Source organism: Thalia democratica, chromosome 7, assembly GCF_965202585.1.
Source record: "Thalia democratica chromosome 7, ktThaDemo2.hap1.1, whole genome shotgun sequence".
In the NCBI taxonomy this organism is placed as follows: Eukaryota; Metazoa; Chordata; class Thaliacea; order Salpida; family Salpidae; genus Thalia; species Thalia democratica.
The window spans coordinates 49631941-49776119 of NC_139171.1; the positions used below are offsets into that span (position 1 = coordinate 49631941).

Here is a 144179-nt window from a genome sequence, read left to right on the forward strand (position 1 = left end):
TGGAAAATTTTTTACATGTATCAATTATCACAAAAACACATTCTAAAATTTAAAGAAAATTTCATGGAGACACTTCTTGATATTATCAAACTGTCTTAAAATGCGTAGAATGTGTTTTTGTGATAATTGCTACATGATCAAATTTTCCAATTAAAAACTTGAAGGTCGAACATTAAGGTCCCATACAATTTACATAAAAGTTGTTTTTAGAAAATTGTAAAGTGTGCGACTGTGGTTAAAGCTAGGAAGCTAATATTTTTATGTTGTTTATTTATGTGAATTCCTACTCTGAAATAAATTTCATCCAGAAACTAAGGGTTGGACAACATATGCACCCTATTGCCCAATGACTAAAGTTGTTTTCCACTTCGTGACAAATGAATCAAAAACATAGTTCGAAAGTGTAGTTTAATTCATCAAAAGTTTTGAAAATTTTAGATTAATTTTATCCACAACCAGCTAGATCTCAACTTGAAAAAAAAATTAGGATCCAAGTTTTAAGAATAGATTCAGATTAAGTAGATCACTACTTTTAGTTGTTTTTTCTAGCTCTGGTTAAATATAAAAGGTGTTTTTCATAACTTTTTTTAAACATAAAGTTTAAAAGCATGTGTTTAACATTCTGTTCATAGTGGTTTTTAACAGTAGTATGATTTTGAAAGCAATTATTCTCAACATCTTGAAAGTTTTGTGGATAGTAATTCACTGGTAAAATTTTGTGAGCAGTAGATATTTAATTTAGACTTTTTTATATAAGATAGTTTATAATGAATAGATGTCTTAATAAGTGCATGTCATATGAAAAATTTATAATTAATATTTAAAAAAAAGTACAAGACTGAGTTTTCATACATTTAAAAATATTTTTACTTCAAATTTCTTTTTGTACACATTAGAAAATATTTAGCTCTCAGTACACTAGTTTAAAGAGAAATGCACATGAAATTGAGATTATATTATAAACTTTGTTGTTTTTCCTTTAGTTGTAAAAACCAGTACTAAATAAATAACTATAAATAAAAATTTAATTTCTTAAAATTTTTTGATTTGAATTTAGTTAATAAGTAAGTTATATGTAATAACTTTTTTAGATGTAAAACAGCTATTACAAATAAAAAAATGGGAAACTGTTTATCTACTAACAAAAAGTCTAAAAGGTTTGAAATGAAGTTTTATGACACAAATATTTTTGAGTATAGTTGGTTTAATCAAGAATCTAGGTAAATATATTAAATATACATTAAATGTTCAAAATCTTCATTTTATTTTGTATATATATATATATATATATATATATATACATATCTAAGTGATATAATCATTATAAATAAAGCTTTTAAAAAGATTTTATGTTAGAATATGAAAAGATAATTTTTGAATTGCAGTTTCGTACACAACTTACTATTTTAACAATTTACAAACTATTTCTTGTGAATTTTGGTTAGGTTATTAATTTTTTGTTACTTCTTGTTTAGAACTTAAAAAATAAAGACTAAAAAAGTAATATTTTTAACATTAATATTACTTTTCAATAAATATCAGTATCATAGTAATCATAGTAGTATGGTTTTGATATTACTTACAAATCAAAACACTTAAAAATGACACGAAATAAGTATATTTATAAATTTTTAATACTTTCCAGTTTAAAATTGTTGACTTAATTTTAACAAAAAATGAAAATCAGTGTTTTAATAGATTCAGTTTTTATAAATATATTTAAGATATTTGTTTTATATATCCAATCCTAATCCGTTGTATGAAAAAAAAAGCTTTATAAAAAACTTTAAAACTTTCTTTTTGTATTTCAAAAGTGTATAAAACCTAAACTCTTAAATGATGCTTAAAGATATTTGTTAAACACAGAAAATGTTTTTATAGCCAACTTATCATTGTAACCATGTTTTTTAGTAATAATTAAAAGAATGACTAGTTAATTCAGTTAGTATTTTAAGTATTAAATATTATTTACATCTTTAGTAAAAAAAGTATTAAAATATTCTTTAATAAGATATTAAAAAGTGGTGTTGATTAAAGTTGATTTTTCTATCTTTATGTATAGCCATACTTTTAAGTAGAAAAAAGTATTGCTTAAACATTATCAATATTATACTAAATGATTATTATAGGAACAGCTGTACAGTAACTCCAATGTTTCAAGATTCAGATATAAGTACATTAGCCAAAGTTCCGGAAAATTATACTGTGGCAAACTGTTCAATGAATAATACAAACTACAATCAAGGTTTTAATTAAAACCAAATGTCTACAACTTTTAGAACAGTTTAAACACTTTATAACAGTTTTTTCAAGTTATTAAAAGTCTAGTTGTTAAAAGCTAACAATTTGTTTTAATATACTAATGTAAAGGAGTGTTGTGATGTTAGGTAAGGTCTTTTGAAACTTTTATACAAAAAAAAAAAGAAAAAAATCATAAAGTGTGTATACATAACTTTTATACTTATAGTATAGTTTAAAAATTTTGGTCAATAGTGCTCAACATAAAATTTGAAATAAATATTAATTTAAATAACAAAACACAGTTTATCACATATGCTCTTGCATATTATCCTAAGAAAAACGTTTGTTTATTACAAGTTTTAGAACTAAACAAATTTTTAAAATATTATGATGCAGTAATAGTTTTAGTGTTAAAAATTTTAATACAGTTATCTGAGATTGAATACATGCTGTACATCTTAATATGTAATTAATTCAAGAATTTCTTCACTTTAAAAAAATTTGTTTTAGTAATTAGTTATGAAACATTTAGTAAAATACTGAAGGAAAAAGTAAATAACAGTATCAAAAAGTGTTTTAAACTGTTTCTGTGCGTGGTTTAAATTTGCTAAAGGTTTTTCATAAGGTTTATACATGTTGACTTAGTTTATTCATTAGAGTAGGAGTTGCTTGCTGATACTACTGGTGGTAGGTTTTTTTAAACTTTTACAGCAATTTTTTGAAAGAAGTTAAAAACTTTAACTAAATATATCTGCAAAAATTTAATGTAGCTATTAATTTTAAAATAAACTGTCAAAAAACATCGAAGTTTTTCCTGTTACCACTAAAATTTAAAAAAAATTGTTCCAATTTTTTTTTTGATGAGTGTTTTTATTTATAATAAGTTAAATATATAAAAAATTCAGTAAAATAAATTAGTGTTGTATCATTGTTGAAGTTTTGTCATAGAGTTAAGAAATATGTACAGCAAGTTGTTATTTGTATCAGAAACTATAGTATAATTTGTTATATTTCAAATATTTAGTTCGGTCAAAAAACTTAATGTTTAAAATAAAAGTAATAAATACAAATGTTTTTTTTTAAATAATCAGATTTTAGGAAACTAATTATAAATAAAACAAAAATAATAGAAACAGCATTGAATACTCTTTTCATAATATTATATTTTGTTTTTTCTGAAACCAGAATTCCGTTACTGTTTTAGAATATTTTAGTTCAAGCTTTTTGAATAAAAATTTAACACAATACTAGTATTTTATATACATGTTTATTCACTGTTACTTTTATACTTTGTCAGTACCAAGTTTAATATTTTTTACCTTTTAAGATCACAAAACTAAGTTAAGTATCTTAATTGGTCCTGAATAACAAACTATAGATAAAAGAAAATATCAAACACTATAATACTACACCTTAGTTGTTTTTGTTATTTGATTACATCTTAATTATTTCTATGTTTAACTAATTTGCTTCATTTATTACTTTTTTGTTTATAGTTTTTTTTTTCTTATTTGTTAGGATTTTATGTTTTGAAATAGTGTTAAAAATCAACTCATTCTAAAGTCTTTCTAGGGAAACTGTAATTTTAATGTGTTTTACCTGAAACTCTTAAATATTAGTATAGAGCTAGATTTTTTTTATTTTAAACATATTTTCATAAAGTTTTTTTTTGACTAATCAAAAAGCAAATGCATTTTTTTATAACAAAAATGTAAACACTTGTTAAGTTTTTGATTATAACATTCTTTTATTTTCATAGACAAATACAATACTGTTGCTTACTACATTGATGAAAATAGTAGAGTGAATCATGTTTGGAATCAATGCTACCCGAATTGTAAAGGTCTTGTTGTATCTGTAGACCTCAGCCACCCAAAAAGCATAAATTGTCTTGGAAGGTTTTTAAAAGATCGTAGATTACATCAAAAACCAATTTTAGTGTAAGTTAATTTTTTTAAATGTTTTAGGTCATTTAAAACTTTTTTGATTTATTTAAAAAACAGTTACTTATTTAAATATAATCTCAAATAGCAAGTTACTTCAATTTTTTTTATTATAGTGTTTACAGCAGGGTTTCCCAAACTTTTTTTTCATAAAGCTCCTTTTAAAGAAATTGTAAAAAGATTTGACCCTCTCAAATAAGAATTCTCAAAAATTAATCTTAAATACGCACAACACTTTTTTTGCTCTTAACCATCAACTCCACAATATCAAGGATAAGTTTTAAATTATCGCCCTTTTAATAGTCAACCCTCCCCTCCCCCCTTGTAGCTTACGGCATAATTTGGGAAACCCTGGTTTACAGTATGTTTTTTTTTTCTTCTACTAAACTAATTAAAAGTAAACCAGAAAAATTTAACTAATGGCATATACTAACTTAAAAAACTAAGGTGCTAAATAATTAAATGTAATTTTTGCATAATATAAACAATTTAATATACAACATTTAGCAATTGAACTATATTTGAATTGTAACTATATAATTTTGATTAAGTGAACTTTTAACGTTTTATAACAATAACATAGAGTTTATGAATAATGAGTTGGTAAAAAAATCTTTTTTCTAGATTTTACAAATACTCATATATACATAGCTCATTGTACGGCGTTCTTTACACTATGGTTTTTAGATTTAAAGCAACGTATTTTTTAGCTTTAAAAAAACTTGTAGGAACCAAAAATGTTTGAGCTTTTTATATCAAAATTTTTAAATGTGATAGAATTTTGTATTTTGTTACGCAGTGAGGCTTATTATTTGGTGATTTTGTTAAATTTTTTCTTCTAAAGAATTTTATTTTATTTTTGTACACAGTTTTTTTTTTCTGAAATACAACGTCTGCTAATTATTTTTTACCAAGCTTGACCCGAGAAAGATTTTTTTTGATAACTTTGACCCGACGACCAAAAAGTTATCCACACCTAGTTTTGATGCAACTATTTTTTGAGTGTAATTTTTAAGTTAGCCTTACAAAAAAATTAAACTATTTTTGAAAATAAAAATGTTGCTAGACATTTTATTTTTGAAAAGTTTGTAGCAAGCAAAACTATAGTTGTTTTATTGCAGAGTAGACAAGGAAAAATTACTCCCACCTCAAAGTAGAAACCAGCATATAATTGACTCGGACTCTGTGATCGAAAAAGTCAATTTCATGTACAAATTTGTTAGTTTTATATGACATGACTAGATTAATTATGATGCGAGTCGTTATGTGTTGTTTTAGCTTGAATAAACTATAAATTTTTCGTTTTTATCAGATCGTAGACAATCAAATAGAACAGTCGAAGTCAAACAACTCCTGTTCAAAAAAGATGCTTGACAAAAAGTGTTTACATGAAAACGAGCATAAAATAAGGTTTTCAGATTTTTATTTACAGTATTTATGTGTTAAAGAAAAAAAAAGTTATAGTAATATAAAAAATCACAATCAAAAACGATTTGTGTTGAAATTTATTAATTTTGTTAAGAAAAGCTAGTTTGAATTATATATTTTTATAAAAAAATATTGCGAGTTTTGTTTGAACTTAAAAAACTTCTACTGTTAATGATCTGATTTTATCTTACTTTACGTTTTTTCTACCTTGAATTAAAGCTGAAAAATGTTTAACCAAGCAAATGGCAGTTATTAAAAGCTTTATACTACGCTATTTTATTATCACTGAAACTTGTAAAATTTTAAATGTTTTTAAAGTTCAAGCTTAATAAAAAAAGTAGAAAGATTTTTTTAATTAATTTTAGAATTTTAGGTTTTATTATTATCGAGTGAAGTTTTAATTTTTTTATAGTCTAGTAGCGTTCTTTTTGACAGAACTAAAATTCAAACGTTCAGAGATGACACATTATCAAAAGATATAACCGATTTAGATGAAATAATTGAGTTGCAAAATAAAAATACTCTACCAAATGAAAGTTTTGCCTCCAATAATAACCCAATACAAAATGTCAATACTCCAAAAAACAATGTTTCATCTAAAAATATTTCAACTTCTCCAATTGCAAAGTTAGATAAAAGCACTAGTATTGAAGAACGTACAAATCAACAAGAATGCATAAACAGAACAAGCTGTTTAACTTGTATAAATAATTCTGCTGCAAGTATTAAACATAATAAAAATAAGATGTTTTCTAAGTCATTAGACAAGTACAGCTTTAGAAGGTCTTTAACATTTGATGAGTTTTTAGGCAGTGAACCAAATTTGAAAACCAGTAAAACTATAAGCAAAGTTCCCAGGGGTACAAACGAATACCTTCAGAAAGTCGCTAAATCACATTACGGTTTGAAAGTTTCTTCTTTTCATATACTACAATCTACATGCAAAAAGAATGATCTTGACAATAAATCTTTACCGTTACTAAAACAAAAAGAACCTTCGTTTTTCCCGTCTTCGTCTACTAAAAAGGTTATCAGCGAAACTTTCACCCATTGTACATCACTTTCAAAAAATAAAAGCCAAAACCGAAGCGATGCTTGTAAACCAAGTGATCATGAAATTTCTCAATGCCAACCACCGCACATATCTAGTATTTTAAACAATAATAGTTTACGTGAGTGCATTTCGTCTTCCACCAAAGATAAATGCTCCTTTGATAAACATGACTCGTTCCTACCCAACAGTTCGTTAGGTGATAAAATATTTACCGCTTCCAGTCAGAGTTCTATCAAAAAAGAGATTGTAAACGATGACAGTAAAAGTGATAGATCAAATTCTATAATAAAGTTAGACGGTCAACAAAATTTAAATGACCTTTCTAAAAGCTCAGTTAAAATAAATGATAAAAAAATATTTACAACTTTCTCTCAAAACTCTGTTAATGGAGATGACACAAAGCGAGAAAATAATGCTTGTAGTTCAAACTTATCTGAAAATATATTAGGCCAGCAAGACTTAAATAATCTGTCTACAAGTTTATTAGGTAAATTACATTGTCAAAAAGTGTCTAGCACCACTTGTGAAATCTCTACTAAAAATGAAGTTTTAGATAAAGAAAGAAAAGTCTGTATTTCAAACTCTTTTCAAAAGAAAGGAGATCAAATAGATCTTAAAAGTCAGTCTAAAACATCATCAAGAAAAATTAATTATAAGAATGTAGTTAAAAGTTCTTTGAATGTGAAAAATAAAAGTAGAAGCAGTAGTATTTGTAATTTAGACTATTCTGAGAGGTTAAAAGATCAACAAAAACTAAACGATCCATCTAAATGCTCATTGGGAGCAGTTGATTGTAAGAAAGTTCTTACAAACTCTTCTTGTAGTTTTATAAAAGAAAGTAGTGAAAATAAATGTGATAACAATTGCAATTTAAATTTGTTGGGTAGATTTTTAGGCCAACAAGACTTTAAAAGTTCATTAGGTAAAACAAATTTAAACAAAATACTAAAAAGCTGTTCTAAAAGTTCTTTCGAACGAGATATTGTAAATAAAAACAGTAGTTCTTGTAGTATAAATTCGTCTCGTTGGTTAACAAGTCAACAAAACCTAAATATTCTATCAAAAGAATCTCTAAATACAACAAATTGTAAAAGTATATTTCCCAGTTCTTCTCAAAACTCAATTAAAGTAGACAATATAAAAGCAGTCGTCAATGATTGCGATTCAAATCCATCTAAAAATTCAACAAGTCGACAATGTTTGAGTAATCTAACTAACAATTCACTCGGTAATTTAAACTGTAAAAAAGTATTTAGCAGCTCTTCTCGAAGTTCTGTTGAAGAAAAAGCTATAAAAAAAGACAGAAAAATACTTAGTTTAAATTCTTTTGATGTTCACAAAAACCTAAACAACAAGTCTAAAAGTTCATTGGGCACAATAAGTTGTAAGAAAATACTTTCCAGCTCTCATACTTTTATGAACGAAAACAACGAAAATAAAACTGGTAGAAAATGTAATTTAGTTTTGTCTGAGAGGTTGGTAGGCCAAAAAGAACTAAACCATCTATCTACAAGCTCTTTAGCTACCACTAGTTGTAAAAATATACTTCCAAACTCTTCCTCTCATAGCTTTATAAAAGAAACTATTGGAAATAAAAGTGATACTAATTGTACCTTAAATTTTTCTGAGAGCTTAGTAGGCAAAAAAGAATTTAACAATCAGTCTAAAACTTCACTTGGTACAATCAATCGTATGAACGTTGTCGCAAACTCTTCTCGTAGCAAAATAAAAGAAAGTATTGGAAATAGAAGCGGTAATAATCTCAGTTTCAATTGGTCTGAAAGTTTGTTAGGTCAACAAGACCTAAACAACAATTCTAAAATTTCGTTAGATACAATAAGTAGTAAGAAAGTACTTCCAAGCTCTAACGGTTTTATTAAAGAAGATAGTGAAAACAAAAATGGTATTAATTGTAATTCAGCGTCTGGGAGGTTGAAAGGCCAAAAACATCAAAAAAACTTATCTAAAAGCTCATTAGGCACCATTAATTGTAAGAAAGTACTTGCAAGCTTATCCCAAAGTTCTTTTAAGGGAGAACTTATGTATAAAGACGGAAATATTTGTGGTGTAAGTTCGTCTCAGAGGTTTACATGTCAACAAGGTATAAAAGATTTATCAAAAAAATCACTAAATGCAATTAATTGTATGAACACATGTCCTAGTTCTTCTCAAAGCTCCATAAGAGAAGAAATTGTAACCAATGATAGTAAAAGTTGCAGTTTAAATTTGTCAAATGTTTTAACGGGCAAGCAAGATGTAAAAAATATTTTAAACAACAACAGTTCTTGCGTCCTGTTTGATTTAAACAACATAAAACCTCGTTCTAAACTTAATTCTGAATGTTGTTTCCCACCAAAAGAATGCACTAAAAACTCTGATGTTTCGGTTCAAAAGTACCGTTCTGAAGAATCGGTTTGCAGTAGAAAGCAAAGTTTCAGTATCTTAAACGAACAAAAATGTTGCACTATTCCGTGCTCGAACATCTGTCAAATATCTGTTATAAACCGCAGTAGTAAGTCCAACAGCGTTTTAGTAAATAATGAAACAGAAGCTAAACCAAACTCAATGCAAAATAATATTTCAAAAAGTATGTTTGACAAGCCTGAAGACTCCTTGCGAGGCCGTATAGATTTTTTAAAAGCATCAGAGGCTGGCAAAGTCAATAAAGCGTTAGGTGACAATCGCCTCAGCGAACTTGAAGTCACTAAAGGTCATTGCAAAAACAATGAAGTTTTAAGCTCAGGTACGGACTGTAGAGTTGAAAGAATTAGAAGCTCAGTTGTCAGCGGGCTTGGAGATGAAACTGTCGATGAGAAATCCGTCGTTGCTGATTCATTTAAAAAGTTAGTACGAATTTTTATCATTTATTTTATATGAAGAGTTAGCATATTTTTATGTAACTGTTTATGTTATTCGAACAGTGGAAGAATAGATTCAATTTGCTCCTTGAAATCAAATGACTCAAAATGTAGACTGCAGAGAACCGAAAAACTGCACAAAAACAGTATGCTTTAAATTTCATGTTTTATTATAAATTAAAAAAAATTTTTTTTTTTTGTTTTGCAGTTGGCGAAGAAAAATCTACACTACAAAACATTAATGAATTCATTTCGTCCAGTAGTTTAGAAAAAAACAAAATGAGCCATCTAGAAGCAAAAAATGTATATTGTGAATCAAAAAAGAACTTCAAAATTGATTATTCATTAGTTTCAGATGAATCAGAAAGTAAGAATTTTCGTTAATTTTTCAAAAATTGTTTGATTTTAATTTTGAAATATGTTTAAAGTATTATTGATTGTGGTATTATTTTTATTATTATTAGAAATAGATAAGTATTCATTTTTATCTAATTAGTTGAAAAAGCTGTTTTACTAAACTCAACTTACTTGATGTACAATTATTTTATAATTAATTCTAAAAATTTAGGATAATAGTTTTCTTTTTTTTGTTTGTATTTTTTCAGGCTCAAAAATAGATATATCTAAACAATAAAATCAAAAGTGATTATTTTGACATTGCGTAACTATAAGTTTATATTGTTATGATATAAGTATAGCTTTTAACAATAGATAAAATTTAGGTGATGTAGAAACAAGTTCAATTGATTCAGACGACGTTTGTTTTTAATAAATTATACAAAAATAAACATTGCAGTATTTTGTACTATTAAGTATTGATAAGTTTAGGGTAAAAGTTCGATACAAGTAAATAATTATTGGTTTTATGTTTCACAATATATAATATCATGATTTTTAATTAAATTTTTTTTTTAGTTTAACAGCAAATAAACCCTATGATTGAAAATAAATATGATGAATCTTTGAAAAAAAATAAAAGGGTGGCCACTAAACCTGGAATTTGACAATTTAGAAAAAATATCTGAAATTAAAAAAAAAATCCTCTTAAGTATTAAAATTTAGATTTGACACAAAAATCTATCATATACATAAAAATTTTTGTCATCATCAAACATTTTTATACTAAAGACTCATTTAAAGTAGTTTTAAGTATGTTTTCAATATTGTTATACTTATTAACACTGTTTTTAAAGTTAAACTTAATTTTAACTAAAAATATACCCAAAAACTTGTACTTTCAAAAACCTGGAAATATTTATCAAAAACTAGTGGCCATTCCGAAAATAAGCACCTTAGTTTATAAAGTTTTATAATAAAATAATGGAAAACAAAAAGAGTTAGAACTTAGTTTCGTGCCAAAAACTAAATATAAATTAAGATTTTTGTAATTAGATTTATAAAAAAAAGAGTACTGTATGATATTGAAACACTGTTTCTGAAAAAACAAACTGTTTTTTAAATATAAACTAGTATAATACCATGTTAATACCCCTATCTACCTCAGGCTTTTTAATAAAAATTATGTACAAAACATAAGTTAGTAAAACATTAGCTTTATTTACTATAAAAATGTATATTCAGATCATAAAAATTAATTTTACACATAAAAATTTACTAGGTTAGTTTTTCATTTCTTTAGTTCGTTATCTAAAGATATATAAGTACTAATACTTTTTATTCATACATTATGCAAAAAGAAAACCTTTTTATTTATGGCTGCCTATATCTTTTTTCTAATGATTTTTCGTTTATTAAAAAGTTATTTCAACAAAATGAATAAAATTACTTAGAAAGAACAAGTACTAGAAAATAACAACTACAAACATGAAAGAAATGGAATTACAAATTTAAATTTCTATACCAAAAAATAAATTGACATTAAAATAAGAAAAATTATATATTGGGATATAAAATAATGTTATATAATTCTAGTTTCTTTTGCCCACATATCGGGATCTTCACCAAAAATTTCCTTCAATTTTTCGGTTGCAGCCCCCAAGGCTTGAAGTTTTTCCTGAAATTTCTTTCATTAGTAAAGTAACTTATAATATTGTATTATCTGTTTAAATAGACTGTTGTTAGTGACAATTTAATTATTTATTAAATTTTTAACTATCAAAAAGTTTAACATAAGAGTAAGTTTTTTGACTATTTTTGAATTATTTTAAATGATCAAAAACTTAAACTTATTTGGTAATTTCAACATAATCTTAAAATTTTAACATAAGGCAAAAAAAAAACATTACACAGTTTTTATTTCGAGAAAGTTTTTTATAAAGTATAAACATTTATAGTAAAGTATATTACACTAAGTTTGTACTTTATCTTATTGCATACAATGTGATAATATTTATTTAATAAAAATACAATTATTTTTAAAATTAATTACTTCTATTTCAACGCTTAAAGCGTCCCTTACGAGTAAAAATATTTTTATTTACATATACAAAAATACATATTGTGACGTATTGAATAAATAAACAAAGATAGATTAGCATATTTAAAACACTCTTATTATACCTAGTAAATGTATGTTTTGTGTTTTTTTTTTCTTGTTTTTAAAAATTTTCACTTCTAGTTCATTTTAAATGATATATATTTTCTCTAAGTTAAGATATAGAAAATAAAAAATAGTTATTAAAACACTAAAGGAATTTTTAGACATATACTTTACATAACATATGCTAGCTAATATAAAGTTTTTATAGTCTTTGAACAAGAAAATAAGAAAACCAACCATTTAATTTAAAAAGTCCTGTAATTAAAACTGATTCAACAAAATTCATAGTATATTTTCAAACATTAAAAAAAATGGTTTGTTTAAAAAACTTTTTAACAATTTATTACTAAATTTACACATGTGTTTAAATTAGAGTTAATATATCAACAAATTGAATATTTTTAAAATGTTTCAGGTATATTAAAAAAATTGTAAATTTTTACGTTGTAAGTTTAAATGTAGTTTTTTTATGCATACTAAAACAAACAAAAACTAATATTTTTGTATTTCAATTGCAGCTTAAGCTAATCTTAGTGTTTTTAATATATAAACCTTCAATCATAAATAACCTAACAAGAAGCTTTAGCACTTCAAAAAACTTAATTAGCTCCTACTTTATTTGTTTGTGTATTTTTTTTACAAAACAACCTCAGAAAGCTGGTACAGTTTGCAGTTTTCCTCCATCTGCTGCGGAGTTCTCGCGCCGACCACCACCGAAGCCACTCTCTTCTGACTAACTAACCACGAGAGGGCGGTAGACGCCATCGTGTGTTCGTTACCGCAAATTTTTCTGATGGCTTCGATTGTTTGAAACGTTTCCTGCTCGGCACCCGCCTGCCCGTGCCTCGACATAACTGTGCTGCGTGTAGGTGGAAATTTTATTAGATTTTTTTTGTAATGTTTCGTTTTTAAGTTATGTTTAGTTTGTTTGATTAAAATTTTTATGCATTTCAATCTGAAAAGTTTTAGTTTTTCTGAACTAAAACAAGAAGCAAACCATATTGAAAATAATTTATAGATTTAATATTATAAGTAAACCAGAGTACTTTACAAAATTCGATAATTATTTCTTTGAAAAAAAATATTGCTATACAAAGAACATCTAAACTAATAAGATTTGAGCTGCCCAAAGGTTTACAAAAAATTGCTTTGTTAGAACTTCTAAAAAACATTTCGTTTCGAGAGTTTTGATGGTATGTAAAATTTATCTTAATGTAACTATATAAATAATTTACAATAAAACTAACAGCAATCACTTTATACAATCATAGATGATAGTTTAAATGCGAGCAAGCTAAATACAGCGTATGTATTTATCAAAGTAAAACTAGTTTAAATAATAGTTTTCATTAAAGAAAACAGTTGTTAACTTTCAATAAAAAACAGCAAAGTCACTAATGTATAAAAGCCTTTAAAAGCCTATATTAGCAGCTTTAAAATTTTATACTCTCAGCAAAAATAAAAATTATTGACTTATAGAAAAATGATTCCAAAAAATTAAAGTTGTTTCCTTAAAAGTTAATGAGTGTAATCAAAAAGTTGCAAAAATAACTTAGGGTAAAACTATTTTTCATTTGTTTTAAACTATACATTAGCTCTGATTCTATTATAATAAAACAAATAAAATTAAGAACAGTTTTATCTAATTTCTTTTTATATAACACATGTACAACCTTGTGCTGCTGAAATGTTTTGTTCTTCTTCTTCCTTCAGGGACTTCAGTCGGCGATGAAAACTTTCCAGTGAGGAGTCCTTGTTGCAGAGGGGAGTACGCGAGAATATCGATATTGTATTTGTCACAATCATTAACTATGTTGTACTCAATTGCTCGCCACAGTAAGTTGTAAGGTAACTGCAATAGTTGTAAAGTGGTTGTTTGACTTTTAGGTATGTTTAAATTTTGCTAAGCTAGCAGCGGTAATGATACCAATACAAATGTTTAGCACAAAAGTTAATTTATTGCTTTAATCTTTTTATATGCTTTAATTTTTTAATATTTTATATTAGAATGTCGCAAAAACCATATGCACAAGGTATGTAAATGAGTTTACCTTAAACAGCCAAAGTTAAACAATGTTTTGTTAGAGCTATTGCTGCTGTAACTAACTTGATGAAGTTAGATACTGCTAAAGCTTAGTTAGATTTTACGTAAATAAAATAGTTTACTGTAGTTATTTAAAAAACTATATTTTCTCGAGATATTGCTACCAAAACCAAATACAATGATTCTATCAAAATTGTAAACACAATAATTTATTTGTAAATCTACTTTAAAGAATATATAGTAGTTCTTTAGTGCGTATCTCATACTCTCTATTTTTCTTCAATAAATTTTTGCGGTACAATGAAAACACGTAGTTTTCTACTTTAACAACTTGGTATAGCATTTTTATTTTGTTTGATTACTGTGAGTTTAATTAAAGAAATTCCTTAAGGAAAAAAAGACAAAATTATAAACAATAAACAAACTATTTCTAACTGTGAATTCACTACCTTATTAAGCACAACAGATAGGTTAACTAATGCAAAGTTAAAATAGTTTTTTAAAAAACGTCTTTAAACAACAAATAACAAATTTAAATACGTACTTTTAGAGTTTTTTGTATAGCCAAGTACTTTACTATAGTCTAATGCAGTGGTCGGCACGCTGATCTTGCAAGTACTAGAATTTTCCAAATTTAATTTGTCATTCACTCAAAATTCTTGAGGTTTTATGTAATGAGATTTATTTTCATAGAACCCAATAAGTTTTAACTCCTATTTAAAACAGTCATTACTCAGTTTATTGGGTTCTATGAATATATATCTCATTGTATAAAACCTCAAGAGTTTTGAGTGAATGACAAATTAAATTTGGAAAATTCTAGTACTTGCAAGATATTCAAAGGACCTTAACTTCAAAAGTAGTGTATATTTTGAACAAAAAAAAAGTATATACGTATGTAGGTCTTTTAAATGTCGACACGTTTTTTTTTTACTTCTGCAGAACTTTAAATGTTTTTGAGATATGGATGAAAAAGCTTACAAATAAAGCTATTTTTAGTAGTTTTTGAATATTTGTAATTTATGAAAACTTCGAAAAAAAAATGGCCAGTAGATATTAATAAGACCAACAAACATTTTTTTTTCGAAAGTCGAAATATTTTTAAGATATAGTCTCTTAATTATTTTAAAAAGAATTTTGAATTTTCATGTAACCAGAATTTCGCTTTAAGAGAAGCTTTAGTGAAGTAAAAGTTGACGTAGTCCCATCACTAGAGGCGCTTATCAAAATAAAATCTTGGGGTGTGTAATGATATTAACATCTCATTTTCGTATTTAAAAAGCGAATGTTGTGGAGTGTTTTGCGCAGATATTTGTGACGTGCTTCTAGTATTAAAAAAACAAACATATTTTTATAAAAAAACAAACATTTTTATTATTTCAAGGAGTTAATTTCATTCCGACGCGTATATATCGGAGTTTGTCTTTCAAATACGCGTTAAAGAGTTGCAAAGTTATTCCGCGGTATGATCTAGTTACGATTGAGTTAAACGTTTTACTTCAATTATCGAGAATCAAGAAAACGTCTACATCGCGGAGTTGATGTTAGTATTTATGTAACTTTACGATTGTTGATACTTTTTATAGATTTTATTTGTGTCGTGATTTAATAGTTTCTTTCTTCAGAACTAAGAATTATTATTGAAAATAAAATTAATTGCATTTATTCAAAGTGTGTTTTATTCATAACTTAGGAAATAGTTTTGTAACTTATACTGTTTGTATATTATTTACTTCTCGTAAGTATAGCAGTCAGTAAGTTACTGGAGACCACGTAGTTAAGACATAAAACATAAAAACATCAATAAAATAACCTAATTGGTTAAAGTGGAAACCACGCAGTGTCTTTTAAGAACCTTGTTTCTTCTGGTAGGAATCTTTAAGCAGTCAACAGAATAAATGCACACAAACAACAATGACGATATCAATCTTAATAATTCTCATCAAGCAGAGATGATGAAAGATAATGCTGAATTTTATCCGTCAAACAGCATTCAACAAAAATTTAGAAAATTAAGCGAAGTTAAGCAGCTAACAAATGAAGAAGAGTTAAGAGTTTTGCAAATGCAAATAAAAAAGCTAAATAATAGATTAAAGCAGTCTAGATCACCACATTACGAACGTGCGATGCTAGAAAAACGCGAACCTTTTTACAATGATTACAAAAATAGTAATCGAAATAATTTTAATAACTTTAGCGACAAATTTAAGGCGCAAAGACTGAGTAAAAAGTTTAAAAGGTTAGACTTTGTAAGAAACCCTCGTGATATTATTAGTTTTTTCGAAGAGGAAATGTTTAATGAAAATATTTAGTAATACAGAAAAGTATAAATTTTTAACTGGGTTTTGGCCGAGAGAAGAGTTGTCAGACTATTATAAAACGACAGAAAGAGGTGAAAGAAATTACAGTTCTTTAAGAAACTTTTTTATTAATAGGGACAATCAGTTAGCTGAAATTTTAGATAAAATTCCAATTTGGGATGATTGTACAAACTTTAATAAAATATTTGCTACAGCCGTGAGTTGGGCCAAATGTCCAGAGCAGGACAGAATTAAGTTTTTTCTTGCATACTTAATGCACTTTTCGATTAAAGATAAGATTAGGGATTATTTTGATGAAAGCTTAGAACTTTTTAAAAGAAAAGGACAAGCCATATGGAATGCTTATAAAGAAAACGCATTAATACCTAAGCAAGTTAATTACAATAGACTACAGCAGTATGAGCAAAGTCAGCATAGGGCTAAAATAAATTACCATAAGCAAGTTCGACCTAATCATCAACAAAATTTTCATTTAAGAGATAATGGTATTAATCATATTTACAATTATCGTCAACATAACCAAGATAGAGATAGTTTTAAACTAAGAAAATCATACAATGGGAATAGTAGTAATAATGTTAACATAGCACAGTGTTTGTCATGTCATCAATACTTACCTACAAAAACATTTAAAATAACTAAGGCGTCACAAACAGCCGAAGAAAAAGCTCAAGTAACCAAAAACACTATAGCAGTTGGAGTAACTGGTCAAGTAGTATGGTTTAATGTTCGCAAAGGTTACGGTTTTATTCATCGTGATGATCAGAACAGCGATGTTTTTGTTCATTATACAGCTATCGCCAAAAACAACCCTAACAAATTCTTAAGGTCTCTTGCACAAGGAGAAAAAGTCCAGTTTGATATTGTTGTAGGTAAAAATAACATGTCAGAAGCCGCAAACGTGACAGGTCCTAATGGTAAAACAGTTCAAGGGTCTAAATATGCTGTAGATAAGAATTCAAACTACAACCAAAAGTTTCAACAAAAAAGATTAAGCGGAAACTGTTATTCAAGTAACCCTCAACAGCGGAAAAGAAAAGCTAGTAGAAGTTATAAGCAAGCTTTTGCTTTTACAGCAAAACAAGGTCAAATTAGCAAAGAAAAACATCAGAAACAACAGCAGAAAAATATCAGTTACAATAAAAAGTATGATAGCAAGCCAAAATATCAAGTGCCAACAGTGCAGCTTAAAAGTTATAAACAAGACTCAGGCTATTACAATTCTTCAAAAACAAAATCACAAACTAGCGTATCAAGCAACATATTAGCTAAAGAGAAAAACAATTTGGCAGTACTTAATTCCTTTGACAAAAAAGAAATTATAACACAGAATAAAAAAGAGTCAGAATTACTAATAGCAGGTCTAAAACTTTTAACATTTATCATAAAGCCTTTTGAAGATAAAATATAAGTATTATCACAAAACTAACGAAACGGATTTTAATAAAGGTAAAAAATTGTAATTTTTTATTAACATGAACATCTATTTTAATATTTTTTAAACTCAGGTAATTTTTTTAAGAAGTTAAAATGAAAGAAACTATTAAGTGTATTTATTTTGTATTCTTTTCTGATACAATTTCTGAATTGTAAAGTTTATTGCTTTTTTACTTTTAATGATGTGTTATGAAGTTTTTTATATTATAAATTACAGTTTAGCAATTGAACTATTAATTAAAAGCTATCAAATAGCAATTATAAAATAGAAAAGTTTCATATGCCTATTTTCTGCATTAAAATTTTAGTAACTACTTTTTTTCTCTAACTTTAAAACAAAATTAAATTACCAGACTTTTTGCTCGTAAAATAATGAAGTTCAAGTTTAAAGCTTTAAAATTCAACTCGTGATAAACTTTTCCTATAAATTTTGAATTTAAAAGTACTTTCAACTCCCATTTAGTTTTGACTGTTAACGATCGAAAAAAAGCACTCGCTAAATTTTACTCTTTATAAACTTCTACAATGCATAAGTTTTGTGTCACTTTATAAAGAAATACTTTATACTTGAATCCTATAAAAGTTTGTGCATGAAAATAGTACTTATTGTTTTGTAAAATACTTTAAAGAAAATGTTTTCTGTTTTGTTTATTAAAGTTTGCGAGTTAAATATTAAGAACATATGTTTTTCTAAGTTAAAAACAAAATTAAAATGTTTCATGTGTTTTAAAATATTAATTTTCTTTTAATGCATCTTTAAATGCTTAATTTTTGTTTTGTATAAAAAATGGGTTTGAAAGTAAATACCGACAGTTTCGTTATTGTCGTTTGGCATAATAACATAGTAGTTTTTACTAAACTTTCTTGAAAGAATATCTCAACTTTTTTTTTTTTGAGCCGCGTATTTTTTAAATGAATACTACAATGATGGCCAATGAAAAGATGAATTTTTTCTATGTCAAAAAGTGATTTCGATGAATTTTTGAATTTGAAGTTTAGAGAAAAACAAGCGAGTTAAAACAATTCGTTCCTGCTAAATAAACCACCGTAGAAGAAAACGGAAGAGAAATGCCGGAACACAACAAGACCGAGGACAACAAGCCCAAGGCCAAGAACCCCGAAGAAAAGAAGCCCGAGGACAACAAGCCAGAAGCCAACTAAATGACTATCATTTAACTTTGTCTTCATGTTGTGTTTTACCTTAGTTTTTGTAAATTATGTAATTTTTAAGATAATTAGTTATACAGTTTCTTTTTCTTACTTTTTTTTTGACCCCCCCCCCCCCTTTTATACTTATAAAAAAGTTTAAAGTTAAGTAGGATTTTAAGGATTTTAATTATTTAAAACCAGGCTTTAAACGTTAAAATTGAAAATTTAAAAAGAAACAATGTAATGATATTAACATCTCATTTTCGTATTTAAAAAGCGAATGTTGTGGAGTGTTTTGCGCAGATATTTGTGACGTGCTTCTAGTATTAAAAAAACAAACATATTTTTATAAAAAAACAAACATTTTTATTATTTCAAGGAGTTAATTTCATTCCGACGCGTATATATCGGCGTTTGTCTTTCAAATACGCGTTAAAGAGTTGCAAAGTTATTCCGCGGTATGATCTAGTTACGATTGAGTTAAACGTTTTACTTCAATTATCGAGAATCAAGAAAACGTCTACATCGCGGAGTTGATGTTAGTATTTATGTAACTTTACGATTGTTGATACTTTTTATAGATTTTATTTGTGTCGTGATTTAATAGTTTCTTTCTTCAGAACTAAGAATTATTATTGAAAATAAAATTAATTGCATTTATTCAAAGTGTGTTTTATTCATAACTTAGGAAATAGTTTTGTAACTTATACTGTTTGTATATTATTTACTTCTCGTAAGTATAGCAGTCAGTAAGTTACTGGAGACCACGTAGTTAAGACATAAAACATAAAAACATCAATAAAATAACCTAATTGGTTAAAGGTGCACATATTAAGTTTTTTGCATTTTAGTGTACAAAGATTTTGATCAGCGTGCCGACCACTGATCTAAACAACATATAAAACTTAGTTAAAACTGTTTCTTAAATTGTAGTTTAATTTGTGTAGCGAAACAAGTATAACAAGAAAAAAACAGTAAATAAAAGTTTATTTTAAGCATAAAAAGTTGTACACAAACTACTTAAACAAATATTAATATTTTGAAATAAAAATTTAACTTTTTTTATTAAACACTTTAACAAAAAAACAAATTTATTTCTCATTTACTGATTCTACTGAATTTTTCGTGTTTTGTTTAATTTATTTCTTAACTTGAATTTTAAAAGTTGGAGACTTTTTGTTAGACATATATGTTTAAAGCTTCTTACTTGGTTTGTTGTCGCCACCCCTCCATTTTCATGAAACTGCTTCATAGTTTCCAGACCAAAGTTCGACACTGCATAATATTTTATCTTCCCCAATGCTTGCTGCCTCTTCAGTTCAGTGACTGTTTCTTTCACATCTTTCATATACGTGGTTTGATGGACCTTTTCATAATTAGAACAAGAATCATTACATAAATTACCAGGTTTTTTATATACTTACGACAGTTTTTTAAGGGTTTCTAAAATTCAATGAGTAACCAAAATATTTTAAAGTTTAAATTCTTTTTTTTTTTTTGCAACTATATAATTTTTTTTATGTTTGAACAATTAATTTACATTTCATACTTGAAACAATAAAAAAACACATTAAGATTTACTTAACTAATAAAATAATTTAAATATTTACTTAATAATTAAGCCTTCATAGAGAATTTCTTGACGTATTAATTGTATAACCAATTGTAAAAATAAAATATTATAATTTTCTATACGCTTTCAAGTTTAACAAGTTATTCAAACAATTTTAGTAGTACTCGACGATTAAGAGTTGTTCTATCATACTTTACTAACTGTTACAAGCTGAATTTATAAACTGAATTGCATTTTACTTGAGTTTTCTTCACATTAAACTCGTTCTTTAGTCTAAATTATCTTATTGATTTGTAAACAAGTTTAATTGAGCTATTATTTTAAGTCAAAAAATCTAGTTACCACTTATTTCTCATTTTTTTAGAAATTTAGTTGTATAAACAAAGTTAAGGTCTAAAACTTTTCTATGTACAAATAAAGTTACCTTTTTATAATTTTAAGTTGATTAGATTTGGTGTAATAAACTTACAAAACACCTAATAATCATGTATTTAAAAATAAAACTTGAATACTAAAAATATAAATCTTATTTAATCAAAAATACTCTTAAACTGTGTTTTAAGACTTACTACATTATAATATTAAGCTAAACAAGAAATAATCTTACCTTAATTTAAATATACTACAAAATAGAGATACCTGGTAAAGATCTATGTAGTCAGTTTGAAGGGATCTCAAGCTTTCAGTTAAAGATTTTTCTATGTCAACTGCATCATATGCTGCATTGTTTTCCTAATACAAAACAAAAAAATATTCAAACATTTCGACACTTCGAAAGTAAAACACTATTTTGATTAGATTTTTACAGTTTATTTGTTTTATAAACAGGATACTACAGAAATTAAAAGTTAATTGTTGTTTAATTAGAATAATAAGTTCATACTTTAAAAAGTATTTTATAATAAAATTTAGCTACTAATTATTTAACTTTAAGTTATTTTTTGTATACATTTTGTCTAAGTTATAAATATTGTTTTGTGATTTATTATGTACTTTTAGCTACTAAGTAGCTAACTTTGTGCTAGCTACAAAAGAACACGATTAAACGCTATTTATTTTTAATAAATGTATCAAAAAACGGAAAACAATTCTTTTGAAAATAATAAGTATAAAATACTTGCTTGTAAATTAGTTTTAAAACTGAGTAATAAAAAATTAGCAAAAGTTTTTAAAAAATTAAAAAGAATGAAGATGTTTTTTTTTTACTTAAGACTAGCTATGCCATACATTTAAAAAGTTTAAATAAAAAAACTATTTTCTGTTTAATAAAGTTTAATTTGTATTTAATATTTACAAAAGAGTTTATTTAATGCTTTTTAGATTTACAGTCAAAGTTAATATTTAGAATTAGAGAGTTTGAAAATTGCTTTAAACAATTTTCAAATAAAATAAATGAATATTTATTTGTTAAAAATTTTTCACAATATTATATTATAGTTTAAATTAAATATAGCTAAAAAAACAAAACAATATAATGCGTTGTTATTCAGTCCTAATTGTAGAACTAGAATCTTTATTTTTTATTAACTGTTGATGCTTAAAACTAAAAGAATAAAATTTTTGGTTATCAATTTGAACCTTCATAGAATGAATCTTATTTAAACGATAAAAAATTCGATCAAGATAATTGGTTTAGGACCTGGTGTACAGAAAAACCTTTTGATTAACAAGTCGTACACCACTTGGATATAGTCTAACGTCTTGTCTAGGACAGAACTATCCTTATTTAAATATCTTAAAAAGTTTTGTCTTTATTTGCTGTAATTAAAAAGCTTTTTTTTTAATTTAAATTACAAGTTTGTTGTAATAAGAATACTTTCTCTTATTTTCTTTTTCTTATTGTAAGTATTCAGAACACTACTACTTAAAAACATTTTTTGATAGAATTAAGCTTGTTTTTAAATACTTTTTTAAGTAAAAAATATAACGGTGAAGATTAACAAAACGATGTTGAAAATAAAAATCTAAATATTTTATTTACAACAAACTTAACACTTTCATAATTTTGCAGTATGTACTTTATAAGAAATTATCTATAAACAAAACCCATACTTAAAATAGGGTTAATAATAAAATTGTATTGATTTTATTTAATCAATTTTATGTTGTTAAATTAATGCCATTTTAGATGATGATTTTATTTTAATCTTTAGTATTATACTAAATTACATTTTTCTTTATATTAACACAAACTGTACAGTACAGTTAATTAGATCAAAATATATTATTTTCCTTACTTTTGAAATAGATCAAGGGTCGGCTAACTGCGGGCAAGATGCGGCCCACGAAGGATAGAACTATTTCACTAAATATTCTGAGGTTACAAAATATTAGGTTACAAAGTGTTTGCTTGTTAAATAGCAAAATAATATTTAAGTAACTGCAAGATCTTACCTTCAACGCTCCAAATTTAGATGCAATCACCACGTCTCTTCTTCTACCGAGGAGAGCTTTTCCCAACACTTGCTCCGACTTGTGGCTGCTGTATGCCTCCGCAGTGTCGAAGAAGTTGACTCCCAGCTCCAAACACTTGTTGACGATTTCGATTGAAACCTGCACAGAGATGTCTTACTTTTAGTATGTTTGTTATCAAAAAAAATACTTAAAGTTTATTATTCATACAATGACTGTTCAAATTGAACAATATATGTTGTGCAAAATTAACGTAAGTTTAAAAATTTATTTGTTTTCTCGTAAAGATACAATTCAAATAGTCAATTTTTAAGTATTCATCAAAAACATAAAAGTTTGCACTTTTTGATTTTGTGTTCCTAATTAAAAGTTTAATATTTTTCATTTCATTATCTATCTGTTTTTATTTAGTATAATTTTCTAAAAATAGAAAATTATCAAAGCAATAATAAAGTAATACATCGAATATTTTTGATCACAATTTATATAAGCATTTGAAACAAATTTATGGTAATATATATTAAACTACATAATATTTCCTATAACACCACATTTGTTTACTAAGCAGTTTGTTTTTAACTCAAAGTTTTTATGTTGCCACTAACCGTTTGTTCTTAATATTATGTTTGCGATTCGAAATTAGTTTTAAAATATTTTTTTATTGATTTTTCTTTCATACAGTTAACACTTTCTCCTGTTTATGTCTTTTGCTAACTTGTCTTAATTTCTACTGTAGTACTATTTAAAGTATACCAGTGGGATAGAAACCACATTTAGCTACAAAACTTTATAAAGTTTTTTATGCTTTTTAACTTTGATAACACTTACCAGAAACTTTAATTTATACTTTATCATTAGATTTTTACGACAGTCACTAATACTTAAAGTTTGCTTGTTTAAAAACAAAACACAGTTAAGATATTTACAAACAAGCAACGTACTTTTTCGTCTTGCCCAGGCCAGGTGTTGCATTTCGCGCCCCCATTGAACTGCCAACAACCCAAACAAACATTTGAAACTGACAGTTCGCTCGATCCAAGTTTATTTCTTTGCATTGTTTAAATTCTTATTTGCATTAGCTGTAGATAAGGACATCAAAGTAAAAACACATATTTCTATTGTTGTCTAAATAAAATTTAGCTACTTAAATTGAAAACAATTACTTCCGATTTTTTGTAAAAAAATAATGTGTTCAAGTAAGAGCTTTGTTATAGCTTTTTTACTTTAATATATTAAAACATAGTTGTATAACACAATTCTTTGAAACATTTAAAAAATTAAATTATAAAATGTTTTATTTATTTAAATAAACACACATTCAACTTAGTGATGATGAAAATAAAGCAAGTATGTTGCAGCTTGAACATTTTGAAGTCTGCAAGCAAGTTCTTTGCTTAATGACGCGTGAATTTTATATTCGAAACTTTTTCTAGTCTCTCACACAGTATCTCTCAAATATTTAACAAGCAAAAGTAATCAAAAATGGGAGTTAAATTTTGCTGTTGGATATTTATTTTAAGTTGTTTGTTTGACCGAGGTGTCAATTGAACTAACAACATAGTTTGTGAAACATTAGGCTAAACAATACTTTTAGTATTTTATAAACCTGGGTCTGAAAATCTCACCAACATAAATTTAGTTAAAACCAACTAACATTTTTATTAAAATTCATATAGTTTTAATGATATTTTATGATAAAAAACTCCCCTGGTATGAGAAAATAACGTCTTTTAGCTTTTTATCTTTGGCTTATCTTATAATAATCTAATATGTCGTTGAACCAAATTGAACATAAAAGCTAAATCTAAGTTCTGTACAGTTTAGTTTAGGAGGAATAGACGAAGATAAACTCTTCAAAATTAATACCGTGTTGAATGTAGAATAAAAAGATGTTCTTAAGAAGAAAATCTGCAAATATCATACTGTTTGTATATTGAATTTTATAAACGAAGTTTTCATATTTTATTTGTGTATTTACTTATCTACCTTAATTTAATTTTTATATAACTAGTTTCGGCATAAAGTTTACGTAATTTTATTTATAAGCATAAAAGTCGAATCTTATCAAAACTTCTGTCATCTATTTACTGCGATCGAATTTTTTCGACTCATAGTATAATATAATAAATTTTATAAAGATTCTTATTTTTCCAGTTTATAGACAACAATTATAACGTCATAAAATATGATAAAACTTGAAAAAATGCAAAGCGCAGTAAATAGATGATAGCAGAGTCTAAGATGAACAATAAAAGTTATCTACTCAAATAATAATATCGACAAATTATCGTAATTTTATTAAAACAGATTCTAAGTACAAAACAAGATTTGCCCTATCGAGCTTCTCAGTTGTAGTTTAAATCTTAATCAAATAGAATTCTTAAACATAACTTTGTTTTACTTTTTTCTAGTCGTTTCTTAACTAATAATTTTGCAACTAACGTATGAATAACGTATATTTAATTGTAAGACTTGATGTTTATCATGAACAAAAGCGTCATGTATCAATAATTTGATGTTTCACTTGTACTCTTTTTCAAAATAAAAAATAGTTTGGACTATTGTGTAATAGAGAATTGGTCATTCTTATCATTACTTTTTAAGTTAAGCTCTAAGTTTATAAGGGTACAAAATAAAGTGATTTAAGGTTAATGTTATATTTAGCATTTAAGAAAATATTTTAAAACATTAAACACAATTTTCTAATCAAGTTTAACAGCATGATAGAATAATAAGAAGTATGGTACTTTAATTGGAGTTTTACCTTAAAAACCATGAATCTCCTTTATAAAAGTTTTAACTTTTTTAGGAGCAACTTTGATGAAAGAATTTTGTATGAAACTAAAAATATGCTGTAAAAGTTTAATTATTTTACGAGTAAAATGATTAATAATGCCAATTTAAATAATAATTAATAACGCCAATTTTCTTCTAAGACTATATAATTGTTAACTTATAACATAATAAAGATGTCTTTATTATATATATACAACAACACCGTATAAATAATAAATTGAATATCTATTGAAAAAAATTAAAGATACTGACTGTTCTCAAGCCTAAACAAAAGACAACAGATAAGCTTACAATAATAAGCAACGGCTTACGTACAGAACCTTAAAAAATAAAACAGTTGCTAGTAATTTAAGTTTTCTAGTTTTTAATAAAACTAGTAACACCGCTAAGAAGTTTTGGAAAAAATACTTGCAGTCTTTTTTTTTTAAAAGCAATAAGACATACTTTTACAAAAAATAAAGCAACTGATCATAATTGTGTGTGTGTCTGTTAAAAAATTATAATCAGACTCTTCAATGAATAAACATTTCCTTTCTTTTAAATAAAGTAAGGTTGCCTGCTTTGCTTAGAGCTACCGAAATAAGAAAAGTGTTTTGTTTTTATACGCATGTGTTAAAAAAAACTAGTTTATAAACATAGTTGTGTCTGTGACAGAAATAAAAAACAAGCACTCCAAAAAAACATAAGGCTATTAAAAAAAAGTGGACCGTTTGCTTTCACTAAATAAGTTTTGATTATACTCATCTTATAAACTCTCAGTTCATTTAGTTCGAAAAAAAAAACCATACTTTCCATTAGTTTAAAAATAATTTATTTACTATGTAAGTAGTATTTCCAAACACCTGTGTAAAGGGAGTTTTCATGAACAGTGAAAATATTTTTAAAACGTGTTTATGATACACCAATATTTGTTTTGAAAGCTGATTTCAGATCGTTCTTGAAAAGTTTTAATGTATTATTTAAGAAAACAATTTCAAAAAGATTGAAGTGAAAAAAAAATATTTAAGTTACAAATTTTTCTAAAATTTTATGATTTTTGCTGTGAAAATTACGAAGTTTTTAGTAAAAGCTTTAGAAATGTTTTCTAAAAAACTTTTCCATGGGTATATTTGGTAAGTTATATTAAAAAAAAAATTAATAATTCTAAAAGATAAACAGGTTTTTATTTGAACACAGACTTACATGTTTCCTTTATTTTTCCAATAAAAATTATCAAATAGAATTTCTATAGTGTTTAAATGTCTTTAACAGTTTTGAGACAATAAATTGTTTTTCAATTTACTTACACTATGGAAAAGCTAGAAGAAATATTTATGAAACCAATATATAACTTTTTTTCATAAAAACATATTATTAGAAAAAAAGCATCCACCAGGTATCGCACTGTAAGCAGTAACGTAGTGTCTTTATTTAGGGTCGGTTGCCTCTGACACACGCGGTTTGTTAGAAAAAAAATCAGTTTCTAGTCTTACCAAGTCCTTATACCAGTTTATTTCAAGCTCTGTATCAAAGCAGTCACTTTTCTTTTAGTTACTTAAAAATGAATAGTTGTTAGCTTAAACAAAACGAGTTGACTACAGTCTGTAACGTCTTGCAAAATTAATTACTATCTATGTGAAACATACTACTTTTACCTTAATTTCAACGTAAAACTAAGTTGATACTTTACTATCGAACGCTTTCATAGACTTCTGCAATTTATAAAGTCTCGTATCCAACAGAGTGTTAAGAGCTAGAACTGTTTAGGCTTTTAAATATTTTTTTTGTTTTGATGATTTTTTGATTACGTTTTTTTTTTTAATTTGACAACAGTTTAATGTTTCCTTTTGTTTAATTATACTTAAAAATAAATTGTTTGAACGGTAAAAAATATTGTTGAGATAAAATATAACCACATTGTTCGAAGAAGAAACGAACTGAAAACATTTATTACATTGTTTTTAACTGCTCTAAATTTTAGAAAAAATGCTTATTAACATCAAAAAAATATTTTTAACTCGATATCAGCCTGCATTTTAGCAGTATAAACATTTTGGCTGGCTAATCTTTAAATAGTTTAATAACTTACCGATTCATTTAAATAGTATTTATTACGGCCATTTACAACAAAGTTTAGATGTTTTGCACCATCAATAATAAATAATGAACTATACCACACGACCATCAACAATAGTGTCCGAGACAACCTACGACCAGTTTCGTCCTTATTAGGACTTGTCAGGCAAGCATGATAAGTTGTTGATGATAGTGTGGTATATTTCATTATTATGATTCAATTAAGAAATATATTGACTTTTTTATCTATTTGAATATTTTTGTTTGAATAAAAATTATATTTTGTTGTACTTTTCTTTTCAACAAATTAAGATATAAATCTATCAGAAAGTTAAAACTCAAAATTTTTAGGGACGTTTTTTATATTACCTTATAAATTGTATTTCTTAGTTTTGCGTAAGTGATAATAAAGTTATTTTTTTATTCTGTTAATTTGTAAGTCTTATCCTAAAAATAATTAAAACATTTCAAATTTAAAACTTATTTGGCTATTAAATATTAACTAATCATAATAAGTTTTTTATTAAACTTTACTTTTTTTTAGTTTTATTGAGTAGCCTTAAGTTTAATGCTTTTGTTTTTTAACCACCAAAAAACAATTTTTTTACAAAACAACATTGCTTTCAAAAAATCACTTTTAAATAACTAATAAGCTGATAAGTATTTTTTCCACACCGACTTTTAAAAGAATTATAATTGTTTTAAACCTAAAGTAAAGTTTATTTTTTTATTTACTTTTTGTTTAAAATCTAGTTTTAGTATGGTAGTTAAATATTCGTAGTTCTTGTATACACAATTTAGTTTTACTAATCTTATTTCTTAATAGATAAATTTAAAGTAAAAAAAAATAAAATAAAAACATTTCTTAATCGAAATTTAGTATAGTTTGAAGTAGCTTTACTAAAGTCGTATCATATAGTTTAAGTTAAATGACAGTTTTACTCGTGTAAAAAAGTTATACGCTAAAAATGAAAGTATTATTTTATCAAATATTGTATTTATGTAGCTAACTTTTAGAATTTGCTGACTTTCAAGTTATCTTTTTAGTATTTTAAGAACAAAAAGTGCCAAAAGAAAGGCAAAAATACTTTTATTGGAACACTGAAAAACTGTTTATCAATATCTAAAAAACTCTGCCCAGTAAGTTACTTTTTTTTTCACACTAGTCTATGAAAAGTATAGTTTGTTATGAAAAAACTCTTTTAATTTTATTTTTGAGTGTCTTACTATATAAATAACAAGTTACCAACTTTTAGTCTATGTTAAAACTAGTTTTTTTAAATAAAAAGAAAAAATAACGTCATTTAAAAAAAGTATGTTTACTTTAATAAAATTTTTGTGCGCCATAAAATAATTTCTATGCACTGAATTAGAAAAATACTATTAATGAATTATGTTAAATATTTTTACCAAATACTTTATTAACATGTATGTAGTCATGAAAAACTTAATTACATTTATTTTTTTCTTCTACGTTTTACAACGTAACGTTTCCTGTCTGCAAATTCAAAGTCACGCTTACCATTTGTTGCAGTTTTCAGAATTAAAACTTAAATATTAAAATAATGTTAAGTTTAAATCGTTAAAAAATAAATATGAAGAACTTTATTGTAAGCTACAGTAGTTTTGAATACTTTGGTTTATAGAATGTCTTCATTAAAGGTTAGTTATTAAATGTTATTTCAATGTATTTCTTTATTTTTTACATCTTTTAAGTGTCATGAAATTATTACTAAAAAAACTCAAGCTTAACAGCAAACTTAAATGTACTTATGTTATGTAAAATACATTTAAATAAAATTAGCTTATACTTAAATACTTTGTTATTTAAATAAAAACTGATTTAAATTAACCTCTTTTACATAATATAATTACATTTCAGTTTAGAGTTAAGCTTTAATTAGTTGTGGTTTAGATTAATAAATAAAAAATCTACATATGTGGCCAAAATAAATTGTGGATAAAGACTAAATATAGTTTTTTTTAAATGTTTGGAAACTAAAACCTTTCGTTTATTTTTATTCCATTGAACTAGAAAATTTTTAGGTTAGACATGTTTAATAAAAAAAAAGTAAAATTTTTATTAAATATAACTATACATATATGCAACCCTTTTTTTACTTTTGTTTAGCTGAGAGTCTACACGGAAACAAGTATTATTAACTAAAAAAATTACTTTGTTTAAGTTACTTACATAAAAGTAGTTTTTTAATTTTTTATCTAATAATGTTATTAGCACTATAATCTTTCCATTCATTTAGCTGCATTATATTTTAGATTAAAAAATTTAAAACAGTTTGTATATAACAACTTTTTCTCTTTTTTTCTCTTTATTCATTATGTATGAGCGCGCTCACTTTTCATTTTTGGTGTAACACTTTGTATTAACTATTGATCAGATGGTAGTTTGTGCTAATAGTTAAAAAAACCGTTGTTTGAGTCATGCATATGACTGTTTTGATTATTAGTTTTAGTACTTGAATTAAGTTTTGTTTTAAAAGTCTTGTTTTTTTCAGCACATTATTATTTATGAAATGCAAAAAAAAAATTGTATAAACATAAAAATTTAAAAATAACTTAAATATGGGATCATTTGTTAAACTTTTAGCTGCTTATTAACAAACCAAACGATTCTATTGTGTTTTTTAAAGCTTTTACTTAGAAAATAAAGTAAAAAATAGCTTAGAATTGATAATTATTTTAATTATGTTTTTAAGCTAGAATTTTATTGGTTATGCTTATAATTTTAAATACAGTTTTTCAAACTGTTAATATTCAAATATTAGAAAATTAATCAAACTATATTTAAGATTTTGCCTCTAGTTATTTGTACTGTATTCATTAAAATTTTGTATTGAGATAACAAGTTTTATTTTTGATAATAAATCATTACAGCACAACTGATTAATTATTCAAAATTTAAGCCTTAGCTAAAACGAGTATCTTCATTTCAACTACGTAATTTGCTACAAGCAAACATGTATCATGTACATTATCTATTAATTTTTCATTACAATTTATTATAATTTTTATGTATACTTTTTTATGTACATATTTGATATCTTAAAAAGAGTTTTGACTATCATAATAAATATTGGTATTTTTTTCACAATAGGAATGAAGAAACCTTTATGCATATTTTTTTAAGATAAATGTTGCATTTATTTTATAAATGTGTTAAATATTTTATTCTGGTGTTTTTCAGGAAATATACAGTTGGATTGTGTCTAATTTAAAAGAAGTAAAACTAACTAGAAACTGGAAAACGCTAAAAAGACAAAATCAAACGAAAACAAGGTCTTTGACGTTCGAACAAGTAACTAAAAGAAACTCACCAGTTGTGTTGCTTCGAAGAACTTCGATTCGCAAGCGCTTGCTTTCATTCAAAAGACCGAGGTCTGATTCGTATGATATATTGGCGCCTTCCATAGGCAATAATCGAAGATATACGCAGTGTCAAATAGGTGATATAATAACTAGCCCGATTTATAAGCGGAGAAGCACTTTGTTGAGTTTTAATAGGATAAAGCCTCACCAAGCCAGTTGCATGGAAAAAATCAAAGTTAACGATGAAAAGTCTATTAAGTTGTAAGTTTTTTATTATTATTCAACTGATATTATGTAACTTTAGCCTACTAGCTATTTATATAAAATCTGTTATTTACTGTTGAAGATAAAAGTAATTACGTAGTTAATTTATAATTTTATATGTTTTAAAAAATACTAAAATAAAGATTGTTGTAGTTAACTTTTATGAAAATATATAAAAGTAAAAGAGATGTTTAGATTAAACAAGGGATTAATAATTCAAACTGTTATTTTACATAAGTATTTTTTCACTATTTTTCATACATAATAGAAAACCAAAAATTATTTAGTAATGGAATTTGATTAAACAATAACACTCAAAATACAGGGAAGACTTTCGAACGAGACTCAAAGAGTACAACAACTATTTTGAAAAAAAACCAGAGGCATTGAGGGAAAGACAAAATAAAAATGGAGAGCTTGTCGTTGACGGTCTCCTGAATATATACTGGGGTATACAATCTACCTTAAGATTACAGGTAAGAAACTTAACCATAATATAATGCCGAAAATGAGTACTAAAAAGCGGTGAAAAAACACTTTTTTAAAACTTTTACTACCTTATAACATAATAAAGGTAACAACTCAAAATTTAATTTAATTAAATTGTCATAACTAAAACAATACTAATGATATTTATACAATTTATTTATCGAGAGCTAAAATATAACTAAACTTAGGCTATTATAAATTTTCTTAATGAAGTTCAGTTTAGTTAGTAATCATCTAAACGTAAAAAAACTATATGCTAACTTTTTTGTACTCTTAGTTATTTATTTAAATATTCTGAACCAAAATCTAAATTCATTTTATGAACTCTTTAAATGAGGTAAAAAAATATGCATTATCATAATTTGTAAAAGTTGAAACTGGATCAAAATTTGATCAAAACAAAAGAACTTTATATTAAGCTTAGCTTTAGTTTCGCTCGTATAATTAACACACTTTACCAAGTAAAAACACGAAATTATTAAACAAGACAACCTATTGTGTTGACAAATAAGTCACAACTTTAAAACTTGTGGCTAGAGATTTGTACTTTATAAAACAGTACAATTTCATAACAAAAAACTTAGTTTTTTTCAGCTAATAATACAAAGCTTATATATGTAAACAAACGTTTAGAACAAGTTCAATTTTTTTGGAAAAAAAAAGTAAAATGTTGTTTAACTATTTGTAGTTTTAAACTTTCAGTTTCTATCAAAAATTTTTATACTAAAAACAAAACCTTGTTGTATACATTATGAAACTATAAGGGAAACGATGTAAAATTAGAAACTAAATCTTTGATCTACTCTATCTTTGTGGCTTTAACTTTTCTTGAAATTTTTAGGAATTAAAAATAAAATTTAAAAATTTAAAAGCATCTTTGAGCGATTGTCAGTTAGTAAAAATTGCAACTAAGTTAAACTGTCTTATTAAAAATGTCTATTTAAGTCCAAATACAGTTTTTTAACATACAAGCTTAGAACTAAAATTAGACAATTAATTAATGAAGTTTGTTTAATTTAAAATATAAAAAATAAGTCGTGAACAAATAAAATCTTTAAGTTTTTGATTTAATTGTAAAACAAACGTTGTTAACGGTTGATTAGCTCTTATGAAGTTTAATAAATCTTCTAAAAAAATTCTAAAAAGTATCTAATTTTCAATTTTTAACAAACCATAAACATATAAATACAGTCTACTTCTTATCGAAATGTTAACTTTAATTTTTCACAGTTGAACACTTTTAAGTTTATAACAATAAATATGTTGTATACACAACTATTATATAGTTAGATTTAAAAGAAAATACTAACAAAAAAGTTTTACTTTTAGATAATTTAAAAAAAAAATATCGATTGTGACTTAAAAATCTAACATAAACTATTTTAATTAAAAAATGCTATTAAAAAAAAAGCATTTGACAGACTTAATCTTTTATATTTTTTGTTAGTGCTTTAAATCAATTACCTTTAAAGGCAAACGTTATATTTAGAATAATTTTAAACTGAAAAACAAGAACTATTTATAAACCATTTAAACTATAAATCTACATTGTATACTTTAAACAACTAAAATTTGTGTTTTATAAGATCTAGAGTTATTATTTTTAACTCTATGCAAGCTGCTTAAAAAAAAAAGACTTTCGATATACTAGTACTGATATTGTTTTTCAGAAAAATTAAATAAAGTTATAAATTATGTCTAACTGCAAAATCCGTTTTTTAATCATCTGTGAAGTATCTTATTATGTTATAAAGTGTGTCTGAATAAAAATAAACAAAATACAACCAAAACTAATAAAATTTAGGTCTCAGATAAGAAAAAGCTAACCTCACGTCTGAACAGAGGAAAAAAAGAAACTCTAGATTCGTAAGTTTAAAAATAAAAAAATTTATCTGATTAATTCTTATTAAAATACTAATTCAAACACGCAGAAAGAACTTTAATGAAGCTGTTGAATCAGGAAACAATAGAAGCAGTTAGTTTAAGCATACAGTATATCTAATAAAAATAATATTTAAAGTTTTATACATCTTTAATTAAGTATCTAAACACTTCAACTAAAAAACTTGAAGAAGCAAGCAAAACCAAAAGAAAAGAAGACAAATAAAATGTTATATTCAGGTAACTATGATACTTTTAAAGCTGCGAAAGGTACCTTAAGTAACAGCAAAACTAGACACCGTGTTGATGACTTTCGTAGAGCAGCGCTCAGAAAACAGCCTTCAGGTTTAAATCTAACCTATCAAAAGCTAATTTGCAAGCAATTAATCCTATTATTATTTATTTATCGACAGGGTTGTTCAACAGATCCTGTGGTCAATCTTAAAAACTTTGTTGAAACTAAAGTAACAAAAATTACCTGATTTTCTTTTCTGTTCAATTTTTAAGCAACTAATTTTTAAAACTTTGATGCATTTTTTTTCTTTTATAAATTAATCTTTAAACTCCTTAGACACATATTTTAACTTGACAAAATCTTTTTTAACTTGACAAAATCTAAGAGTTCTAAATTATGAAAAAAACAAATATTGTGATAATTCATTATCACATTGCTGAGTTTTACTTTTACTTTAATTGGTCGATAGCTAGTGATAATTTCAGAATAAAATTTTCTGCTTAAGTGTACTAAACTATTGTTAAAGTTTTTCTCAAGAAAAAAGTAATTGTATATAAATTTTTAAACTTGTAAGTTTCTTCTTTTTAACTGATTTAATGCATGCTTTACTAAAATTTTTGCGTGGGAGGCAGATTGAGATTTTTTATTTTTAGTAAAGCTTTTTTGACAAGTCTAGAAAACTATAGCTAATTTTTTTTAAACAAAGTATAATTTTAGACCTTTAAAAATCAGTTTTTTGTTTAGTAAATACATTTCTACTAATAACTACGATTTTAAACGGTTAATATGATAAGATAAACTTATATTAAGGTTAAAGTTAATTTTTGGATATAATTGATAATTGATAAATAATTATTACAAGTTCAGACAGTTACTAAGTTTCACCGCTGAACAGATTATCAAACTACGATTTTTATTCAAACAGAATTCAAATAGAATATTCTGTTTGAATTAGAATTGCAGGTTAATAACACTTTTTGCGGTGAAACTTAAAAACTGTCTGAATTTTTAATAATTTTTCACTATATAAATCTTCAGCTTCAATTTATTTCTTTATCAACCTACTATCACCACATATTTAAACGCTTGAAAATTTACTTTACTAAAAAATAGATAAAAATTCTTTACATATACTTCAAAAAAATTTTTGTTAATATGTTATTAAAAAATTTTAGTTAATTTAATTTTAATTTTCTACTAACGATTTAATTGTAACAAGTAAGTGTACTATATTTTTAATATTTTTATAACTACTTAGCTTATCCACATTGGCTTTAACAATACTTTAATATGTTTAGTATTAGAGAAGTATTCTGTCTTTTTTTTAAAAACTCTTATTGTTGGAAAATTTGATAGGTGTTATTAAGTTAGTTTTTATTGACACTTAAAACTTTTTAAAGTCAAAGCTGTAACCGATTGTAAGTCAAAACATCGAAAAGCTAAAATTTAGATACTTACGAAAATATTCTGCTAAGATTGATTTAAAGCTCAATAGTAAACAGTTATTAAAAGCTCTGTGAAAATTACTTTTTAAGCTATAACTAAATTTTATTTAGTAATGCTATATATACTTATAGGTATGCCACAAACAATTAAAACAACATTTTACTTTAAAAAATACTTTCCACAAACTTTACTGAGCTTAACATAAAAAACAATTTTTAAGAATCATAAGCATTTTAAAAACGTTAAAGAAAGACAAGTCCTTAAAGAATCAAAAATCAATACTAACTTAAGAAAGATAATATAAGTTTTCATCGTAATTTACATTTATAACAATTTAAAATCTTCAGCGTTCGGCAAAAAGTCAACTATTTACAGGTGAAAGAAAAGATGATGAGTTCAGACCGAGAAGTGTTGTGATGAGAAAAAGCGGGCAGAACAGAATGAAAAACGGCAGAAGAGCATCAATTAACGGACATTATTATAATCAAGAGGTATTTTTTTGTGAAATATATAAGTCTTTTTCTATGTAGTTGTTGTTATTTTAGAACTGCTAGTTGTGAGTTAAAGTGGTTGGTAACTTTTTTTCAACACTGGTTACTGTGAATTAAGGTGTTTTTAGACCAATTTTAAATCTAAAAAAGTCATATACTTATTAGTTATGTAGTTGGAAATTTTTTTCTACAACTGATAGTTTTGAGTAAAAGAAACATTATACTGTTTCTAATTCCAAAAGAGTCACTTATACTAATAAGGACACGAAAAACAAAAAATTTTATAATTATAAATTTAACGTTTTTTTAATCAATGGATTTTAAAATATTTTAAAAAATAAGTATAAAAGTTTCCCCAAAACTCAATTATTTATTTTTTTCAAATTGGTATTCCAATCACAACTTTTTACTTTTGAAAATATTTTAAGATGAATTATGTTTGTTCTTATGTTTTAGATTAAGTCTGTTGCTGTATTTTTCTTTTTACTTTTAGATTACAACTTTGTATTTTAACAGTCTATGTCATAACAACATTAGAATTTTAAGTAATATATTTTCTATTATAAAATTTAATTTATTAAAAATGAGATACTTTAAACTGTTTAGCTATAAAGTACAAGTAGCATAAAAAAGATTTTTTCAAGTTGTTTAACTTACAGAATTACGTAACAAAAAATCTCTATGCCAATATTAAGTTTATATTCAGCATAATAAGCTGTTTAAAAAAATTAGTTTTGATTAAGAATTTAATTATTACTGAAGAGCACTACAGAGCAAAACGTTGTTTTATAAAAAACTCTTTGAAATAACAGATTTAATTATGTTTTAGCTTTAAAATGGCACAACAACTAAAGCTATTATTTTGTTTAGAAGTGAAATCTAAAATTTCTACACCAAGCTTAGTTTTAGTATGAACTTTATAAAAAATGAGCTTTAACAATTAACTTAAAGTAAATAGCTAGAAAATTTTAGTTTGTAAATTTTTAGAAAAACAATTAAGTCATTAAAAATGCTTAATTTTTAAGTTGCAAAGTTTCAATTTTAAATGCAGTAAATTGACATTTAAGTTCAAATTTTATAATTTTTTTTGACTGTATATTTTTACTAACAAGTTTTGAAATTACTAAATAAAAGTAATAAAGTTATGTTTTTATTAAATAAATTTGTTAAAAGTATAATACTTAGTAATAATAAATAGTGCTATATTTTTAATGATATTTATTTTTTTTGCAATTGAGTTATAAATTATCTTTCAAAATTTAATGATATTAAGCTTACAACTTATACGGGTATACTATCAAAATCCACCCGCGTTCAAAATCCACCCCGTTTTTTTTTATTTCATTAATTTTTTATTTTTATTTTTTGTACTTATTTATTATTTATTTTTCACTATCACAATTACCCCTAACTCTTACCCTCGATCGGTAAGCGGTTCTTGAATTTGACTGGATGGATTTTGATTGTGTAGATTTAGAACGTGGATGAATTTTTAACGTGTGCCACTTATTTATACGGGGTTTTTAATTCTGCAGATAAGTAAATTTTTAACATTATGTTCAATAGTTCCTAAGAAAAAATAAACTGAAAAATATTTTTTGAGTTTAATTGAAATTTGAAGTTTTTTGCTTTGAGAAAATATAAATATATTTGTTAGACGGCGGTTTTCACACCAGTGTACGGGTCAGTGACGAAGGTACGAGTCAACAGCACCAACGACGCCCACCGGGTCATCAGCAGACTGTTTCAAAAATTCAAAATAGAAAATGAATCCGAAGAATTCAGCTTGTTTTTAGTTAAAGATACGCAAGGTGAGTTTTAACTGTTTTTTAGTATAAAGTACCAACTTTATTTTAAAAGATAAATTATATACTTTTAAGTGTTTAAATTATATGATTTTTTAAATATTACAATGTCAGTCATGAACTAAATGTTTTTTTTTTGGTAAATCAAGGCTTATTTTTTATACTCAGCTTGATAATATTTAAATTTTTGTATATTTGTTTTAGAGTTAAGAAAATTGCCTGATAGTGAGTTTCCTTTACTGACCAGAGTTTTAAGCGGCCCAAATGAAAACATCAGTAAACTTTTTATAATGGAAAAAAGATTACACACTGATATTACACAAGAGGTTTGAAGATTAGTTATTGACTATAAAAGAGACTATTTAAAGTAAAAGATCTAAAAATTATTATTATTGTTTATTTGCTACAAGTAACCTCTTACTTATTCTTTAAAGAAGCTTTAAAAGTATGCTAAAATGCAACTAACAAAAGTTTTTGTTGAATTTTTTTTTTTTACTTTTATAGATAACAATCAGTGTTTTTCAATAAACGTTTCAATACGTTTTCTCTGCAGCTCATCAAAAACTTACTGCAAACATTTGAAGCAAAAAATTAGTTTTTTCAAACTAAAAACAATAAACTTTAGAAAACTACTTGAGTGATTAATTAGATTGCTGTAAACAACCAATCAACGAAAATCAATTTTCAAATTTTTCTAGATTATTGTAAAATAGTAATTAATGCAAAATAAACATTTTAAATTACAAAATAGAATGTTTAAAACAAACATAGACACTTTTAAGTAAATAAAGTAACCAAAGAAACTTTTAAATAAATTAACCGAAGACACTTTTATATAAATAAAGATCCTATCCTACCTTGATAAAAGGTGTATTATTTACAAACTTGCTTCTGCGAATGAAGTTATACTGGTTAAACATCTAGGCATCTAAAAACGAGAGTGAATGAACTTATAACTAAATAGGTATTACACTTTATTAAAGAAAAGACTAATAATAAGACGAATACTGTTAAAAATGCGACAAAAACAGAACAATAGATAGCAGAACATCTGATTAACAACGTCGATTGTGCAAACAACTATGATTTATCGAGATTTAAGATCAACAATTGTACAAATTCCCTTGATTTGGTTAGATTAGAAATAATCTCAATATTTTTAAGTTAACCTGAACTATTTAAGCAGAAAGAGTTTGACTAAAAGGTTTCTTTATTTATTTAAAAGTTACTTTGTTTGTTTTAAACATTTTGTTTTGTTTCGTAATTAGAAATGATTATTTTGAATTAATTACTTTTTTACATCAATCTAGAAAAACTTAAAAATTGATTTTTGTTGATTGGTTTTTTACAGTAATCTAGTTAACCACTTAAATAGTTTTCTAAAGTTTACTGTTTTTAGTTAAAAAACTATTGTTTTACTTCGAATGTCTGCAGTAAGTTTCTATTGAGTTGTAGTGAAAATATATTAAAACTTTTATTGAAAAACATTGATTGTTATCTATATAAATAAAAAACTACAGTAGGCTTTTGTTTTTGATATAAAATAACTTTCACAAACTAAATGATGATTAGTATTATAAAAACACTCTGTTATAAACAATTTAAACGGATGTTGCTTTTTAGATTAGTTTGTTTTGCTACTGCCAACTGTAATGTCTTTACGTTGACAGTAATTAAACATTGTGTAAATTTGTAATTGATTTAAAAGTTGTCCCAATACAAGGTTTTTATCACATTTACTTACATTCTTTGAAATAAAAAGAATCTTTTTAAAACTGAAAATACTCTCATTTTTAAAGTCAATTTTTTTGTTTGGTTTAACTTAGTATAGTTGTTCATATTACTACTTCTTTTTTGTTTTGTTCCATATGAAATATTTAAGATTTTCAGTAATTAGACACTAACAATTTATTAATAAAAATACTTTTACACAATTTTACAACAATTTATTTTTGCAAAATATCGATTTTTAGACGAAATGTTTAGTGTGTGGCTGACATGGGTGTATAACTTAATCAGAAATGTTTCAATCTTCACTTAAACTAAATTGACTAAAAGTTATTTCAAAAAAAGATAAAGTTATTATTTCACCTAAAATTTTTTGACTAGGCACACTCTGAAATTAAAATTTTCATTAAATATTTTTTATTAATGTGATTTATTTTTTATTTAAGATTCTGAAAAAAAAAACATGTGTTAGTAATGAATTTTCTAAAGATAAAATAAGGGTAATAATCAGATAGACTATATTTTTGAAAATGTACGTTTATCAATATCAAATTTAGGAGACGATTAAAACACGTTTGTTTTTAAGTTTAAAAAACCTACTTAGTCTTAAAAAAGAATTGTATAATTGCACGAATAGTCATGTAGTTGAAAGTTTATTTAAACACATTAGTTTAAACTCATATAACTGCCTCACATTGTAAATTACAAACAAGAAGAAAACAGTAAATAACTTACTTTTCTGTCTTTATTTAAAAACTTTAAGATGATTGAGTATTAAAACTTATTTAAGTTATAAACATTATTTATTGTGTTTAACTTTATTGCACGTTAAAATATCAGAGAGACGGGTAATTTAGGTTTTTTCAAATTTTTATAACTTAATCAAATTTATTAAAAAACTTATTTGAATATTTAAGTTTTTAAAAAGCCTTTCTTTGTTGTTAAATGCTAGTTAATAAATAACTTTTTGCTTTGTAAGAAAAAACAACATGCATTGGTTTCAAAAACTAATAATCTATAAAATTACAACTTGTAGCATAAAAAAAATTTACATACTTTATCATCCATTGCTGTTTTTAAAGGTAGCTCAGTTTATGAAAATGGATCCGAATCTACTCCGTGTATTCATTACAAAATATCGAGAAGAAGAAGAAAAAGAAGTTAATAAAATGAAGCAGAGGTCAGTTTTTCATTAAATTCATTAACAACTTTAAAAGCTCAAGTTATCAATAATAAATATCATTTTACTAACGGAAAAAAAGTCTGCAAGTAATGTATGCACAACGCAAGTTTATTTTATCTGTATGATTAAACTGTATGTTATACAATTTAAAGACTTTTTTGACTTTACATAAAACAAAATATAATAAAATTCTTTTATAGAACTTTTTCGATAAAATCGAAAATTAAGTTCTAGATATGTTTTGTGTAGTAATGTACCGGACCCACAATTTCAGGTCCGGCCGGACCCGGACTTTATTTTCAAATCAGAATCCGGCCGGAACCGGATCCGGACTTTTTTTTCAAATTAAAATCCGGCCGGAACCGGATCCGGACTTTTTTTTCAAATTAGAATCCGGCCGGAACCGGATCCGGACTTTTTTTTCAAATTAGAGTCCGGCCGGATCCGGATATCAGACAAAAATGGCAATATCCGGCCGGACCCGGATAGTGAGTCCGGTGCATCATTAGTATAAACTAGCCTGAGTCAGAATGAGATTTATTAAAACTAAAAAAAAAGAACTTTAATCTAATAATAAGTAGAACAGCTAGCCACTTTGTTTTAAATTTACGTGTATTTTTATAGCTTTAATTTCTTTAATATTTTGACTATCAAACGTAAATTAATCATTAAAAATTGTTTTAAAACAACTACTAATCAATGAACTAAGTTTTTTTTCAGACGTTTGCATCGTATTTTTCAAAATATATTATTAAAATAAAAAGTAGACTTGTCGTGTAAAAATAATAATGCTTGCTTTTTTAATTTTTTCAATGTTTAAATATATAAAAAAATGATAACTATAAATTCAGGTTCGAGTTCTACAGGAAAATGGTTGAAAAGTACATTAACAAAACATCAGACGAAGAAATTCTAGAAATAACGTAAAAATGATCGTCTTTTTTAAATTCATAACTTTTTATGATATTAGCAATTTTTGAATTGAATAGTTTTTAACTTATTTCTAGCCATAATAATTAAAGTTTCTACGTAGCATATGCAAACCATAAATTTTGTAAAATATTAAGTATTTAAAACAAATTAAGCTTTGAAAACTCTTTTATTTTCTAATACTATTCTAGAGTGCATTTTTTAGAAAAACCTAAAACTAAACTTTAGATATTTGTGTTAAAAGTTACTAGATTTGGTAGATTCTAGATAGATTTTATTTTATTACAATAAAAATTGGTTTATGTGCAAATTAGCTTTATATTAAAATAAATCAAAAAATACTTGTAACTTGAAATGTTCATAAAACATATGCTCAATAACTTCTTTAAATTTATTAAAAATTCATTTTAAATTATTATAGGTTCTAATACGCCTTATACTATATTTTTTCAACTATTAGCGTTTTCAATAAATATTTTTGTATAAAACTTTAAACTTATTAAGCGTACTTACACAAAAGCTAATATAAATAAGTTATCAATAACCTCCCTAAAAAGTATTATTAAAAATTAAGTTTATTGCTTGAATAAAAAATGTCGAACCGCTGCATACAAAAATGTAGTTTTTTTTAATCACAATTCTTTTTTTTACGCTTGTCCATAAGTTTTATCTCAAGTAGTTATGACTCTTGAAAAGTTTTAACAATTTAAAATATTTTGTAAGTTGAATTAAAAAAAGTATCATATGCTTAAGAAAACTTTCTGATTTGTAAGAAAGTACTGCAGCTGTCTGCCAAGCATTTTTTAAATTGTAAATTGTAATTTTGAAGACCTTGTATACTGATTTAGTAGACTAACAAAATTCAGTTATTTCATTTAAAAGTTTTCACGATCTCTTAACATACTAGGCAAATTATAATTTTACAGAGTGTGATTGGATTTGTAAAAATAAATAAAGTTAATACTTAAAAATTAAAAGATAAATCTTTATTTATTAACATGAAAAAAAGTAGACTAGGTCATAATGACTATATGTTTTAAGTTTTATAACATAACAAATATTTTTAAATAGTAAAATAGTACTGAAAATTTTATAAAGACAAGCTGTTTGTTGTCAAACAAACGCTTTTTGAAATACTTTCAAACACACATACAAACAGTTCGAAATTTAAGAGTTTCAACAATGATTATGATCATTCGTAGTCGCAAGAATCATTACAAAATATATTTCACCTTTATGACTTCAAGAAGCCAAATTTAAAAATGGTTTAAATTATCACAGATAAGGATTAAACTCTAATATTTATACAAACATAAAATAAGAACTGCCTTTTAAAATTCGTATAGTTTATTTACCTTATCCTAAAATGTGAATCAAAATTAAATTTAAAAGTTATACAATCGACCAATTGTAGAAAAATCAACTCAAATTTAATGTAAATCAATAAATCAGTAAATCTCATTAAACGAAGAAAAAATAATAATTTAAAATAAATGTTACTAAAAAAACTTTTCAAAATTCTTATCTTAATCCATAAAGCAAATACACCTACAAAAATTAAGTAGTATGTATATGTTATAAAAGATTTTCAGAATTTAATAAGCAATTTTTTTTTCACAGACCGGACACTAACAGACTCTATATAGAAAGAACTACTCAACAATTAGAAAAACAAAAAATAATTAAATTAACAAGATACTCATTCACAGTTTACTTGAGCTACAACTATTGAATAAAATTTGAAAAATACTTCATCTTACTTTGCAAAAGTGTTTTTATTAAAAAATCAAGTCTCTGTCGGAGACTTATGCTTCAAGGGCAAGTTCTGTCCAACGGTCGTAGTTTGCTGGCTTCTGTTGTACAATAAGTTGTAGCTATCACTTAAAAATGTTTAAGATGTTAAAAATGCAACTTGACATTCAAATTTATCTAGTACGTTTGTTAGTTACACCGGCTTAAAAACTAATTTTAGATAAAAAACGTCGAATAAAAAGTAAAACGGGAAATAGTTAACTTAATTTGAATGTAAAAGTTGTTTGATTTTTGCAGATTTCTTAGATTTACTTATCAACGCATTAAAATAATAGCAAAACAGTTTCAAAGACAGTCCTTGGATAGAAATTAATCTTGAAAAGTTGGATTTTAAGTTTACATGATAATAAGTTAATGCTACAGTTTATTAACATTAAACTTCAAAAAATTAAGTTAAAAAAAACATAAAACTTGGAAAAAAAATGGTATTTTTTAAAGAAAATGATAAAATTAATCTAAATACAAAGCTAGAGAAAAAGTACTTATACATTCTTTTAATACTTAGTTCAAGCCATTTTCTTAGGCTTATAAATCTTTACTATGTCAAACTATAAAATGAAGTTTTATAGAATTTAGTCATTACAGGCGGTGTTTATCTATCAAAAATTAATTTTATAATTTTTTTGTAACTTAATAAATCAACAAAACTTGCTTATTTACTGTTGTTTAAAACCTAAAAAAAAATCTTTAAAAATTCAAAGATAAAATGTAACTATTGAAAATTATAGTTAATCGTTTGCTAATAGAGACCCTAACGAAGCAAGTTCGTTGGATAATATGTATAATAAATTTACACAGTACTCTGTCTTTATCAAACTAACAGAGTATCTCAAGAGTATTTACAAGAGTATCTCTTCAACTTTCATAGCTCCGTTGAAATGAGTTACCTTGTTAACACACAGAAACATGTGTTAGTTAATTAAAGAAAAAGTATTGTAAAAATTTGTTATTAAAATGAAATGTATTGTTTTTCTCATGTTATAGCGATTTTAACACATATTTATAGTTTTTGCAAGTTTCTTAGCAAATTTTGACAACGACTTTACAAATGAAAAGAAAACAACATTTAAAAAAAAAGATTAACCACAATTTTTATATGTAATGTACTTTCGTATAAGAGCCATACAACAAGAAGTTTAAAAGCAAAATATCATCGGTTAGTAGAGACTGAAAACTTAGTTTACCATAAAGACCTTCAAATCAGAATGGACTTTGAAACTTACACGAATTTAACAGAACTATAATTGAAAGATGTATACAGCCGCAAATACATATACAAACAAAGAATACTTAATTACAATTTTCAACGATGTTAGATATAATGTGTAGTTAATAACTTAGATTTTCGTACAATAGAATTTTTCTGGTAAGCAGCTTGTGTACTTACGGGTTATATAAATTGGAATATATATAGTTACAGAAGAGAACAGTTTGTCATCTGCGTCCTTGATAAAAGCAATCATCTATATTTTAATAAAATTCTAATGTGGTGTACTTTATTCACATAAAGGAAGTAAAGAATATAAAGTATAAGAAAACTATAATAAAACTACAATTGAACAATAAGAATACTAAAAGTATCCAATAACTTAACGGAGCATGTTAAATTTAACGTATATACAACATAATAATAAACATCACCTTCACTGATACTACTGTGAGTAATTGCAAGAAAAATACTTTTATAAGCATTGCACAAATGTAAATCCTTGTAATAAAACAGTTTTGTACATTTTTATTAAATAAATTTTTAGAAAAACGTCAAGGCAATGTTATTATTTCTACTATATTTAGCTTATTTGCGAATCTTTTTTAAATTGTAAAATATTTAAGCTTATGCGATACAATTCAACTAGCACAGCTAAACTTATGAAGTTTTAAAAATCTTAGTTAATTGCAGATTGATTTTTAACTCGTTTCTAAACTCTGATGGCAACTAGTTTTTGGAAAATTTTCTAAGGTTTTAAAAATTGATTCCAGGTTTTAGAAAGTACATGTTTTTTTGACCATTTCTAGTAGTTACTTAATCTTAAGTTAAAAAAGATTTTTTTTGATAAATTTAAGCTAATTAAACGATACATTATTACTATTATTCAAATTTTGTTTTGTTGTATTCTAACCTGAACTATTATTTTGAATCAATTTTTCAAAGTTTTTCGCATATGGGTATTCAAAAGTCTTTATGTTGATATATAACAAAAAAGGCATACAATCAAGTTAAAATTTGTCATTAGTTTTAGTTTATTATTATAATTCATCACCCTAATTAATTAAACAACATTTTAAAATTTGAACAACTAACATAAAGTTAATTAAAAATGAAAACACGAACTAAATGCAAGAACTAAAAGAAAATCTATAAAGTATGAACAATTAAATAATAACTTATATTATAAAGTTAGGATTTATTATAGGTGCTGTAAATATATTGGGCAAAAAACATTGCATCAGGCATTTTTATTTGGTTCTGCTCTTGCTTTTAATTTTCTCTTGCCCTTAGTTTTCTTTTTTTCTGCTCTAATAAGTTGCAGGAGTCAGAAATATGTTATTTTAACTGATTTTATATGAAATTAGAAAAACAATGGACGTGCAAGTAAAAAAATAGTATTATTAATCAAACTAATAATTTAAATAACAAATTATCAAGTACTAATTTAAAACTTGTAATATACTTTTTGTAAATCTCAAAACGATAAATTAACATTTTATATTAAACATAATTGTTAGAAATTAAAATTATAAAAATTCTTGGTTTTTTCACAATTTTTGTATAAAAAATTTCCATACTCAACGTTTTTTTGCCTAAATTGTCAAATTCGAGGTTTTTCAAGGTTTCCTGATTTTGTGGCCACCCTATATACTACAAACCTAATTTTATAAGATCTTTCGTAATTCTTTAGATTTTAACTTTAGATTTTAACTTTAAAGTAACTTTATATTTTAACAAATGTTTGCTTATAGAACGCTAATAAAATATTCACATAAGGTTTTTTGAATTAAATAAACGAATGATATTATACTGAGATAAAGTCTTTTAAATTTATAAATTGATAAGACAAACAATAATCAGGGTTGCTAAATATTTATTGGTCAATTTTTAGTATAAAATAACACTTGAGAAAAAAAAAACTGTCCTATATAGTATAACAACATTGAAAATACACATTAAATGTGTTTTGTTATAAAAAAAATTTAATTGATACAAACAATTTTTTATCCTAGTGGTAGATTTTTCGTGTCTAATCGAAATTTCGTTAGTTTTCACATGCAAAAATAGTTTAAAACTCTAGGTTTCTTAGTGGTTTTTGTTTGAAATTCAAGGTTTTTACAAAATTTCTCAAATTCCAAGTTTATCTATATTTTTTTGTCAAACTCTAGGACTATAGGTTTTTGGCAACCCTGAATAATAAAATTCTGCATTTTTTAAATGGGAGCTTTATTTTAAAACGGTAGTAAAAATAATGTTTTTGGTCTACCTTTTTATTTAAAAACGGTACACACTAACTTATGATATAGTAATTCAGATTGTATTTTCTATAAAAGTTTAAAAAGTAAGCAATGATAAATAAAACTAGTTCATTAATTGTTTTAATAATCATTTCATGAATTTTGAATTATACTAGCACTTGTTTGTAAGTATTTAATATTTATACAAAAATTTGTTAAAAACATTAGTTTTATTCATTGTTAGTTCACTAAAATATAAAATTACTTGAGTTTATCTTTTAAACTTAGTGAATAAAATTAATTCAATATAATATATTGTATTAAGAGAGATAAGAATTAAATTCTTGAGTAGGTCTCATACAGAACAAATAAATATTCGAAACAACATCATTTTAAACAAAAGACAGGGTTGCCACTTGTTTTTTCAAAAAAATTTCAAGGTTTTCCAAAATTCTTACAGGTTTTTAAAAGTACACATTTTTGGGTCTATTTTTAGTTTAAAGTTGATTTTAAGGTAAGAAACTGTGTAAAATAGCATAAAAATATTTAAAAGATACTGTATAGCTAATTTAAATGTGTTTTAAAATAGAAAAATTTTTGACAATCACAAAAGTTTTTTATCTATATGATAGATTTTTTGTGTCAAATCGAAAATTTACTACTGAACATGTTAAAATTATTAAAATTCCAGGTTTTTCAAGGTTTCCAGGTAAAGTGGCAACCCTGAAAAGAAGAACTTAATGATACAAAAACCTAAGTCTCTTTGAGAAAAGGGGAAATGTTTGGTAGGAAACTGCATTAACTTTTCTAGTGGAACATAAGAAAGTTTATTGAATACAACTTGATACTAAATATATTTCAAAATATTTTGAAACGCACAAAAGCTGTTTTTATTAAAATCATTCTTCATATAGTTACACATAACTAAAAACTAAATAACTTTAAACAACGCAATTTTTTAATTATTTAAACAGTAAGTTTTGTTAGTTCGTTTACTTTACCTGCCGTTTAAAATAACTGAATACAAAGAACAGCTAGGATCAGAAAAACATAAACTTGCATCACAATTACTTTCGTAGTTTTCAATTTTTCTTCCTTTGCACATAGACTTCAACGCATTTTTTCTTTTGCACTTTTCGTTTGTTTTTTCTACTTGAGTAGTCAAAAACTTTTCAAAGGGCGTGTTACTTTTCAGACTGTCTTTAAAAAAACACCTTTTGTTTACGTTGACAAAAGACAACGTGCTTTTTTTCTTTTTACAACAGTTTTCAACCAACAGTTCGATCGAAGTTTTGTTTTGGTCACCATATGCGTTGAATATTTTACTTTTAGATGTGATAAAACTTAAACTCGACGTACTGCTTTCGGAATCAAACGGTTCTGAAGTCGTAGTACTCATACAGACATTGTCAACATAATTTTCGGTGGCAGCTGTAGGGTGCAAGCTTGTAAAGTTTTCAGACTGGTTGTTGATTTGAACTTCCGGAACCCAGGCCGGTATAGAGTCCAAGCTTCGAGAAACGTGCAAATTCAAATTGTCGAAACCCCCGCTCAAACCAATTGGTTCATTTGGCGGCTGGTCTGAAAATTCTTCAGAAAAAAATGTGCTACTCGAGGACTGCTTGAGTAAAACATTGGAAGAGTTAGGAATTTCGTAGAAACTGTCGCTGCTCGTGCTTGATTTCAAGCTTTCGATGTTGTAGCTGCTTTTTTCCAATGCCATCAAATCTTGGCCCTTCATTTTTTCGCAAACACTTTTATCACTGTCGAACGAATCGCTGGAAGACATAGACAGATTGGAACAAGAAACAAATAACTTGTTTGACCCAAAATTACTTTCAATCACTGGCGGGCCAAAGGCATTTTCTGAAGATGATGAACCTGATCTTAAAGAATTCAACATCAGAACTCTATTTTCCTTAAAGTCTTCATCTGAGAATAAGTTATCAAAACAGTAGTTATTTTCTAATCCTGTTTTTTTCTGGGGAAAATTATAAATATTTTTTTTGCGATTTGGGTTTTTTAATATAGATTTAATATTCTTTTTACGCAGGCTAGGAGTTAAAAAGGTTTTCTTTTCAAACTTTTCCTTATTATAAATCTCGTTTTGTTTGCTCATACCGTTATTTTTGTTTTGTTGAACAACTTTATTGTTTCTGTCTGTTATTTTTTCATTTGATTTTTGTTTTGAAATAGATATCAAGGAAACGTCACTTGAAGACGAGTTTTTTTGTGTTTTTTTATGATCTACACTTTTTATAAAACTATTACTCATATCACACTTAGTATAATCATAAGAGTACTTCTGAGTAAGAATTGCTTCTGAAGACTTGTAAACTATTTGGTTACTTCTCAAGAAGTTTTTGTATATGTCATCCAACGAAACTGTTTCTATCTCCGGTCTTGACTTTGTAACTTTTCTTATTTGTTTCGACCTAGGCTCCATCTTTTTTAAGCGAGTTTTCTGAAATTTTACAAAATTTGTATAACTTTATGTTTATAATGAACAGAAAAAAGTATAAGAGCTACCACTTAAATTAAAGTTTAGTTTAAAACAATTTTCATTTAAGAAATAATCTAATCCTTTTTAATAAAAACATGAATTATAATCAAGTACATTTTCTAATTACTACCAGTCAAAACAAACTTTTTTATCTTTAAAACGAACAGTTTCTGAAATCTGACAGGTCTGATTTCCATCAATGTCATCGAACATGCTTTCATAATTAACTTCTTCTTTACTTGTTTGAAACAAGTAAGCTGGATAAGCAGAACAATAAAACAAACCGCCGCAGATTGCACACACCGACACTAAACGAACTACTCCTGAAACTTCAAAAAAAAAAAAAACTTTTATTTTTTAATTTGTTGTTTAGTAAAATGAATAACTTGTAAATATTTTCTAAATCATCTCTGGAAATACTAAACGTTATAAGTAAAGCAAAATAAAAAAAATAGATGTGATGAACATCATTAAATGGGTTTTTCTACCAAATAAATTATTTTAATGCATTAAATATGAAATTAAATTTTGTTAGATAACCTAGCTGATATGATTTTAAATGCAAATGGTTTTTCTGACTCACATAAAAACTGTATAAAAGACTTCTTGCTGTTCATTTCTAAGAGGCTAATGCTTTCGATCGACTGACTTCACAGAGTTTCTGGCTTGACTTAATTACATCATAAAAATATATTAAATAATTCTGTAGAGTCCAATAACTTACAACATGTAAAGTAAATTTTAACAAAAGCTAATAAAACTAAATTTACTGACTCGTCTTTTTTACCAACTAAATAATTTAAAACTACGAACAAAAATAGTCAATAAACTTACACCAAAACATTAAATAGTAAATAAAACTAACTAAATAAGATCTATTAATTTTATATTTAGTTTAATATACTAATTAGTAAAAGGCTTGAAAATTATTTTTAACTAAAAAATTTAAGGTTAATCAAAGTTTTAAATTTTAAAGGCGCCAATGGTTTACTTGAAAAGAATAATTATATTAATTGTACTATTTTGTCATAACATATACATTTTTTGTAGAAAAGTTTAATTAAATACTAAAACATGCTTGACAACAAAGATAATTAATATATGGCTTTACTAAGTTTCTCAAAAGTTGCGTATTGTTTACTGACAACTAAATTTCAAAAAACAACATTTTATAAGTTAATTACTTAGTTTTTTTTTCATCTATTAAATGGTAACCTATTCATGTACATTGTACAGTACAAATAAAATACAAAGATAGAATTCAAAGTTATTATTTTATTCAAGGATTTTTAAAACTTAATGAATAAGAACATATTTTAGATTACTTTAATTAGTTTAAATGTAAAGTTAAAGTAAACAAATTTACATGAAATGAAATTTCTTTGTATATCTAATAAAAACAAACTAAGAACATTTCAAGTAGAATTTAAAACAAACTAAACAATTAAAAAAATATATAGAAACAAGCTTTGGAATCAATATAAATATGTATTGAAAGTTTGTTTTTATGACTAACAAAACATTTTTTTTTCTATTTACAACTCATTTTATAGATTAAGCATTCTTCAAAGTTTACTATTTACACACTATGCACATGTATTGGACTCCCAGCCAATCTTTTAAAAAATATACAGTCAGTTTGAGATGAAAAATCAACTCAGGTGTGCATCTTTTTCACAAATGTGCGAAACTTTTTAACCGGCATCAAGTAGGGATTTTTGAGACTTGTAGAACTTTTTTGAGCTTTCTGAGAAGGAATTTCTTCCGAATCTTTGCTTGAACTTTCATCACTCTGTTAAAATTAACATAAATGATCACTTTACATGCAGTGCTTTGATTATTTAATATTCAAATAAATGTTAAATGGTATACATTTTTGATTATTTTTTTGACTTGCAAAGCACTTTAATTTGTTTTATACCGAAACTATAAAAACATTTCTGAAGCTTACTTAATTCTCAATTATTTTAGAGCTGTAAGGTATTTTTGTAACTCAATTTTTTTTGGTATTCAATTAAAAATCTCAGCTTTTTTTACTGAATTATAAAACAACTAATTATACCTAAATCAGGTTTGCAAAATAATTTTGGCAAATTTTCTCCAGGTTTAAAAAATTTCCTCCAGATTTTTAGAAGTACAGTAACCTCTCGCTTATTTACGCACATTGTGTCCACAGAAAAAATTCGTAAAGATACGAGAGATCATAAAGATACGAGAGGTATTAAATATATTTACTATAATGACTTTTTTTTGTTTTTGCTTCTAGTTAAAAGCAGACTGAGGACTTTCCCACTTTTAACAGTTTGTTTACTTAATTTATATACATGAAAACAAAAGATAAAACTATACATATAAAAAAAATAAAGGATTTAATTATATATAAAATAATAATACTTGTAGAAATATTTTACTAATTTCAATAATAAGTAGAGTTTATCTTTACTTATATCTGACTTATTTGATTCTTAACATTTATATTCTATTCTACTAAGCGAATTGCTGTGCAAAGCAAGTTTTACAGAAGAAGAACTTAAACTTAAAAAAAATGTCAAATGAAAATTAGTGATATGTTTACTATAAAAAATAATTGAGATTTGTTTTAAGTGTGAGCTCTATATTTATCAACTATCACTGCTACTTTTTGCTAGGAAGTTTCATTAAATTACTTTTCAGATGTTTATTCATATATAGGGCAAGAGTACTGTATTATTTATTTGTGTTACAAACTCTCATTATTTCATTATACTTTCATTATTTAACACAGTCATATTACTTCAGAATTTTAATTTAATCTCTTATTGCTAACAAAATTTCTGATATACTGAGGTATAACTAAATGTTTATCAATTAGTCAAGGAACATAAGTTTACAAAGTATAAAGATACAGAGAGGTGAGTTAGTATTTAAAAACATCTTTTACATTTAAAATATACAATAAACCTAATTTGTGCAATATTGAAGAAAACTAAAATTTTCATTGTTTAAATTTTTTAGAATTCTAAAATGCGTAACTAAGCGAGAGTGCGTAACGTCACGAGTGCGTTAAGATGCGAGAGGTTACTGTACACACTTTTGGGTCTATTTTTAGTTTAAAGTTAAGTTTAAGGTAAGAAACTGTGTTAAATAGTATAAAAAAATGAAAAGATACTGTAAAGCTATACTCTAAGTCTGTTTTTTAATAGAAAAATTGATGATGACAAAAATTTTTCATTTATATGATAGATTTTTGGTTACATGACAATTCAAATTCGGAAAACTCAAATTCCGACAATTCAAATTCATAAAAAAATATTTTAAAAACTATATCTCAAGATAAAAATATAATTAAATTAAAAATACATATGTAGATCTTATTATTATCTACAAGTCATTTTTTCCTTTTTTTGCAAAATCTTAAATACTTATCAAAATATTTTAACATTACTAAAAATAATTATGATTTTTACTTTATTTAAGCAATATCTCAAGAAATATTTACTTTTTTCAAAGAGAAAAAAATGGCTTGTAGATATTAATATGACCTACATATATATTTTTTTTTTGACAGATATACATTACTTTTTTTTTGTGGCCGTTTCTTTTTTTTTTATAATTTGAATTGTCGGAATTCGAATAGCCGCGCACCCAGATTTTTTGTGTGTTTTAGTGATTTTTGTTCAAAATTCCAGGTTTTTTCAAAAAATCTCAAATTCCAGGTTTTTAAGCATAAATTGTCGAATTCCAGGTTATTCCAGGTTTGAAGGTTTTTTGGCAACCCTGCTAAATACAGAGATAAAACTTAAGACTTATTCTAAGTTACTTTTGGATGTAGTACACAACAGAATAAAGTTTAAAGAATCTATTGAAGCTTAACGGCTTCTTAAATTTACACATGGGTATTTTTCACAACAAAGACTGTTGTAAATAAGGCAAATTCTATTCAGCTTTAAACTATATCTCCTTCTTTTTTTCTTAAGCAACAGATTTCAGTGCATTAGCTAATGTTCTTAAAATTATTTTAAGTGTAAAAAGTATGACTGACCATAATTCCTAAAAAAAATATTTATAAAAGAAAACTAAAAAAAATATTTAATCAGTATTACTTTTAATTAGTTAAGAACAAACTGTGAAAGCTTAGTTGTTACTTTAAAACTGAGGGATATGATAGATTTTAAATAGTGATCTACCGGATTCAAGATTCAGATCCGGCCAGATGCTTATTTAAAAAAAGATCCAGTTAGTTTGGAAAGAGTTTGTTTAATGCGATCAGCTTTTTAAGTTTTATACACTTAGATTGTTGTGTTTATATATTATATATATATATAAGATATTAAGAATCGTACTAAAAAAAAGATACCATGATTGACTTTTTTTTAATATTATTTTCATAAAAATTTTTGCATAAATAGATTTATGCAAATTTTATATTTCATTCGCGACCGGTTTCGGTGGCAAGAGATTGCGACCTTTTCAAGCAAAAATAAAATATGAAACTGCATATAACAATGTTAATTAATTATACTGTTGTTTAAAAACTTATTCATGCGTGAAGAATATAAACAAAAATAAAAATGTTGCATATTCGAAAATTCAAGCATATCAGAGTGTATTTAGGTAAAATTGGTACTAGTTTTTAAAAAAAGGATTGAATTAATATTAATATAATGAGTCAAAATAAAAAAACTGAATCCAGAGCTTTTCTTTAAAAAAAATAATAATAAGAATAATAAAATATTTATACCTTTTCTTTAAGAAAAAATAAAAATAAAATATTTATACCTTGAAATTTATCTAAATGAAATTAAGAATTTTCTAAAATTGTGGTTTTAATAAACGAATAAAATATAAAATTTGCATAAATCTATTTATTTATATAAGCTCTTTACATCCCAGTAAATTGAGCATTCTTTTTTAGTTAAGGCAAATAACTATATAAAAATTTTTGCATAATAAAGGAAACTCTATATTTATTTACTAAAACTAACAGGTTTTGAGGATTAAGATGCAATTGCGCATAAATATTTGAGTAGAAAATGCATTACTTTATTATTAACATGTACTTATTGAGTAACCACTGTATATAAACCTGTACACTTATGTGAAACTAGGTTGACAGACAAAAATAAAAATACAAAAGTATAGTCAAATGATAACTTTTTTTAAACTGTTGTGTGCATTATGATGAGTTCAATGGGTTTTCAGAACACAAACAATTATAGTATAAGCTACTAAAAATTTGTCTAATTTAAATCTTATATACTCAATGGAACTAGTTTTAAACAAACAAAACTTAGTTTTTGAGACATACAGTAAATAATGCTAAACTTATACTCAAATTTTCCTCTAAAAGCAACGAACCTCGTTCAAGTTTTTGTTGTTTTCCTGATGAAAGCGTTGTATTTTGGTGAGATCGTCCTGGTTGGGAAGGAGAGCGTCGAGAAAGGAAAACGGAGATGGCTCGACTTCGATCACTGTTAGTTTTCATTTTTACTAAATTCGTGCACAGCATTGATGCATAGTTAAGTTTTAAAATGGTTGTAAACAAGTTACAATGACTGCAAATTTACAGAAAGTTAAAAAAATAGGATAAATCTTAAATTTAAAGAACCTAAAAGTACTGGTATTTGTAAAAACTTAAGTAAAATTAAAACTACATTAGAAACACTTAAAATATTGTTAAGTGTTATGTTTTTCAGCAAAAATATACTAAATGTAATTCAAAATAACTTACTACTTTAAAAAATCAAATTTGTAAAACTTAGTATGAAATCATTTTTCTACCATTTTAAGCTAAGTTTTTAAAATAACAAGTTGTATAAATAGTTATAATAAAATGTTAAAAATATATGTTTGTATTTTACTTTGTCAGCTTTTAAAAACGTTTTATGTTTCTTTGTTAGTCTTCATTAAAGTTTAAAATACAGAAATTGAAAACTTGTATACATTATTTCAAGTAAACGTTTCAACTTTTGTTTAACTATATAATATTGTCTTTATTGAATGATGATGTTCACAAACTTGGCTTACTTTTAATAAGTAAAGCTTCTGAAAATTTAACAGAGTATAAACCAAATGCAAGAAAACTTAAAACTTGTTTCACGCTTAATGTTAAATTAATAAATAATTTCTTTATGATGACATATTTTTAAATTAAAAAAAAAAGCAAAGCTCACACGGGTATTCTCTGTCATCGCTTTTAGTCGTGATCAGCGCCAGTTGACTCTTCTTCGACCTCGCTATGCACTGCGTCAGCGCCAGTTCCACGTCCCGTTTCTGGTTCGCGCACCTCTTCCTCGAGTTCACGTAGCTCCGATCCGGTTTCACTCCCAGCTGCAATTAGTATTTATTGAAAAAGTGTTAAAGTAGATGAAACGTAAGAGTTGTTAGTTTTGAAAAAAATGAAAACTTTTTCAGGTCAGCACGAGATGATCTGGCATGAGTTTGTGGGAAAACATATACAGTTAATAACATTGACAAATTTAAATTTACTATCAAATAAAAAACAGTAACAAATTTTTAGAGATGATATTAGTTTAAAATCGTGAAATTAGAACGAAAATAGCTGTTTAAGATAAAAAAAAGCTTTTGTTTATTAAAGGAGAATAAACAAAGTTTTAATCTTGATTTTTAAATATTATTATTAAATATATACAGGGTTTTCACTGCTTTTTGGCAAATTTTCTCAACGTTTTAAAAATGTCTTCAAAGTTTTCGAAAGTACATTATTTTAGGTCTATTTTTAGTTTAAAATTATTAATTTAAGGTAAAAAAATTATGTTAAATAGTATAATAACATTGAAAAGATACTGTCCAGCTACTTTAAATGTGTTTTTTTTTTTTGATAAAAATAAAATTTTATGGTGACAATTTAATTAATCTATATACAGATTTTTTGTGCCAAATCGAAATTTTACTACTTAACATGTAAAAATTATTTTAAACTCCAGGTGTATTCAAAACTTCTCAAACTCCAGGTTTCCCAGGTTTTTTTAGGCTTCATTGTCGAATTCCAGGTTTTTCTAAGATTCCAGGTTATTTGGCAACCCTGTATATATTCAAAAAATAAACAACTAAAGCACCGTTGTTCTGATGTAGGTGTGAGGGTCGGGAAAGGGCGGGAATCCGTGGCTCTCCGGTATGTAGTGGGGAAACTTTCTCTTCTTTCCCACCTTCAGCACCGGCAGCTGCTTGTTGTCGTGGTGCAAAAATTCAACTGCAAAAATCGAATTGAAATATTTCACTGAATATTGAATGTAAAGTTGTTATTTGAAACTTTGCATGACAGATACAGTTCAGCATCAATGACTATTTGAAAAGTTTACAGGACTAAAATTCTAAGTTTTTAAACTAAATTAAAACTGGGTTAAATTGGGAAAACAAAAAAATCTGAAGTAATCAACTCAATTAACTTAAACCAACTTGAAATCATTGAAGACCAATAAAAGGTTTAAACAACAAAAATATAATAAAAAAGTAAAAAAGTTGAAAAGTATAAAGTTTAACTAGCATAAGTTCTGAAATATACTCGTAAAATTGTCAACATAATAACCTTAAATTACACTAATTAAATAATTTACATGATATTTCAACCAAGTAAAACACGTCAAAAGAACTTTAACGTCAAAAAAGCGTTTCTTTTAAGAATACAAACAACGTACCAGGAGCAACATGGCTAAAAGTAAAACTAACATAATCTTTTAAGTTTGCTAGAAAAATCATCTCTATAAAAACTCTTAATTGACTTATTTAAACAATGTAAACAATATTTAAAAACTGATGTCAAAAAATTTTTTTAAAAGAACCAATTCTAGTAAATTAAACAACCTTACAGCAATATGTAACTTAACAAACTCACCAGGAGCGACGGGGTCGCTGCAACCGTCGATGTGGTAATCGTACAGCTCGCCGATCTTGCAGTCGTTCACGTCTATGAGCGCGTCCTCCACGTCGTTGCAAATCACCTTGGTCCGGTTGCTGTGCTCGCAGTAATTCAGGGAAGTCTTCACCACGCTGTCGACATCTGTGTGCACAAATTTGCCTGTTAAAACAGGTCCTGACGAAGCAAGCTCGTTTGAAAATTTTATAATAACAACAATTTGCACATTCATTTACTCTGTTCAAATGGCACGTGTTTTTCTGTATCAAACTAAAACATTTTCACGGATTATATTTCTAGCAGTGCTTATTTTTTACAGAACTCCGTGGGAATGTGTTAGCTTGTTTGACACTAAGCACCATTTTGTCGATAAATGTGATATATTTCAGTGGTCTTTAAAAAAACTACTAGATTTATTATATAGTACTCTGACTGTTTATTTAAAACGATGCCAACGTACGTTTTTGCTCGGATCTCTGATTAAAATGTTTGTAGCAATTAAATTATTTTTAAACTAAGTAGTTTTCAATATTTTGCAATGTTATTTATATTTATTGTATTAAACAAGCTCTCTCAAACTCATTTTTATAATCGCCGCTTTGGCAGAGATTTAAAAATAATCGCCAACTTTATTAGATATCACCCCTTTTCTAGTTAATAACACATTCATTTTTTGACATTTTACTAGTTATTGGCCTAATACATAAAATCGCCCCAAAAGGACAATACTGTTCACTTTGAGAAACCGTGTATAATGAAATGTTAGCAGTAGTTTATCTATAAGGTTGAGTGTGAGTCAAAGTATGTAATTTGCCTTGAAAAGTTAATATTAATTTTATCCTTATTTCTAATGCAAATTGGACTTTTTAAGTGTATATTCTATCGCAGGTTAAAATACTGTTTGAGCAAGCTAAATTTAGTAAAGAAATAAGCTTAAAAGTAAAAATTACATGACTAGCTACACGTTTTATTCGCCCCTCCCCTTTTTCGCCCAAAAGCTATCACCATTTTGGCCATCTGTTCTTAATATATATATTAAGATTTAGTGTTTACTTTACAGTAATACGGTGATAACTTAGGATTTTGTGCAAAAGTAACGACTATAGTACAAGTTATGACTCGCTGAAAAGTGTGCATTCGTGCAGAAGTTAGGCAGTACAAAAACTAAATTTTGTTAAAAATTAAAAAAGTATGATTTGACCTAAGCATGGTTGCCACAGATCAAGCTGGGAAAAAATTCCTGACTTTTCCTGACTTTTTACTAAAATTTTCCTGACTTTTTTAAATCAAACTCTTAATAAACTTATTCTAAAACACATAATCTAATACTTAAAACTATATAAATACTATTATAGGAAGGCTTTTAAACGTATTTATATACCATTTGTAACTTATTATTAACAGACTACTCATTTTGTTTTATATTTTGTTTCACAAAACTTTTCAAAACTATACTAGTTCCATTTTCAAGTGATAAATGTTAAATGAAATTTGAAAAAATTTTGGTTAGTGAACAGCTCAAAAAATAACTTTAAATAATAGCGTATGAGTAAATTAATATAAATACAAAATTTAGAGATTTAGCAAGTAAAACTAAAGTAAAGGTATGTTTATTAAATTGTTTATAATTTTGCTTTTCCATTTAATGCTATTTGCGTATTTAACTTGGGTCGCTCTTCTTGAGGAGCAATAAAGAACTTAATAAAACACTGTGATTTCTTATTATATATACGAAAATTTATTTTCTCCGTTTGTTTATTAGCACTTCAACATATTCATCTAATGAAGATATGGTTTCCTTCATCTGGTCCCCTCTCTATTATAACTTATTTCAAAAATTTAAATAACTTTAAAAAACTATATAGAGGTAAAGTATACACATCAACTTGTTACATAAAATATCAAACTACCTACTTAATTATAAAGAACTCAATTATTTACTTGAACAAAAAAAAATTGATTCAAAAATTATGCTAGATAAACTTTTGTGTATATCACAGTTTCACTATGGAAGTTTCCTTGCAACAGATCATCAATACTAAAAAACTTATAAAAACTGCTTGTTCAAGTAGAGTAGTTGTTCAATATGTTAATAGAAAAGTTTTGCAGTTTTATAAAGGATATTTTATTAATTTATACCAGATGAAGGCATTGGAAATAATTTTGTAAACTTCTAGGAAAATTTTGCTATTTTAGTCTGACTTTTAAGGATTTTTAATTAAATTTTTACCATTTTTTGGCTTTGGAATTTAGGAATGTTGTAAATTTAAACTGATAAAGTCTGATTTTTTTTAAACTTTGTCAAATTTCCTGACTTTTCCTGATTTTTGTCATTTTTTTTAATTTTTCCTAACTTTTCCTGATTTCTTGACTTTTCCTGACCTTGTGGCAACCCTGCCTAAGTGACAATCTTGTAACCAGGTATGAATTATTCAGACAGTCATATGACTGTTTAAAACACCTATAAATCAATTATTTGTGAGCGCGGCAACTTTTTTTACAAAACAAAACAAACTAGTAACTAATACAGACTAACAGTTGTAAAATAAATCGACCAGTACTTCGATGGCTCTTTCTTCGGCGAACTTAAAGCCCTTTTGTTTTGCCATGAACGCCAGGTTAGCGCGAACCGATTGTTTCAGAACACTGTCCAAGGAAGGCGTGGTTTGATTTTCGGAAGACATTATTATCTGTACTAAAGTAATCTGTTTGTGATAAAGAAATTGTTTATGATAGTTAGTCATATTGTTTGAAGCGGGTTCGAAAAAGCTTCAATAGTATTTCAAAGTTAGTTTTGAGTTTTTAGAATTATTAGCAAATAAATATAACAAGATATTCTGAATATTTAAAAATTAAAACGATAGCTAACTTTAACAGTATTCATTAAGAACTGAATGATCAAAAAAAATTATAACAAACGAAAATAGCTAATTGAGATATAAAAACTTAGTATAGCGCTACACTAGATACGTACAAAAATGTTACAAGTAATACGGACTTTTTACTTCATAAAACAACAATGTACTGCAGCAGAAGATAGAAAAGACAGTACGAACATAAAAATTTCAAATCATGTTAGCTTCAACTACAACTTAAAAATAACAAATAAACAACTAGTGTACAATGAAATAAAAAAATTTAAAGAAACTAATTGATAAACCTATTTGAATACGAACCATTTAAAATAGCGTATAAAAAACTAAACTAAGTTAGTAAAGACATGAAACTGTTATTTTATTCCAAAAATGTTAATTTTTAATAAAATATTAAAAAATAAAGGTTTGCATAAAATATAGAAAGTTAAAACACTCTACTTAAAAAACTTATTCTGATCACATATAAAAAACGTTTACAACTGAAAAATTAGTCTAGGCCAAAAGTTATCTAATACAACAGAATGTCTTATGATCGCGAGTCGAAACTACTCAGTTCCAAAGTACTTGCGACCGAAGTGCGTCGGAGAAACCGGGTCGATCTCAGTCGAAAGTATTCGCAATTTGGGATGAGCAGCAGTTAGTTTCTTGGCTCCTGAAAAATAATATAAACATAAAGTGTTTGTTTTTGTCGTTAGTCAATTCATTTAAATGCTTCATGGTTGATCGTTCTACATCAAAGCGTAATTAAGTATACGTTTGTGGTTAAATATTTGCTTTTTATGCTAATAAATAAATTTATGCATATATTATATTAAAATATGTTTTAATCTTTGTTTTAATCTATGAACTTTTTGTGTTGTTTTTATTTTTGATTTATTTCGTTATGTCTTTTTGTTTAAGTGGCCTAGGTTTTGATGCCTAGCTCCATCATATGGACAACAAACTCGCAATAATAATAATAAATAATAATAAAATAATATCCCATAGTAATTACAGTCAAGTGCGGCATAAGAGCTGAGTGAGTCATGCGACGACAAACTATTTATAGTTTTGTTGTGACCGAGACTTAATTTTAATAGCAAGCAAAACAATAGGCGCTTGAAAATAAAATAAATGAAACCTTGTTTTAATGGTTTATATTTTTTAACAACATTATAGAATACGAAATGTAATCTAAATTTTGTTATATTCCAAAATCCTTATCTAAAGTAATGTTTGTTACTTATAAAAAATTCTGTTTTTAAACTTTAGCTTATAAAAAATATTTGTTAATGAATTTTACAACATGTTACACAATACTAATAGTAGTTTTAAATAAAAAACAAGTAGAATTGTTCTAAACTAATTTAGAATATGGTTATAAATGCTTAAAAAGATCAGTTTTAAATATATAAGCTAAAATACTTTGATGCTATATACAAATGATGTAAGTTTTAAACTATATAAAATTTATTGTTACTGCTTCTCAACATAAGATTGAGAAAAATTTAGTAATATATAGGAATATAAAACGTATATCACGTTTTTGAAAACAAACACGAATAATTTCAGACTTTTAGAACTTTAACAAATCTAATTTTTTATCAGTTTTAGTATATACTTCAAACCTGTCGGAGTGATGAACAGAGTGAGCAGAATAATGTTGGAGTCGAGCACGCCATGCTCGTTCAACACTTCAACTGCCTTCAACACCGTGCTTCCTGAAGCTGGATGTTAAAACAATAGATAAAATAAAAACTTTTTCAGGTATTTTATTTATAAATTTCTTGATTAAATAAAATAACTTAATTGAAAATACGATTGTTATAGTAATGTTGTAATTTTGCATAATTTTTATTTTGTACTTTGACCAAATATTCTTAATACGAATATAATAATATTAAATGTACCATTGACGTTTTTCACCACTGCTCATCAGTGTTACTTTAATCACACATGATTGTAACATCTTAAACCTAATTACTGCTAATCCGCTTTATTTCTTAAACTACATAGCTTAAGTTTATTACCTTATTATTTTTGCGTGTTTGCTTATTTAATTTGTTTTACACTTAGCTCATGTTTAATTTATTATGATATAACATTGTTATAAAAATTCAAGTTTAATATACAGAACTAAGTTTATCAAATTACTAATTTTCATTAGTAAAATCTGCTACCTTTTACTTGTACATTAATATAATAGAAGTAGTACCATTTTAGTTTTGCTTTTAAGTACAAAATAAAATACTTTTGACTTTGCGTTGAGCAATAAAATTGCATTAATTTTAAAGATTGAATAAGCTTACAGAAAAGATATACAAACAATAAATAATTCACTACTTAAATACAAAGGTTTTTTAACTAAGGAGTTATAAAAAGAAATAATTTACGGTTTAAAAATATTGTTCAGTATATTCTAAATAGAACACTATCAAAAGTAGCATACTATGCTTCTATATTCATCCATTATGTACATTTAAAGTTATTAGTACGGAAGAGGGTTACAATATAGTAAATATACGTTGGGAACAATTAAATAGTTGTACTAATCAAACAACAAAACTTTATAAAAAATTTACGACCAAAATTATCATCAGTCAACAGTCGTAAAAAAGGTTGAAAATTTCAATGCATTTTAAAATTGAAAATAAAAAATAACAGCAAGATTAGGGTTAAACTAAAATAAATAAAAAGAACATTTCACTTAAACATTTTCTAGTCTATTCACAAACTTATTTAGTAAAAATATCAAAAAAAAATCAACAAAAACCAACACAAGATGGGGTACATGAGCAGAACACGCTTCGAAGCGATGTTCCTGGGCAGCTTGGCGTAGAAGAGCTTGGGAGACATCATGACGTCATCGTCGTCGCTCTGAATCAATATCTTACCGATCCTGATAGACCTGCAGCAGTCCTGCAACCCCTGCTCCATCGCTTCTCCTGTCATTTTGAATTGTTTGATTGGAACTTAAAGATCAAATTAGTACAAATGTTCAAAGAACTTTTTTTTGATCTTAGGGCTCTTAATATATGACTAAATTCTAGAATCATAAACAAACAAATACAATTGAAAATTTCTTAAATTTAAAAACTATATTAATTAATTGAATGTAAAGAAATTTTAATAAATACTTTTTATTGGTAGTCACTATTTATTCTTAAGAATTTTCTTCCATATTTTATATTTTTCTTTCACAATTTGTAAAGTACAACTTTTTTTTTTCAATTTTTAGTAGAAAACTTGGTAAATGTGGAAATACGGCTTTTAATAGTATAAAATCACTAAAAAGAAAGTGTAATGTGACTCGAAATGTACTTATAATAAATCTATTTTCGAAGGGTATTAATTTTTTATAGTATACATCAGTTATTTTTTAGCTTGTTCAAGTTTAATTTTTTATTTTATAGATGAAAATTTTTCAAAGTTTCAAGATTTTCCAGGTAAATTGACCACCCAGATAAATATAAGCACTGGCAACGGCTTTTAGGAAAAATTTCAGATCAGAAATAAGTAACGAACAAAAACAAAAATAATAATAATGGCTAGAACTTTTATACCACAAAAACTGTGGGTTTTTCCTTTATAAAAAACAGTATATGTAAAATTTAAAGTTTAATGTTTTAAAAATATTAGATTTAAAATTAATTTAAGTATTATTGACACTGTTATAAATTTAAAACTGTGTGTATTAAAGTCTAAACCAGGGTTTCCCAAGTTTAAAAGAAATTATTATAAAATTTTGAAGAAATTAAAAAGACTTTTGCCCTCTCCAACAAGACTATCATTTAAAACATATAAGACCTTTTTTTTTTTGCTCTTCATCTGCAACTCAAGAATATCTAGTGAAGTTTAAAAAGTACTAATAAATACACCTAAGACCTTTTTTTTTTGCTCTTCATCTGCAACTCAAGAATATCTAGTGAAGTTTAAAAAGTACTAATAAATACACCTAAGACCTTTTTTTTTTGCTCTTCATCTGCAACTCAAGAATATCTAGTGAAGTTTAAAAAGTACTAATAAATACACCTAAGACCTTTTTTTTTGCTCTTCATCTGCAACTTAAGAATATCTAGTGTAAATTTCAAAATTTTAAAATCGCCCCCCCCCCCCCCCCCCAACTTACTAAAATTGCCCCCAGGGGAGCGGTACCGCCCACTTTTGGAAACCTTGTTCTAACCTTTTATTAAACTTTTAAAAACATAAAAATAAACTTGTTTTAAAAATAAGCTATTGAATGCTGGTTTTGTTACAAGTTTCTATGCTTTTTGAATTACTCAAACGCTACGTTGTTAAAAAATAATTACTTTAGCTCTGATCACTTTTTTAAATAATCCTTTGATGAACTTTTATAAAAAAAGTATAAAAAATAACTTTGAAAATTTGTTAAACTTAGTTTGATTGTTTTATTAAAATTAAATTAATTATAATGTATTTAGACAGTAAATCTTATGTGAAAATATTAACAAAACCATTCGGTAAATGAAAACAAATTTAAGGTAGGCTACAGGGGAGTCGCGTGGGGTGGAACGCTGGAGCTGTTGCACTATCTAGAAAAAAAACTAAAAAAAGTGTATAAAAAATTTCAGTTTTAGAGTTTAAACTTTTTAAACGCTGCTTTAAATGAGGCCCTACTTCAGCTGTACCATCCCAAAAATTAAAATACCACCTTAATTTGAACGCTTAGGAATGGAGCTTTAAAATGATATAAAATTTATTATGTTAGCTTAATCAATAAGGAAGTTATGTATTCATGAGGTCGTACAAAAAATACAGCCAAAATGCATACATGACCGTCGCTAATTTTTCTTTTTAATTGTTTTTTAAATAATTTTTATTTGATATTTAAAATACTCGTAATACTGAAGCTGCAAGCTCAATCTGTGTCAGCTGCATCTTAAACGTTTACAGTATTCAATAGAAAAAAAAAGTTGAAAAGCTGAATTATGGAGCTGCATGAACTTTCAGCACCATGTGAATCAAGTCATGATCGTTGTTTAAAATTAACTAAAACGCGAGACCATAAGACAGGTTATAATGTACAAGGTTAAAAATGACAAGTTGAGCTCGAGTAGGGACAACTCGACAGGGTTGTCAGTGATTTTTTGAAATTTCTTCCAGGTTTTTGAAAGTACACATTTTTTGGGTCTGTTTTTAGTTTCAAGTTAAGTTTTAGGTAAGAAACTATGTTTTATACTATAAAAACATTAAAAAGATACTGCAAATCTACTTAAAATGTGTTTTTTGATAAAAAATTTTTTGATGATGACATAAATATTTTATCTAAATGATATATTTTGCGTGTCTATTTAATTTTTAACTACTTAGTAAAAATTGTTTAAAATTCCAGGTTTTTCAGCAATTTTTGTTCAAAATTCAAGGTTTTATTCGAAATTTCTCAAATTCCAGGTTTTTACAGATTTATTAGCCTAAATTGTTAAATTCCAGGTTTTCCCAGGTTTTGTAGCAACCCTGACTAGAGCAGAGTTAACTCAAGCAGGGGAAACTTGAGCAGGGACAAATCTAGTAGGGACAAATCGAGTAGGGGCAACTCGAGTAAGGGCCAGAAGAGTAAGAGCAGAATCAGAATAGTTTATTTGATAAAAAATTGTTAGAAGTATTAAATGTTGAAACTTTTTGCTTTAAATATTTTTTCATAGTTACTTTAGACTTTTTTAGCAACCAGATGTTTTGTTAAACTTACAAATTAATGTATTTGTGATATAAAATGGTTTTAAATTAGTTTAAAATAAAAGTTTTAAGTTTGAATTTTTTTTTTAATTTTCCGCACCCCCTAACAAAAATACCACGCAACGCCACTGGTAGGCTTCATGTTTAATCAATCGTAACGTTGTTTTTATTTATTCTTAAATTAGTAAGTTTGTGTACTTAATCTTAACCACATAACACAAGTAAATTAATTAAAATAATTTACTAAAAAACTTAATGAGTATTTGCTATTTAGTACTTAAAATTAAATATTATATCATAAAGTAGATTTACTATGATATAAAAAAAGAAATACTTATATAGTTATTACTCATTCATTATTAAATTAAACTCAATTTAAAAGTGACTGATTTTATTTTCATCATTGATACCTTTTCACATCAACTAGTAAACAAGAAATAGTTTTAAAAGGAACATAATTACTAAAAATTATTAAATTATTATCACAAACTCTTACTGAAAAAAACTGCATTGATTATAGACTTAATACTAAACTATTTCTTTAAACTTCCTCAATAATAATATATAATTTGAAATCCAAACTCACCGCTCCTGATGATGCTGACCCCGCAGTTTCCCTTGTCGAACTTCTTGCCCACATACTTGATACCTGACGGGGTCGTGACTTCCTTCTCGTGGCACGGCAGCAGGTTCAGGCCTTCTTCGATCACCAGCCGTATAAGGCGGTCTGCGGTGAAAATGAAGTCGCTCCTGGTGGTCGTTCTGTGACATAACACTAGAAGTTAATTGTTAAACCAAATATCAACAAAAGTCAGCAGAGCAGAAGCCCTTCCTTTTAAATTTTATTTTAAAAGTTTTTTTTCTCCAAAAATAAAGTTTAAAATAAATACTTTTTATTTATTCAACATTAATACTAGACTTACTCTAACTTACTCTGTAAAGATTAGCCATTTATTTAAGAAATCATAGTTAAATGTATCAATTGTTTTTAAATAAAATGTTAGCTTTTGATAAGTTTTAGATATTATCATAGTTTCCTGTAAATCCCTTATATTCAAATATCTTTTGTCAATTGGAACAATTATTTCAAACATATTAGTTTAATTTATAAAAGTAAAAAAGTTAGTTTTTAAAATTATTTTAGCATAAAACTTTAGTAATATAAATAAGTAACAAAGAAACATACTATTATAAATTAATCTAAGTTTTAAATAAAATGTTGAAATGTTATTTATGACATGATTAGCATTTAGTGATGTATATGAACAAAAACTTGAAAAATTAAATAACAAAATCTAAAATTTTTGTAAAATTTCATAATAAAAACTTGTAATCTGCTTTAGTATCACCCAATTTTCAATTGCTATAACATTAAAATAAATAAAAGTTTGCTTCACATAAATTTATTTTTTACAAGCAACTAAGTGTAGTCAAACTTCATTAATTGACATTGAATATTTTTGAAGTAAAATTTTACTTTCTAGTTGAAAAACAGTGCATTAAGCATTTTTAATTGTGATATTTAAACAACTTAGTAAATAATTTCTTTTAAAATAAATCCCTTTTAATATTTTAATCTATTATGATTTCAAAATTATATTTTAATTTTAAATCTCTTTCATCTGACCGCTAGTTATGCACAAGCAAATATTGAACTTTTCTTATTATTTGAGTCTTAGAAATTCAACATTTATTTTTCAAAATTTAGCATAAAAGAGCACAATAAAATCTATATTATGTAAGGTTATGATTAAACAACATATTAGTGATTTTTTTAAGGGGGGGGGGGGGGAGGGTTCAAAGGAAATAGAAAGCACGTCCCTGCAAAGAAACACTACGCCGGTTTTGGTTAGTTAATTGTTGAAAAATTTTACTTTGAATAAAATTCTAATTTAAACAATGTTTATGCAAAGTTTGAATAAGTTTTTATTTAAAAGACTATAGGACCACTAAATTAGTATATTTTTTTAATACAATGTTATGATATTCTTGTACGTTTTTGTAACATTTGCTAATTATCAGTACACTAAAACAGTTTTATTTTTTGACAACTTCTTTTAGTTAATATTACACGAAATTTACATAATATGGATTTTACAACAAGTACATTTTTCAAGAGTTCCCAATGAAGTTTTTTAATTTCCTGTACTAATCATTTTTTATATCAGCAATAGAAGGAGCTATTTGTTCTGGAAATTGATTTTTACTTTTATAAATTGGTAATTTTAATTTGTTCATTCAGATTGTGTCTTAAGCTAGTGTTTCTTAAAGTGTGCACAGCAGCATGTTTTAATTTTTGTAGTTTTCAAAAACTAACTAAACAAAGAACAATAGTATATTTTAAATAAAATATTTTACCAAACTATCTTGTGTTGCATTGGTCTACTGCGCACAGACTTTTGAAGATCAACTACTACAGGTTCCATCTTATTTTTACTTCCTTTTGATAGAAGTTAATTAGGTAGTTTCTTTAACAATATGTATTATAGTTAACTTTTATAGAAAAATTGTTTTATAATATTTTTTTTATATTTTAACTGTTGCCCTGTGTTTTTTTTTTATTGTTTTATTTTTTCTAGTTTAGTGAAAACCTTGTGCACAACTTTTTCATAATTTTTTTTTATAATTGTTAACTTAAAAGTTATTTTATCTTTTTCTATTATGATTCAAATACGCAATATATATATGAGGGTTTAAATCAGGAGTCAGTAGCCTTTTATAAAATAAGGGCCACTTTTTATGGAAAAAAGTCTTCACGGGACCACATATTTTAATAACAATTTTAGTTTTTAATATAAAAATAGTATTTTAAACCAAGATTGAAATAGAGTCATAAAAAAGCACTTGTAGTTTTTAATTATCAAATTAAAAAGCTAAATTTTAAGTTTTTATTACACAACTTTATTTTTGATGTTTTGAAAAAGTTTTGATAAGTTTTAAAATGCATCACAGCAGCACTTAGTGGACCACAGTTTGGTACTTTTAAAAACTAAGTAATTTTTATTCTAAGTTTATTTTGTTTTTGTAAATAGAATTTAAAATTGTGAGCGAAAATATACTAGCTTCAGCTTAAACAAACTTGTGTCAATAGTTAACTGCACAAATACTATAATAATTTTAACATTAGTAAATGTTAAACACTAATTATTCAACTAAAGTAATCAATATTTAACTATTGGTTTATTATTTAATACAATGTGATTGACAAAACAATGTTGTAGACTTATAAGATAAATAGAAAAATAAGCATAAATTATTATTATAATAATAATAAGATATATTTTATACAAAAATATAAATAACCCAAAGTCGTCTTTTAATATTTCAAGTAAGGCTGAGACAATCTTTAACTTACAACTCAGCAAGGTTTGTGCAAATCCTAGTACAAACATTTTTTATTAAATTTTAATTCAAACTAAGAAAATATAAATCCAATTTTTTGTTTGTTTTTAAAGTGCTAATAGTTTGTAGTAACCAAATTGCTTTGCTTTTATGTATGCTTTACTTTTATAATTAATACGTATAAAATTTTAGCATTAGTGCGTTTATAAAATACTTTAAGTTTCTTATAACAACATTATCAAAATAAATAAATAACAAAAGCTTACTTGTCCCTTATGATAGTTTGAAGGCGTCTAACTTGATCATTGACTTTTAACAATTTGAGCTGACTTCCAAAATCACCACAACCAAGCAACAGTTGAGAAGCGTTGAGACTTGACTGGTTTTCTAGCATCTTTTAGTATAAGCAGTTAATTTTAAATCTTAAATACAAAAACTAATGATTAGATTAATTACATTTTTAATTAAGGCATGCAAGGTGATAAGCTTCATTCATGTCATGATTACTTTAATATGTTTGAAATAGTAGTACAAACAATTAAAGTTAGAAAAAATACATGCAATTTTTAATGAGAAATTTTTCAAAGAATTAGCTGATAAATTATATTTATGCTGTGAGGATTTAACTGAAAAGATATAATAAATTAGTACAACTTAACTGCATAGAAATCTCAAAGACAGCTGCAACTGCAAAATAAAAATAATTTTTTAATTAGTTTAATTTAGTTCTTTTTTGACTTTAACCTTTAGTCATACTTTATCTTTTCTTTTTAGATTCAGACTTTGTTTTATTTTTTGCTTTGGTTGTTTCAACTTTTGAATCCTCAAATACACTCGTTAGTGATAATGCCAAATATTCTGGCATTTTTATAAACAAGAAAGCAAAACATGGCTCAACGCTCTCAGTGATGTCAAAGTTGATATCAAACTTTTTGAATACGGTAACAAAGTACAGAACAACAGCTTGGCACAATGCAATCACTTCGTGGCTGAAATAACTTTCTGGTAAGACCTCATAGGCGAAAAGAACATGAAAAAATGAAAACAGCAAACAAAATTTCGTAACAAAGGATGCTCTGTAGTAAGCTATAGAGCTTGAGCTCCATTGAGAATTGATCAAGGTTGAAGAACTTTTTATAAAGCTTCCTCCGCACGATGCGATAACTCCCAGTAAGATGGGACTCAAAACTGATTCTGGGTAAGCTTCAAGACCGATAGTCACTCCTTTAACTACTTTTTTTGATCGCAACAGCTCTTTAAAAAGGTATAAGACGCATCCGACACTTTTATACTTCATCAGATTACCAACCACGTTCATCGGAAAGTAAAAAACCGCCCACCAAACGAAAAAAGCCAGCAAGACGCTTGCGTTATCGTTTAATCCCGCGAGCGCTTTGCCCCCTGAAAGCAGCTTGACCAGAACTCCGCCGCCGAAACAGCAGGTCATGGACAAGCACCAGGTCAGAAACGGCTGCTCCTTGGAAGCTTTGCCGCTCCAGCTGCTTTTCACTCCGTTGACGACGAGCAGGAAATGAGCGGCTTGGAAATAGAAGAAAAGGTCGCCGCTCATTTCCGAGTAAACGTTGTCTGCAACGCTTCGAACAGTGTCAAAAGCTTCTGATAAGTCCATTTTGAAAGTATTAATTGCGATTACTCCATTTGAAATAGAAAAGGCTAAAACAAAAATGCTATGGATTGACTTAGTAAATTTGAAATATTTTGTTATAAAAAAGAATCATATTACTACAAACGCTAAATATAACAAATATTTTTACTAATATGAAAAATAAATACTTTTAAAAAATATAAAAGTTTAAAAAAATTAAAATAATAATTGCATTATCATGATACATATTTAAGCAATGAAATCAGCAAAGAACTAAAAACAACATTTAAAAAATATATATTACTTTTTATAACAAATCTTAAGACTAATCTATTTTATGGTATTACTTTAAAAGACTTGAAAATAATTAAAATATCTCATCAACTTTAATAGTAACTATTTAATTATTCTGAAAGATATTTAACGTATTCCTTAAACATTGTATTTATGTTACAGGGTTTCCAACAATTTTCTTACAAAATTTAACACAATCTTATATTTGAAAGCTTAAAGTACACACTGTAAAATATTTTTATAGAATAAAAACAAAAAAATGAGATATAGTCAGTTTTGTAAAACGCTTGTAGTACAAACGTACGTATGAAAAATTCAATGGCAAATTTTCTTGATCATTAAAAGTTTTACTTAAAATTTATCTACTACTACGTTGCTAAAGCAGTTTAGCTAAAAATTTCAGAAAATGTTCATTGCTATTATAGTACAATTATTAAGGAGAATTATTTTGAATAAAAATATATAATTAATTTACTGACTTCAACTTTTAACAACCTAATCATTTTTATTTATAAAAAAAAATATCATTAGAAATAAATTTAATAAAATAATTTCTTACACAATTTGTTAAACGATAGACTGAGAAATTTTGAAAACGATTGATTAAACACTGTAAGAGGAGATATAAATTAAATAACATAGTCTTCTTTAGTATTTTTAGATGCTTTTACCATTACCTTTTATTCCAAGTTTGATCAAATGAACTCAAAATTTATTTTGAGTTTAAAAAACAGTAAAAACAAGGTCATGGTTGCCACTGATCAAGCTGAGAAAAATTTACTGACTTTTCCTGACTTTTTCCTGACTTTTTACTAAAATTTTCCTGACTTTTCTAAATCAAACTCTTAAATTAAACTTAACTCTAAAATACATAATCTAACACTTGAAACTATATAAAGCAGGGGTCGGCAAACTGCGCCTGCGGGCCACATTGAAATTTTTATTCAACTAGTTTAATATACTAATATTTTTGAATACACAAAAATAAAATTTTAGTGCTGTATTTAAAGGATATTCTACTGCCTAATTTTTTTTTGTTCAAACAAATTGTCTTTAATTATGTTTTTAAAGCACACAAAAAACGTTCCTTTTTGACCTGCCGACCCCTGATATAAAGCTTTCAATCTAATTTTAATACAGGTTAAAAATAACAGTTTTTTGCTGAATTCTATCATCAAACTTCCAGTACATCACTTAAATCATCTGTGTATGATTGATGTTTGTAATAAACAGCTCTATCAGCAAAATACTTGTTTTATTACCTTATAAACACATTTTGTCTGAAAAAAGACACAATCTTTTAGCATTTCCTAGCATAAATGTATCTAGATATATAAGAAACGTTTACAATTAAAACCTTGAATTAATAATGAAATATCACAACTAAAATCTTAAAACAATAACAAATTTTTACAGTTGAAATCTTTAAACAATAAAGAACACAATTTTTTAGAATTTCCTAGCATAGATGTATCTAAATAAACAAAACGACATATAAGGAACTTTTACAATTAAAACCTTAAATTATTAAGGAACTTTCACAACTCAAACCTTAAAACAATAACAATCTTTTACAGTTTAAACATTAAAACAATAAAGAACTTAATCAAATACTGTTTTTTTAAATGCATGTACTAAAATTTATTTTCTCCGTTTTTTTATTAGCACTTCAACCGCTTCATCTTATAGTTTCTTTTACCTGGTCTGCTTTCCGCTTCAGTATACACATTAACTTGTAACATGTAATACTAAACTAACTGTAATAAATAAACTAGTAATAAAGAACTCATTTATTTACTTAAACAAAAAACACTTTGATTCTAAAATTATGCTAGATAAACTTTTGTGTATATATCACAGTTTCACTATGAAAGCTACAGATCATCAATACTAAAAAGCTTAAAAAATCTGCATGTTCAAGTAGGGTACTTGTTCAATATGATAATAGAAAATTTTTGCAGTTTTATAAAGGATATTTTACTAATTTTTACCAAATGAATGCATTGGAAATAAAATTAAATATTTTTGTAAACTTCTAGGAAAATTTTGGAGTTTTTTTCTGACTTTAAATGCCTTATAATTATTTTTTACCATTTGAAGGCTTTGGAAAACAAGGAATTTTGTGAATTTAAACTGACAAAATCTGTTTTTTTTTAATTTATCAAATTTCCTGACTTTTCCTGACTTTTCTTATTTTTTAAAATTTTTCCTGACTTTTCCTGATTTCCTGACTTTTCCTGACCGAGTGGCAACCCTGCAAGGTAGTAAAGCTGTTATTGTTAAAATAAGATTTTTTTCAAGCGATTTACCATTTCCTCTTGTATAGCCTAAACAATCACAAAACATATCAAAACTTAAACGGAAATAAACGTAACTTTGTGATAAGATACAGATAATAAATTAAACTTAGAGATAAATATGTTTTTTAATAAAAAAGTATAAAGGTACCATTTCTATGAGATTCTAATTATGCATTTGTCTGTCTTATCAAATATGTAACTTAATCTTAGTTAACTATAATTTTTATTTACTATAACTTTTTTAAATCTCATAAGTAAAACATTAACTTACTTACTTTGTTTATTGGTCAAAATTTTTTTTAGTTATGTATAAAAAACAGTTTATTTTGTTATTTGAGCAGTATGTACTGAACGTTTGAGATACTAGCTTAAAAAACTAAGATAAAAGATATTGTGTTAATTTTTGTAAAAATGCTTGGATACGCCCTATTAAATAAATTAATAGACTATGCTTTACTTGAGCTTTAAGTTGAGGACTTATTGAAAAAAAAAGTATTAAAGTATAAACCTATTTTATGTATACAATTAATTCTTTAATTAAGAACAGCAAGTTAGAAATTTGTGAGAAGTTATTAGTGTACAAATAAAAGATTTCTATTAAGTATAAAAACACAACTAACAATTTTCTAAAACATACATACAGTATATAGCATAGATAGATTAACTGATAAAGTAATATTTAGAAGTCCATGTAAAAATGTAAAGTATAATCTTTAAAAAAACACCAAATTATTTAAAAATAACTAGAATAAAAACTATAGGAGATTTGTTTTGATAATACATTGACAAAAAGATTTAATTTCAGTAATCTAAACATTGCAACTTAATTTTCTATGGGTTTCCAAAGTTTAAAAAACTTATTTAAGCTCAAATAACATTACCAAATTAAGTTTCAGAGACTTGAATTAATTTTCATACTACAAAATTAGATGATTAGAATGAAAAAATGTTAAACTAAATATTTAAAACTAAATAATAAATATTGAATTTTTCTAAATTAAAATTAATTTATACATAATAAACCAATTATTACAACAAAACTTGAAAAGATAGTTATTGAAAATTGAAGTATTAAATATGCTTACTGCACCATGAGCACTCTTTGTTTTCCATCCATTTCGTTGACCCGTCAGCGTAGACTTCTTTTTTCCATATGGGAACTCTTGATTTAACCATTGCTACCAACTCACTGGTTGCATGGCAACACGCGTTTCTATGGGCTGAACTGGTGGCAACTATAATGCTTGATTCACACAGCGGAACAACTCCTAAACGATGCTTAATGTAAATGTGGACTAAATCAGGATACTTGGCACGGATATCAACACATATTTGATCAAATTGTTTGCTTGCCATTTTATCATAGCACTCATACTCCAATGATATTACTTTTTTACCTTTGAAATTATTTCTGGTCGTGCCCACAAATATGGAAGTACCACCACATTTTTCAGACAAGACAAACTCAGAAGCTTCATCTACATTCAACTTGTCAAATGTGATGGATGCATGATACTTGTTATCACTCATATTAGCTAACCTCCACTTAAAGGTGGTATAACTGCAATGGTATCACTACTTTTTAAATTTATTAGTTCTTGAGAATCAGAATCTATGTACTCCTCATTCAAGGACAAAACAAAGCAACTGTTCAACTTTTCTAGTATAGGAAATTGTTTAACTACTTCTTCTCTTACTTTATTAGCAGAAATAGTTTTGCTTAATTTTATTGTTGATTGATTAGTTCCAACGTATTCACGGCTAGATGCAAAAAAGTAAATACTGATAATAATATCACTCATGTCTTACAAACATAGTTATTTTAAGAAAACTTTTTGCTAAGCCTGTTAAAATACAATGATATAAAAAAGAAAATAACTATATTTAAAAAAAGTAATTTTTAGCAAAATTAATTAATAAGAAACTGTGTGTGAGAAAAGGTATTTGTGATTAAAAGTTGAAATGACATGTGTTTAATAAAATCAAATTTTACAGACCTAGTAGAACTTTAATGTATTAAAGTAGTGTACAATGTAAATTTTGACCTGAATAGCAGTTAAAACAGAAAGTTTGTAAACACACTTGAGTAATATTTAGAGACTTTAGCATTGGAGTGTTCAAATATTTATGTATTAAAACATAGTTATTTTGTAAATAAACTGACAAGTCATTATAAAAGATAAATTCAGGGTTTCCACTGAAATTTCACAAAAAAAACCTAGAATTGAAAAACTTTGTTTTTTATTAGAATGACATGATTTTTTCTGAAACATTTTGAGTTTTTTTTTTTTTGCAGATTTTAAGATTAAAATACTTTGTGAAGTTACATATGTTAGTAAAGTTAGTAAAGATTTTTAGAGTTTTAGAACCAGTTGCTTAAGGGCATAGGAGAGAATGTAAATTACTCTTTTTAGGTCTCAATACTTAAATAAATGACTATGCTACCAGCTATTATTTACTATTTGATAAAGTGTTATATAAATATTAAGAAGCCATTTAAGTTTGACAATTTATAGGAGGTAAAAACTAAAACTATTTCACTAAAAATCTATATCTCCTATACTTTTGAGCAATCTTTTAAAAAAAAGTTCAGTCAACATTTATACAATTTTAAGAAAAACCTATTCAGGGTTACCAAATGTTTATGGAAAATATTCTCCAGGTTTTCAAAATTTCTTCTAGGCTTTTAAATTACACGATTTAAGGTGTATTTTTAGTTTAAAGTTAACTGGTGAAAAACTCTGTTAAATAATATAACGGCATTGAAAAGATATCTTAAGCTTTTTTAAATGCATTTTTTAATAAAAACATTATTCATGATTACAATTTTTTTTTATATGACATATTTTTGGTGTCAAAACAAAATATTTCTACTTAACATGTAAAGGTTGTTTAAAATTCCAGGTTTTTTGGCCACCCTGCCTGTTGGAAAAAACTTTCAACCTTTTAATGAAATATAATTTTTTGTAAAATCAAAAATTATATATTTTTATATATAAAATAACTACTTTTCAATATGCTTAAAATTGTTACAATGCTGAAATGCCTCTTTGTCAAAGCAAATTAAGTTATGATGGCATTTTTTTTTTTTTGCAACCCAAGTTGCATAGAGAACTTTAACAATTATCAATCAAAATAAAAACTTCTTTTTTTTCTTGTTATAAAGTTTTAAATATTTTAAATTTATCTCTAAAAGACTTTTTCAAATATTGCAAGTAACACTTCCTGAAAATTTGAGGCTTCTAACTAATGTAAAAAACAAGATAAATTTTTAGTAAAATTTAAAGCTCCAAAGAAAATTGACTACAAAAAATTTGAGGTACTTTTATTAGAAACTTTACATAAAATAATGATCATAACTTTAATTTTCCACAAGTTGTTTAATGAATGATAAAAAAGCACTCAAAAAGGTTGGTATTAAGACTTGGTGTATAAAAAAAACTTTTCAGTTATTTAGTTATACTCTTGGCATACAGTTTAATACAGGGTTTCCCAAAGTAGGCCAAGTAGCCCCCTTGGGGTCATGACAGATAACCAGGTAGCTATAAGCAAAGAGGTCAAAAGTGGGGCATGAGCAGTCAAGGAGCCACAGAGGGGGTCATGAGGTCATATTTAAACTTATGTTTTTAATTGTAGTTTTACAACTTGTGGATTATGTTTTTTTAGATACACGTTCAAAATCCACCTGCTTTCAAAATCCACCCAGTTGAATTGGAGAACTGTTTACTGATCGAGGGTAAGGAATAGGTCTTACAGTGATAGTAAAAAATAAGTAAAAAATAAACTTAAAAGATGCAAAAAATATATAAAACAAATTAATAAAGAAAGAAAAAAATAATAATTTGGAGGATTTTGATAGTATGGAGCTTTTTATGGTAGTTTTTAAACTTACACTAGATATTCTGGAGTTAATGAACAGCAAAAAAATAAAATAAAAAAGGTCTTAGATGTTTTAAACGGCAGTTTTTTGATTATTTCTTGTTGAAGGGGGCCAAAGTTTTCTAAATTATATAATTTTTCAATATAGGGGCCCATTTGAAAAAAAAGTTTGGAAAACCCTGATTTAATATATTTTCCAGGACATAAGACCAACTTGTAATTCATATAAGGGCTTCATTAAGAAGCTTACATAAATTTTAGTTTAAAAAATAATGGACTCACTAGCACTTAATCTACTGTTCATTCAAAGCAAACTATTAGTAAACACTTTTATACTTTATCCTCAACTTTAAGTTTAGTTTTCAGTTTTGTAAAAATTTTATAGACATTAACATTTAAAATACCACAACTAAACTCACTTGCTACATACAAGTTAAGAACATAAGGGGGTCCAACTTTTTTTTTCACTAAAAATAATATTGGATCTTACATTAAAGCTTGAAATGCAAACTACAAGCCAGTTTTTATAGAATTTAAAAATCCCATTTAACTTTTGAGATATTGTTAATTTTATAAAAAGTTTCCAATACAAACGTATAGACTGCAAATTTTTTGGGGTCAATTTTCTTGGAAATTTAGAAATCACTAAAATCTATCTTCTACTTCATTTTTTAAGCTAAAGACCTCAAACTTTCAAGAAACATTCCTCTTATAATTTCAAAGATTTTGAATGTTGAGATTTTAAAAATATTAAAAATTAAAATTACAGATAAAAAAAAATAAATAAGAGTATTTTTTTTAATAAAAATTTTATTTTTCAAAATTCAAAAAATTCTTGCATTTAATCTTTTTTAAATTTAATAATAGACTATCTGTGAAAATTTGAAGAAGATTGCTCAAAAAATGAAGGAAGAGATAGATTTTTAAAGAAAATGGTCTTGTTTTTAGTTTGTGCCTGAACCTATTCAGGTCACCAACTTTAATCGCTTATCTAAATAATTACTTTAAATTTTTCTAGCAGTTAAAAATGTCTGATACCTTAGATAAAACTCTATGAAATAAGATCAACTTGTAAAAATCAAGGTGGACCCCCTATGCCCTTAAGGTAAGTGTAAAATCAGTATTCTAGTAGATCTTAAGGATAAAGTTTACGGCAAAAATCTTTTCAAAGTGTTTTAAAAATGTAATGTTAATTTAGTCACGCAAAAACTTTAAAAGTCATCAAAGACACTGTAGAAATATAACTAAAAATTGGTCCCATTTTAGGCAAAAAATAAAATCCTTTTTTAATGTTTAAAGTTTTATCCGCGGAAAAACAAGCAAAAATTCTTTTATATAGGTTGGCAAACTGTATCCCCAAAGAAAATATATGGTTTTCAAGGTAACCTTCATGTAAAAACATACTTTTTTAAATTATAAAAAACACTTTTTTAGGGTAAAAGCTAACAGTTAGGCTAGTAATATAGGAATTATTCTTTATTAGTTCTCTAATATTGTTAATTTTATAACATTTTGGTTTAAAATAGTATATTTATGTTTTCTTTTAGGTAATAAAATGTAATGGTATTAAATTAATTGAGAATATGAATTTATTCCTAGTATTTAAGATTGAGTTTTTCATTGTTTTAAAAATTTTAAGAATCTTTAGTTAATAACAAATAACTACGTCTGAAGGAATTAGCTTTGCTTTAGCCAAATTTTCTAACTCCTTTATTGAAGCTACATTGCTGATATTTCGATTAAAAATTGTATCTTTGACTTAATTTTACTATCTTTAATAGGAGCTTTAAGTGAATTTTTATTTCAATAACAGACTCTTTAAAGTGAAAATCAAAGATATTCAATCTCATATTAAATATAGCAATCTCTAACAAACTTACTATTAGCAAAAATAACTTAACTTTATTGATTCTTTTAAAATTTCAAGAAAATTTACTTGAGTAAGTATTTTATGTAAGTTAATTCATTTTGGTTTAAATATAAATAAAACTGCTGTTTACAAATATGAGTCGACCACTGGATTTTAATCTTACAATTTTCAACTCAGAAAGTTTTCACTGCTGTCATTAGGACTCCTATGCAATCAATGTCACATTATAAGTACTTCATCTGGTCATAAATGCAAAACTGTCAATATATTAAATACAAGTTGTACTGTGGTTCTAATAATGATCAAAACTCACACTCTAAAAATACATACAAATGAGGTACACTGTACTTTAAAGCCTTATAAAACAAAGCAATTCATAACTGTGGTCAATGGATCTGGTATGGGAATGGGCTTTTTGGTCAACAACAAATTTATCTTTTGTTTAATTAATGATAAAAACATCATTCTTAAACTCTGCCCTTTGGAACAATAGAGATCTTCTTTAGTCTTAACTATTTTTGAATTCAATAAGAATAGATGTGAGAACTTTTTTTTTAGCTGAATATTCTTACGCTTATTAATTATCGAAATCAAAATTGATGATTAAGTTTTTCAATAGTTTACTCGAAATGTACTTATCTATTAAGTTTAGGTCAGCATTGCATTGTGTTGTAATGTAATACATTATGTGCATAAAACATTTGAACATTTGTAAGTCTGTATGTTTAAATGAACTTCATCTTACATTCAACATTTACAGTTTAAAAATAAAAAACACTACGTAAGGTATTTCATATGCTTCATATTTGAACAACTTTTTTCCGGTTCACAGCTTATTCAAAAAATATAACAAAACAAAATTTATAACTATTTTCTAATTACTTTAGCCCAAAACTTATTAAAAAAGGTATCTTAGTAAACTAAACTGTATATAGGCTGAAATAAATTAAAACTATGTTGTAGTCAGAACGATATCAGTTTAAAAAATATAAATTGAAGTAATAACCGAGTGTATGTAGATTGAAAACTTAAAAATTAATTAAATAATCAATCTAAAACACTTAACTGTCTACTATTAAAACTATTTAGATTTAAAAACAAACTAAAATAAACCAACAATAAAAAATTACAATTATAAAACTACACCTTTTTAAATATTTAAGAAAAAAAACACTATAGAATTGTTTGGAATATAGATTTTAAAAACATAGTCTAATGTACGAACATAAACTGGTCCTTGATAATTGAATGCACAAAGCTTCCGGGATATGTAACTATTATTTATAATTACTCGCATCGCACACTCATGCTTGTCAACCAAGTTATGTCTAACAGCAAAAAAATATCTTTTCGCAGGTTTTCAGAAAGACCATCAAACTGGCTTTTCGAGGTTTTTAGTACATGCTGACCAATTTTTACGTGAAACCTTTGAGACAATTTTCTTACATAGTCACTACCCAAGTAAACTGTCATGGAAATATTTCTGAACAAGTAAACCAGGTTTTTAGCTCACGTCGTTTGAAATATTTTTTTATACTAATCGATCTAAAATTGGAGTTTACAAAGAAGTTTCTTCAACCCAAGAAAAATGTAACTTCATTTAAAGTTTAAGTTATTACTTAATTAGTGAGTAGTGACTACGTGGTAAAAACATCTCAAAGGTCATATAACATTTTTTCAGTTTCAATTTAGTTTAATCTATTAAGGTACAGTTTTTGATAAGTCTTGGTCGAAAGTACTTCGTATTTGTATACTATACTTATAAATGTTGTGTTTAAGTGTTTTTTTTTTCGATTTTATTAGTGATAATTTACAGATCGTTGAGATTTCTAAATTATTATTTTCTAAGAGAAGTTCATCTTTATTACAAACTTTTTACACTATTTGATAGAAAAAAATTAACTTTTTTACTGTGAAAATTGGAGTTCTTTGAACCTTCTAAATATTTATTCTTGAATAAGATTTTCTACTTTTGATTTAATAATATATCAAAATATTATTTGTATTTTTGAAAAATTATAATGTTGTTAACATTTTTGTTCTTTTCACTAAACACTGACACGAAAACTAACTGTTAGAAAAAAAATACAATCGTTTAATTAAACATTTTATAATTTTTTTTTTCAGGCTTAATTTCAACTCATACTTAAATAGACTAAAGACTTAATTAATAGACTATAAAAAATTATTTTAATCGGCTTTCAAAACAGAATTTCTCTATCAATAACGTTTTCGATAAAATTTTTCTTTCTTTTTAATAACTTATCTTAAAATAAGTTCTGGATAGTAACATATCCGTTACTTTAGAGGTTAAGGATATTAATATTCTATCGTTTGTTTAAATCATGATTTTTTGAGAATAAGACATGTTTTTGTCTACAGTATACGGAAAATCCTCCTGTACGGGCCAGTATTTGCACGTTCAGTAGCTTTGTAACAAAAAAGAAAGATGTGTTTAACATAATAATTTTGCCACAAAGGGCATACTATCTTTTACTCTAACTTACTAGAAAAAAAAATAACCCAAAAGAAAACATCCGAAGACTATATCTAGTAAAATAATTATGTTTCACATAAAGAGCTTGGTAGAATAAAAAAATAAGAAGACAGAAAATTTCAAGTGAAATTAAAGCTACCAAACAGAAAATTTCCTACTTTAAAAAAAAAATCGATTACAAAGTATGTTTAATTAGCATAAAAGCTCGGAACAAACTTTAAATCTAAACCTTTTATAAGTCTCCGGCTTAATAAATTAAACTATGACAAAATTATTATTGTTCACAAGTTTGATTGATTATGTGAACGGATCTATATGGGCCAAACTAAGCATATTTTAAAGGCTAAAATCAACAAAATATTCCGAGATGTTGGATGATTTTACAGCAGTTGAAATTTTTTATGGTAGCATTGCGATTAGTTTCTATTTGATAAACAACGCAGCTGTACAAAAAAAAAAACTATATTTAAACATTTAAAATCATGCAGCAGTATGCAAAAAAAAATATTGCTGTTAGTGCTATTATCCATTTAAAATGTTAAACACTCTGTAAACGAAAGGAATTTGCTTCTAGTGTGCTCTGTTTGATTAAGAGTTAAAAGTATAAGCCATCTTTTCTCACTTTAATAATTTTCAAATTATAGTTATCGTTACTGTCTCCTTGTTTAATTGTTTAAAAGTGTTTTGCTTTAATATTTTTTCTTTTGCGTATTTTTTTAATTATTTTTATGTTAATCTAAAATTAAATCACCATCTAATTATTTTATTATTGTTCTACTATGAAGCTCTGACAAAAACTTGTGAAATATACTATATGTAAAACTTTTGTCGTATAGATTTTATGTTTACCTATTTTTACAAAAGTTTTACAAAAGTAAAGTAACCTGCAAAGTTCTATGTCGAAAAAATCCGTTCTGTTGTACCAAAGTCTGTAATATCTGGCCAACCTATCTGAATTTCTATCCAAACATTTGAATAACTTTTATCTTAACGTATAAATATTTAAAAATGTTTTTAAACCTACAATGTATATCAAAAGTATTTTAGCAATTTGTCCTGGATATGACTTTAAACTGTACCCTGGTGTATGACTCGATAACCGAAAAGTTTTTTTGTACACCAGGTCCTTGGACCAAGTATTTGAGCGTTTTTTTTTTGTTCAATAAACAATAATGATATACAGTTATTTAATAGGTATACTTGTTCAAGCTTGAAGATTTACTTGTGTCTTTTCAGGAAACTTATTGTGACAAATTATTTTTTTGCTGTATTTAAATTTGTCTTTTTTTCTACAAAAATTAAATAGAGTAATTTTGCTTATTTGATTTATTTGGATTCCAAAACTCAGATCCCGTAGATCACTAGTTTTTATGTTTTTATGAAAAGCAAGCTTGTTTGAAATTTTGATATAAAATAAATATAAAGTTTACGCAATAACGTGAAATGTGCTTTCAAGTTAATTTCAAAGTTTACTTGTAAGCAAAGCTTCAACGGCTTATCATAGCTTATACGCTTTATGGTGACAATTTGGTAGATGGTTACACGGGTGAACAAGCTCAACTTATTTTATAAGCGTAATTTATTAGAATACGAAAACTACGCACAAATTTAGACGAGAAAAGTTTAACAAAATGTAAAATAAAAATGGTTAGCTAAAATACTTTGTTTTTTATTATCAAAATTAGTTATTCAAACTTAATGAAGTTTGTTAAATAAAGCTTGATTTTAAAAATAAATGAGTTTTAGTTAATTGTGATTTTTACAGTTTTTATAACAAAATGAAAAGCAATTTTTATCTCTAATTAGTTTTATGCATAAATCAAACAAGTCTAAAATTTATAATTTTTCAGTTTAGCTAAGTTAAAGTAGTTAAACAACTACTTAACTTAATTTTAGTACTTGTTCAGGTTTTTAAGTTTAGTTGCACTATTTTACATCTAAACTAAACTATATAAGACTTTAAGACTAAAGTTTATCACTGTTTTATAACTGTTACTATTCTGTTACTTGTTTTATCGGTTTTTAGTTCGATAAGCAGTAACTGTTTTTTTATTTTTATGGTTCTCTAGCTTTAAATCTGCAAAAATAAAAATCTTAATTTTGTTGTAGATAGTTTGTCTTATAATCTGCTCAAAAAATAAAACATGATAGAACAAAATTTAGGAAGCTTTGACTTGATTTTGTTTATAGGTTTGTTTTAGTTTAATTTTAAAAATTTTATTAGTTTTATTTGTTTAATATATTAGTCTGAAAATACAAATTTTTTAATAATTTTAATAAATTTTTTGTGTTTTAATTATACTTGGGCTATTAACATTCAACTCAGCTATTGTTTTAAGTGACTCAATAGGAAATATTTTTTGAAAACTTTTATTTAAACTATTAAATTTGTTAAACTACTTCAACTTTTCTAATAAAAATTGGAATAAGTAATAAAAAAGTACGTACAGGTTCACTTTTGGTTGCAATAATTGTTGGAATATATCATGGTTACAAAGACAGAAATAAACAAAATATGGAAAACTATTTTTTTGGAAGTAAAAGAATTTCACCCGTTAGAAAAAATTTATTTTACTAGCCAGATTATACAAACAAGTTAAAAGTAAAATCCATTTCTATTATACAAATTAGAAATGGTCAAAAAAAAGATAGCTAATGCAAAGTAGTAATACCAAAATGATATTTTTTTATTTCGTAAAACCTTATACAGACCTTATACAGAGACCTTATACATTTCTGGAATTGTAAAATTTAAGTCAAAGTCAAACTAGTTGATACAATTGTCATTCTCTTACTTCTAACTATAAAAAACAGACTTGTTTGACTAAACTATCTTAAAATGCGTGAGTATTTCACATTATGAGTCTAGTAAACCTAACTTTTTTAAAGTATAAAAAACTTAGTTGTACATATCAAAAAAAATAATTAAAATAGAAATTTTTTCTAAAAAAGTTAATTAGTTTTATGCTGTTGAACTATCATATACTCGTTTTAAATTGTATTAAATTTGTAAATTGGTTTGAATAACGATTAAAATCTAAAGATTCAAACTATCTTTTACGTTTAGAAATTGAATAAAAGATGATGAAGTATAAATATTTTAGCCTTTTATAAATCAATTATGTTGTACAAAGTTTAAATTAAGACTTCTTTAACGGACTGTTTTTAGTTTAAAATCAAAAGCTTTTAAATCTAAATTGTGGAATTGTTTTTTCAGACATTTGCTTCAGCAATAACTGTGTAGAATATATATTTTAAACTATGTAGAAACTCACAAACTGATAAATCTAGGTATAATTTTGGTCGCAGGTGATGCTTGGAGCTTCAATGGCAGTCACATTTATTTCTGCAATAGCATATATCAGTATTCCCGTCATGGTTTATTACCAAGGTACTAAAAATTTCTGGAATATTGCTTCGTGTCTCCTACCTGCTATACCTTGCAGCTTATTTGTTTTACCTGTTTTATACAAGTTTGAACCTTCAAGCGTCTATGAGGTTTGTTTTACAAGAACTGCAAAAACTACTGCTTGCATTATCAACACATAAAAAACTTAGTTCGAGTGTATTGCTAAAACCATGCTTCTTAATTCTTTTTTTCAATTGGTTTTAACAATTAAGAATCTTGCTAATTTTTATTATATAAATATCAATATAAAGATGCTTTTTGCTACATGATTTTAAATAAGAAAAGCTCTTTTTTTACCTTTTATATAGTGTATTTTATTTTATTAATTTTGTATTTTAATACTAAAATTTTGAATATTTTTTTATTTAACTTTATTTAATTACTTTTTAAAAGTGGGTTTACATGAACAGATTTTTGAACTACGGTACAACTCAATACTCAAGAAGCTTTGTGTTTGTGTTTACGTAATCCAACAGGTTTGTATATGTATCTCTTAATTATGAACTTATTCTTTCAAGAATTTATTTTACAAACTAAGTTTCGGTCAAAGACCTCGTCAGTGCTTAAATAAATCTTATCTAATTAGAATTCTATTTGTAATAACTAAGAGAAGTTTTTACTTCAAGCTTAGTTACTTACAATTGTCATAAATTTGGTGCTATTAAAGCTACCTTTAAGTTAGTGTTAGTTGTTAGCAAAAACTTTTAATACACAAATATTAGCAGTCAGGTTGTAATCAATTAAAAGCTACACTAGTCAAAACAAACGTTTGGCATATCAACATTAGCATTCTACTACTTTGCTACAGATATTAAAGCACACTGTTCAGTTTAGTTTTTTTTTAACGCATTGTAACGACATTGCGTTTAAATAAAAAAGAGCGCTAGAGAGTTTTCTCAAATTAGGGACTTTTTATCTCTTTGTTTACTTCTCGAACTGCTTTAGCATAACGCGGCAGTCTAGTTTTACCTTTGTACTGATAGTATATCGTTTGAAAAGATTGTGTTTTCCTCGTATTTCTTGTACGAAGGCGACTGTTTTTTATATTAACTTGTGAATTGGAATAGCTTATTTGTATATTTTGTTATCATGTATCGCAGTTTATATTCATTTTAATACAGTTTGTGTTTCTAGACTCGATTTCTTATATACAATTAGTTAAGCATTCTAACAATCTAACTATTTGATTAAACTAAGCTTAAAAGATAGTCTAAGTTTAGTTCGCAATTCATTAAGTCGACTTAGCTAAATAACTTAGCTAAGTCATATCTAAACATTTAGATAACATCACCGATAAATACTTATAACGCGCACTGAGTCAGATAATAACCAGCATCGCGCGTATAAGTATCATTATAAATAAATCGGGATTGTTAAAGCATTAAACATTTAGAATAAATACTTTAACAAAAATATATACTCATACTTTTACAGGTTAGTTGGATGGCAATAGGTATACAAATGACAGGATCAGCTTTGAGTTTAATGACTTCTTTTTCTGTAACTTTGAGTACAGCTTTGACTGTTTTTATTTGCAGTATTTACTCTATTTCGGTAAGTTTCTTGCAATACTATCTTCTTATTAACTTTCAAACTACTACAACTATAAAGCTAACCTTACTTTTTTTTATAACAGAATTACTTGCTTTAAGTTTTATTTATCGATGAAAGTAAATATATTAAAAACTTAAAGTTTTTATCGTAATAAACGTAGTTTTAAGTATATTTATCTTTATCACAAATATACGCTAATCATTTTTTATATGTATATTGAAATGTTTACAAGTATTTCAAATTTTTGTAAATCTCAAAAAGGCATTCTACTTTAGCTTATGTATAATTATGTATTTTATTTAAAATGAAACAAATGTACTTTACTATGGTAAATTACAAACTGGTAATCAATACTTTTTTTAACTCAAATTTTTTTAATAAAGAAGAATAAAGAAAAATTTAGTATTAATATACTAATTGTACTTAATCGTTTAAATTGTCACCTGTGTATGCAAGCATGAGAAATTTATACAAATATTTAATTTTTTTACTGCAATAAACGTAGTTTTAAATTTCTTTTTTATATAGAAAATTATTTTTCTTATAGCTAGATAGAAATTTTAAATATCGTTACTTGTTTTAATACTTTACCAAAATCTGTAAAACTTACTTTATATGTCCGATTAATTTGTAAACAGGGTGGATTAAAAGCTATAGTTTGGGTTGATACCATCCAATCTCTTATAATGGTGGCAGGTGGAATCACACTTTTCATTTACTCATTATCACAGGTTGGAGGTCTCAATGCAGCAATAAGTAACTTAGACGAAGCCGGACTGAATAACTTTTTTAAGTTTACGGTGTTTTAATTACTTGTTAAGCTATGATTTTGATAAACTTTAACCAGACAATTTTTTCAGCTTTACACTAAATTTCAATGAGACTTATTCTTTCTGGTCTTATGTTTTTTCAATAAGTTTTGCATATATGTCGTATGTTTGCACAAACCAATCTATGACGCAACGGCTGCAATCTTGTAAAAACCATTCTGATGCTAAAAAGTTAGTTTTGACGTTTTTGTTGTAAGTAGGATACAAGACTATAAAACATGTGTAAATTTTACCTACGTTAATATTTTTTATTTTTGAAATAATGTTTATTTATTATTTGTTATCTTAATAAATGATTGGTTGTTTTTTATTCGTTTTTTTTTATTAAAACTATTTCGTAACTTCAAAATTAATTTATTATAAAGATACTAATTTAGAAACGTAAAATAACTTTAAGAACTTTGCTAGAGCTCTAATAAACTTTTTTCAATTATGGAATAATTTTATAGTAAATAATTTTATTTATCTTGTTAGAATCAGTACTACTCACTTATAACTTTATACTACTTTGCAGAACACTAATATATTGTATGATCTTTACGGGAATCGTTTTATGTGTTGGAATAATGAATGGTATCCCGTTGTTTTCCTACTTTAAAGGATGCGATCCAATAAAATCGGGAGAAATTGATTTTGTAGATCAACTTATTCCTTTGATGGTAGTAAAACTTTTCAAAAATTTTCCTGGGTTTGCTGGTCTCTTTGTTTCTTCAGTATACAGTGGAATGCTAAGGTAAAAAAAAGATAGTACTTTTAAACTAACAAATAAACTTGTAAAATGTAATTAATTAATCTAAAACAATTTTATAAACAAAATCATACTTATTAATACATTAAAAACGTTTCGATTATGTAAATTCTCTTGTTAATTGGAAGCAATGTTTAGTTTATCATATATTTTCAAGGTTTTTGGTGTACGATTCGATAACCGAAAGGTTCCTTTGTACGCCAGGTCCTTAGACCAAACTTTTTGAGCGCCTTTTTTTATCGTTCAATAAACAATATAGTTTTATGTTTTAAGGATTTGTTTACCTTTTATAATACTAGCAAAATTTTCTCTTATTATCAGCTAAATTTAAAGGTAAAGAAAGTCGTTGAAAGTATCAAAGTTTTCAAAGCTTTTATTTTTATTTTTGTCTATTAGTTTATAATTTTTTACTTAAGGAAACTTTAAGGGGTTAAAAAGAACACACTAAACAGTAAATACATTTTCGTTTAGGTCAAAAGGTAAAAAAAAGGTTTGAAATAATAATAAACTTCTATAAACTTTCTGATTAAATTATTTTTTTCTTTGTTTTTAAAGCTGCTAAAATAAAAATAGTACTGAATGTAGATTTAAAAGAAAAAGATCATTATTTTGTTATTAAGTATAAACACTTCTATAAGGTTTAAAAAAAAAATCATCTACCCTTTTGTTGAAAAATTTACAAATTTGTATGAGTTTCTATTGATAATTAAAGAATATCATAATTTAAATCTAAAAAAACAAATACAGGCACATTAACAGTTTTAAAAACTAAAAACATTATTAAATATTTCAATTTAATAAAAATGGGATACTTTACTAAAAATTGTTGGCAGTACTGTTTCATCGGGAACTAATTCTGTAGCAATGATTATTTTTGATGTGTTTGTCAGACCTAATGTTAGACAAATGAACAGCAAAAAAGAAATAAATAGCAGCCGCATTATATGTAAGTTTTCAACTTTTTGTTTTAACTTTAATAGTTTTATTTTTTGAAATATCTTAAGTTATTTTTTTTTTTTTTCTTTAACTTGATCTATTTTAAAACTTTCATGTAAAAATATTTTAAAAAAACATGAGCTAAGTGTTTTTAAATGAAAATTGTAAAATAATAAATTTATGAATTATGGTAATCATAAATACAGTATTTTCAGTTATATAGACAAGATTTTAAATTATTTTTTAGGTCTGGTGGTGTTCCTGATTATCTTTCTATTTGCATTAGTAGTTAGCAAGTTAGGAAAAACTGCTTACGATCTTTTAATAGTTATTGATTCTACGTTCAACGCTCCAATGAATTCCATTTTTATTTGTGGTATAATTTTCCCTTGGATATCAAAAAAAGTTTTTTACAGATATTTTGTTTCGTACTTTTTATATAAGTTTTTAGCAGTGCTTTCGTTTAAAACCTTTGAAGATAAAAAATTATTGTTGAATTAAAGTCATCAAGTTATACAAATTTAAATATAAGAGAAAAGTATTTACAACTTTTACAGTATTTTGATAAAATTAAAATACAAAAATAACTTACGAAAAACTTCGATAAGCTTTATGTTATAACTTTTTTTGAAGTTAATGATACAAACATGTAAGGGTGGAATCATCGGTTTTGTGATTGGTATATTTCTCAATGCGTGGATTACTATTGGTCAAAAAGTGTGGGGTAAAACTTACAAAGACTTTAGTTATGAAGGTACAATAGAAAATTGTACAAACTATATGAATTTAACTGTGGTTCAAAATAACACAAGTGTACTAGCTTCTGATACCCAGAGGTTGTTAAAAGTTTTAAAGTTTTAAAAATGTATGTAATTTTTTAACAAAAATTAAGTTAATTTGTTATATTAACTTTTTATTACTTCTTATAAAAAAATTGCAAAAAATAAACTACTTTGTATATACATATATATGTATAAAGGATGTCCAAAAAAATTGTATACACACTAAAAGAATTGAAAATTTAGCGTTTGTTATAGTTCAAATAAATTTTAAAACGTTAAAGAATTCACAAACATCGTTCTAGTGTCCTGTTTTCGCACGCTCTCAAACTTTTGTCCGTTCTCCTCCAGACGCAGCTGATAACGGAAAGCGATGGAATGACACACATCATGGAACATTTTCCTTGAGATATTTGTACATTAAAATGATGTTTGCCAGCGCTTTGTGTTCTCAGCTGTGTCTTGAGCACAGTAATCAACAGTTTGAGAAATTGCGATATAAGTTCAACAGAATTTTACTTGTGAAATTTTCAACATGTTGAAATTTAAGTTGTAATGCTACTTGCATTTTCTTATTTTTGAAAGAACGTAATTTGCTTTAAAGCTTAAGCTACGCTACGCTTGAGCTTGGCTTTTTAGGCTTTTGCTATTAGCTATAAGCTATTGGCTTTGTTGACGCCTTTTTGCTGCTTTTAGTTTGTAGTTGATTTTGAACTCGTGTAAACGAACGATTATTTCGCTTTTAGTTTATTTGATGAGTTTAGTTTAAACAAACACTTAGTGTTCTGCTTCTTTAATTCATGTATTTCTATGTCTTTTAAAAGAATTGATAATTCGATTAATTGGTATTTCATGTTTTATTATCTTTTCGTTCCGCAGTTTTATTGGAAATACATTTAATCACAATAGACTCGAATTACGTTTATAAGTATAAGTACTTTATGCATTAAACCTTTAGTAAATAGTAAGTAAGTCATATTAGATTATTTATCAAATATAGTTTAAGCGTTAGCTTGGAGACACCTCTTTTACATATTAAAGCGCACGTTGAGTTATAAACCAAGCCCCTAACATTATATAAGTAGCGTATACCCCTCATAAGCGAACTAACTTACTCATGTAATAAACTCCAAACTTACAATTTTTTTAAATGATTACATATTTTTTTGGGACACACTGCACATGTAGTGAAATTTGCACTAATTATTTTAGTTTAAAATTTTAACAGAATTTTACTTAAAAACTAATTAGAATTTTAATCATAAAAAAAATTCTAGATCTTTTCTTGCTGATTCACTTTACCAAATACCAATATCTTACTTAGGATTTATTGGATTTTTTAGTACAATGTTTTGTGCGCTTTTCTTCTCATTTATAACCGGTGAGTTTATACTTGTTGTACTTGACAATATAAAAAATGCATAAAACAACAAAAAAATTGTTTTTATTTATAAAAATAAGTCTAAACTTATTAGTATGCTATTGTTTACAGTAGTTGTTTTAAAAAAAAATGGTAGAAGTGGTTTTTAATTATGTTTCTTAATAAACAGTCCAAACGAATACATTTGTAGAAAGTAAAAACAAAAATTTTAAAACGTACTCTATAAGTAAAACAAAAAATGACGTTTCTCTGTGCTATGTGTTTCTCTAGCATAGTTCGATGGAGTTATAAGAGTAATGTACAAATATAAAACTTGAGAAGTTATATTTGTTTTTTTTATATTGATAAATATAAATATAAATGTAAATAAGGTATATGTACATTAAACAAATTTGTAATTAGTAATAACTGCTTAGTAACGTAAAGTATTCATTAACAAAACAAATAAAGTTCAAAAATAGTATACAAGTTTTTACATTATAGCATAAATTAATGTAAAAATAGTTTATAATAAGTGCATTATAATAAAACCAAACTAGTTTAAATAAAAAGTATAAACTAGCTTAATAAAGAAGGCCAAACATACTGCACAAAAGATTAGTTTTTGTCACAAATAAGCATTAACTTTTTTGGCTTTCGTGCATAAAATCAGTATAAATTTTATTTTCCGCAGACTTAGTCTTTTAAAGTCTTTTAAACTAGCATCTATAGTACAATTTTATCAATTACTATTTTTTAAAGTAATGCTGAACATGAGCTAACAGTTATTAGTTATTAAACTGTTCACTTACAGTTTGTATATGTAATAGTTATCATTTAAGAAAATATATATATATTAATTTTGTTGAAGTACTTACAATTACAGAACTACACCAAACTGTTCTACAGCGTCTTTAGTTTAAACTAGGGTTTCCCAATTTTTTTTTCAAAAGGCTCCCTTTAATAAACAAAAAAAAGGTATGGCCCCCTACAAAAAGATTTTTCAAAAAATATCATTAATTTTTTTTATTTGCTTTTCACCATCAACTCTGGAATATCTAGTTCTAAGGTAAGTTTCAAATTATGGCCTCATGGCCCACTGTGGCTCCTTTACTTCTCATGCCCCCTTTCGCCCTTTGCTACTTATGGCCACTAAAGGGGGTCACTTGGCCAACTTTAGGAAACAAATCCAGTATCATTTAAACAGCTCTTGATTTAAAGAACATAATGTTTTGATAAAAATTTGTTCACAATGTGTAGCTGTTCCATTGTTAAAACTACAGACATAATTAGTATTAGTTTATTTTATTGAATTAAGTAGATAGAATTTTGTAATTGTTTGTATCTTGAAATATATTCTATTGTTCAAAAGTTCTTTTGTAAGAAAGATTTTTGTTTTAAGGATACCAAAAATCAAAAGATGCAAACGCCAGTCTTTTTGTTCCGATTATAAGCAGTAAAAGTTTTCCTTTGTCCGTGAGAAAGTTTTTCAGGTTTGGAGTTCCTGAAAATTATGAAACTGAAGAAAAAGTATCGCTTCAACAAAAACAAACAAAAGAAGATATTAAGTTGTAGTTTTTTAATATTTTTGATGAGTTGAGTTTTAACTTGTTATCAACAAGTCCTAATATAATACGCTTATAAAACAAAATTTTAACTTTGAAAATAAATAAATTTATCGTAGTTTTATGATTTAAAAACAGAAATATCTATTTTCTAGTACAAAAATAACATAATTTAAATAGATATAAGCTATGTATTGATAAATTTGAAATTGCATGAAAGTAAAGTTATATGTAAAAAAAAATTTAAAAAACAAAAGAAAGAGACTATTTACTATTTATTTATTCAAATACTAACTACGAATACGAAAAGTTGAAAAAAAGAATAAGGTTAATGATTGTTAAAAACTTTAAAGTCCTGTATTAATATACTTCAATATACACTAATACAACAAAACTTACGATGTACATACGTTTAAATTATCTGTACTTAGATATTATAAAGTTCTAAAATATTACTGAAGGGATTAGTTTTTAAGTATGTTTTAAATTTAAACTGTTATTACTGTTAGATTCACTTATGGTTTTATATTTAAGCAGCTCAGTAAGTAGCAACATTTAATTAATTTTTTAACATTTTAATAAAATTTAAAACACTGTCTTAAAATGTTTTTATTTGTTTTAAAAGAGTAAATTTAAATTAGATATACATATTTTCATAAAACTGTATAAACATATTTTCACAGACATTACTTTACTTTATTAAAAAAGATAGTTTATGTGGTAACTAACCGTGAAACAATCGTTCTATTGTCATTAAACATTTCTACATTCTATGTAACCATTTCCGTTATTACTTGACTTTTTTATATTACTGTTATGCCTTTTGAATTCTAGCTGGTTACAGTGATAAAATAGTTTTTAATAAAGCTTCTTAAAATATTGATTTAGTTGTTAATCAACCTACGAACTACTTTATTTTATAGTATTTTAAACAAATGTAATATTTTAAAAAAACTAGTAAAAATTTTAAAATTAAATTACAAGTTTTATGCGTAATTTAAATTAGTTCTTCGCCTATATTTTACTTGGTATAAAAACTAATTGTATCAGAAATTCAAAAAGTCAAACAGTTATCCCACACATTTTACACTTTAAGAAATAATAATTTTATACAAAAACTTAATACATATTAACTTATGTATTATAGTTGCAAAAGATTAATTATAGTTTCCGAACTAAAAAATCCACTTAATATCGAGAAAAAATAGAAACGTAATATTTAAAAATGTTTGCAGATAATAGATATTAGGGTGTTTATAAAAATTGCAAGCTTTGAGTTTTCAGCTACAAAACTAATTCTTATTTGGCAAATATAAACATGTTGTGCTTAAATTTTAGGTTTAGCCGAACTAAAAATGCGTTTGTAGAGGTTATTTTTGACTTTCTGAAAATAGCCTCAATTTAAAATTTATGAGATCTTAAAGTTTTAAGCAAAAAGTTATTTAACATTTGAAGATTATCAGATAAAAACATTTTGCATAATTTAAAGTTATTTGAAGAAAGTTTCACGAAGGCATTTCTTGGTTTTCTCGAAAAAACCTTAAAATTAAAAAAACGTTTTTTTTATTATAAAAAAATACATACATTAAAAAAAATTGCCTCTTGAAAACTTTCTTTAAGTAATCAAAATATTATAAAAATTTCATCTATAAATTATTAAGGTTGCATTTTTTAGGTCCCATAAGTTTTTATAGGGACTGCTTTCAGAAAAATTAAAATAACCAATATAAAAGCTTTTTTTAAATCAGCTGATAATTTGCACAGCATGTAATTGACATATTAGCTAAATGAAAATAAATTTTATAGTTGCTAACTTAAAGGCCGCATTTTTGTAAGCACCCTAATAAACATTGTTTAATTTATAACTCAACCGAGTAAAGTTTTAAATGTGTAAGAATTAATAAACACTATATGTATTAAATAAAGCAATAAAAAGTTGCTATTTTTAATTTATACCAGCTATACAAGCTATATTAAGCTGACAAACTGCGGCCCGCGGGCCACATGCGACCTATGAAGGATAAACGTTCGGCCCGTTTGTTTTTTAATAAAAGGGATGCAGTTCTCAAAATATTTTATGTGGCCTGGGAGCAAGTAAATTTTTAAAACTATAATTTTTTGAAGCTTATACCAGATATTTTGAAGTTTGAAAAAGGGGTAAAAACGATCATAAGTACAACTGACTAAAGTTTTGAAAGAAATAAAATAAAATATAGCTAAAACTACAACTGCGTTAAGCGAATACTTTTACTCTTTAAATTCTGCAAGCCACTACTAAATTCCTGCCGACACCTTTTTTATTGTATTCGTATTTTTGCAGCCATGTATATACAAGAAATTTTAATCATTTCAATACAACCAATTTAAAAAAAGTATAGATTTAAAAAAGCAAATTCGGTAAAATAATCACTAGCATTTTGGATGTAGCACAACCAAACAAAAATATCACTAAAACTATAGATTAATAAAATATTTTTAGATAACTCTTTTTTAAGGTTGAGCACGTAATTGTTAAAAAAATAAACTACAGAGATTAAATTAGTTACGTAGTACTTTTTATTTGATACTTATGCTGTTATTTGTACAATTTTATTCGTAAAGTATAAATAGTAATCTAGCTAACAAAAACCTTTGTTTGTTATAATTTGTTTAAAGCTTATGCTTAGTAGTTTTTTAATGTGATAGAAGTTTTTGTATAACGAGGTAAAACAGTTATGAAGACTTTATAACTACATTTGGATAAATGACACTTTGGTTTTACTAGTTCTTATAGGTCATTAAAGAATAAGTTAATAATTATTTATCTAAATTACTATAACATTCTGTCAAACTTTTTAATTTAAGCAAATCAGTGTATTTATGTACATGAAAAGATAAACTGATTAATAATTTACTATTGAGCAGAGTCTAAAAACCAAACACCACCTACTTTTTTAGTAACAAGTGTTTTTAAGATAAAATTTAATTACTAAAGTATAAACATAAGTTTTTTTTTTGTTGAAGTCTCATGTTCAAAGCCATCTAATGATTTCAAAAAAACTTAAATAAAATTAAATTCAGTTTATTTAAAGAAAAGTGAAAACTATACCACCTATACTAAAACGCTAAAAACTTATTAAAATTTATTTAATCTTCAGATTAAAGGTAAACAATTTTTAAAACTGTTTGGTAGAGTATCAATCTGTTAATGTATGTATTTTTCTATTCATTTTAAGTAGAATATGACTTATTTAAATCGCAGAAGTTTAAAACAATTTTTAGGTCGTCTATTTTCAAATTTTCAAGTTAGTTTACTTTAAAGTTTTTTTTTAATCTATAAGTTTCCTTCATTTTCTATACATCTATTAATAATTATACTTGTAATGAAGTTTTATAACGTTTTCATGAAACATTTTTTTATAAATTAACTGCATTAAAATTATTACGACCCTATTTGTACAGTAAAGTTTAATCATATTCATAAAATATTATAAACTGTTAATACATCCAAAAACTATATATAAGACTTAACCAGGAAAGTATTTAATCAAAAACCCTTTAAAAAAAAATTGAATTTTTTTCATTGTTTGAAATGGAACTTAATCAAAGTTTATAATTTAATAAACCATTTTTAATTAATTCATTAAATAGAAATCAGTTAGACTTACTTTAGCGTTTATTTACTTCAAACTAAACATAGAGCAAAACAAACTTGGGCAGATAAATTACTTATGTACTAAGTAAACTGTTTTTTCATCTTATGTGTTACAAAAAATAGCAGTTACAAAATTTACAATAAGGTAAAAGGTATGTAAGAAAAGTATAGTATGTTGTTTTTTATAAAATTTATAGATTAGTTTGTTACACTAAAATTTAATTTGAATAAAATAAGTATAAATCAAACTACTTTTATCACTCTACATTTGTATCAATAAACAGTTTACAGCTTTTGAAGGCTTATTTAAGTAATGCAAGCGGTTATAAACTTCGAAGGTAATCGTCTAGAACTTCTAGTCGAGCTACCATCCACCGTTCTTCAGTTAAAACAGCAGATCAGTCAGGAGTGTATTCTACCTGTCGGAGATCTGAACCTGTTTGAATTTCCTGATGAACCACGTCCAGCGCCTGGTTTGCGTTTATTTGCAGATAATGACACTTTTCCTGCGAGTATGCAAAACAAAAAAGTTAATTTTGTCCTCACACTAGGCAGAGAGCATTCCTCTTGGGCATATTTTTACGTCCGTTTACGCCTTACTGATGGTAGAACAGCTATTTTCACGATCACTTATCACAGATTTGCGACGATTGGCTTAATAATATTTCGAATTTTTACCGTGACAGGGCAACCATCGAGTAGTTTTCGATTGTCTCATAATATCAATGGAAATCCGTTGGCTGAAAATTGGAATCTCTTCAGAAGTAAAGTTGTAAACGGAACTATTTTATATGGTGTGCCTCCTTGATTTTATCGTTGAATTGATATGTCTTGTAAATGCGATAATTTTCGACAGCGCGGTTATTAGTTGATGTGTTTTTTGTACTATGTTTTAATAAACTGCTTGGTTTCAAATAAATTTCTAATGGTTGTTCAAGTTTTTCGGTTGTGACTGACTGATGAGTCCTAATAAGGACGAAACCGGTCTCAGTCTACCGAAACTTGTGGTCTGATGATCGAATTGGCATGATCAACCCTGTTGTTCAAGTAAATGCAAATTAGCGTTAAGTAGAAGCTGGGAAACTTTTTTGTGTCAATACTTAATATTATTTTAGGATTTGAAGTAAATTACTTACTGTTAAACTTTGTAAGTCGATTTATTGTAAGTTTATATCTGAAAGGTTTTTTTGTACACCAGGTCATATGACCAAGTATTTTAAACTTACTTTTGTCGTTCAATATTTAAACAGTCCTGGTTTAAGTTTTGAGAAGAATTTGATGGAAGTGGTTCTAATTTTCAACTAGGAGTTAGCAGACTGCGACCCTCCGTGAAATTTTAATTACTTCAGATTTGATTATGTTTAATTTATCACGTTTTTATTGTAAACAATTTTGTATTAATTTTACGTTGCTACATTTTTCCAACTGCAGGCTGCACTCAATGATTCAAGGAAACCTTGCCCGCAATTTATAAAAGTATGCGGACTCCTGACAAAAACTAAATATTATTTATATAATTAATTTCCAGCCTTTTAAGAATCAAAACAATGAGTTTAAAACTTTTGTTGAAAATGTCTCACACAGATATTTTACAGTTCTTTAAAATATCTTGATTCTTAGTTTTAATAAATATATTATAGTATACTTAAAAAGATATGTTGCAAATAAACTCTGAAAATTTTCATTAGCTTTCTTCTAACACAAAAATTTTATAATTTTTTAGATTAAAGTCATATCCATTATTTAATATAAATTGTTAACCATTATTATATGATTTTGATAAAGCTTCCTTTCAATTTTTTATAATCAAGTGTTTAGTAAGGATTACTAAGACAAGAAAATTATTTGAAAAATTTTCTTTAAATGCAGATTTTTTAGTAAAGATTATATTGTTAAGCATAGTAATCAATAAAAAGATAAAACAATTAAACACCAAAAAACTCCCTTTATGTTTTATATTTATTTACTCACTAATTGTTCAAGAATTACTTATCTTTAATTGTTTCTTAGTTTTCTTAGGTTTAAACCAAACCAATGTAAAACTTTATATGTCTTACCAATACTCTTAAAAGGTAACAATTAGGACCTGTCTTAAACATACTAATGTCTTTTAAGAAGTAGCTTTTGCAGAGTTTTTGAACATAAAGCTCCTTAAAAATACTTGATCTTCTTTTTAAAATAATCTAATTTAATCTAAACAATTTGATATTTTCACTAAGAGAGCAACCTGTTTTTAATTTCTTTATTGCTTACATTCATGGCAGGTTTCTTTTTTTTTTAGCAATAAGACTACTAAATATCTGAAAAACTTTCGACTTTGTAACTTATTTTTACAATAAATTTTTCTGTTTAAAGATTTAAATTATTCAAGTTAATTGGTTTAAAGAGTTGCTTCATGGACGGATCGACTAAAAATTTTGGAATTTCCACCTATTTTTAGTGGAGTGTCTCAGAAAATTAGAATTTGTCCTGTTTAAATATACATTAACGATTCAGTTTTAGAAGTTGGCCCATGCAGAATATAAACCTTTCCAAAGATAACAAAAAATTAAGGAATTTTTTTAAGAAAATACTTACAATTCACTAAAAAAATTAACTGATCTTCAAGTAAAGTAAAATTCATGTTCTAAGCGTTCACATAATACTTCTAAAACCAAATGAACTAAAAAAAAACAACTCAAATTTATTCTTAAGTGAATTATTCAAATACTTTGGAACTTTTATTGCTAAAAATGTAAAACGGAACCACTAACTAATAACTTACTAAAATTTGCATGTACTAAATTTTTTAAGCTTAAAAACCTATCAATCTACTGATATAACCCTAAAAAATGCGTTTTGTAATCTTGTATGTATAGGCCTTAAGTTGAAAAAAATAACGCTAATCTAGTCTTATTATTTCAAAAAAGTTATCAACAACCTGTAACTATCAACAAAAACATCGGCGAAAGTCAGATTCTCAGTTTACCGAAAGCTTGTGGTCTCAGTTTGCCGAAAGAGTGTGGTCTGATGATCAACGCTTTTGTTAAACTTGAGCTTGTCCCACCTGTATTTAGTTCAAGGTAAGTATTCTCGAAGAATCTCTTACCATTGCAATAACGCTTCTACGTCTTACCTGAATAGACTATTAACACCTAAAAGTACATTTTTTTAGATTTTAGAAGACTTGAGCTTAAAATACTATTTTTAAACTAACTAACAGTAAAACTACAACTGATTTACAAAAAAAATAAACTTTAATTAAGAAAACTTATTGAGAGGTAATAACAAAAATATTGCATTCAGTGCAGCAGACTAATTTTCAATAATTTTTATCTTTTTTTAATAATGCTATTAAACTTATGAAACATTCATAGACACTTTGTTGTTTTTTAGTTTCAGTAGCTTATTTTAATAAAAATACTGATACTAGTGTTTTTTATTTTAGAACATTGTAAGTATATGCCTAATAATTTTTTTTTAATTATGCATAACGGCTTAATCTAAAGACTAAAGTAGGAAAAACCAAGAACCGCAGTATCAAAAAATCGAATGAACTTAATGAAGGATAACTTGATAAAAATTTGAATTATTTCAGCGAAGTTTTCAGCTATAAAACTGTTTAAAAATATACTCTAATGAACAAAATAAAAGAAACTCAAAAAAGTTCAAATTATCAAATAATAGAAAAAATCAAATTTTTTAATTTTAGAAATGATTGTCGTTAACAAGTTTAATATATTAATATCATTTTATTTATTTGCAATTTTTATGCTTGTTTTATCATACTACAATGAAATTGATAAAAAAACTAAAAATGGTACCTCGATTTGTATTTCTTACCCTATATTTTTTAATAGTTATAAACTAGGTAGCTTTAGTTTTTTAAATGGGTGGCTTCGCGTTTAGCCACTAAATCCTTCGCTCTACTGAGCACGAAAGATAGCTTTTTAAATGAAACAAAATCATTCAACCGTATAAATTGATGCTAACAGCTAAACAGGGGTGGCTTGGCGTTTAGCCAATAGATCCTTCGCTCTACTGAGCACAAAAAATAAAATTTTATAATATTTGAAGTTATAAACCAGGGGTCGGCAGGCAATTGGTGGTCGCGGGCCAAATTTCAAGTTTTCAAAGTCTTCGCGGGCCGCAATTTTAGTTTTAGTGACATTTGTATAATCTTATGGTTTTAGTTTTAGTCGCACTAAAGAAAAGTTTTACTTTTATTCACCTTATTATTTAAATTGACTTTTAGCTATACATAGAATACCTATTCAAATTAATATTCATTAGGTTATGATTTATATTCACTATTATACTTTAATAAATATGTACTAATATTGTTAATAAAATATGTACTTTCATAAGCACTTAATAAGTTAAACTTAATACTTTTTTAATTTTACTTACAACCTAACTCTCTATAAAAACCTAACTTGAAAGACAACTTATGGGTTACTTTTATACATTTGTTATATCATCAACACTTTTTTATATTTCTAAGAATATTTACTTCGAAAAAAGTTTTGCAAGTTAAATAATTTACACTCATTAAGAAATTTAGTAATTAGTTAACATAATAAAACTAATACCTGTTTGTATTCCAGAAAGCTAAAACAAATTATTTAATTCTCAAATACTTAAATAAAATATTTTATTAGTAATTAGACTTTTACACGGTTGCCACTTAAAAAGCGAAAATGTCTGAGATGTATCAAACCAACTTAAATTTATTAAAATTTGAAAAAGCTAATAAATAGTTGTTAATCAAGCTTAAATACCTAGTTAAAATATCATCATTTAAAAAAGTTCACAAAGTGCAAGAAAACAAGAAAAAAATGCAATTAGTAAACTACACAACAGTCATAAAAACTATTCTGAGAATTGGAAGATTTCTTTAAAGTGTTTGAAATAAAAGCTTTACACACACCTGAGTTTTCAAGCTTTTAAAATAGCCTGTTTGTGTAGCAACCCAGTTAATATAAAGTTCACTACATAAAGAAATAGCAAAGGTTATTAACAGTAAATAAATTACATGCCAAAAATATATAAGGCAGCTGAAATGGACAGTTAAGTTTCTTAAAAAAGATTTACAAAAGTATAAAATTGTATTGAGTCATTAGCGAGGTAGAATTTTTTTTTATTAAGCATGATAGCAAATCTTTATTTGCAATAAGAATATTGCATTTAAAAATATTAATTGTAAAATATAAGACGAGCTACTAGAATAACAAAAGCGTTAGCTAGGAGTTGTTGCGAGAAACAATAAAAAAAAATCATCAAAGGTTTTTCCGACAAAGCACATTATTATCTTCAGTAACTACAGAATAATCAGAAAAAATTGCTAAGGCAAGTAAAAAAGTAGCAAAATTTATTAACTAAAATGAGAAATCGTTTATAACTGAAAACTTTTATAAAGAATTGATGTTGGCGCTAATGAAAAACTTTTGTTTATTTCTTCAATGACAACATGAAATCGTGTTTAGGAAATGCATTAAGGTTATAAAGTCGCATAAATCAAATTAGGACATGAGAGCACTGATAGAAAAACTATTGCCCATCTGAGAATTTTTATTAGAGATTTTTTTACTAACTTTGACATTTTAGTAGAATTTCTTGATTTAGTTCCAACGCGAAGCACTGTGAAATCGGTGAAATTTTTCAAGTAAAGGTGCAATGTACAAATACGGAGTTTTTGGAAGTACAATTCCTTCTTTTATTTTTAGTATAAAGTTTAATATAATAAAAAAAAAATGTCTTAAAACATTTATCATTATTAAAAAATACTGTTAAGCAACTAAAATATATTTTTTAATAAAAAAACATTTATTTGGTAATTTTTTTTTAGTCAAATCGAAATTTCATTACTTTAAATGTAAAAATTGTTTGAAATTCCAGGTTTTTTCAAAAATTCTCAATTCAAGTTTTTTTTCTAGAATTTTTAACCATAAATTTACAAATTCAAAGCTTTACCGGGATTCAACTTTTTTAGCAACACTGATTGTTCATTCTTTAATGTACACAATAATGTAAATAATATTTTGAATTACATTAGTTGCAAGACTTAAAATTTAACATATATTAAAACTTAAACTAACACTGTGGATTGAGCAAAACATACATCGTAAGTTTAATTTGCCACTCTTTTAAGCAAAAAAGCCAGCCTGAGTCAACAAAAACATTCCTGATATTTTTGTTAACAAAAAGCAATTCTAGCCAAAAACTTAAAAAATGGCTTAGTTGGCCTGAGATTTGAAGTCTTCAAATAGTGATAGTCTGTGTGTGTGGCAATGTTAAGTTGTTTATTTGCTTGAATTTGAACTATTTTGACTAACAATGTACAATCTTTATAAATTTACCATCCCTATATCTAGTTTATATTAAATAGGTTGCTCCAAAAAACAGCAATTGTGTGTATTGATATGCAAGGCATAAAAATTAACTTAGCTTGAAAAAAACAATGTTTGAAAAATGGAATGTATACCTAGCAAAAACTATATTAACTTTTGTCATATATATTGTTTTAAATGTGCCTGTACAAATTTAGATATGACATGTATAAATAACAATGTTAGAAAAGTATTCATAAACTAAACTTAAACTGACTAAAGTATTAAATAAAAAGTGGTTTAAAATATGAGTATTTTTTTAAGATGTGTGTGCATAGAAAACTTATAAAAATTTAAAATGTGTCAAAACAAAAATCAAATGAACCTTATTTCTTATTACTATGTTATTTTGAATGTTTTCACACTTAAATATAACATTTACAAATAAAAAAATTATAAAAGAAACTGAGGTATAAAAAATATTGAAAAAGAGTATCTAAGCTATAAAGAAATGACACTTTAGTTAATTACTGTTCATTATTTTTGTACAAAATGGAAAATGTTTGCATTTAGTTTATTTAATAAATAGGTATTATATAACCAAATTATTAAATCCAAGCACTCTTGACACTCTTTTTTCAGATAATTACTTACTGTTGTAAAAAAGAAGTAATAATGAAACTGAGTAACATATCCTATTAGAACGCTAATCTGTCTTTTTCACATTTTTAAATTAAAGCAATAATTTCTTAAAATTATTTTAAAATGTTATAAAGAGACTTAAAATCAAACTAATCAAATTAAGTCGAATTACTGAAAAATTTAACAAGAAAAATAATTTTGGTCAGCGGGCCACATTTATATGCTCGCGGGCCACAAAATTTTCTTTCGCGGGCCGCATTCCATTCAAAAAAATAACATGCTCGCGGGCCGCAGATTTACCCTTTGCGGGCCGCAATTCCGCGGGCCGCAGTTTGCCGACCCCTGTTATAAACAGTAGTAATGTAATGGTGACACAGTTAACAGCACATAGATAAATAAAATTGATGTTAGCCTAATCTAAGCATGTGATAATAATGTGAAAATTATAGTATTATAAGTCCACTTGTTTAGTTGAAGTTCTCATTATTTATAAAAGATATTTAATATATATCTTATTTTAAAAGCTTAATGTATATACCATAAAAGTTTTTTTATTGCAAAATACTTTAGTTATTGATAGTAATAAGTTAAATAGGAATTTTTTTCACAAAATATAACATTGAATTTTTTTTGAAAGTTTAGAGTTTATACTATAAGATAATATTTATATAAAACATTTATTATAATTAATTTTCATTTTTTTTTTTCTTTATCAAAATAACATGAAAAATAAAATGTTTAGGATCCGGATCCGGACAGATCTCAATTTATAAATAAAATTGGTTCCGGCTCCAGCCGGATCTTAAATAAAAAAGATCCGGATCCTAAATGGTAGGCCTTACAGACCACCAATTTATGATGAAAATATGGTCATTGTGGGCTTTGAACCCAAAATATGTGAAGTATGTTGATTTTCTAAATATTGCAAGGAACATTTCCTGAAAGTTTGAGTTAGTTATCTCAAAAAACGTAGGAGAAGATAGATTTTTAGTGAAATAGTATATTTTGCCGTTTTAGTTTGCGCCTCCCATAAAGATCCTAAAACTGCCTCCGACTTTAACCTGCTATATCTCAAAATTATTTTGAATTTTTTAAATCCGTAAAAATCATCTTGTAGCTTGGTAAAAACTATATAAAATAAGAACAAATTTCAAAAAAAGGTGTTTACCCCCCTCATACCATATGCCCTTAGCTTTACAATATCTTTAATGTGTTTAAAAAAATTAAAATAAACAAAATAAGTTAGTTATAAGACAAACTATTTGTGTCAAATTGAAGGTCTAAGAAAACAGTACGTCATCCAGCTTGACAACATCCTGACACAGTAAATCTACATGAGCTATGTTTCTGCAAAAGAAAATAACTAATACTAGTTGTGGACCAGTCTGGCTGTATACAAGTGGGCTATCCCAAATCAAAAATTGTATTTTGTTAGTTATGGCTGCAACTATAGCTTCTTTTGATTTGTAGAATGTATCATCTAGCTCATCATTCCAGTAGAACCTTGTTTTGGGGCTTAGTAACCACTTAAAAATAGTCACCAAAGATGTCAGCTGGTTATAATGTGATACTTGGTGCACTAAGCCAAACCAGGATTGCACATCTGTTATGGACTTGGGTATGTGGAAATATCATATAACTATTGATTTTTTCTTGTGGCTTAATTTTAGATTTAGTAATTTAAATTACAGCAAAGTCAATTTCTTCCTTTGCAAACAGGATTTTTTTAGAATTGAGTACATTTTTTCTCTATAACTCTAAATAGTTAATCATACGCCACTGATAATGAGCAAACTTCTCATTCCAAAAGTGTTATCAGTGCATTTTGTCTTTCTAGGTATGTCCATTAAAGTTTCATCATACATGCACATATATGCATCTCCAGTAGCCAAATAATCTTGCGGTGCCACTTTGTAGTAGTACCTGCCCCATAAAGTAGGGAATAAGATGTAAGATTATGATTTTTGGGTCAAAGTAGTACTGAATGAAACGTACTTCATCCATCAGTCACTTTTCGCTTGCAGGAGCTTCACATACTTGAATAAATGGAGGCTTTACATGATGTTTTTCTCATACACAATACTTATTCAAAGGTGAGAGGTCAACAACTCTTTTACAGATGTTTTTATCAAATTTTCTCCAGGTTAATAAATTTACACATTTTAAGGTCTATTTTTAGTTAAAAATTAAGTTTAAAGTAAAAACTGTGTTATATAGTATAACAACATTAAAAAGATACAAAAAAGCTTCTTTAAATGTGTTTATTGATAAAAAATATTTTATGATGACAAAAAACTTTTATCTATATGATAGATTTTTTGTGTCAAACCAAAGTTTTACTACTTAAATGTAAAAGTTGTCCAAGTTCCAGGTTTATAAGTGATTTTTGTTCAAAATTACAGGTATTTTCAAAATTTCTCAAATTCCAGTTTTTTTTAGCCTAAACTGTCAAATAAAAGGTTTTTGTCAACCCTGTTACAGCTACCATCAGCTTTAGCAATCAAAACCATTTGATGTACTCAATTAGACATAATACCAACTGGAGTTTTATCAAGTACACTTAATAAAGTATCCCTATCCAAAGTTTCCTTTTTTACCTTATTTCTCCAATATTTTTGAATTGAGGAAGCTGTTGATATTGCTTTAAGAATAGCATTTGGGTCTATTTGTATTTTCAGTGGTGGACTCTTTATTTCTGGAAGAAGTTGGTGAGTACATTTACTAAATGTAGATAATGCGTATCGATTTAAAAGACACTCTCTCATCTTCTGATTGTTTTCAGGAATGCAAGTAAATGGTGATTTCTTTAGCCTATCAGGAGAAGGAGTTCTAGGTAGGTACACAATCACAAGTTTGCAATTCTTCATGTTGAATAAAATAGTACAAAATTCAGAGGTAGCCCCAATGCAAAGAATATTACAACTTATTATACCCAGTTTATGCAGGCATAATCTCCAGAAGTAAATTTGTCTTATCAGTACATGTATTGTCACTTCAATAAACTTTTTTTTTCCCGGACTTTATCTAGCATTGTTTACAGGTAGAATACTCAATATACTTCTTATTTTTACTGCTCAAAACAAACTTTTTAGTTGATTTACTAAACATGTTACAAGTTATTTTACCAATTGGTATTTTTAAGGATTTGTATGAGGAAACTAAGTTTGTTATAGCAGGCTGTGTCATTGCATGACTTGCGATCTCTTTTGCTTCAATAAATTGTCTCATTGACATCTTTATCATCTAGACTTGCTCATCCTAGCACTTCTTTGAGGATATCCTCATCTATTAGACCAGTCACCAAAACATATTTTAGGATTATGTCTGTGAAGTCTTACAGGTGTAACTTGCAGGTGATTACAGCCATCGGTTATGCTTAACTTTAAGTGAGCTCTCTTTGATCAATAACTTATTTTATATTTTTTAATTAGTTTTTTCTTTCTTGCTTATTATTTGTACATCTTACCCTCTGTCAGTAGCTTTTTTTTGCTTTAATTATCAATTTTCATTTATTATAAGTTACCAACCAAAGCGTGCTCACCTAAAGTTAAGCATAACCCAGCCATCTTTTGGGCAAGTTCAGGAGTAGCATGTACTAGATTTTCCCTTTAAAAGGACAGCAAATGATCTGGTGTTTTTAAGTCAAATCCTGTCTTGTATTAAGAAAGTCTTGTATTAAGAAAGTAGGACAACAACTGAAAAAAAAAATCAAGATCACAATATAGCTGAACAACAAAACTTCATGATTTTCAAAATATAGAGGTTTTTACATTATATTTCTGTGTAATTCAGTTCATTTGTTGGTTTTTCTTTTGTTTTATTTTTTTTTTCTTGTAAATTTTTTATCTTTTAATTTCTTTAATTTTGTTCCTCCAGAATTTTCTAAATATTGCAAGGAACATTTCCTGAAAGTTTGAGGTAGTTATATCAAAAAACGTAGGAGATAGATTTTTAGTGATTTCTAATTATTTGCCGTTTTACTTTGCGCCTCCCATAAGGATCCTATTTTGGCCTCCAACTTTGACCCAATATATCTCAAAAATTATTTTGAATTTTTTAAATCTGTAAAAAGCATCTTGTAGTAAAAACGATATAAAATAATATCAAATTGTAAAAAAAGGTTTTTACCCCCCAAAAAAAAGCTTGAGCATTTTAGCAGCATGATAAGAGAAAAAGGAAGTTGAAGGAACAGGCTCAAGAGGGAAGAAAACAAATTATTTTTTGCAGAGAAATAAGGTGTTTTCAGGTGAGTCATACTTTCGTGGGATTTTGAGTAGTGCTGCAGATCCATGGGGGTCAGTTCCTAGAATTTGTTCTAGTTTTATTAAGACTTGATCAGTTTGTTGTTTTGCATAAGATTCCGAAGTAGTTTGCAGCACTAGTTGTTGATGTAAGTTCTTAATCAAACAAGATAAATTTATATGATGGTTATAAATCATTCATTTGTCAGATGAATCTCAGTGTTGGGAGTTCTCATCAAGGACTTTGATCAAGTTCTAGATTCACAACTTGTGCGCATCCCCTCTACTAGGTTTTACTGCATCTTCTCGGAAGATAAGAAGGCCAAGGCAAAAACAAAGTTGCACAATGAATACATCACAAAAAAAAAGAAAATATTGACCAACCTTAAATTTTGACACAATTTGACTTTTGTTTTTTTAGTGACTTTTTTTTTGCATTATAAATTTCTTTAAAATAGAAGCATATATTTATAGTTTTCAAAACCTTTAGTTTAATATTTGTGCATTTTAATGAAGTACTTTCTTTTGAATACATAGCTTAGAAATTTACTTAAGACAAAACGCTTTGTTTAAAAGGGAAAATTACGAATTAAAGACTGTAAAATAGCTAGTTTAAGGCATTTTTTAGATTTCAGGTAAGTTTTTAAGTTCTAGTTTTTTTCTACTATAAGTAGTTTTTTTATATGAAACTAATCAGTGAAGTTATATGGTAATATGTTAGTTTTTATTTTAAATGATGAGCTATATTTTTGTTGCTTCTGAACACATGTCTTGAACGGAACAGGTCAAATATGCGCAAAGTTATTTTTGCACAAAGGGACTTTATTTTTCCTACCCGCCTTAAATACCCCTTCATACAACATCTTATGAAAAATAAGTGCACATAGTATTATTTTACCAAAATAAATGCAACCCCCCTATGCCCTTAATCAATGTTATATAATAGGAGTGCAAAAGTTTTCTAATTTGTTTATCAGATGTTAAAGTGTTTTGTAGCAACAGGCCTGATTTGTTCAACATCACTTTTGTTGGACCTGTTAAACCAAGTAACTTTTTACACTTTGTTATTTTTACAGCGAAAGCCAAAAAATAACTAAGTATAAGTTCATTATTTAATGCATTGGTTTATATTCAAAGATTAATAGTTCTTTAATTAATCACAAAAACTATTTTTGGCTGCAAATAGCTATTTTATCAGTGTGCTTCATAGTTTGAAAAAGATTACTATACCATTATAAGTAATAAATGTATTTTTTTATTTCTTTAGTTTGAACAACAGATTAAGGTCCAAATTTGTGGATTAGGTAAATCATTTATTATTTTATTCAACAAATTTAACTCAGTTTAACAATTGGAATAAAACTTGTTTGTTTTTAGTATATATTTATGTAAACAAAAGTAGGTTTGCTGTTAAAATAAGCTAGTTATATCACACAAAAGTACTGTTTTTTATAAAAACTTTTTGATTAAAAAAATTGTTTTATTTTGTTAAAAAACCTATGACATATTTTTAAAAACATAGGCAATATGCAATAAACCTATTTGTTGTAGATATTGATAAAAAACCGGATATGTTGTCATCAAAGTTTTTAAGAAAAGTATCAATTAAAGGTAAGTTCTTCCTAAATGTTTTGCTTATAGTTAAAAGTAATTTTATGAAGTTTTTAAATAACATTTTATGTACTAAAATACTGTTATTTGTTTTTTTTTAATTTAACTTGTATTAGTTTTTTATTATGTCTTAGATTTTTTTTTGAATCTCATTTTTACTTTAACTATGCCTAAAGTCGACCAAAAATGTTAACTTTATAGGATTTAACACATTTTTACATGTGACTCACATATAGTCTTTTTAAAATCAACTTAATTGTTGTAAATATACTTAAAAGCTAGATAACTTTCTATCTCAACTGTTTTCTTTTTTGACCTTTTTTGGTTATTAAATGAAAACTGTTTATTCAAAGTTGAAAACTCTTTAAAACTAACTTGTTTTTTATGATAAAATCTATATAAATGTATTTATAGGAGTCAAAATAAAACAATCATACAGTATTAGTACAAAATTTTAAGAAAAAATAAGAAATAATGAATACCTAATTCCTTCTCAAAGTACATTAGTCTAAACCCTAAATTTAAACTTTCAATTGCCTACAGAGACAGAGGACGGGGCACAGGAAATGAGGAAAAAGAATCCAATAACTTTAAAGGTTCTATTATAATAGGTCAGGAAAATGCTTATCAAATAGAGAGATAAAAAATGATAGATTTTTTCTACTTTTTGTGCACATTGCTTTCAAATAATAATAAAAATAAATCAAAATAATCAGTATTTTATCTTAATTTAAGCTACTTTCTCACAGCTTTTAATAACTTTTAATGTAATAAAATAAAAGTTATTATAAAAAGAATTGATGCTATATGGAGATCTATCAGCTCTTTTTTTAAACTACATTAAAACTTGTTAAAAGCTGTGAGAAAGAAGCTTTTTATATTAAGATATTTTTTCACAATTTGATCTTATTTTAAAAAGTTTTAACTCTAAGCTACAAGATTCTTTTTACAGATTAATAAAAAATCAAATTAGTTTTTGAGATATAGCAGGTCTAAATCGGAGGCCACAATAGGTTCCTTATGGGAGGCAAACTAAACAGGCAAAAAAAAAACACCATTTCACTAAAAATCTATCTTCTCCTACATTTTGTGAGATAAATACCTCAAACTTTCAGGAAATGTTCCTTGCAGTATTTAGAAAATTCTGTCAGAAAGAGTGTAAAAAAAAAATAAAAAACAAAAAAAAATAATTAAGGGTAAGAATTAAGGATGACAGTGGTGGTAAAAAATATAAATAAAGTAAATTAATAAAATACAAATAATAATTTCAATCTGTGCAAAATTTTGCCTTATTCAAAAATGACGCCATGCAAAAGTAAGTCCCTCAGGCATATTTCACATCTACCCTTCATATACAATATCTTTTTATTGTCATTTAGAATTTTATTTACTATAAAACTTATTAAAAGTAGCATTACAGTATCTCTTAAATATTTTTATACTATTTAAGACAGTATTTTACCTTACACTTAATTTTATACCAAAAATGAACAAAAATACTTGTACTTTAAAAAACTAAAAAACTATAACATTTTTTAGAAAACCTTTGGCAACCCTGTTTACTAGTAAAATGTAAAAATTGTCTGGTGTGTAGTGCACATAAGTTTACTTTAGTTACTTACTGTAAACAGATATTTAACGCTGTATTATCAGAGGCTTGTATTATCAGATGTTCATATATCAGTATTAAGCAAAACCATATATACTATTTTCTTAATTAAAAAAAATAAACTACTTTACTACAAAACTTGGTAGATTAAAAAAGAATGTTGATAAATGTTATTACCAAACTACCTTCAAAGTAAATTGTGTATACTTAAAATAACATCTTTACTACAAAGATAAAAAAACTAGCATAAAATTTATTGAATATAAGTTCCTACTATATAGAAATTTTCGATTTTATACATATATTTGTTTTAATTGATTGTAGATTTTAAAAGTGTTGTATTTGCTAAAAGAAATGTATGTTAATATGTAAAACAAGCGTTTTCAACAAATAGTGTACAATAAGGTGTTACAAATTTAAATTTTCACAATACTCTAAAAAATAAATTAAATCAAGCTTTTCAGATATTTTGTGTTTGTAAGAAAATTGATTTCAAAAAAAAAATATCAAAAAAATGCTTTTAAATATTTTTTGGTATAATACACTAATAAGTTTAAGGTGTGGATTTGAACTGAGTTATTTTATAGTTCTTTATAAATCTATTTAACAATTAGTATAGTCGTTAGTCAGCATTAATTTATTTATATTTTTTAATATAAACTTTAGTTTTTTTATTACAGAGTTTATATGGACCAAACATGCAAAAATGTCGCCGTTGAAGTAGAACCTGATAATGGTAGCACTGTTGTCTAATGTTCTGCCCTTATACCATTAGTTGTTTTATTAAAAAATAAATTATAACACATATTTTTGTTCAGCTTTGAGCAAACAAATTTTTAAATGTTGTTTGTTTTTTATAGAATAAAACAATTAACAACCTCTTTTTTTGAAATATTAAGCCAGGGGTTTGTAGGCATTTGGTGGTTGTGGGCCTAATTAAAAAAATAAAAGTATTCGCAGGTTGCATTTATAGTTTTTACTTTTCATAATAGACCCAAAATATCTAGTGTAAGTTTAAGATTCTCCCTACATTGTATCTAAAAGTAATATTTTACTCTTTATTTTAAATCCTAGAAAATCTAATTTAAGTTTAAATACTTTCTTTTGCAGGCCAAGTTTGCAAGCTCGCGGACCAGGTACCACATAACAACATTGATTATAAAATAGACTGGGAAATAATCCACCATATTGGCCAAGCGAAAAACCCACAAAGTATTTGCAGTACTTGCATATTAGAAAACGTTGCGATTGCCAAAGCTGACAGGAGGGATAACATAAATAAACGGTAAGAACTCTTTTAATCCTGCCCGCACTTCAAAAAAACTTCAATTCAAAACTTAAGTTTTAAGTTGTTTGTAGTATACGTCTTATGCATGCTCTTAAAATGTTTTTATGTAGCTACTACTTTCTTGAAACTAAAAGCTTTTATAAAAAACATTCAAGCACAATTTCAAGTTTTTATAGTTGTTACTAGTATAAATTTGTTTAAATTTTCGATAGTTACTTCACGATTAAAATTAGCTACATTAAAATGCATCTCAACTTAAAGCTCACTTACTACTATTGATTGCAATTTTATTTAAGCAATGTTTACTTTGAAAATTAATTAGAAGAAAATAGAAAGCTACATATAGCTTCTAATTATTATTTTAATATTTGTTGTTATACTGATTTTGAAACTTAACAAAAATTTAAACTTTACCATAAGTTCAATTTTGATATTAAAATTTAACTTGTTTTGTGTTCAAGTAAGAATTTATTTTTAGTTAATTGTTTAAATACTATTTTCCATCACTATTATATATCTTTTTAGATTTTTATTTAAGCACTGACGAGGTCTTTGACCGAAACTTAGTCTGCAAAATAAAGTCTTTAATGAATAAATTTATTCAATATATGTTTTTTTAACTTTTGGTCAGGGTTTCCCAAAGTGGGCCAAGTCGCCTCCTTGGGGGCCATGAGGAGCAAAGGGGCCAAAGGGGAGGCCAAGAGCAATAAAGGAGCCACAGGGGGCCATGAGGTCATAATTGAAACTTACACTAGGTATTGTGGAGTTGCAGATAAAGAGAAAAAAAAAGTCTCAGGTGTTTTTAATGGTAATTTTTTAAGTAACTTTGTGGAGGGGGCCATATCATTTTAAATTTATTTTGAAAAAAAGTTTGGGAAAACCTGCTTTAGGTCCTTCTATTTAAAAAAATCTTATGTTTTTTACTCAATAAAGTAGTTTTTGTAAAATTTGTATTTGTAAAGCAATCAAATTTTATATTTCAAAGAATTATTAATAATTTAATCGCTGTTTGGTTTTCAGTCACTTGGCCATTTTTTTATTTTAGAAAAGTAAAAATTCTGATGTTGCTTTAAAAATATTGATTTTATTTTTTTGATTTTACAAGAATTTACATTATTAAAAAAAAAGAAGTTAGTATTGTTAATTTTGAGTTTTCAAACAGCTAACTTATTTTCGATATACACTATAATATACTTTAATGATAAATTCAAGGTTGCCAAAAAACATGGAATCCTGTAATTTGACAATTTAGGCAAAAAAAAACTTGGAATTTAAGAATTTTGAAAAAAAACCTAAAATTACAAACAAAAGTCACTAGAAAAACTGGAAAACCCTAGAAGTTTAAACTATTTTTACATGTATTAGTAACAAAATTTTGATTAGTTACAAAAAAAATTTAAAAAGATTAAAAAAAATATCATATTAATCTTTTGAATTAAAAAAGCACATTTAAAGTTGCTTTACAGTATCTTTCAATGTTGTTTAACTACTTAAGACAGTTTTTTAAACTAAGTTTTAGTTTTACTAAAAATGGACCAAAAACCTTATTTTTAAAAACCTGGAAAAAGTGAATAAAAATCCTTTGCCAACCCTATAAATAGGTTAATTAACTTTCAGGTTTTTTTGTAGTTTTGACATGTCATTTTTTGAAAAAAATTATGAAGAATTTAGATAATTTTTGAACTGAAAAAGAGCTAGATATCGTTGCATTTAAACTTACATAACTTCTGAAATACTTGAAGTAAAAAAGAAACAAAACCAGTATTTGAACGTAGAAAATCCAGTTCTGCCGCACTGTGTTTAACACTTGGTATTTTTATTGTTCTCCAAAGTTTTTATTATTTTTCTATAGTCAATTGACTTCCCTTTTAAGCCCACTGGGTATTTATAATCTCTAATATAAACTTTTTTTTAATAATGTACAAAAAAAGGTAACTAATTTTCACTGAAAACAGATTACTAGAAATTTAAGGAATATTGTATGAAATAAAATCATTAGTTTTTGTAGGGTGCTTAGTGCACACTGCACAACTATTCAAATACCAACAATTAAAATTGTTATAACTCTGAGTTATGATAGAAAGCGTTCATGCGGCTCGAAATGTAATGATAAATTTAGAATAATAAATCTTTTAAAATTTTATTTTTATAAGTTTTGATAAAAATATATAACAGAGTGCATTTCATTTTGTTTAAATTTATTTAAGTACTTTCAAATAGGACTCGTCAGAAATTGTTTCCTACTGGATTGCAATGAATACAAATTGAAATAAAATTATACTGCAGTTTAAAGAAGCATTATATGTTCCGTGGGCATCTTTTGGTCCAGTCAAACAGAAGTTAGGAGTTTTAACAAGTATGGTGAAGCGTTTCACCAGACTTTGTTCTCCTTGCTTTCTTGAAGGCGAGTTGAAAACACTTCAAAACACTTTCCTTTCGCTTGGTTATCCAGGTAACTTAGTTTCGAAAGTTATAACAAGAGCTAGAAGTTCAACAGCTTTAAAAATGATTGGCCCTCAGAAGTGTCCAGTATACTTAAAACTTCCTTACCTTGGAAATATTTCTGAGAGGTTTTCTAAAAAAATTTCAGAGGAAATAAGCCAAGTTTTCAGCTCTGTTCATTTAAGAACAGTTTTGTATACTGATCGACCTCTAAATGGAATTTACAAAGATGTTTCTCCCACCCATGAAAAAAGTAACATCATCTATAAATTTAGTTGTCACTGTGGTAGTGACTACGTGGGAAAAACATCTCAAAGGTTCCATGTAAGAATCGATCAACATGTTCCGAAAGTCTTGAAAAAGTGGTTTGATGGCTGTTCTGAGAAACCAACTAAAAAATACTTCTCGGCGATTGGGCAACATTTGTCGGACAATCCTGAGTGTGTTAAAAATTATAAAAAGGACTATTTTTCAGTCTTAGTGAGAACGGAGAACTCTTTTCAATTGCATATTCTGGAAGCCTTATGTATTCAATCTTTAAGGCCCAGTTTATGTAAGCAGAAAAAGTTCGTTTACCAAACTAGACTTTTTAAATCCTTATATTAGTAATTTTAAAGTAATTAGTTTCTTGTTAAACTTTATTTTTAAGCATAGTTTTATTTTAAAATTTTTATCGCTTCTTTATTTAGATTGTTTTAATTCTACCGAGTTTTATTAGTATACCAAATTTGTTTAGCATTAGAACTTATTTAATTTTAAACTTTTGATTATTACGTCATTTTATATCTTAAAACTTTAAACTGCAGTATAATTTTATTTCAATTTGTATTCATTGCAATCCAGTAGGAAACAATTTCTGACGAGTCCTATTTGAAAGTACTTAAATAAATTTAAACAAAATGAAATGCACTCTGTTATATATTTTTAATAAGTTATGCACAGGAAAAAAAGCTGTTCAAATAAGTTTTGATGTTTTGATAAACAATAAACAGAAATATCTATTTCTAAAAGGAGAATCTAAGCAATTTATTCCTTCCAAAATTTATTAACTAACCAAAGTTTCGCTCAATGAGCTTATCAGTACTTAAACTATATTCTTACTCAACAGAATCTCATTTTATTGTTATGAGTTTTTATATTAGATATGTGTGTTTGTACTTACACTTGTCTTTGTTTTAGATTTTATTGTTTTTTTTTTTTAACAAGGAGTTTTTATTCAAGGTCGGAGTGAGCTTGGAGGAGCCGAGGCTGAGGAACCTTCAGTACGACCTGCCCATATGGAAGAAGAGTGGGCCGGTGCCGGAGGAAGTTGAGGATTGGGTCAAGCCCCAACAGGTTCCCAACCACCACTGAAGTTTTGAATCAATTAATGTTTTAGTTGAGTTGTAGTTTTAATCGCTGTTAAAAATAATGTGTTTTTCAAGTGAGGTTTTATAACCAAATAAATTTAGAAATCGTAAGTTGAAGTTTGAAGAATAATTGCTTATTTAGTTTGTTAAGTTTATTTAGTTTTAAATAATTAACAACATTTAAAGATAATATTATTGAATGAAATACAATACATTGAACTACATACAGGGTTGCCACTTTACCTCAAAAAACCTGGAATTTGACAATTTAGGCAAAAAAAAACAAGGAAAACCCTAAAATTTTAACAATTCTAACATGTTCAGTAGTAAAATTTTATTTTGAATCAAAAAATCTATCATATAGAATTATAGATAAAGAAAAATTTTTATCATTTTTTTTTTTCAAAATATTTAAAGTTGCTTTACAGTATCTTTTCAATGTTTTTATAATACTGAACCCAGTTTTGACTGATATATATTCATAGCTACCATGGCACGCATTTAGTTTATTGTACTTGTTTCTGCTATAACTGTTTAGACTCGGAACTTGGCTGTAATAGTAATTTTTTTATCTGCTAGATAGATCGTATTATCAGCTGCTTCCGCTGTAATATATTTGACTCGGTATTCTGTACCTGGATGAGGACATATAGTAATTTTTGCAGGGAGGTACTGAGTATCTGTAGTATGGAGAACGCAATTGTCTAGAGCATGGTTTCCAAACTTTTTCCAAATGGCCCCCTTTAAAGAAGTTGAAAAAGCTAAGGCCCCCCTCCAACGAGATTACTCAAAAACTATCATTCAAAACACCTAAGACCTTTTTTTTTCTCTTCATCAAAAACTCCAGAAAATCTAGTGTAAGTTTTGAATTATGACCTCATGGCCCCCCTTTGGCTCCTTTACTGCTTTAATCCTTTACTTGGCCAACTTTAGGAACCCTGGTCTACAGCCTCGTCGGGTATAGGACTCATTCCTTTTACCTTTTCTCATTTGGTTAGTAAATTTTGCAAATTACCAGCTTGTAAATTGAACCTGTATCTTATTGCCAAGAATCATCATTTGATCCATTTTATACATCATCTTCAGCATATCTGATATTTTAAAATTCGGGTCGGTCCTTTGGTTTTTCACATTATCATATTTCTTCTTGAGCATGACGTTGAAATACGGGGGACACATCCAAAACTTTTTCCTCGGCGGATCCTGTCTTCGCTCTCCTTTACATACTAAAGGTATTTTCTGTCCTTAAAGTTGCGTACCAGTTTCTTTTTTCTACCGATACATTTCTCCTGAAGCTCTAAATTTTTGATATGGACCTAATAATTTACAATATCGCAAATATTTTTACTCTACTTGTGTTGCTGTAAGCAAAGTTTAAATTAGTGTTGGAAATATAAATGTATTAATCTAACAAGTTGATAACATCATATATTGTAATGTTTAAAACAAGGTTTACTAAACTTTTTTCATAATTCTGCCTTTAAAGAAATTAAAAAAGCAATGGTGCCTCTCTAATAAGACTTCATAAAAATCTACTGTACGCACTGTTTATCCATAAAATTAGTATTCGGCCGGATCCGAATCTTTTATAAATAAAAATATTTTTGTAATATCTGGTGTAAATTTTAAAACTACCGCTTAACACGCATACGACCTTTTTTATTGCACTTCATCTTATTCTCCAGAATATCTAGTGGAAGTTTAAAGTTGAGGCCCTCTAACTTCTTTTCTTGCCCACTTTGAAATACTCTGGTTTAGAATGTACATATACATAAGTTCTTTAGTAATGATTACTGGATCTTCCTTGTCTACCATCGAATATTCCACGTTGACTTCTGATATTTCCTTTAAAACGGATGAATCTTCCATATCGATCATCGGATCTTCCAAGTTGATTAGTTACTTGATCTTACTTGTTAACCCCTGGAACTTTGATTGCAGCCACTGATTTAATCAATTCAACTACGCAGTTGTAAGGTTTTGTTGATAATCAATGGCCACCATAAAATCACGTAAGTGTATTGCGCTTTGTTTAAATAGCTGAATTCTTGTAGGTTCAGTGCTTATAATTGACATTAATTTTTCTTATAAACGTCAGCCGAGTTTCTCGACTGATCCTTGGTCAGTTATTTGTAGCGGTGTTTTACTTGTGACGCCTTCAAGATAGGATTAAGTAGTTGATGTGTTCGGATTTAGTGGCAATGTTTATTTGGTCTTTTCAGCCTTCAAGTTAAGTTGGCATGTGTACAACATCATCTGTCAATTTCAAACTTCTCAGCGCGTTTGGATAATTGCACTTGAGAGCACAAGCTCCAGGAAACTCAGTTGCAATAAAACTTAGGTTGATTGTATGGTCAATAGGAAATTCAATTAGCCTTTCATGCTTTCCTGTTCCACTTATTTAAATGTGAATATTTTTGTCCATATTTAAACGATAAAAATAGTTAATAAGTTAAAACTTATTTTTAAGTTAAGATATTTTTGTGAGGATCACGGATAACTTAGTTTACTTGTATAGGGTTATTAAGCAAGTATATTAAAAAATAAATAACAATTTAACAATGATAAAATAACTAAGTAAAAGCTGCATAACTGACTATTTTACCTCAATTAGCTAAACTAAAAAATAATTCTTTGTTCTTATGTCATGTCTGCTATAAGTACTGAATTTCTTGCGGCTCCTTGTTACAGAGGAAGCTTGTCAGATACATCTGTGAGACCTTTATTAGCTTGTACCCCTTTTTACTTTCCAATATTCAGCTTTCCCAGTAAAGCTTTGTCTTTTTACACTCTCTGGTGAAGCTACACGCGCATTAAATATAGTTTTTGAGACATTGTTGTAACTCAATTATTTTAATTTTAAGACGTTTAAAATTTCAGGAACACCAACTTCAATAGCTGACCTCTCTTCGACAATTCTAATCTTTTTTGTATTATCTGCCTTTTTCTGAAACACCTCTCTAAACGTAATAAAACTATTTTTTAAGGATTAATTTGTTAAATTTTTTTAAAAAATATAAAAGTTTATTAAACACAAAGGCAATTAGTAACTATTTTAATACAAGACAAACAGTTTAGTTACAACTTTTAAAACTACAGTTTTGATAAGAAAACTACAATAATAAAGATTAAAACACATTACGAAAATAATGAAACCGTGTAATCTAAAATTTTATGGTAACAAAGATTAGATATTCTTAATAAAAGGCATATTGCTTCTAGTTAAATTAAAACAAATGTTAATACGATTTTTATTATTTTAAACTATAACTGTTTCCACATTCACGGTTACTTACCAAATGTTCTGAAATAGATAGTTATTTTATGGCATTCAAGATTGAAGTAGATTAGTTTTTTTTCTTCTTTAGTACAATATTTTTCTACACTATTTAGTGTATGTTTCTTAACCCCCCTTTTAAATTGCATAGACATGATTCAGATACAACTTGCTTACAGAAGCAATCAAATAGCTGAAATACCATACTTATTTATGCTCGGATATTTGTCATCAGGTATTAGTGGTCTAGACGAGAATATTATTTTAAGTTTTGTTGCGTAGTGAGAGTTTCTAACTTGAAAACTGATAAACTTTTTTTTTCAACAATTACTAAAAAATTTAATAAATGGCGATATTAAAGTGGTGATAGCACATTTTCAGATCCCGCTACTTTTATTTTAGTCAGCTGCAGGCGTTAATAGGTCTAGACGTGAATATTATTTTAGGTTTTGTTGCGTAGTAAGAGTTTTTAAATAAACTTATTAATGTTTTTCTCCACAACTCTTGAATTGTTATTAAAAAAAGGCAGTTTTAAAGTAATATGAAATTTACAGGTCCTGCTACTTTTATTCAATTCAAATTCAGACACAACTGATAAGATAGAGCAATTTTATTAGCTGAATATTTAGTGGTCTTTATCTACAGGCATGCTAAAAAAAACCTGGAATTCTGAAAAAATCTTGGACAAACTATTTATTTTTATTAAAAATTTTTAAACTAAAAGTACTTAAAAACCTGGAATTTTAAATTTCTTAGACGAAAAGAAATAAAACTTCAGTTAGTTACGAAAAGTAATAAAACTTCAATTAGTTACGAAAAGTTTAGCATTTAAATAAATCGTATTGTTTTAAATTTTAGAAATAAAAAACATATTTAAAGTAGCTTTGCAGTATCTTTTCAATGTCATACTATTAAAAACAGTTTTTTTTACCTTAAGTTTAATTTACACGAAAAATAGACCAAACATTTTTTTTTAACTTAGAAGAAAATTAGTAAACCTTGAAGAAATTTTGTGTACAATAAAATAGTGCACAAGTTAAATAATAACCTCTCTAAACTCACAATTTAAAACTAAGTTTATGATTGAGATACTCATTTAATAAAATCATACTTAAAAAATTATTCACTAGATTTTTTTTTAATACTGTAGATACTAATAGTTGACAAATTAAATTCAAAACACTAATATATAATTAGTGGTCAAGTATCAGTTTTACAAAGGATTATACTATTTCTTTATGTAATATTTTCAACTCCAAGCATTTAGTTTAAAACTCTTCAAAGTAGGTCCTTATTATTTGTAAGTCAACTGCCAGATATACTAGAAAAAGTATTTAGAGGCTGCCATAATATTGAAAAAATGTTTTAATAATGATGTGCAATTGAATATTTTAATTACTACCAGGTTCCGGTGGCAGAAAAAATTACGAATTTTTTAAATATGATAAAATAGTAAACTGCACATAACAATGTTGCTTATCTATAAATTTATTTAAAAACTTATTTATGCATGAAAATCTAAACTAAAATGTCACATATTCCATAATTCAAGCTTATAGCTCTTTAATTGGGTAAAATTAGTACTAATTTAAAAACCTATTAATTTAATTTATGTAATAAGTCAAAAAATAAATGATTGAAATTAGAACTTAAAAACAAATTAAACATTATATATACCTAGAAATTTATCTAAATGACATTTAAAGCTATCTTAAATTGTAATTTAAACCAAGTACCAACAAAAAGTTAACAAAACTCCACATCACTGAAAAGTTCAAAATCTAATTTATATTAAGTTAATGTAACAGTCAAAATTTAATTGGATTTCATACCTATCTAAAAGTTGATACGAATATAATTAAGAACTATCTATATATTTTATTTTAAACCAAATATCACCAAAACTCAATGAAAAAATCAAAAACTTTTTCGTACTTGTATTATATTCTCGTTTAAGTTTTTTCTGCTTTCAAAGTTATTGATAAAAAGTTGTTTCTGTGCCTGCATGAGTTAATTAGTTTTGTTGATGCAATTTATATCAGTTTCAAGTATTAATAAAACATTTTTTAAGCACAACCTGCATGTTATTGTTTCTGATTTACATTTTTTTTACTTTCAATATCTAACTTAATTTGTAGTTCTTGTTTTCATTTTCTGATTTATGTGTTAATTTTGAAAGTTCGGTTGCTTGTTTGTACTGGAGCTAGTTTTTGTCGTTTGGTTTGCTGTCTATTGTTGTATTGTGTGTTGCAATGCGTTTTTTAGCTGATTTGCTTCCAAGGAGCATGTTTGTTTCTTTCTGCAGTTGCATGACTCATCTTTGATGTTTTTATCGTTGTTTATTAGTTTTTTGCTGTGGATTTTTATTATTGTTTCAATGTTTGTCATGCAGCTGTAACTTAATTGTATATTGTTTTGTTAAAACATTTTTAAACTTACTTCTTCTCAAAAATGTTCGTTTATTATTTTTATAAAACTTTTAACCTATGTTTGTTTTTACAGTTCTGCAATATGGTAGGTTAAAACATTTAATTTTTCTATTTCTTTTGTTATTTTTGCATTTTTTTGTTTAGTTTGTTTCATAATTGTATTCATTTGTCTTTAAACCATCATTATAATCTTTTTTTTGTATTGTTGAACAGGTTTTTGTTACTTGAAATTTTAGAGACCCTGGTCTCTATCATTTAAGGGATTTGTTTGAATATGGTTGGTGAGTGGTTTGATTTTGAATTTATATAACTTATTTACTTGCTGTCTTTTCAGTATGAGTAGAATGTATGGTTCAGTAGCTTGCAATTTAGATCTAAGTAGTCAACGTCTAAGTAGTAGGAGTGTTTTCTATAAATAAATGTATGCCTCTGCTTTTAGTAAACTTTTGCATTTTTTTTCTATCTCTACATTGCTTAATTTCATTTTTATAGCTATTAGTCCGTTGTCTCTGTATATTCCTATTATTTAATTTGAAGGAACCTTTTTTAGTCCGTTTTTAAATACTTTTAAAAACTGTTTAGAAACGAAAATGTAATGAAGCTATCATTAAAATGCTATGTATTTTTTATCCTGAATTTTTGGAAATTTTTTTATTGTTGTAAAAACATAACTTTATGTATATTTACGTTTTTTGTTGCTTTTTTAATTTATAACTTTGATTTATTAATTAAGTCGCACAACCAACTAATAAAAAACTTATATGTGTAAAATCAATAATAAATACTTTTTAACTTTGAAATTATCTTAAGTTATCAAAACTCTCTATTTTGTATTTATTTGAGCATTGTTATTCAAGGATAAAAAAAAAGTGCTCAAAATATTTGGTCCTAGGACCTTGTGCACGAAGAAGTCTTTCGGTTATCGAGTTGCACACCACTTGGATACCTTTTAAGGTATTGTCCAGGACAGAGACAATAGAATTGTTTTTTACTGACTACCGTTGTAAAAATATTAAGAAAAATATATCAGGACAATTAGCTTCATATGCTGAGTATGTTTAAAATTAGAAGATAATGGTGTGTTAGTTCTGATGCTAGCGTAGCAAGCTCGCTGAAATATATAACAAAAACTACTTGCGCAGTAATTTTCTTTATTGAACTTAAATATGCTTCTGTGTGTTAAACAAGTTAACACACAACAAAGCTCTGTAAAAATAAGTATTGCAAAAAAAGAATAGAAGGTAAATTAGGTCAGTATAGTATTCATTAAAATAAAAGCCATAAGTAATTTAAATTGATAGTAGATACAATTAATTTTAAAAATCCGACTGTTATAAATTTTGAAAATGCAGTAAATCGATAAGGATGAAGTTAGAAATGTAACTAATAATATTAAATTTAAGTTAATAAATATAAACTAAAGTACTGTGAAATGCTTTACATTTTAATTCAAGATGTTTAAACAGTATGAATTAGGAGTAATACAAAACTTTAATAAAACACTCACACTAATATTATAAAATATGGCTTTTATTTTAATCAATACACAAATCAACCTTCTTTTCTTACATTACTTATTATTTTTAGATAACTCCGAGGAACTGTAATAACTTGTTTAACACAGAGAAACAACTTTAGATATTTCAGTTCAATAAAGAAAAAATCTGTACAAGTTGTTGAAGTTGACTTGATAATTTTCGTTTCAAAAAACTAAAAAGAGTTTATAGAAATTCAAGTAAAACTTTTCTAGTCATAAATACTTTTTATTTCACAACTGCTAAGCACCTGCAAAGTGTTAAAAAACAAAAATAACTAAAATATTAGTTTAATTACCTTTTTTTTTAACATCTGGTTTTAATACAAAAAGCTTGCAGCAAAATGTCTTTGGAAGCTACAACTTAAAGTCTCATAAATTTTGCCTTGGTAAGTTTTTCTGATAAGTTTTTGGGCTACTTGGTATTTCTTATTTGTATTGATTTTAAAATTAAAAATTTTCAAAAAACTTTAATTTTTTTTTATCTAAGTTCAGCATAATTTGGGTAATAATGTGTAGATATATTTATCCGGTGTAAATAAGAGTTTTGACTTGGCTTCTTAAAAAATAGGTATTAAACTAATAGTGATCTTATAATGAAGTAAACCATTTAAAAGCTTTACTCACACACGTCAATATACACAACCTGAAATTGTAAAACTTTAAAATACTATTACTCTAACTTAAATTTTGCGCAGTAAGTTATTTGATGATGATTTGATAAATGCGTGAACATGTTGCTAGTTTTTTGCATAAAATTGTAGAAATCATATAAATAAATACAGATTTTAAGTTAAAATTACAAGAGGGATAAAGTCTTTTTTTCTGATTAATTGAATATTTACTAGCGTTTTTAATTATGCGACGTTTTAGATAATCTATACCTCTCTTTTACTACTGTAAATTTGTTATCAACGAAAACATGAGCTACATAGCCAATGCCTGGACTTTCATACGCCGTGAGAAAAGCTGGAGCTAACAAGGTTTGATCATACCAACTCGATCATCAGACCACGGGCCTTTAGTAGAGTGAGACTGGTTTCGTCGTGATTAGGTTTCATTAGTCGGTCACAATCGAAAAACTTACATCCATCAATTTACAAACGGTATATTATAATAAATCATAAAGCAGCCGTTTGCTGGTATTGATCATTGACGTCAGCATTGTCTTTTACCGTGCAACGTTTAATATATTGTCCACTAGGTAGATTTTTCTTGGGTACGTTGATGTTAAATTAGTTTAAGATAAGTTTTTAAAAGTGTAAACTTTTTCTTAAAAGGTTAATTTCAATGTTTTATTGATACTTTATTTCATAAGGTATTTTATGAGATAGTGTTTACTAAGTTTTAGTTAATTATAGGTTTTGACAGTTTTTTTTAAATTTAACAAAACTAGATGGTTTTCAGAAACATGTTTTAATAAAAATATAACTAGTTAAGTTTAACACATACTTAATTGGTAATTTATTATGTTGTGCAACTTTTAAATTTTTTATACTTTTAACTAAGGGGTCAACAGCTTTTTGTAAGTAACTAGCCATTTTTTTTAATTGCTCGCGGGAAGCTCTGTAAAGAAAAAATCTTCATTTGACAAAATTTATTTATAATAATTGTGGTGATCAATTATAGAAATACTGTACTTAACCAAAAATAGCACAAAGTATGCAACAGTATTGTTTATTGATCAACAAAAAAGCTTTAAATAGTTTGGTCCAAGAACCTAGTGTACGGTAAACATTTCGATTATCGAGTCATAAACCACGGGTACTCGTTAATGCGTTGTCCAGGACAATATACGGAACCTTGTTTTAACTAACAGTGTGAAATACGTCACTTTGAAAATAAACTCGAGTATACTTTTAAATAAATACTACTGCAACGAATTTAACCATACAAACTCCTACCTTTCTATCGAAATGACAACTTCAAGTTAAGAAGAAACTAAAAAAAGTTCAGCTGAGACCGCAAAGACAAATGTAGACGATGTTAAAAAAAGCATGGTTAGAAAATAACTGTTTTTGCTTTACCGTTTCTTCTGATGCTCGGAAAAGCGGGAACGGGAATTTTGTTCAATTTCTGTTCAAAACTGTTTCAACCACCAAGATATTGGTATTAATTTTTAATACTTAAAACTACTTTTATGAATAATAAATAATAAACAAATATATAATGCTACATTTTATTCAGAACTCAAGTGTTCTATCGTTTCTAGAACTACAATAATTTGTTGAAGTTTTTGTTGAAACATAATATTTTTTTTAGTAAAAAATTTTTATTTAGATTTTTTTCTGTGTGTCAATATAAAAATTTAAATGTTTAACTAATCTTAACAAATGGGCTCTTAACTAAACAACTAATATTTACTACTTCCAACTTTTATACGAGCTGAAAAGCGTTTTAAGCTACATATTCTGAAAACTATATGTATACAATCTTTAAAGCCCAGACTATTTAAACATAAAAATTCTGTTTATCAGACTAAACTTTTAAAATCGTTATATCAATTTTATTTATATAAGATGTTTTCTTCTACTATTTAAAAGTACAGATTTAATGTTGTAATTATCTTGTCATTAGCTTGTTTCAGTATTATTTCAAACGCCAAATTGAATCACTTTAAATAGTAACGTTGTTTATACTCTCTGTATAATTAAATTCAACTTGTACAAAACAAACAATTTTGCAGTCGTTTTTATGCATATACTATTAAATTTTCCGCTTATAGTATGTTTTATTCTATTTATATTTTTCAAAAGTATTTCGTTGAAAAGCGTTGGTCGAAATATTTCTACAAAAAAATATAAACTGTAAAATGTGTTTTGTTAAATGCTATATTAAAACTATAACAATCTAATATTTTTCTTCAAACGGAATGCGACCCGCAAAAGAAAAACCTGCGGCTCGGTATCATGTTAATGTAGCCCGCTGAACAAAAATATATTATAAGTTGATTTTTTTCGGTGATATGTTGTAATTTTAATATTTTAATTTTACGTCCCTGTATACCATTTTAAAACCATCAATAATATTACTGCTTACGCTTAAAACTATTAAAAAGTTAGATTAGCTTTCTAGAAATGTCTTTTATCTGTTTAGATATTAACTTCGTTCTTACAAAAGCAACTGGTTATCTAAAAAATAATTTTAAAAGTATTCAAAAAAAAAAAGTTATGTAATACACTTTTTTTTTAAATAGATAAACTAAGTGCAAATGTACTCTTTTGTGTAAAAAAGTAACGCACATTAATAAACTAATATATCATTTCTTTACAATTTAATTATTTTGATTAAAAATTTAATTTATGTCCAAGTTGGTCTCATAGACGTTTTATCACTATATATTATGATTGAGTGTGAACAAAAACATTTCAAATAACATAATATTAAGAAATAAGGTATATTAGTTTAATTAACTTTGGCTTAACACATTTTGATTTTTTCATAAATTTTCTGTGCACTTTAAATTCAGTCCTACGCACACCAATGTACACAATCGCTTATTATTGGAATCTTTTTTTTTTACTAATACTTAATTAAGTAAAAACAATTTAGAACAAATCAAAATCTCAAAAAATGCTTTAAAGGGCCACAACTCAAAAAGTAGTGTAAACACAAATAACATTTTTAAAAACGTATGTAGATCTTAAAAACATCTACAAGCTATTTTTTTCGTTTTGAAAGGAATTTATTTTTTTGAGATACATCTAAAATATTTTACAAAGTATAGTAATTTTTAATTTTTTTAAATATCTCAAAAACTTTTTAAAATTTTTCAAAAAAGAAAAAATAGCTTGTAGATATTGATAAGACCTACATACGTATTTTAATTTTTTCAAATATATATTTCTTCTTAATTATAGTCTCTTGAATGTTTTTTAAAGAATTTGTATTTTCGGAATTAGAGTTTTCGGAACTTGAATTGTAAATTTACCACACATTTTCTTTTTTTTTTAATAATACTTCTTTGCAAACTTATTTAATTCCTACGCATTGCACACTAGCACACACAAATGTTATTTTTTTGAACTAACTTTTTAATGGATACTTGATTTAGGGATGTTGAGTTTATCAAGTCTGTTTGTTGTTGATTAAAGTAGTTTACACTTATCCTTTCTTAAATGGAAGCTAGCAATGAAGAGTTTCCACAGTGCTCAGTATAAAATAAGTTCTTTACTTTATTAATGGCTTAATATTTTTTTATACTTAAAAAAAATATTATAGAAATCAAATCAAAGCTAACTTACGATAATTAAACTTTTGTGTTTTCGTGGTATATATTTATTTAACTGCTAATGAACTTCGTTACTACTTTATTTAGTGAACTTTAAGTAAATTTAAAAAACTTAAGTGTTGGTGAATTTTCTATTTATAATATTTTGAAAAATTTTTCGAATTCTCAAAATGCTTTTAAAAACTGTAGTTTATAAATTTTAATATTTTTATAGCTCAGTTATATATAATCTAACTTGTATGACAATCGAATTTTAGGTATTTAAGCTTCGTTAACAGCAACTATTTATTTGAAAAATACTCACTTTATTTCATTGAAATTAGTTTGTTTGTACATAGTATATTTTAGATTAGAAATTGATTCCATCAGAAAAAATATTGACCACAACAAAGTTTAGTGTTAGTTTAAAACAATAAAGTAGTTGAGAATTTCAAGTTTGTTAAAACACCTTAAAAGCTATTTTTTGATTTTTTCTAAACTGATTAAAGCTTTTCCTAAATAAAACTTTTGCTAAGCTATTTCTGTAAAAGTTAAAAATCTCTCAGCTAAAAAGTCTCATTTAATACCAAAATAATGATGATAGTTGTTTATCAGCAAATTAAACTTTAAATTCATGTAAGTACATTTTCAACTTTGCAAAAAAAAAAACTCCAATGTTATAAAAAAGGTGTTTAAGATTGTCTGACTAATCGCTATTCAAATACACCTACAAGTCGCTTATATTTAAAAAGAAGCTGCTACTGTTTCAATGTCGTTGTTAAACAAAGAGAGCTCTAACAAAAAACAGCAAGTTATATTATGACTTCAAGCTTATTAAAAGGTATTTACTCATCGAAGTACAAAAATAATTAATTTTTTCCAGTAGCCATTTGAAATTAATCCAAAAAATCAAAGCTACATTTACTTGCTTAAAATAACGTCATGATCTATTTCTAATTACAACTTCTAACTTTAATTTTTCTTTATAATTTTCAGAATTGTCAAAAACATTTTAAGTGAGAAATTTTTATTTTTAAACAAGTAAAATAAAAAATAAATGAAACAATTAAAAATTTTATAAAAATTAAATGCTAAAAGCAAAATATAAAATTGAAGAATGCAAATGAGAAATAAGTATTTTGATAAGTTATTTTATAAAAAAATAAATTTCAACCAAATAAAATACTATATTATTGTTAATCTTTTTTTTTCTAGGCTTGTAATTTTTCATATTGTGACAATTGGATTTTTCATTATGAACTTATTAAGATAAGCTAATTAAAGACATGGGTCTGCAGCCTTCATAATACCAGACTTATTTGAAAAGGAAGTCTTTAGCAAGCTTGATTTAAGAAAGAAGTTCTTCATCAGTGGTCACAAATTTGAATTGTTATGTTATTACATACTATAAAAACTTTTGGTATAAAAATCAAAAACAATTTTCATAAAAATGAAATTTAAAGCAATTTATTAAAAATATTTAGTACAAAAAAGGTCCTGATCCGTAGTTTTTCGGCACATGATGTACGAATTCGATTAGTGTAGGTATTATTAAAATTTAATCTAATAACATTTAAAAAACAATAACTTTTGTTTAAAAAAAAGGTCATCAAATAATGTTTTTGACACTTTAAAGAAAATTATTAAATTAAATAAGGCTCGTAGGTTCCGAAGGATAAAACAAATAATATGTATTTATTTATATATTTATTTTTTCAATTTTTATTTTCTATATATTTTAGTTAATACAACTAACTATTATCAAACAATAACTAGAATTAACTTTTTTATACACAACAATTGATATTTTTGATTTATTAAATTTAAAACAACAAAAACGCAAACATATTTAATATATGTTTTTGAAACTGGGTTTTATCTTAAAATATTTAAGAACTTATTGAATTTCTCTCTTAAAGTTACAATCTTATTCAAAAGTTTTCAAACAAATTTTTGGATAATAAACACTAATTTTTTTTGTTTATTTTAAAACAACATTTTTTTTTCATTTATTGTGATGTGTATATGCAACTTAAATGTTACGAAGCAGAATTAATAAACACGAACAAAAACACAAGAAAAAAAGCACAGCTAAGTATTTAGTTATTTACACTTAAAATTTATCATGATAAGACACTTAAACTTGAGTTTATAAGCAAAAGTTGTTATTTAGACATACATAAAGACTATAGAAATATTAAACAAATTTAATTTAAGTTTTAATAAAAGAATTTTTATAAAACATTATGTGGATTGTTGAAATGTTAACTACCTAAAACGAGTGCACGACAGTTCAAATATCGACATTTTAAATTCTTATAGTTTTGATTTATGTCGTTCAAAAGTTTTTTTAAAATAACTTAAAATACTTTTTCGAAATATGACTCAACCAGTTCTTTGAATTTACTAAAACACTTTGATTTTTGGTAAATATGGTTTATGTTTTTAACTTTGTTAAATTTTTTTTTGCTTCATTATTTAGAAAATTAGATCTTCAAACACGTATTTTTTAACTTTTGTAAATGTGACCCCATATTTTCTAATAAGAATTTGAATTGTTAAATTTTAATTTTTGTAACTTTAATTGTCATGTAACCACCTAAAATACGCTTACTATTTATTAGCTAGCTGAAAAGTATGTTTGAGTTAAGTTTAGCTCAAATATAAGAACGTATATTTGTTACTAATATTTTGACTAGTTACTAGAAAATAAACAAAAATTAATTGAAGACAGAATTTAAAGTTTTAGAGCAGAAAAATACATACATACAATAATATCTAGTCGGAGTTAGGTCTTATTCCTAGACGCCCACAACTCGGATCTCTTTTAATCTTGAGTGCAAAGTTTCTGCTTTTTTTGCTCCTTCTAACCGCCTTTCCTTGTTTGTTGAATTTCAAGAAGACTTTCTTTTTAAGCTTCCTGGTTCTCCTTGAGTTGCTTTCTTTGCTGAACTTGTAGAAAAATTTGTAACCAGTTCCGATTGACTCTTCGTTAAGTATACATGTGGACTCATCGTAGTTTAACTACAACAAAAAAATGTATACAAGTTGTGTAGCATATAATAAACACTTAATTTGTGAGCTTAAGATAATACTGTTTCAACTTTTATATGCATAAGCCTAAAAAATATTTATTTGACTATCAGTAGATAACTTGATAAAATTTTTGAATAAAAAGTAAGAATTGTTGTTTAAAGCATTTGGCTGATAATTACTAGACGTAAAGTTAAAAATTTTAAATTCAAGAATGAGGAAAGGTAAATTTTTACAAAATAAAAAAATTTAATACTTCTATTAACTACAGAAAAACTTAGTACTTTTGAGTTGTTTTATATAGGGGAAAAATTTTAAAGTTATAATCTTAAATCTTATTTAGTTATTTTTGTTTATGTTAAAGCTTTACAATTACCATAAGTCTTCAACAAATAAGAATTCTAGAAACTAGAACACTTATATTTGTTTCTTAATTCAAATAACTGAAAATACTATACTATTGATTTTCTACTAAGTATTTTTTTTTGTGTTTAATCGATACTGTTTGACAAAATGTTTTTTGTTATCCATTACAACATTTATTTGTTATATTAACAAAAGCGTCTACAAAAGACTTAATAAATCGATTTTCAGCTAGTTTAAAAACCGTGGACTTCTTTTTATTTTACACAAGCAGAACTGTATTTTTTAAATTAATGATTAATAATTATAACATAATCGACTCGTTTTTATAGTTAAAACCCAAAAAAAAATGTTTATTATATTAACCAAAGCGTTAACAAAAAATTAAATATTGATTTTTAATTGTTTGAAAATTTCGCTTATACTTGTTTCTTCAGTTAGTCATAACTAAAACAAATATTTTCAGGTTTTATTAATAACTATAGAAATGACTTGTTAAGTTATCTTATTAATTTTATGTTAAACCACTAATAAAGTTGTCTTGATTTTATGGACTAGAACAGATATTATGCAAAAAAAAATCAATTTTGATATTTAAAAATGTACCGTGTGTTAGTTATAAACAAAAAAACACTAGTTACTATCGATTCAACTTAATTTCAACAATTACTTTGTGTAAGGATTACAAGATTTTAATCAACTAAATCCACACGTATTTTACACAAGTTTTTAAACATGAGAATGTTCAAAAACTCTTGTAAAAATGCTTCGTGTGAAAATTAAGTTTGAAAAACAAACAAATATATATTAAAAAAATAAACGAGCGTGAACTTAGCTTGATAGCGTTTTTTAGGAATTTTATAAAAATATCCAAACTTAAGTCCCAATTATGTCCTTATCTTAATGGCTATTTAATTCTTTTTTTATTCTAAAGAACGGTCCTTTGTCTTTACTAAAAAAAATCCATTGAATTGGGGTTTGAATTTTTAAATGGGGCCCCTTTAAAAATGTTGTGTGTTTTTCTAGATTTTTATTTATACAACCTTTTCTTTAAAAATATTTTTTTTTTCTAAACAGACTTATTAAAATGAGTTTAATGATGCTATAACCATTTTTTTTCAATTTTTTTTATACCATAAGCCTGAATAAACTTTTCAGAAATATTCAAATTTTGCACGATTTTTGTTTTTCAGATATACAGCCTTTTATGCAAAAATAAAATATTTTTTTAGTAGTTTTTATTTTCAACAGACTTGTATAGTTATGTTTTGTGATGTTGTGATATTTTTTCCCAGTTTATTATCGCTTTTAAAATATATGACCCATACAAGTTTTACCTAAATTCTTAGCAACGCTATTTGAGGGATTTCGTGCTCAAGTGCTAAGAATTTAGGAAAAACTTGTATGGGTCATATATTCTAAAAGCAATAATAAAATGAGAAAAAATATCACAATATCATAAAACATAACTATACAAGTCTGTTAAAAATAAAAATTACTAAAAAAATATTTTATTTTTGCATAAAAGGTTGTATATCTGAAAAACGAAAATCGTGCAAAATTGGAATTTTTCTGAAAAGTTTATTCAAATTTATGGTATAAAAAAAATTGAAAAAAAATTGAAAACAAAAAGTTTATAACATCATTAAATTCATTTTGAAAAGGCTGTTTAAGAAAAAAATAGAAAAAAATATTGGGTCTTAAGTTTGGAGATTTTTATAAAATTCCTAAAAAACGCTTTCAAGCTAAGTTCACGCTCGTAAAAAATAAGTGCTAAACTTAATTTCTATTTTTAATTTTTATTGACTTACAAAAAATATCTGCATAAACTTAGCCTTTACAGTAAAACTTGAGCAAATTGAGTTATAGTTTTCTTAATTAACTTTTTTTTTTATATAATAAAAGCAATTTTACCTTAAAAATTTTATAATAAACTTATATTTTAAGCATTAGAGTTTAAGTTCATTATGAAATACAATATTTTTTTCTTTTGAGCTCATGAAAAAGAAAATTAATGATCAGTTTGATTATTATTAACCTATATAATTAAAATTTAGTATAATTTTCGAATGTTAAACTAGTTACAAATAAGTAGTATATATGATGCAGTTATAAAACTTTTAAGTTGTTTAAAGTATTATAAAGTTTATACTTACCTGTTCGACCCAGTTGTTAGAACTGTCAAAACAAATATACTTGTGAGATTTTAAACTGCGAATGATAATTTTCTTTGGTCCAACATAACTGAGCTGCAACTCATCTAAAAGTTAAGAACATTGTAAGTGATTAAAAAATATCAATATATATGAGTACAAAATGTACAAAAAAAAAAAAGTACTTTAACCAAAAGAATCGTTTAAGTATCAAAAATTATTTATTATGTAACCAATAACTAGCTTGCCATTAAATAGTAAAACTTTCATCGTAAATACTTTTATTACAATCTATAAAAATAGATTTTTTTTTGTTTCTTATAAATCCAATAACTTTTTTACAAAACCTTTTTTATCTGACCCAAGAGCAACAGCTTCTTCGTTCAATGTGTTTAGTTGTTTCCACTTACAACGCTTGTAAACATCACTGAAACTAGAAACTTCACTGTCATCCTTGAAAACTGAGTTAGCAACTGATACTTGAATTTTGTCGGCAACTAAGTACAGTGTTAAAATAAAACAAACCGAAGTATATGATAACTTTAGAACTGACATAGTATTAGACCTGTAAAAAAATACTCTGTAAAATTAAGTGTGTTCAACTAAACAAAAACCACGTAAACACACATTGTTCAATAATTGAAAACAATGTAAACTCATGTTTTTATTTGTGTCGGTCAAACCTTCAAAAGCTAATGTTGACACAAGCATTTACTACAAAGTTAATATTTGTACTAACATAAAACTGTAAATAAAAGTTGGTTTGAAAGAAAGTTAAAATGTTTAATGTATGCAGCAAAGTTGTGTTTGAGACATTTAGAGTTTATTTTTAAATATAACATTCTCATTAGCTTTTTCTTTTTAAATAGTGTTGTTATATAAAACTATTGACTTTTTTTTATTCTGTCATTTGTTTTTATATTTTCACTGATGGACTTCTGTTAAAATAAACTAAGTTTTTTGGTGTTTTTTACTTATACGGTGTTTTTTTAAATGTAGCTTTTAAAAAATATACTAATTAAATTCAAAAAAAAATTCAATTTTTTATTAAATGCTGAAAACTACTGTTAAATATTTTGAATTTTGCTTATAAGTTTTCAAAGTCTAATTAGAATCTTTTTTAAATTTAACCTAAAAACCTTATGTAAAAGGAAAGTTCAGTTTAACTAAATCCTAGCTATATCAATAGCTTTGAATACTTTATAACTGCTTTGTTTTTTCAAATCAAGTTTTAAAATTTTATGATTATTTGACTTCAAACAAAAATAAGAAAACACTTATGTTAACCGTAATCGTGAAATCCATAATTTAGCGTTGTATATATTTCTCTGTAATTTTTATACTTACAACTGAAGCTTTTCTTTTTAATCGTTTTTTATTCTCTCGTTTGAGCTGTAAAGCTCTTTTAAGCAAAAAAAATATATATCATACATTTCTATGTTTAATGGACTTAAATTATGTTAAGCAAAGGATGTTATCAAAATTTAATACAATAGAAAATGCACAACTACACATCCTGTATCCCAATTTAATTATACTGTTTTTTAAAATATAACTAATCATTTAAAAATGTTATACTTCCTGTTATATTTATATATAAATTTATCTATTAAACCGTTTCATAAATAACAAAACAAAATATTTTAAGTTAGTATCAAACAGTTTCAAAAACAACAAACTACTAGAAATGTAAGTTTGATTACTTTTTTGTTTACTAACTTTAAACATATTTCTGAACTTTGTCATTTACAACTGTTAAGTTGATAAGAAATACATGCAGTGTGTAAGTTTTTCAATATTTATATAAAAAGTTGTACCACTGTAAATTCTGAACAATAGGCTAAATTATTGTAATCTGAATTAAAAATACTTTGACGCATAATCTTTAAGTAACTATTTCATTTAATACAGATTTAAAGTTAAACTACAGTATAAGTTTAATTTAAATAATGATATAGTAGCAGGACAGCGAATAACTTAGTACAGTTTATTAGTGTGAATTATCTAACAATAAGGTAAGCTTAATTATGATAACAATTTAAAAGAGCTAGTAAGATATCTGGTTATATATATTATAAACTTTTCATTTTAAAACAATACAGTTAGTTAGTAACATAAAGGCATTATACACTTATAAGTCAAAAAAATAGTTTCTAGTTATTTCGTAATTAACTTACTTCAAACAATAAAAACAGTTATTTTTTTTTGAAATAGCTTTTTTTTTTTTTGCAAAACAAGTTAGTTTTTTAAGCATTGTTCTGCGAGATAACTTTATTAAATGATTATACAGGTTATAGTTACAGATAATCTGTAAAATATAATAACGAAGATGTTTATATATTTTAAAATATGGTAATAAAATTAAAAAAATATTAATTGCGCCTCAAATAACAATTAATGTTTTTTTGAACTACGTCTTTATAAAATTCAAACAAACTATTAAAAACTTTTTAACTTAACAACTTTCTTTTTTATTTGAAAAACGAAAACTGAATGAGCTGAGTCTTTAAAATGTTATATTTACACAAGTGCTCCTGTAGATTGCGATATATTGTTTCTACGACATTTAATTTCAAAGTTTCTAAAACAAAACTATTATTTAAGTATATTTGTTTTCTTATTAGTACTTTACTAAGTTCAATCAAACACTAAATATGGGAACGGGTCACTTTTGCACGAGGGGACACTTTTGCACAGCGTGACTTTTGCACGAAGGGTCATTATTGCACAAGACTAAAAAAAAAAATAAAATAAATAAATAAATAAAAAAATAAGAAATAAATAAGTTTAAAAAAAACAAGAAAAAAAAAAAAAAATTGATTGAAAAAAAATAAAGATAAAGAACATAAAAAAGTTGGCGACTGAGGGTAAAGGTTAGTGGTAACAGTGATAATAAAACAATAAAAAAATAAAATAATTACAAAATAAAATAAACATAAAAACTAGACAACAAATAAATAAACTAATAAAAAAACAAAAAGGAAAAAAAAACTGACCGAGGGTAAGGGTTAGGGGTAACAGTGATAGAAAAAACGCAAATACCTAATAAGAGTTAATAAAAAAACAAGAAAAAAAAAATTAATAAAAAATTACCGACCGAAGGTAAAGAATATGGGTAGTAGTGAAAGAAAAAAAAATTGAAGTAAATAGAAAAATAAAACATTTTTCAACTTGTGCAAAAAAGACGTCGTGCAAAAGTGACACTCACCCCACCAAATATAGCTTAAGATTTTTTTCATAATAACGAAGATGTGAGTTAGATATTTTGTACCTTTTACTAAATATTTTATAAAGAAGGACACGGGTTATATATATAACTGAAGTAAAATAATTTTACTGGCTTATTATTAAATTGATGTATCATTATTTTAGTTTGAATTCTATATTAAAATAATAATATATGTATTTTACTGGTTATTTTTAAAGCATACAATATTTTTAAATGTACAGCCTAGCTTTGTATAAAACTTTTTTTAATAATACGAAACATCAAAAAAGTTTAAAACTTCCTTTGAAAATTTTAAGTATTGTTTTCAGTTTTTATTTCAAGCTTTAGTTAAACCAAGACTTAAAAAGACTAAGTTTCAAAGGGATTTTATAATTTTGTTCACACAAGTATCTTTTTTTCATATTGTTAATATTTTCAAAGGAATTTAATTTTACTGTAATAAAACACAAACGTTATTTGAACTTCAAAAAGTGTTATGAAACGTATAAATTTATACGGATGTTGTTTTTACTTTTTGGACGTTGCCAATACCATTCTACTTTAGCTAAACACATACAACTAACATGGAGTTTAATTAAAGAATACCTTTAAAACTTCTCACGGTTAAAAGAAATTAAAATAACTAAAAACAATGATATCACCTTGAATTGTGCACTCAAGTGTACTTACTTCAAACACCATTGAGATCTTTACAAACTTGCGGTCGCTGATAGGGGATTATCTATCATTTGAAACAATTTATTTTCTTTTTTTTTTTATATAAAATGCAACTTTCTTTGTCTTGTTCGTATTATACTTGATATGGCTATGTAATCAAGTTAAACAGAGTTTAAACCATAATAATGGGCACGATAAAAGCTTTATCCAATACATATGCTATTTTTACATTAGGAATAAAAAGCTGTTAATGGATATTTTTCGAATTATATTTAGCACGTGATTACCGATGGAAAAGACTTTTTAAAATTTACTAGGGTTTATTAAAAATATCAATTTTAAAAGTATTTTAGCTAACTATTTGAATATAAATAATAAAGATATATATGTTCAGATAATTGAAGTTTTGATAACTGTTTGCTTAGCAGTTATCTTAAACGTTAAATTGTATATTATTTGGTTAATTAAACAGTTTAAGATATAACTTAAAAATGGCTGGTTAAACATTTAAACAAAGCTAATGAATCTAATTTATGTACATACTTAAATATATTAAATTGTTAAACAATAATTACCAAACTAAAGCTTTAAGTATTAAAATAAAGTTTTACATCAACATTAGAAATATTCCAACAAAACCATCTACAACTAAGTTTAGCTAACGTAAAATATATATACATTTTTTTGATTAAAATCCTTAAGTTTTTAACTTATTAATAACGAACTAATTTAAAATAATCTCTTTAGTATAAAATTATAAACACATAATATAACTTTTTTGAAAGCCATTGTATCTAAAAGTTTTTGTAGCTTTTATTGTCTACAAAAAATTTAGGTACAAATATATCAAGTCGTTACATTTTAGGCAAAAGAAGTTAAAAATATACTTAATAGTGTTTTTTACCTTTTACAATAACAAAACCTAAAACGTATGCTTTAAATAGCTAATAACAGCAACAATATAATATAAAAAGCTAAAGTTATAAAAACTGTTGCTTACTGAACAACTCTTTGTTTCATAAATATTGAATGTTTTTTTTTTCTATTTGAATGCACCAAAACTTTGTTATATTAAAAAAAAATATATATTTTAAAAATAAAGTGTACAAAGATAAAAATTAACCTTGGTTATATATAGGTATAAAATTAAAATAAATATTAAACTTGCAGTTCAAAAAATGGTATACAGTCACTTAATACATTTGTTAAATAACTTTAGATTATCGAAAAAACATCATATATACATATTATTATAAAACTTTATTTCTTTATATAACTTAAACAAATATATATCTTTACAAAGAGTTAGTGCAGTAACCTCTCGCTTATTTACGCACATTAAGTCCACATAATAAGTGCGTAAAGATACGAGAGGTACCAAATATACTTACTATAATGCCTGTTTTTTGATATTGCTTCTATTAAAAGCAGACTGGAAACTTTCCCACTTTTAACAATTTGTTTACTTTATTTATAAATATGAAAACAAAAGATAAAACTAAACATATAATAAAAATAATTTAAATTTATATAAAAAATAATACTTGTAGAAAAATCTTAATAATTTTAATATAAGTAGATTTTATCTTTATTTATATGTGACTTATTTAATACTTAACATTTATATTCTATTATACTTAGCAAATTCAATTTATAATCAAGTATTTTTTACAAATAAGAAATGGCGTGGTGTCTATATTAAAATTTGTTTCTAAAGCCTTTTACAAAAATATGCATTTGGTGCTGTAATGGATTTCTTCTTTTGAACAAAAATATATAAAATATAAGAAAATGTTTAATAAAAATTGTTTATGTTGCTACAACTTTTTAAACTTGACCTTTGCACACATAAGGATAGCTTGTCTTGCATTTTATTAAAGATATATATATATATATGGATTTTTTGAATCGGAATGCCATAAGAATTTGAAGAATTTATATTTATTTAAAGGTATAAAAGGAGGGGTGTTAATGTTATATTTATTAAGTATCACTGTTACTTTTTGCTAGGAAGTTTTATTACATTTCATTTTTAGATAGTTATTCATATATAGGGTAAGAGTACTGTATTATTTATTTGTGTTTTTAACTGTCATTATTTCATTAAACTTTCATTATTTAACACAGTCATATTTCTTTCAGAATTTTAATTTAATCTCTTATTGTTAACAAAACTTCTGATATGCTGAGTTAATTAATAAATGTTTATCAATTAGTCAGAAACATAAGTCTTAAATCTAAAGATATAGAGAGGTGAGTTAGCATTTAAAAAACATATTTTAAATAAAAAATATACCATAAACATTAATTTGTACAACATTATTATTTTTTATTTTTTTGAATTTTGGAATTCTAAAATGCGTAATTAAACGAGAGTGCATAACGTCACGAGTGCGTAAAGATGTGAGAGGTTACTGTACTTTTAATTTTTAGCTGTTTTTTTTAAACTTTTTTTAATGAACGTAAAATACTTTAATATTGAATACAATAAAAACTTTAAAAACTAAACAATAAATCAAGCTTAAAATATTTCATTAAGTAGTTTGTAATTAATGTTTTATAATTTACTTTCACTTTGTAGGTTTCTAAAATAAATTTTATAATACATATATTTCCAAACAAAAGTATCGACAATACTGTATCAAAATACTAAACTTTGTTATGCTAAAAATAAACAGAAAAGCAACGACTGTTATTTCTTAGAAAAGCGTGCAAAACGTACAGACGAAATTTTGTTGTAGATGTAAATAATAGTTGAATTACAAAAATTACACAAACTGATTGTTTTTTTTATAAAAAATACAAAAAACTATTGAAGCTGATTTAAGACATTTTAAAATAAATATCAAACAAAATATCAAGTTTCTTGTAAAAACATATTTACAGAACTTTTATTTATAAGTTAGAAAATAGTAAAACATAAAACACATCTATGAAATACTTTAAAAGCTAAAATATAAAGTAATTAACTGTATTTTGTTGTTTAAATGTCACGAGAAGAAAAAAAAATTAAATACTAACATTTGAAAATTAAGTGGTAGAACAAACACTTATTAACTTACTCAGCTAGTAAAAGAAAAATTCTCGCTGCATCTTTGACGGAATTTTATAAATAAAGTTTTTATTGCTTTACTAATACGATATTTAAACCATAGTTTTATTCGACTTGACGAATTAAAAGTTTGAAAACTGCTTTAAATACAAACTGCGTTTGACTAACTATATTTTTTGCATTTCCACTGGTCTTTTTGTGTCATATATTCTAAAACATTTAGTTAAAATTATTATTTTAAAGTTTAATTTAGTTTTTAATGCAAATTTATCTTAGTTTTTACACAGTATATTATTCAATTATTAAATAAAAATATTTAAGAATTGTATTTTATGGTATGCATTTTTGGTTAATTTCTCTATTAATTGCTTTAAATGTTATAGACTTCAAAATAGTTAAATGAGCTATTAATTAGAACACTTTTTAAACATGTCATAGTTCTAAATTTAATTTAAAGTTTCAACTTTAGTTATTTGAAAAAATAAACCAATTACGTTAGTTCTTTTTATAATTATATTAAAAGTTATTATTTTGCCACACACACATATCGATATCCTTCGATAATTAACGCTCCTACATCTATGTCAAACAAAAGAATTAGTTTTGAACATACTTTAGTTTCACATAATATTTTCTGTCATATATGAACTTTTAAACTTAACAAAAACTCCAATAAAACAAGTGGTGAAAGAAAGTTTATGAGTATGGTAAAATATCGTGTCTATTTTAAAAACATTTAGAAGCCTAGAAAAAGCTTAAAAAACGGGCTTGTTTAATCTGAAATGACTTATATTTCTTTGTTTTAATTCTTTTTTATGATAATCTAGAACTTGTGTCAAAATTTTAAATAAACTTTAAAAACTTCACCCATAATTATGTCATAAAAAAAGTTTCAAAGCTTTTAGGTGTAAAATATTTTCAAGTACTTTAAGATAAGTATTTTGATGATATCATATGTAGAACACATAAGTCTTCTTCAATTTACACGTAATAAAAGTAATATTACTTCACAAATTTTTGAGAACCTTAATTAAAATTAAAAAAAATTAATAATAAAAAAATTAAAAACAAAACAAAAACATTTTTAGAATAAATTTATAAAAACTTTATAGAAAAGTATTTAAAGTTCTTTTTTTGCACGAAACAAAGTAAAACTAGATGATGTAATTTTTTTCAGGTTACAGAGGCTCATTGTAAAAGTCTTTGTTTACAAAAGAAATTAGTATTTTAGCTTAATAAAATAAATAGTAGATTAATAGACTTTTTTTCCTGTGTTCATAGATACTTTGATGTGTGGGAAAGTATTTTATTTTTTTCTTGAAAAGCTATGTTTTATTGAAAATTTGTTAGTAATAACTTGTTAGTTGTTATAGTATAAGTAATTCAACAAATATAAGAAGTCGGTAATGTATCAAAACAGTAGTACATTTCCAATTGTAAACGGTTACTGTATAAAATTGTAAAAACTTTTGCAAATTAAAACGATTAGAATTACTTAAAGTTAAAAATATAAACTTTTAATGTTGTTGAATTTAGAGAGAAAATTGTACGAGGTTGAGAGAATATGTTTTAAAGTTAACACACATTTTATTTTTAATTAAAAAGCTTGTAAGTTTGAACGCATTTGCACGCATTTTCTATACTACTTTAACTAAATTTAAAACAAAAAATTCTAATTTTTTCGTATCTAACATATGTTATATTTACTTATTTGGGTTGGTCATATGTTTAAAATGTATAAATTTTTTAGCTTTATAAAAAACATACTAAACATAATTTTTGAAGTATACTTGTTTTTGGTACATTTAAAACTTTTAAAAACTCATACAGACTAGTATATAAAAGTAACAAACTTTGTTTTTAGCAAAAAGATGGAAAACTTAAATTATAAATTTTTTGAATGTGATATTTTCTACAAACAAAACATACAACTATGCAAAAATTCAGTCTTTATAAAAAACTCCCTAACTTGTCAGCTTTATTTACTTATTATCTCTTTTTTTAATAACTAACGGTACACTAGCTTTAAATTTACGCTTATTTGACGACTTTTTCCATTGAACGTATTTGAAAAATGCTAGTTAATAGATAAACAAAAGTTATTTTTAAACATCATAATTTACACTTAAGTATGATTATTTAAGCGGTAAATAAAAGTTAAGTTGACTTCATTGATTTATTTTTAAACAATTTAGTAATTATATAGAACATTTAACTTCAAAATCGTACCGGGTTCTAGCTTAAAAAATAAAAAGTAAAGCAATGAAATAGTTTGTAATAATTAAACGCATGAACAGTTTTAATTTGATATAAATGGGCTATTATATAAGCCTTATTAATAAACCTTATTTGTAAAGATAAACTTAAGAAAACTTTTATGAACTAAGAAGAAGTCTTAACTACACGTGCATCTATTTTTCTATTTTTAAAAACAAAACAATTCATGATTTTTCTTTGAACAACAAACGGATTTACATTACATATTAATAATATTAAACAAATTAAAACGAACATCAGGAATATATAAGTTAAAACAATGCAAACCTTAAAAGATTCAGTAGTAAAAACGTAGTGTTTTATTTATAAGTTAAACGTTTTAAAAACAGTCGAGAGTATGTAATAACTTACTCGAAGAAACAAAAATTATAATTAACTAACTTATAATGAACCTAGAAAGCATGGTCAAAAAAAAAAAAGTTTAAATCAAATTTTTATGAAAATAAGTTTATATAAAACTTGTGAAACAACTAAATAAAATTATAATATTATGTTAAACGTGGTAACTTTATTACTCAAAATTTTCCTTCTTTTGTTATTTAATTTTTTTAAGTAATCTTAATTTTTAAAAGGGTTTTTAAATAATTTTATTCCTTTTATTTGACTATCATGGTTTACTGATTTATTAAATTATATTAGAGTTTTTATTAACTTTTTTAGTTTCTAATAAGTGGCTCTGGTTTTGATTCCTTGGTTAAACACCTGACAATAATTTTTATAACGATAATAGTAAAACATAAACAAAACAGTATCAAAAACTTTAACTTAAAAGACTCAAAACTCTAAATATGAAAGATGGGTACTTTACACGATGAAGTGCTGATAAATTTATTATAATTAATATTAATGAAATCTTTTTTTTAGCTTTTGTTATTTTTTGTTAAAAACTTTTTTTTTTCTTAATTCAGCTAAAATTTGTTAAAATTTTTTCACTTGATTTATTAGTATAATCTAGTATGTTTAATCATTTTAATTGCAATTAGTTTAAAGTATTAAGACAAACTTAAGCCTTTTTGTAATAGTTTGTACTCAATTTACAATGTTCGAAAAAACTTCATTACTTATAAAGTTGGATCTTTAAAAAGTTAACCAGGTATTTGTATGTCCAAGTAGCGAATGAAGCCTTATAGGTAAAACATATTAAATTCAACATATTTTTTCAAGTAAACTTATCTATGGATAACTATTTTATTTAAATTTATGTAGACATTAAATCTAAGGTTATCAACATTGTTTTTGCGTTTTAAATTCTTTGAAAACCAAAAAACGTCCCAATGACCTTGATCGTTAAATTAGATAAAGTTTATCTTTTTGATCTAAATTTAATACTTATTTATTTCAAACTTTTGAAGTTTATTTTTGACGTGCTACAACTAATAAATCAAAAACTATAAATTAGCCCGTGACTAATTAGTTTCATAGAAAAAGAGTTCAAAAGTTTATTTTATCGTATATTTCTACCGCTAACAAATTTATTTGTGATGTTTGTTTCTAATAAAGTTTATAATGGATTAAGCTCGTTTTGTATTGTGTTAAAAGTAGCAACGCGTTATATTGAAAATTTTAGAATATTTGAAATTGATCAAAAACAAAAACGTTACTAGTGGTTAGCAGGGACGTAGCTAGCTCGAAAAAGTTACGGATCTGCAAAAAAGAAAAACATCTAAAATGACGCGTGATGACGTCGTAGCGGGAATAGAACAATTTAAACTACCTCTAAAGTAATTGTATTTTATATTCAAGTATCCAGTTATGTTAAAAATTAAAACTTCAAAATAAATGGAATGTTGAAATATGAGCAACGCAATTTATGTTGCTCCACATCCCCTCAGATTCCTTATGTGTTGCCACTTGTGTAAACCCATAAAATTTTATTGAAAATTTTCGCACAAAAATATACATTTCTACAGGTTTGCAGAGACGTCCCAAGCTACGTGCCTAGTGATTAGTAACCTGAATACCACAATCAATAAGTCTTAATAATTTTTCATCTAAATCTTATAAACGTAAGTCTAAAGTTAAGCATATAAACCTTTTTATTATTTGTGCTTTTAAGTTCCATTTGCTTTCTAGTTATTAAACTATATCTATTTCGGCTATTAACAATAAATAATGA

General features: G+C 25.8%; 8 protein-coding genes and 1 long non-coding RNA gene across 9 annotated transcripts; 3 read left to right on the plus strand and 6 right to left on the minus strand.

Moving 5' to 3' along the window:
• Nucleotides 1–11256: 11256 nt before the first annotated feature.
• LOC145840800 (putative oxidoreductase YqkF) lies at nucleotides 11257–24041 on the minus strand. Its single transcript, XM_082948135.1, has 7 exons — nucleotides 23902–24041; nucleotides 22943–23101; nucleotides 21188–21280; nucleotides 20183–20341; nucleotides 13698–13876; nucleotides 12673–12883; nucleotides 11257–11538 (listed from the first exon to the last, which is right to left on the minus strand). Exons 1-7 carry the CDS (start codon nucleotides 24013–24015, stop codon nucleotides 11443–11445), a joined length of 1011 nt encoding a protein of 336 aa, XP_082804261.1. The 5' UTR covers nucleotides 24016–24041; the 3' UTR covers nucleotides 11257–11442.
• A 5291-nt stretch (nucleotides 24042–29332) lies between these two features.
• LOC145840564 (ras association domain-containing protein 2-like) lies at nucleotides 29333–41894 on the plus strand. Its single transcript, XM_082947865.1, has 10 exons — nucleotides 29333–29473; nucleotides 31017–31399; nucleotides 31728–31878; nucleotides 33696–33757; nucleotides 33823–33866; nucleotides 35829–35944; nucleotides 37602–37755; nucleotides 37954–38075; nucleotides 40560–40657; nucleotides 41512–41894. The coding sequence occupies exons 1-10, from the start codon at nucleotides 29459–29461 to the stop codon at nucleotides 41585–41587; spliced, it is 1221 nt and encodes a 406-aa protein (XP_082803991.1). The 5' UTR covers nucleotides 29333–29458; the 3' UTR covers nucleotides 41588–41894.
• Nucleotides 41895–47521: 5627 nt separating this feature from the next.
• LOC145840822 (uncharacterized) lies at nucleotides 47522–50051 on the minus strand. The gene is made up of 3 exons (XM_082948161.1): nucleotides 49936–50051; nucleotides 49497–49681; nucleotides 47522–49313 (listed from the first exon to the last, which is right to left on the minus strand). The coding sequence occupies exons 1-3, from the start codon at nucleotides 49967–49969 to the stop codon at nucleotides 47847–47849; spliced, it is 1686 nt and encodes a 561-aa protein (XP_082804287.1). The 5' UTR covers nucleotides 49970–50051; the 3' UTR covers nucleotides 47522–47846.
• An 830-nt stretch (nucleotides 50052–50881) lies between these two features.
• On the minus strand, nucleotides 50882–59951 carry LOC145841056 (transcription initiation factor TFIID subunit 8-like). Its single transcript, XM_082948420.1, has 6 exons — nucleotides 59744–59951; nucleotides 57187–57351; nucleotides 56411–56544; nucleotides 55505–55661; nucleotides 54690–54802; nucleotides 50882–51144 (listed from the first exon to the last, which is right to left on the minus strand). The coding sequence occupies exons 1-6, from the start codon at nucleotides 59949–59951 to the stop codon at nucleotides 51010–51012; spliced, it is 912 nt and encodes a 303-aa protein (XP_082804546.1). The 3' UTR covers nucleotides 50882–51009.
• A 657-nt stretch (nucleotides 59952–60608) lies between these two features.
• LOC145841058 (uracil phosphoribosyltransferase homolog) lies at nucleotides 60609–69526 on the minus strand. The gene is made up of 5 exons (XM_082948422.1): nucleotides 69365–69526; nucleotides 66343–66518; nucleotides 62840–63007; nucleotides 61691–61789; nucleotides 60609–60735 (listed from the first exon to the last, which is right to left on the minus strand). Exons 1-5 carry the CDS (start codon nucleotides 69490–69492, stop codon nucleotides 60629–60631), a joined length of 678 nt encoding a protein of 225 aa, XP_082804548.1. The 5' UTR covers nucleotides 69493–69526; the 3' UTR covers nucleotides 60609–60628.
• A 38-nt stretch (nucleotides 69527–69564) lies between these two features.
• Nucleotides 69565–70768, minus strand: LOC145841057 (trimeric intracellular cation channel type 1B.2-like). The gene has a single exon (XM_082948421.1). The coding sequence runs from the start codon at nucleotides 70726–70728 to the stop codon at nucleotides 69856–69858; it is 873 nt and encodes a 290-aa protein (XP_082804547.1). The 5' UTR covers nucleotides 70729–70768; the 3' UTR covers nucleotides 69565–69855.
• A 3296-nt stretch (nucleotides 70769–74064) lies between these two features.
• LOC145840500 (molybdopterin synthase catalytic subunit 1-like) lies at nucleotides 74065–74960 on the minus strand. Its single transcript, XM_082947784.1, has one exon. The coding sequence runs from the start codon at nucleotides 74826–74828 to the stop codon at nucleotides 74370–74372; it is 459 nt and encodes a 152-aa protein (XP_082803910.1). The 5' UTR covers nucleotides 74829–74960; the 3' UTR covers nucleotides 74065–74369.
• Nucleotides 74961–83646: 8686 nt separating this feature from the next.
• LOC145840816 (sodium-coupled monocarboxylate transporter 2-like) lies at nucleotides 83647–92790 on the plus strand. Its single transcript, XM_082948153.1, has 13 exons — nucleotides 83647–83734; nucleotides 83995–84098; nucleotides 84854–85042; nucleotides 85364–85429; nucleotides 86388–86507; nucleotides 87146–87300; nucleotides 87368–87508; nucleotides 87852–88070; nucleotides 88919–89031; nucleotides 89269–89426; nucleotides 89676–89857; nucleotides 91078–91181; nucleotides 92563–92790. The coding sequence occupies exons 1-13, from the start codon at nucleotides 83689–83691 to the stop codon at nucleotides 92733–92735; spliced, it is 1770 nt and encodes a 589-aa protein (XP_082804279.1). The 5' UTR covers nucleotides 83647–83688; the 3' UTR covers nucleotides 92736–92790.
• A 17201-nt stretch (nucleotides 92791–109991) lies between these two features.
• On the plus strand, nucleotides 109992–115847 carry LOC145840849 (uncharacterized). Its single transcript, XR_014370119.1, has 4 exons — nucleotides 109992–110476; nucleotides 111451–111506; nucleotides 111881–112055; nucleotides 115722–115847. It is a non-coding gene; the product is annotated as an uncharacterized LOC145840849 (long non-coding RNA).
• Nucleotides 115848–144179: the final 28332 nt, after the last annotated feature.

Excerpts from the sequence above, each read along its gene's own strand:
- LOC145840800 (XM_082948135.1), bottom strand. The coding sequence starts at position 24,015 with ATGCAAAGAAATAAACTTGGATCGAGCGAACTGTCAGTTTCAAATGTT. Across the intron at positions 23,102-23,901 it reads GGCCTGGGCAAGACGAAAAA|GTTTCAATCGAAATCGTCAA; the intron begins GTACGTTGCTTG and ends ATCTCTGTGCAG. Across the intron at positions 12,884-13,697 it reads AAACATTTCAGCAGCACAAG|CACAGTTATGTCGAGGCACG; the intron begins GTTGTACATGTG and ends ACCTACACGCAG.
- LOC145840564 (XM_082947865.1), top strand. Across the intron at positions 37,756-37,953 it reads TTTAGTTAAAGATACGCAAG|AGTTAAGAAAATTGCCTGAT; the intron begins GTGAGTTTTAAC and ends TATTTGTTTTAG. Across the intron at positions 40,658-41,511 it reads GTTAATAAAATGAAGCAGAG|GTTCGAGTTCTACAGGAAAA; the intron begins GTCAGTTTTTCA and ends CTATAAATTCAG.
- LOC145840822 (XM_082948161.1), bottom strand. The coding sequence starts at position 49,969 with ATGAACAGCAAGAAGTCTTTTATACAGTTTTTAT. Across the intron at positions 49,682-49,935 it reads GTCTTTTATACAGTTTTTAT|TTTCAGGAGTAGTTCGTTTA; the intron begins GTGAGTCAGAAA and ends TTTTTTTTGAAG. Across the intron at positions 49,314-49,496 it reads TTCGTTTTAAAGATAAAAAA|AAAACTCGCTTAAAAAAGAT; the intron begins GTTTGTTTTGAC and ends GTAAAATTTCAG.
- LOC145841056 (XM_082948420.1), bottom strand. The coding sequence starts at position 59,951 with ATGACTAACTATCATAAACAATTTCTTTATCACAAACAGATTACTTTA. Across the intron at positions 56,545-57,186 it reads CAGCGACCCCGTCGCTCCTG|TTGAATTTTTGCACCACGAC; the intron begins GTGAGTTTGTTA and ends CGATTTTTGCAG. Across the intron at positions 51,145-54,689 it reads ACAACAAAAACTTGAACGAG|AGTGATGAAAGTTCAAGCAA; the intron begins GTTCGTTGCTTT and ends TAATTTTAACAG.
- LOC145841058 (XM_082948422.1), bottom strand. The coding sequence starts at position 69,492 with ATGCTAGAAAACCAGTCAAGTCTCAACGCTTCTCAACTGTTGCTTGGT. Across the intron at positions 66,519-69,364 it reads CAAACTATCATAAGGGACAA|AACGACCACCAGGAGCGACT; the intron begins GTAAGCTTTTGT and ends GTTATGTCACAG. Across the intron at positions 63,008-66,342 it reads GGTCAGCATCATCAGGAGCG|GAGAAGCGATGGAGCAGGGG; the intron begins GTGAGTTTGGAT and ends TCAAAATGACAG.
- LOC145841057 (XM_082948421.1), bottom strand. The coding sequence starts at position 70,728 with ATGGACTTATCAGAAGCTTTTGACACTGTTCGAAGCGTTGCAGACAAC.
- LOC145840500 (XM_082947784.1), bottom strand. The coding sequence starts at position 74,828 with ATGAGTGATAACAAGTATCATGCATCCATCACATTTGACAAGTTGAAT.
- LOC145840816 (XM_082948153.1), top strand. The coding sequence starts at position 83,689 with ATGATAGAACAAAATTTAGGAAGCTTTGACTTGATTTTGTTTATAG. Across the intron at positions 85,043-85,363 it reads AACCTTCAAGCGTCTATGAG|ATTTTTGAACTACGGTACAA; the intron begins GTTTGTTTTACA and ends TTACATGAACAG. Across the intron at positions 89,858-91,077 it reads CTAGCTTCTGATACCCAGAG|ATCTTTTCTTGCTGATTCAC; the intron begins GTTGTTAAAAGT and ends AAAAAATTCTAG.